Source organism: Phocoena sinus, chromosome 8, assembly GCF_008692025.1.
Source record: "Phocoena sinus isolate mPhoSin1 chromosome 8, mPhoSin1.pri, whole genome shotgun sequence".
NCBI classification, from domain to species: domain Eukaryota; kingdom Metazoa; phylum Chordata; class Mammalia; order Artiodactyla; family Phocoenidae; genus Phocoena; species Phocoena sinus.
The window spans coordinates 79810412-79954590 of NC_045770.1; the positions used below are offsets into that span (position 1 = coordinate 79810412).

Here is a 144179-nt window from a genome sequence, read left to right on the forward strand (position 1 = left end):
TATCATAAGTAAAAAGGGTTGTTGAATTCAGTTGAACAGAGAATGGTAATATACCATTTTAATTTGCGTAGTTTCAAATAGTTTTAGCAAATTTATTCATGTGTCACAGGTAAGGTGGATGGAATGGCACAAAAAAATCATGAATTTTGGTAGATATGGTATTTGGAAGAAATAAGAGAAAATAGATTCGAGACATATGCCCCCTTTAGTCAGGAATTAGCAATAGCGTCTTCAAATATCAAGGAAAACACATCACAGGTCATAATGACCCCTCTTCTCTGCATTCAGGAGGTATTTCAACTAACCGTTTAAAATACAAATGCAATACACCAGGACATTAAAAGCATTTATCTCTAGACAGCAGGATGATGAGTATCTTTGTAGTTTTCTGCATTTTCCATATTTTCTACAATAAACATGCATGACTTTTTAAATGAGAACAAAAATCATTCACAAAGAAATTAACATTTCAGTTATATTTTATTCTGGCGTCTACCCTAGAATATGTCAACAGATTAATAGAACTAACAAAGGAGCCAAATTCTGCAGTGTTTTTTCTAGATCCTTTTTTATTTATGAATATCTCAGAATAAATGTGAATTCCTAAACTGTCCTTCGTGAAATCTATTCAGAGTTTCGATGAACTCCAGCTAACAAGAGCAGAGCACGTTACCGTGTCAGGCAAGAACAGAAAATAGCCTGGTAAATTCTCTATGTCCCCCTACTGATGTCAGCCCTGCCAACGTTCCTTACTGACGTCCTCAAAACTGACATTACCCTTTCATTGATGTCACTGAATCAGGAAGCTGAAAAGCTGTTGCAAAGTGACTGTTTCTATTGCAAAGGTTTAAAACTTCAGAGATTGAAAGGTTAAAGTTAAAAATATGTATTTTAATTTGAACAACAGATGGCCTTGGAGTGACTACAAGGCTGAATTAACTCTCGAGGTTCTATGGCTGTTTGTGAAAGGAAAAAAAAAAAAAAAAAAGACAACCAAAACCCTTAAAAAGCCCACACTAGAACACACAGCTCAAGCACTGGTGACATCAGCAGAATCTCTCTGTTGAATTAGAGTCCCGAATTTGGCTGCAGAGCCATCTGTTAGCCTCCAGAGAGAATAATCTTCTATGAAATTATACTGCATCATTTCACTAATGAACCTTTCCAATTTTAGGGCCTCGCCTCACAGCTATCTCACCTCCTGCCATGGCTCCCTGAGCCCTAAGATACACAGAGGGATCCTCCCTGCTAAAGTCTACCATGGAGCTGTCCTTTAGAAAGATGTCTCCAGTCCTAGATCGAGTTCTATGGAAACAGGATGAGATGGGAAGTTGCATGGAGAAGGTTTATTAGGACATGCTCTTGTAAGGAAATGAGGAGGGTAGGATGGGGCAGAGGGGAAAGCTGATCTACAAGGTGGTTCCAACGCAAGCCTCAGTCATCCTATGGGGAGCTCTGCTGCCAGGAAGGCCCCTCAGATTATCCCAAATGGAATCAAGGAAGCCAGTCATTGTATCCTCACGTCAGCTGCCATTGGACACAGGCTGCTCCCTACGAGAGAGCATCACCTTGGCTGATAAAGTACCCTGTGGCTGAGACAGTTTCCAGTCAGAGACTCAGCCAGTATTCCCAGTAGCTGGAGGATGAGCACCTTGCCCCTGATAGGGGGTCTGAATAAAGCACTCCAGTCTTTATTCCACCCCCATTCACCCAGACCCTTCCGTGACAGTGGCACCCATATCCTTGAAAGTCCTCAACTCCTGTCTTCCCTCTCAGCCTCGACCAAACTTATTTCCAGCATCATAGTATCCTAAAGACAAACCTCAGTTACCCAGAATATTAAGGTATTGATTCAATCGTTTATTCTTTGAACACTACCAGTCGTATGCTGAGGAGGAGTCCCCTCTTTCAGGGAATTGCGGGGAGTAAGAAGTGTTAGAGGAAAAAGGAACAGCATGTGTGGGGGCCTGTAGGCAAGAGGGAGCATTGAGGAGTTCAGAGAACTGAAAATGGATCAGAACCCAAGAAGGAATATGGTGGGAGCAGCGCAGAAGGAGATTGTGAAGGGCATCGTCTCCCACATGACCGAGCTTGGGATTTGTCTTGACGTCATTCCATCGTCCTTCCATTGCTTTGGCAAAACACTTAGGTGTCATTCTTGACTCATCTCTTGCACTCAGACCACACATTTAATCTGTCGTCAAAACCTATGAGTTCCAAAAAAAGGACAACAATATTTATTTATTTGCTTACTTACTTACTTACTTGAGTATTTTTCCAAGCCCTTCTCACCACTCCCATTACCCCCACTCTGGTCCAAGCCTCATCATTTCTTGCCTGGATTATTGAAATAGCTTTCTCATTGGTCTCTTTGCCCTTGCCCTTGCCCCTTGGTAGTCTATTCTCAAGAAGCAGCCAGACAGATCTTGCAAATATATCAATTCAGATTTTCTAATGCAGAGTAAAAGCTGAAGTTCTTAGTATGACCTACAAGGCCCGACCTACCCAATCTCCCCTGCCCCATTACGACTCTAATGTATTCCCCTCTCTCGCTCTGCTCCTGGGCTTGCTGGAGTTCAACAAGCCAGACATGCTCCCACCTTGAGACATTCCTTTTTCCTTCTTCCTTGGATGATGCTACCCAAACATGGAAAGAACTAGCTCCCTCACATCTCCATGTCTTCACTTAAATTCACTCTCCTAGTAAATCTTTCCCCGGCACCCTATCTACAGTTTTAATCTTCGACCTCAGTACTTCATAGCGTCTTTTCTTATTTTATTTTTGTAATCAGGCAGTCTCTATTCATTGCCCTCTTTCCCCTCCACCCCCCCCCAACAAGACTGTGAGCTTCCTAAAAGCCGGACTTTTTGTGTAATTTGTTTCACTATCACATTCCTAGCACCAACATCAGTCTCTGGCAGATGGTAGGTGCCTCAATAATCATTGGATAAATGGATAGGGAGGCTTTGAAGATTTTCTGGATGGTTGAGTAGCCAGATAGCAGGTGTAGGTTATGAGGCAGTAAATCCTTTTATTTTAAAATTTGAACATGTTTAGTGGATAGCTTTCTAAAACATATTACACGATTATCTGCATTTTTGAATAAACATAATTAGTTTCTGTGTGCTCAGTGGGGATGCTTTCAGAAGCTCTTGAGGTATTTGCCCCAGTGCTAAATGGCCTCTGCTTATTGCGTCTTATGCCTGTGTTTATACAATAGTTCTCCTCCTGCTTCTTCACTTAAGAGTAGGCTTCAGCTGTCAATGTGCCTGAGACTTCTCCAACATACCAAACTAGACAAGAGCCAAAGACATTAGCCCAGCCTTACTAACAATAACCAGAGAGTCGAAAGGTTTCCCCAGTCAAGAAGAAAGCATAGAGGACTGGGAGACGGAAGATCTATATAGATTCTAGCACAGTTACTAATAAGCTAAGTGATATGGGGAAGGGAGAGAGCGGATCATTATGGAACTGTCATTTTATTTGATTCACACAATAACTGGATGATGGTTGTATCATTACCAGCTTACCGACAAAAACAAAAACAAAAAAAAACCCCACAAAAATCCAGACTATGGGAAATTAATCTGTTCAAGATTAGATGGCTTGCCAGTAATAGACGCAGGAATGATTCAGGTCCCCCGATTCCAATACTGTGCTCTCTTTACCATACTGAGGTAGATCACTACTTATTTCTTCATAAGAGATGGCCTAAATCACAGCGATAGCAATCAAAAAGCATCTCATACACCACGGGTTGATTGCCTACAAGAATACTGGTTAAGAGAAGGGGTTAGTGTCAAGCAGACTCAGATTAATTTCTTGTTCCAACAAGCCATTTAAACGTTCTGAGCCTCAGTTTCCTTATTTGTAAAATGAGGATAATAATACTAATAGTAATAATAATAATACCCACAGCAAAGGGCTGTTGTGATCTCTTCTAGATAATGCATGTAAGGCAATTTTCCTTAGTACTTGGCTATAATAAGCACTCAGTAAATGATTGCTTTATTATTATTATTGCCAAAGTAAATCCTTCCCCTTGACACCAGGTATAATCCAGCGAGCTTTTGGACCATTTGTACAGGTGATTTCAAAGGCTTAAGGGTAGAGAGTGAAACGTAAGTCAGCTGTGCGACACTAGAGTTAACAGAAAGGTGATGTCATCCTGGCATGACTATAAACATGTACAGAGTATCAAAATGTGGGAAGAAGCGAGCCATCTTACTCAGGAGGGATGAAGCCCTAGAGTCCACTGACCTGGGCATCTTGCTTTCACCGGAAAGCTTCCAGCCTGGGCTTCCATCAGGGTGGGTCGGAGCTCTTTTTCAGGCAGGACATTATGTGGATTGTATTACATGGCTGTAAACTGATCAGTGCCTATTCCTATGCCATCAAGCATCTGAGTTCAAACAATTGGACTATTTTAATAAGATTAGCAGCTTGTCCCCCTCTTACATTTTTCTCTCTGCAGGATACCTCTCAGTGTCCTTCAGAGAAATCCTTAGGAAAGTAGTAGGATTTCAGGATGCTTCACATCTTCCATCCTGAGGCAGACGCAGCTAAAAAAAACCCTCCACGTCTGCTGCCCAGAACCACCTATGCCCTCAAAAGATATGCCAGAGAAAGCCCAAGTTGAGGGAGTGGTAATGCGGACAAGAGGCTCACTAGAAGGAGTCTGTATTCTTGAATAGTAAACCTCACAACAGGTGTGCATGCAACTCACCCATGGACTGAGAGACAAGCTCTGCCTCCAAAGGCGAGAGTGTAACAGATGGCCACATGCCCAGTTACGTGAGGCAGAGTTTCATGCTTATGTAAGTGTTAAGGGGTTGCTATGAGGGTTGTGGAATCACACAGACCTGCCTCTCAAATCTCAATTCCCTTACTAGACTAATTCTGAGAACTTGATGAAGTGACGTTAACATCTCAAATCTTATTAGTTTCCTCCTCTTTAAAATGGGATACTGATACCTACCTGTGGCAAAATGGAACTAAGCCTACTTGCTTACTCACAAATATTGGATCCTCCAAGGATTTATTATTATTATAGGTTCTTTCTGGTAGAGAGTAGGAGCCTGTAATAGTCACAGGTAGATGAGGGCTGTGGGTTTCCTCCTCCAAAAATCTCTCTAACAGGGGCTACTTTGCAATGAAAGCAAATCTCAGGCCGAATTCTGCCACAGATTAAGTAGGCATGAAACAGTCATAGAACCCCATTCTGTAAGGTGTTACAAAGTTTCAGCTGTCTGTGATGTTCTTTAGGTGACTCTGACACTATTTAGAGGTAGAATTCTGCTTAAAATTTCTAGTAGGAGCCATGTAACATTATCTTCAGAATCCTAAACCCAGGGTTCCTTTTTGAAGCCCTTGGGCTACTGGGTGACTAAATTTTTATATTCTATTTTAGTAATGGAGAGTGTCTGTATCATACTTTTAGCCAGTGCAGCCCCTGCAACAACTCCTCGTTCACCTATTTCAATGAAAAATGATTTCTAACATCTGTTATGCTAATTAATAAACTTTTGGTGTTGACTACAGATCATGATAGTTAAAGGACTAAAGTAGTTTAGTAGTAACTGCCTCTGGAATGTGGGGTTCTAACAGGGTCTTTCAAAGGCTAACAAGCCATTCTTGAAGTGTGTTTTCCTGATTAGAGACCTTCGAATATTAATCACCCTAAAGTGGTTTTTTATTAGGGTAATTAATTAGGATAATTAGCTACCCTAAGGTATAGACTGGAAATTAATTACCCCCCGCCACACACACACACAACACACACACACACCACACACGCACACACACACTACTATCTACACTGATACATTTCAAAGTTAAAGACTACATAGACTATCTTATAGAATTAAACAATGTACGTTAGGGACTTAGTGCCCACCACGTACTAAATGATAGCTATTAACGTTATATTAATTTATATTTCTAATAATAACATTACCAGAACCTGGACCAATTAAGGCCTTCCAACTTGGTGGTTGACTTAGTTGTAGAGGCAAAGGCCAGTGGTGAGTGACTCTGAATTATGGAATGAATTATACCCTCTTGGTAGTCGCCAGAAATGCATTGATGGTGGGGGGAAGAGAGAGTTTTACAAGGGATTGAAATTCTTGGGTGAGTGAGAGTGGGTATAGAGAACTTTAGATATTAATGTTTCATGTGATATAGTAGAGTATCACTAGGCACTAAACTCCATAAGGACAGGAAATTTCTTCCGTTCCCTGCCCCGTCCCGTCCCCCCTCCCCCCGCTATATCTCAGTGCTTAGAACAGTGCCTGGTATATTGTAGTTGCTCAAGAGATAGGTGTTGAATGAAATGAATACATTAATTTTTAAAATCCAGTCTGGTTCTCTTGAGAATGTTCAGGGCTTTAGTGCTGTGCTAGGTATAAAGTAGATGCTTAACAGACGTTTACTAATTAAATGAATGACAACAATGAATGAATGAGCAGTCGAGTGAACAAATGGAAGAACTCCCTAAAGGATGCTGGCAAAGAAGATCAGAACAATGTTTCATGGAAATCCAGATATTCTGTATTTATAGCAACTTAAATGACCATGTTTTAGATAAGATGGTGTGAGTATAGTGGTATTATAACCAAATGAATGCCCCTACTTGAAAAGCACAGGTGAACAGATCCATATCAACCTGAAGAAAGAGCTCTGGTGTAGTCGATGGAAGGTCCCCTTCCAAGCTCATCATCATTTTTGTTTAGGGATTGTCATATTTTTTCTTTCTTTATGGTATTTTCTGATGAACAGAAGTTCTTTTTTTTTTTTTTTTTTTTTTTTTTTTTTTGGTACGCGGGCCTCTCACTGTTGCGGCCTCTCCCGTTGCGGAGCACAGGCTCCGGACGCGCAGGCTCAGCGGCCATGGCGCAACGGGCCCAGCCGCTCCGCGGCATGTGGGATCTTCCCTGACTGGGGCACGAACCCGTGTCCCCTGCATCGCCAGGCGGACTCTCAACCACTGCGCCACCAGGGAAGCCCCTGAACAGAAGTTCTTAATTTTAATGATCAAATTTATCAATCCCTTTTTGGTTTGCACATTTTGTATCTTGTTTAAGAAGTCCTTCCCTACTTCAAGTTTAAAAAATACGTTCTTGGGCTTCCCTGGTGGCGCAGTGGTTGAGAGTCCGCCTGCCGATGCAGGGGACATGGGTTCGTGCCCCGGTCTGGGAAGATCCCACATGCCGCAGAGCGGCTTGGGCCCGTGAGCCATGGCCGCTGAGTCTGTGCTCCGCAATGGGAGAGGGCCCGCGTACCGCAAAAAAAAAAAAAAAAAAAAAAAAAAAAATACGTTCTTTTTATATTGTTTACTAAACGTTTTAAAAATTTTGCTTTTCTCATGTTACCAACCCATCAGGAGGACATTTTGTGTATAGTGTATAATTTTATTTTCCTCTTATACCATCATTATTCTCTCGCTCATTATCTAGACACAACTTTACGAAGTAGTCCAATAACTGCATTTTATTATTTTGAGCTAAATTTTCAACTAGAGTTTTTTTTTGGGGGGGATTGCATAAGAACATTACAGGCATACTTTGCTTTATTGTGCTTTACTTCATTACATGCGCTTGGCAGATACTGCATGTTTTACAAAGTGAAGGTGTGTGGAAACTCTGTCGAGCAAGTCTATCGGCGCCATTTTTCCAACAGCATTTGCTCACTTTGTGTCTGTGTCAGATTTCTGTAATCCTTGCAACAACTCAAATGTTTTCATTATTATTATAAGTGTTTGGTGATCGGTGATCCGTGATCTTTGATGTTACTATTGCAAAAAGATTATGACTCGTTGAAGGCTCAGATGATAGCATTTTTAGCAATAAAGTATTTTTAAATTAAGGTACAGTAGGTACATTTTTAGACATAATGCTATTGCACATTTAACAGACTACTGTATAACGTAAACGTAACTTTTATATGCACTAGGAAACTAAAAAATTCGTGTGACTCTCTTTATTGTAATATTTGCTTTACTGTGGTGGTCTGGAACTGAACCCACAATATCTCCAAGGTATGTCTGTAATTTCATCCCCAAACTAATGTAAGTGGGAGCCTGTGGTTAGGATTTGGGGTGAAGTGTCCCTCCCCTCCCCCAGCTCCATTTAGAGTCAAGTCTGAGACAGGCCAACAGTTTCTTCTTGTTTCAAGTTTAACTTATTATCTAATGAGGATGTCAACCTTTGGGGTATAGGGTTGCCTTCTTTATTTGAGAATTTCTGCTTTACTTTCTCATTCTGCTTTGTCCCCTTCTAACTTTTCACCTCATATGGGGCCAAATAAAACTAAGGCTTGAGCTACCAGGAATAAGCAGTTCTGTACTAGATCATTTCTTTTTACTGTCAATTCTAGACTCAAGGATTTTGAAAATTCCCTTTAATTTCCTGACAGCTCATCCATGCATTAAAATATATTTTAACAATTTAATTCAAAGTTTTAGGTGTTCTATGCCATGAAAGAGTTTTCCAAGGACCTAGTCTCTCAGGAGTCTCTAATGATTTTTTGTGTTTGAATCTTTGATCCAGGTGGAATTAATTAATTTTTAATATTTAAGAGTGTGGTAGGGATCTGCTTTATTTTTTCTAAAGTCAACCAGTTAACCCAATTATTTATTTAATAATTCACAAGATGGCAGTTTTGGAATGCAAAGAGTCAACATTGCTACAGGAAAGAGCACCAGTACAAACATGAATAAGACATAGCCCTGTCTTGGAAGATCTTACAGCCCAATGAACAAACGACTTCTATTATTACCATTTGCCAATCTGCATTGGATATGATCAGCTTCTTGTATCACCAAGGCAATATGTGCTAGAGATACCTCCATCTCTTTCTAGCTCAAAATATCTACAGACATACATATACTAGCTGAGAGTATAATGGAGGATATATTAACAATGTTTTTCACGTTCATTGTTGTGTTATATACATAGTAGATGAGTTTCTGAAAAGTTGTATTTAAATTCTGTTTTGAATTTCCTTGACAAGTTTTCTATTTAAGGGAATTTTACTTTGAATTATTTTCAAAAAATCATTTTGAAGAGTAAATGACGATTCACTAATTTTTATATGATGCAAATAGAAATTTTCATTTACTAGGTTTCTTAATGCAAGATATACTTGCATAATTCAGGTCTTTTCTAAAAAAGGAAGAAAAATATAGGAGACTAGAATTTTAAAAGCAAATCAATGTGTATTTTAAAAAATGCTGTTGTTGGAATAGATATTTCTTAAGGATCATTTACATGAATTCAATTTGCTTTGCCTCTACACGCAAGGCAAACATTTTGGGTGATTTTTTTTTTTCAAAAGCTAATTTTTAAAGCTTTGTAGGGAGGATGCCAAATGGTATTTTAAAAAACACACATTTAAAAAAAGAAGAACGTGCAGTTTTGCCTGGAGTGCAGATGGAGCCTGTGTCAATTGAAGGCATTCTGCCTAAAGGACACAGAGAAAATCACTTTTTCATAAAGACCATAAGCCCCACTCTTATGTTTCTGTTCATCTTAATTTGTGGAAGGTGGGAAGGAATTAAATAGGGGCCTTAAGGGTTCATCTGTCTTAACAATCTCATTGCTCAAGTTTTATATCAGTTATGCTGTAAAAATTATTTGACCTTCAAATTAGTAATGAAGGAATATGATAATTTGGGGGTATTTCTTTTCACTTCTCTTATTGACTTGTTTCTCTTGTGTACAGATAGGGCCTGATTCAATTTTATATTTATATCTGATGTATATCTTCTATATCGCCTCACCTTGGCCCCTACAGCACACAGTACATTAATAATATTAAAAATGATGATAGTAACTCTCATTGTCAAGTGTTACCTTGTGCCAGGCATCGTACTAAGGAATGCAGAGTCATCATTTCATTTAAACTGCAAAAGAGAAGTGAGGAACCAGGGAGTATTTGCGAGGTAAGGGGCAGAGGCAGGATCTGAGCAGGCGCATTGGCTTTAAATCCTTTCCCTTTACTACTCTGAGGATATTCTTTTTAAAAATGTGTATGTGAAACTGCTAGTGAGAAGGTGAGGTAAATCTTCATTTTATGGACAGAAATATGTCTATTACATATTGTTATGTGCAAAACTCAGGGTATAATACGGTGCATGCATTAGGACCCCAGTTTTATAAAAATAAATTTGTGTATGTGCAAAAATGTCTGGGAAGATAGACCCCTATATGTTAATAACAGTTACCGGTACTTTTGGATATTCTTTACATTTTTGAATTTCATTTTTTAGTCACAGTTCTTTATTGCAAGCAACAAGTCTGGAAAAAATAAGCAGCAGCACAGGGCTGTAAGTGGGATCTTTGGTTTTAATTCCATGTGCTACTGCATCACGACATACAGGTTATAATCCATCCTTTTGATTATAAAGTCAATTCTCCTATTATCATATAGTTGTAAAATTAACTCTCCCTGGTGATAATTTCTCATCAACTTTCTGTTTTTAAAAATGAACTCATTTTTGTCTGCCTTTTGTATCATTTTCTTTACTGTGGTGTTATCAAGCTACAGAAATCTCTGCACAAACAGACCCATTCCAAAAAAAGGGAATTTACTGGCTCACATGCCTGGAGTGTAGATGTTCTCAGTGTCTTCAGGTACTGGACCTGCATCTCTGTGATTCAATGGCCTCTGCTCTCCTCCCAGTGACAGGCCTGTTATTCTCACCCTGGTTCCTCACCCTTGTATAAAAAGCCTGCAGCTATTCCAAGCTTCACATCCTTATCCCACTCTCTTAAGAAGGAAAAAGACCATCACCTGTGATAGCTCCTAAGGAACCAGCTTCTTTCCCAGGGAAGCCCCAGCACACGTTCCCTAACAATTGATAAATCCTCCTAAGTAAAGTTCCCCTTTGAAATCATCAATGGTTCCTGGCTGCATAACAGGTAAGGTTCGTTGACTTCATCCTGTCATTTAAAAATGTCAACAATCTGGCCTCATCAACAATTTAACTTTTTCTTTTGCTCTTCCCCTTAACTATTTCCAGAAAATGATTTCCAGTATTCCTTCTTTCCTCTACACCTTTGAAAACACTGTTGCCTTCCATCTGGAAATCCTTCTTTTCATAGATCTGGGTGATTAAGTAGCGTTCCATTCTATGTACTTCTGCATACTTATGTCTTTTACTGTGTATTATAACTCTTCACTAAAATGCAAACAATAACAATACTTACATAAATGCATATTTAGTTGATTAATCTATTCATTGATCATGGCAATAGAAGGTCTTGCATGAGTAGGTGCCCACCTATTTCTCAGCCTCACATTACCCTCCTATTTCTTGCTTGCTACACCCTGCCGCACAACAAATGCCTAATGCTGTTTCATTTTACAAAGTCTACACACATATCCTCCTCCCCAATATGTTCTTTCCCCACCTCTTGAGCTGGATAAATCCTACTCATCTTTGGCTGTTTCCTTGAATGTCACATCTTTAGGAAATCCTTCTCTGACTCCCCAGAGTAGGTTTGGTCCCCCTGTTACATGGTTTTATAGGACCCCTTACTCTTCTTTAAGATACTTGTTTCAGTTGCAATTATTCATTTGATTATCTCTTTAATGCCTCTTTCTCCTCACATACTCCCAGTGCCTAGGACAGTGACTAATACTTAGTGGATGCTTTATTCTTTGTTGAATAAATAATGGTAGGTACTTTTCCCCCATAGTAGTGCTTTTTTAAAAAAAACTAAACATCACTGGCTAACAGGCACTGCTTAATCTAACATTCATTTTATCTATGGAAAAAACAATGTACCCAAATCATTTCATTAGATTTTAGAAGTCTTCCAGGAAATAGACATAAACTACCAACCATAGAGCCTTGAAAGTAACTTTACTTTCAGCCTCTGGATCCCTTTCTCCTGTCCTTGATAATCTCATTCACCTAACAGGTGAGTAATTCCTTTCATACCACATTTAAGAAGAAACTCTCATTTGCTACTTTGTGTCCTGTTCTGACTTTTTCTCAAGGACACACATAAGATAATAGATTATAAATTTTACATGAGCACATCTTCATCATGGCGATGCTTTTCCAATCAGTAGGATATAGATATAGATAAACTGGGCCATTCTCTTAGCTTCACACGGGATCTAATAAAATGCTATTTTTTAATCAAATATCAAAAATCCAATTAACCACTTAAGTACACTCCAAAACTCTTTCAGTTTAGTCATTCTTTTTGAATATTTCAAACCCTACTTAGTCAAAGTCTTATACTATTTAAACTGAGTCTTCAGAGTTTCAGAATGAATTTTGGAGAAACTAATTTCAGGTATTTTCTTATTGATCCTACAATATCTTTCTATGAAGGCTATAGAGACATTTGCTCCTCTTCTAACTTGAAAAAAATGAGGGGGTGGGAATGATATCAGTGACCCCATTCTTTTCGCAACAATGGAAATATTCTAAACCTTCGCCGTCCAAAATGGTAGCACTAGCCACGTGTGGCTATTGAGTACTCAAAATGTGGCTAGCTCAACTAAGAAACTGAATTTTTAATTAAATTTAAATGTAAATAGTTACATGTGGCTAGTGGCTAGTGTATTTCACAGCAGAGCTTTATTTGCTGTGATGGATGAATGGGATTCTGGATTTGTAAAAGAGGAGTCAAGAAGTGACTGTTGCCCACTCTCACCACTTCTATTCAACACAGTATTGGAAGTCCTAGCCACAGCAATCAGGCAAGAAAAAGAAATAAAATGTAACCAAATTGGAAGGGAAGAGGTAAAATTGTCATTATATGCAGATGACATGATACTATATATAGAAACCCCTAAAGACTTACACAAAAACTACTGGAACTGATAAACGAATTCAGCAAGGTAGCAGGATACAAGACTAACATAGAGCAATCTCTTGCATTTCTTTACACTAACAATGAAATATCAGAAAGGGAAAGTAAAAAAAGATTCCTTTTAAAATCACCTTAAAACAATAAAATACTTAGGAATAAACATGACCAAGGGGGTGAAAGTCTTATATGCTGAGAACTATAAAACATTAATAAAGGAAATTGAAGAGATTCAAAGAAATAGAAAGATATACCATGTTCTTGTGTTGGAAGAATTAAAATAATGTTAAAATGGCTACAGTACCCAAAGCAATCTACAGATTTAATGCAATCCCTATCAAATTACCTATGACACTTTACACAGAACTAGAACAAATAATACTAAAATTTATAGACCCAGAATTGCCAGAGCAATCCTGAGGAAAAAGAACAAAGCTGGAGGTATAACTCTCCTCATACATAAGACAAAAGATTATAAGTTTTACATGAGCACATCTTCATATGTGCTACAGTAATCAAAACAGCACAGTATTGGCACAAAGCTAAAGTAATCAAAACAGCATGGTATTGGCACAGAAACAGACATATGGATCAATGGAACAGAATAAAAAGCTCAGAAATAAACTCACACACCTATGGTCAATTCATTTTTGACAAAAGAGGAAAGAATATACAATAGAGAAAGGATAGTCTCTTCAGCAAGTGGTGTTGGAAAAGTTAGACAGCCTCATATAAATCACTAAAGTTAGAACATACCCTCACACCATACCAAAAAAACTCAAAATGGCTTAAAGACTTAAATATAAGACATGACACCATAAAACTCCTAGAAGAAAACGTAAGCAAAACATTCTCTGCCATAAATTGTACCAATGTTTTCTTAGGTTAGTCTCCCAAAGCAATAGAAATAAAAGCAAAAATAAACAAATGAGACCTCATCAAACTTATAAGCTTTTGCACAGCAAAAGAAACCATAAACAAAACAAAAAGACAACTTATAGACTGGGAGAAAATATTTGCAAATGATGAGACCAGCAAGGGCTTAATTTCCAAGATATACAAACAGCTCACACAACAACCAAAAAACAAACAACCCAGGACTTCCCTGGTGGCACAGTGGTTAAGAATCCACCTGCCAATGCAGGGGACACGGGTTTGAGCCCTGGTCCAGGAAGATCTCACATGCCGCAGAGCAATTAAGCCTGTGCGCTACAAGTACTGAGTCTGCGCTCTAGAGCCCAGGAGCCAAAACAACTGAGCCCATGTGCCACAACTACTGAAGCCCGCATGCCTAGAGCCCATGCTCTGCAACAAGAGAAGCCACCACAATGAGAAGCCTGCACACCGCAACCAAGAGCGGCCCCGCTTGCCACAACTAGAGAAAGCCTGCGTGCAGCAACAAAGACCCAATGCAGCCAAAAATTAAAACAAAACAGAACAAAACAAAAAAACAAACAACCCAATCAAAAAAGGGGCAGAAGACTTAAATAGACATTTCTCCAAAGAAGACATACAGATGGCCAATAAGCACATGGAAAATTGCTCAACAGCTCTAATTATCAGAGAAATGCAAATCAAAACTACAATAAGGTATCACCTCACAGCAGTCAGAATGGCCTTCATTAAACAGTCTACAAATAACAAATGCTGGAGAGGGTGTGGAGAAAAGAGAACCCTCCTACACTGTTGGTGGGAATGTAAGTTGATGCAGCCACTATGGAAACAGTATGGAGGTTCCTCAGAAAACTAAAAATAGAACTACCATATGATCCAGCAATCCTACTCCTGGGCATATATCCAGACAAAACTCTAATTTGAAAAGACACATGCACCCCAACGTTCATAGCAGCACTATTTACAATAGCCAAGACATGGAAGCAACCTAAATGTCTATCAACAGGTGACTGGATAAAGAAGATGTGGTGTATAAACACACACACACACACACACACACACACACACACTAGAATACTACTCAGCCATAAAAAAGAATGAAATTATGCCATTTGCAGCAACACAGATGGACCTAGAGATTATCATACTAAGTGAAGTAAGTCAGAAAGAGAAAGACAAATACCATATGATATCACTTATATGTGGAACCTAAAATATGACACAAATGAACTTATCTATGAAATACAAACAGACTCACAGACTTAGAGAACAGACTTGTGGTTGCCAAGGAGGAGGGGGTTGGAGGAGGGTTGGATTGGGAGTTTGGGATTAGCAGATGCAAACTATTACATAGAGAATGGATAAACAACAAGGTCCTACTGTATAGCACAGGGAACTATATTCAACATCCTGTAATAAACCATAATGGAAAAGAATATGAAAAAGAATGCATATATATGTATAAACTGAATCACTTTGCTGTACCCCAGAAACTAGCACAACATTGTAAATCAACTCTACTTCAATAAAATAAATTTTTAAAAAAAGAAGTGACTGATAATTCTGGTCCTCTTTCCCTTTTATTTCTTATGTAGGTGAAGGAACTATTCTAAAGCAGAGACTTGTTTCTAATAGAATGCCCTGGCTACATGGGACATTCCATGCTGTAAAAATTACACAACACTTCATCTGAAACACTGAAAGACAGGCCTCCACAAAAACAATTCGTTAAGCATGTTTAAACAGATATGTTCAGTTTCTTCTCTCTTGTAAGGCTCAGATGCAGGAATGTTTAAAGGGTTCCGAATCATACCAATAATATGAGCATGTGTTGTGGCTGAGTGTTTGCGGAAATATTGCACATCCACCTAACTCATCACCTGTTAAGTCACATCTTTTTTTAATTTTCAAGAATGAAGTGATTCATAGTCATGTCATTCATGGGAATTGGTGCCAGTTCATTTCTGGGAGTTCAATCACCAGCTTCTGGAATTGAGACACAAGCATCTTATTATAAACATATTATATACAGAGACTACTGTCTTGTTTCCCCCTAGGCAAAGCATCAGTAATATCTAACAAATCAGTTTCATCTAATAAATCAATATCCAGAAGAATATTTGTTGACGTCATTTCTGTTATTCCCTGCAGATTTGATATGGAAAAAGAGTCTGGTCATGTTCAAAGCAGTAGATTAGCGTGGGCAGGGTCTTTCTGTCTGTTGTATCCCCCAATCCTCCACAGCCACGTTTGAGGTGTAGTTTCACCCTAGCATAAGGGAAATGCCCTTGGGAAAGGCAGAGGAAACTGGAAATTGATTCACTTAAATCACTGATTTCATCATGTCCATGTTTAAGTTGTGGCTGCTGTTTGCTATCCTCAAAGACAAGGCTGAAGCCTCAGCCGGCATTCAAAGCTCTCTGTAATCAAGCAGGCCAGACTTACAAGGTAAACCGCACTGTAAAGGCCCATCTCTCTCACATTTAAAAATATTACCTGTATGAATTTTGATCCAAATTAACATCCAGGGCAACCTTGAAGGCAAACAGAGAAAGAGAATATTTCATTAAAAAGCAACAGGCAGCATTCTGAAAGAGAAGAGAGGTTTCCTGTCCTACTGCTGTGATTGTTTGTTAGGAGCACAAAGACTTTTCCATTCACGCTGCAGCTGTTTTCGAGGCTCCAGTTCCAATAACTCATCATGTACTTACTGACCACCTACTCTGGCCACAAAATTGGGCTCAGTGGTATAGGAGGATTCATTTTCAACCTTGTTAATTATTTAAGCTATGCATTTCTAAAAATAAATTTTTATGAGAAAAAGTTTCAAACACACAGAAAAGCTGAGAGACTAATACAATCATCCTCCAAATATCCATCACCCAGAGTCAACAATTAGCAAACATTTGCTATGCTTGCAACATTTACCTTTTCCTGTTATAGCTATTGCTAACTATTTTTAAGCAAACCCCACATTTTATGTCATTTCCTAACTCACTTGTACATATCTTCAAAAAATATTAGCATTTCCTTCCATAATCTCAGTGCCATGATCACAGCCAAGAAAATTAAGAATATTTCCTTTGCATCTTCCAATAACCAGTCCACATTCAGATTTCCTCACTTATTCAAAAAAGTTTTTAAAAAAATTTGTTTGCTCAAATTAGGAAACAAACAACACCCAAACATTAAATTAACTCAATCCAAACCAAGTTCTACTTCCTATCTCGCTACATATCTATTTATTATTATATTATATTATATTTAAAAATATATATTAATGAGATAGTCAAGAAATCAGGTCAGCTGGCCTACAGTCCCTACACTCCCAAATTCTAAATTTCTCTATCTACTTCTTCATGGTATCATTTATTTTGATTCTTTATCCCTCTATTTTCAATAAACCAAAAGGTAGATCTAAAGACCTAACTAGATTTATGTTCAATGTTTTCTGGCAAGCATGCTTCAGAAGTTGTTCCGTGTGCTACACATTCTACCACATCAGGCAGTGCACAAGTGTTGGTTATCCCACTCTCTGAGCATCTTCCCTCTCCCCGCAAAAATTAAGGTGACCTTGGGTAAATCATTTGACCCTGCAGAGCCTCGGTTTTCTCATAGATGATGGAGATAATCGTATTGCATAGCTTTAAAGTTTGTTGTAAGGATTAAATTATGAAATCTGTAAATATCACATGGTGTCTGGTACATGGAAACACTTAGATGTTAACTATTATTGTGAATAAGGCATGTAAAGTGTTTAGTACAGTACCCTGGTCTGCGAGGTACTTGATAACATCAGCTACTATTATTGTCATTATACATTGTTTTGGCTGAACAGATCAGAGAGATTTCCTTCGGTGGACCCTATTTGACGGATGTAATGAAAGGAGCATAGACACTGACACACTGAGGCTCTGAGAAATCTAAGTATCTTTTTAGGACTAGATTAGAAGATTCAAGATGGCAGGAATTTACTAATTCTTATAATCATAGTATGTAGCCCAGTGCATGGCCCTCAATAATGGGTGAGTAAAAGATCCTGCACAAAACTCAACCTCAGACCCTTATTCTGGTCCCTTATTGCACAATCCCCTCCCCATGCCCCGTGTAATACCCATAGTACAACAAAAACTTTCCCCTCATTGCCAGCTGTAGACATTTGCCCCTGCTACCCCCACTGCATAGATACCCTGAGCCCTTTGCTTTTACCACTGTCAAATGGACCAGTTCTTCCATGTCTATTTCACACTTGCCTCCTCTTGGAAGACCTCTCTGAGATGATTTCACCCTATATCATTCTTTTCCTTTTCTCTTCACGCATGTCACTTACTGTTTGCCCACACAACATGCTGCTTATATTTTACAAATATGTAGATTGTCTTGATTCCCTCCACTTCCATCTTATTTTCTGCAATTAAATTCTGAACTCTGATGACCAGCATGATGTTTTCTCGCTTTCCAACTTCTTCTCTTCTCCAACACACATCCCCAACCCAAACACCTGGCCCAGGAATAGAAACATAGTGGAACTTTATATAAATACTCTCTACTAACTATGCACTTCCTCATTATACCTTTCCAATGCACTTAGAAACTCAAAGTCATCAATACACTGCCAGGATGAGGTTGGTTGCGGCTCTGTGCTCAAAAGCGCCCTATGCCTACCTCCCCATCACTTACCATACTGCATGACAGTGGTCTGGTTATACACCTGTGTCCCCATCACACTGACACGGTGACAGAAACAGAGATTATGGAGGCTCATCTCTGTTGCCCCAGGAACAAGTACCGGGCTTGGCACATAGCAGTGTTCAATCAATCAATGATGAATTTAAGAAATAGTGGGTCACCCCATTTGACAAATTCACTTTTGCACAAAAAAGAATTTTAACTGATTTTTGGACTGATTTAGTCAACAAATTAAGATGTTTGAATCAGTTACATATGTAGGCCCAATCCTCATGAAAATATGAAACTTATTCTTAGGAAGCAGATAAAATTAGACCTAAAATTGAATTGGAAAAAAAATTGAAGGAAGGCATTGACTACTAATGGCTTCATTGTTCTACTCGGGAACATTATGGAGCTTTCAAGATTTTAAACCTAAAGAAAAACTCGAGCAGTAGAATTTCAGACAGGGAGAGAGCTATTTTGAACAGTGAGATCTCCTGGTACTGCTTAATTAACACTAAAGAGAAAGTTCTCCCTTCTGGAAGCTCCAGTTATTGCTCTTACCTCCCCACTCCGCAGCCAAAACAAGGCAGCATCAGATCCTAATAAGGTCAGAGGAAGAGACCCCTCTGCTTGTGTGATGGTTTTCTTCCACTATTTGGGATAGAGATCATCATTCAGGCTGAGGCATGTCCAGGCCATGTGTCACACACCTTCCTTTGAATCTGGAGCCCAGGTACATAAATCAGACACCCCCATGTTGGCATTCAAGAGAAGCGTTCAGTGTTTTAAACACTGACATATTCTGAATTAGTGGCCCAGCCAAACGTAAGGTGAAAAGTTTATTATCCAATTATCGTCAACCTCTGAGCCAAAAAAGATGTCCTTTCTTGTGTTTTATTCCACCTGACCATTGTCTGGTTTGACAAAAAACCAAAAAACAGCTCTTCAAGAGCTGGTCAAATTGGCATTGATTAATTTAACCTAATTTAGTTAAAAGTTAATTCTTCCCTGCTGCGAGCCACAGCTGATTTGTTTAGAGAATTATTACCATCCATTGTTCATTGAGTTTTATCTTTCTGAATTTCCATTGATGTGGCGTGATGTGTTACTGAGAGAAATATTATGATTTTAATTGCATTTTGGCATCTTAAAAGAATATTTCATACTGCTGAACATCTGCAGTCAACAGATGTTAAAACACAACTCCCTCGATGACTAAAATTTGGCAAAATGTGTAATAGTTGGAACAGCTTAAAATTCTAAATATACTTCTAGGAACATGATACAGGCAGATGAAGTACTACTGGAATGTGTTTTATATTAAATATTAAAGTATTATATGCTATGTACCGTACCTCTGGGAAATGACAGGTCTTAGGGAAAGAACAAGAAGAGCCAGGAGACATTTCAGTGCTGCCACACCAGAGACATTCTATAATGGGGCTGCATCTCTCCCCAGGGTCAGCTGCAGTGGGGATGGGTTTAAAGTGCTGCTATGAACTGTGGTTTACTCTGGAGGCTAGCAGAAGCAGACAAGTTTGTCCCTTTGCTTTTGGTACCCCTCTTCTCTGATTCAGAGCAGGTCGGGGAGGGAGGATGGCCCAATTAATGTTTGACCTACTACTGCCCAATTCCCCAGCTGGCCCTGTGTGCTCTCCATCACGGCTAGCATGGCTTCAAGAAATCCAGAGATAATCATGAATTTCATTGAAATCACAACTTTCAACAATCTACTCCCATTGACCCCTTATGTCAGTTGCTAACTCAAGGGCTTAGCTGAGACTGCGTCCATTTTTCTTGTTGCAATAAGCTTCAGTGAAAACCCCATTTCCACAGCAAGTATCCAGAAGGCTGTAGCAGAAAGAATAAGAAGCCCACATTTTCTCTCTCTGAATGGTTAAGTTCACAGTCACAGGAAATGTATTTGAGATTCTGGTTACTATATGAGGGCTTTCAAGAGACTCATCTCTGCCTGATTCATAACGTCATTCTGTTCCCTGCCTTCCAATAGCTTAAAGCCCTACTGGAGAGATATGATTCAAACATGGAAAATAATAGAATCGTAGAAGTATCGTAGTGTTAATTTCACGTGTCACCTTGGCTAGGCTATGGTGTCCAGTTGTTTGATCAAACATCAGTCCAGTCTGTATGTTGCTGTAAAGGTAATTTTTTTAGATGTGGATTTTTGACTCAAGACTGAAACTGAAGTTTTATCTGAATTTGCGACCTATCCTACAGATTTTGGACTTGCCAGTCCCCACAATTGTGTGAGCCAACTCCTTATAAGTCGTCTCTCTCACTCTTCCCCCAGAAAAACAGATATAGATTACATTATATGTTATCATATATTATATACATAATATGTTACATAATATTATATATATATATATATTACATACATACAGATACAGACCACAGACCATGTAGTACTGCAATATTTACTACTGAAAAGTATCCACTGTGGACCCATGCAGTTGAAACCTAAGTTGTCCAAAGGTCAAATAGATATAGATATAGATATAGATATATGTCAATAATACACACACGCACACACACACACACATAAAATCTCCTATTGGTTCTGTTTCTCTGGAGACTCCTGACTCATCAAGGTATGTATAGGTAATATCTGTGTTCAGAGAAGTTGACTATAGCCAGGAAGAGGTAGAATAAGCTTCAATGAGAAATAAATTAGATTATAAGTGTGATGGAAATGGTTCATTAAGAAGGGAAATCAGTGGTGGTGCCGTTTGCGGCAACATGGTGGGCCTGGAGATTATCGTGCTGGGTGGGGTAGGTCAGACAGAGAAAAACAAATATCATATGATATCGCTCACATGTGGAATCGAATTTTAAAAAATGATAAAAAGGAACGTATTACAGACTTACAGACATCGAAACTGTACAGATATCGAGACTAACAGACTTACAGATATCGAAAACAACCTTATGGTAACCAAAGGGGAAATGAGGCAGGAGGGAGGGAAAATCAGGAGTTTGGGGTGAACATACATATACACTACTATATATGAGATAGATAACCAACAAGGACCTAGTGTATAGCACAGAGAACACTATTCAATATTCTGTGATAACCTATATGAGAAAAAAATCTAAAAAAGGATGAACATATGTATATGTTTAACTGAATCACTCTGTTGTACACCAGCAACTAATACAACATTGTAAATCAATTATACTCCAATAAAATTTTTAAAAGGGTGTGGGGGGAAACCAGCCTGTCCAAAGACCTAGAGATTGGACCTGTGCCCTTGAGAGGATTAATGGAGAGCTGTAGCCTGATAGCTGAGAGGCTGTGCCCTGGAGAGCAGTGGGTACTAAGACTGGATGGGTTGGTGGGCCCCAAGGGCTGATGTGTGAAAGGTGCCTCTTCCTCTCCTTCCATGCAGGGGCTTAGATGGAATGACTGCATTTTTCAAAATGAGGTGGTCTTTTCTATAGCACCCTGACAGCAGCGTCCACTTCAGACTGTCTACAGCCGATCCCGGCCATCAGCACATCCTCTTTCCTTCCTATCCACCCCGGAGGCATTTTCTCTTCCTAAGTGGAAAGCCCTCTAGAGAAACTGTAAAAGAATCTCATCGAGGAAATCTGGAGAATGAGTGTGAAGGTAAATTCACAACTAGAAGAACACTGAGGGGAATACTTGAGTCAGGAGATGGAGGAAGAGGTGGTAGAGAGAGGGCTCCTTTCTGAGAGAGCAGAGGAATTTAGAGTCCTGGAGAACCAGAAATTCAGGATCCAGGAGAGTGAGCATTCCTGTTGGTGCAAATGCCACAGACCATTTGAGCAAATGGCTCTTTCCAGTGACGTTAAACGAATAAACAGGACCCGTGTCTCAAGGTCAGAAATGAAGCTTATACTATTGACTCTGTTCCCCTGGAGAGGTTGCCACCAGCCTGAGAGGGTGGGATGACTTAATGAACACTAACAATGGGTTTATTAGAAAAATACTGGGCATTGTGGGGAGCAGAAGGGAAAAATCAAAACGATCCATAATCCTATTACTTGGAAATGACATGACGTAAGAAGTGAAGTCCTCTCTGAATCTCCAGCCCCGTTTCTTGTAGTGAACATGAATCTTATTTTACAAACTCAGATGTGCAAGAAAAAGCACTTTATTTCTTTTACATAAATTAAATCCAGTTCTGAGCCTACAGTCACTCTCCGCATCCCATCAGGTTATTAGGAATTTGATGTCAGCCATTACTGTCACCCTCATGGGGTGGGCAAGGGTCCCAGGGTTTTACGTAGCACCAAGTCCTGGGGAAGTCTCTTTAGCCGTTGGATTTTGTCTATGATATTTACAGCCGAGGCATCCATGGTCTCAGACCACAATGATCTCTTCCAGTGCTGGCTCCTCTGCTGCCTCTTTCAAAGCCAGGAAAATCTTTGGTGAGGCTTTAGAATTCCCAGCCCTCTAGGCCAGGCCATCTGAGGTCTTCCTCCTTCAGGGAGTACCTCAGGACTCACAGATTTCCATCCCATTTCCATTTCAAAGGCCTTCCCTTCTTTCTGCCGCTCCTCCAGGATGCCAAAGGTAATGTCCTCAATGGGTTTATATTTTATAAAATTCCAGACCAAGATCAGAAGTGTCTTGCAGACAATTTTGTCTTCTGGCCCTGGGACAAAAATCTCCCTCGTGGCAAGAGGCCACAGAAAGGCCTGACCATCTGCTTACAGTGAAGGAAAGGAAGAAACACAGGGTGGGACAAACACAAGTGAATATTCCAAAAACTAAACCACCACACACTGTTGACAGTTTGGTATCTTTCCAGAATTTTCTTGTGCTTATGAAGCAAAATATCTATCTACACATAAGGTTTTTTTTTTTTTTTTTAAACAAAAAGGGGATCAGACTATACATAGGCAGCCACAACTTCCTTTTTTCATTTAGTATAGCATGGATATCTTCAATGACACTGGGTATTGCTCCACTGATGGATATTCAGGTTGCTTCTATTATTTCGTTCTTATAAATAATGCTGTATTATGCACATATATGCACGTCTTTGTTTTATTATTTTTCTGCCATTGCTTCCTAGGAATGAACAGACTGGACTGACCAAATGGTCAATCTATGGTCAAACTATGGGCTCTAGTTTGCTCTGGTGAGTTATTGGCCACAAGCTGGTTTTAGAGAAGGAGCCCCAGAAATGAATTTCTCAAGTTCCTAATTTTTTTAAGTTTGATAAAGGTGGTGCAGTTGGTGCAAAAATTATTCCAAATAGCTCCTTAGTTTGCCTCCGTGACTAGGATCTCAACATTTGTGTTTGGGCGACAAGAACCTGGGCTTTACCACAAATCTGCTAAGTGACACAGGCAAGTCACTTCCCACTCTAGGTCTTAGGTCTATTGTTTGCAAAATGGGAATGAGACAAACAGATGATCTCGTAGGGACTTCCTGCAGTGATATCATATGTATCTTATGTTCTCTGAGTCTATAAACACACGGTCCTAGGGCAGTAACGGACCATCTGTGGGTATACGGCTGTATGGACCCGACTATGCCTCTTTAGTCTCTTACTTGATATTTTAGCAATATTAAATTTATATTAGCTTATGTTTCCCCAGAAGTAGACCCTGGCACAAGGATTCAAGTTTAAGGAGTTTATACTTGGGAAGTTCAGGAAATACCTCTAAAGGGGTAGGGAAATTATGCAGTGAAGGAAAGTGGCCGATATAGGGTGTACTAACAGACCAGCTGTCACCGTGGGTGTCTGGAGCTTAATCCCGAAAGAAAGTGCTGGGAAATGGTGTCAAACACATGCCTTAGAGTGCTCTTACCTGAAGGGTAAGGGAGCTGGGGTGTTTACACACCGACTCACACCAACACACCCTAACATGCTAATTCATTAGCAGCGCGCCTAGCCCACCATGCACAGCAGCGCTGCCTCCCTTGGGTGAGAGAAAAGCCATCAAGAGTGCAAGAATTCTCTGGAACACTACCTCGGGATATGGCCACAGCACCCACAGTGTCTGCTGCATAACTCTTCTGTGCCTTTGCTCGTGTTCTCCTTTCTTTTTCTGATTAACTTACAACCCTGAGGCTTCCTAGGTTTGCGTCCTGCCTCTGCTACTTACTACCTGTGTGACTTTGGGCAAGTTACTTAAGCTCTCTGTGCTTTACTTTCCTCATTTGTGTGACAGGCAGAGTGATAATCCTTATCTCATAAAACGGTTTTTAGGATTAAATGGTAATGGATGGAAAACACTTAGAGCGGTGCCTACCACGTAATGTGTCTTCAGTAAGTGCCAGTTATCATTTTTATTACCCTTCAAAATCCTCTTCAAGTGAAAGTTCCTTGAAGAAATTAGCTCTGAGACCCCAGACGGGGTTAAGGGCTCAGGCCCCTTCTTAACACATTATGGTGGCATTTTCCATATACGAGTGTGTCTTATCCTATGGACAGAGAGCTCTAGGAGGACACCACGGTAGCTTCCCCAGGCCTGCATCCCCTGCAGCTAGAGCAGGGCTTAGCCTGCCTTTCTGTAAACAGATAATAAACAGAGATTCTGATTTTACTTATTCACAGATAAACTCTTTGCTTTAAGAATCACTCTGGGTAAAATGAAAATTTCACTGAATTGTAGTAGTATGCTTCCTTTATCCTAACACACACCCTCCCACCAGTGCCCCCTTGAAAACACACACACACACACACACACACAAACAGACACTGACATGCAAAACACTTTTTAATGTTTCTGAAATCAGGTTGAGTAAGTCTTAACACTGAAATGTTTTATCACGCCGTCTACCTTTCTTTCAGAAAATCAGCTGTTACTGAATAAATGGTGGGCTCTCCCATTAAAATTGACGATATTTGTTTTAGGCTTCAAAGCGAAAGCTAACTTTGAAACTTCAGTTCTTCTTCCAGAAGAAAGCAGTTTCTGGAGTGCCTCGCCCAGGCTGTGGCTCTCACACCCCCATCCTTCCCCCAGCACAGCCCCAGGAGCTGATCCGCTGAGCTCACTGAGTTTCAGTCTCACCCTGGATGAGGATGGGCAGGGCAGACTGGGAGGGGGAGGTCCTAAGAGTGGAACCAGCCTTGTTGGAGCCATGTCGAACAGCAGGATGAGGGTCAAGATGGAGAAGCCAAATCAGATGTCAGGACGAAGGAGCAAGCAACACGGCAGACGGGGGACAAAGTTCAGGAATGGAGAGTAGTAAGGAAGGGGAGAATAAGAACCCAGTGTCGAGGGGCAGACCCATCCAGGAAGTCATCCTGTGTGAGGTAACAGCTGCATGGTGTCACTTAGCCTGGGATGGACACCCCAGGACCAAGACCCAGGGTACAGGGGGCACTGGCAGTAGAGGGCCTGGCCCCAGGCACCCAGTGGGTGAAACTGTTTGGGGTGGGGGAGAGGAAGGCATCAATGAACCAAGGGCCTTGGGAAGGTTTAGTCAGGCGCTGAATGTTGCCTCATTCCATTTTGGTTGAAGAGAAAAATGGCTAGAATAAATTAGCAAATTGGCTTCTAATATCACCAAACCAGAAAAAGAACTTTGTCGAAAAAAACGTCAAAAGAAAACCCAAGTGGAGTGAGAGATAAATTAGGAATTTGGGATTAACAGATACACACTACCGTATATAAAATAGATAACAAACAAGGTCCTACCGTATAGCACAGGGAACTATGGTCAATATCTTATAATAACCCATAAGGGAAAATAATCTAAAAAAGAATATATATATATATGTATAACTGGATCATTTTAGCTGTATACCTGAAACACCGTAAGTCAACTATACTTCAAAAAAAGTTTAAAAAGCAAACTCAAATTTCAATCCTGGCTAAAAGAATCTGGGCAAGCAATTCGGACAAGTAATTTCTGTGCACTTAAGTTTTCATCTTGAAATGCAAATAATATCCCTGGGCTGTTGTGAGGAATCACTGAAGTAATAAGATAATGATAGGGATGATTTATTGAATTCTTAATACGTACCAGACCCAGTACCAGGGGTTTTCATATACTTTGCCTTATTTCCTATCATAATCCTACAAGATAGATACACTATAATTCTTGTTTTACAGATGCAAATTGAGTCTCAGTATTGCTAAGTAACTTGTGTCATGTCCCATAGCTAGGCATTATATATAACCACCATGCATGGAGCACAGTAGATGTTTAACACATGTGAGTTCTTACCTTTCATTCTGCCTGCAATGCTAGCCATAGATGATTTTAAAATCATCTAATTATTAAAGATAAATTCCTTGGAAGAGTGTTCCCCCTTTGCTGGGCTAGGATTTGTTTAACGATCACCATGTTCTTTGTGAATTTGATAACTTCTTAATCTACAGAGGTCACGACCTTATTGTAATGTGTTGAATTCCTCTGCCACCAGTGTCTCTCAAGGGACCTCCATCTGCATTTGTCTGTGGCTGACTCTCAGTGACATTTCCCCCTCCACCTGATTGCCAAGATGATTTGTTTCTCATCTGAGTTTGAGCAGCCTGAGAGAGAATGTCAAAATCCATCAATCCCCTGACAAGCTTGTACATCCAATCCCTCAGGTTTGTGTAAAGGATAATTTCAACTACCCAATTCTTGTGGGAGTGGGGAGGCCACCCAGAAGAGAGCCTGGAGGTTTGGAACACTTCCTGGAGAGTGCAATCTTGTGCATGGGGGAACATGAGCTCCATGGCATCTGAGTCCTCGTGCTGGAAGATGGGAGCTGAGGAGGTGTCATTCCCCTGGGACTTCTGAAAGCTGCATGTGGGACACAGGAGCCCTTGATCCAATGTGCGTAACCAAGAGCCCCTCTAGGGAGCCCCAGGAACAATCCCTGTGTCAAGTCTTCCTTCCTCCCTCAGTTTGGCCTTCTGTTTGGGGGAAGCCAATGATGCCTGGGGGCTTTGAACTGGTTTCTGAGGTGAGACTCAGTCTGGGATATCAGATTACTTCTCCTCCCAAGACAAGCCAGCAGCCACGGGCTGAGTGCAGCCTGTTATGGATTTGCCTTATAATGTATTTGTTGAAAAAAATTGAATTAGTTGCGACATTTAAAATGAGAGACTGCATATGAAACTCCACATTTCTGGCATATCTTGAAAAATCACATCTGATGATCCCAGGCTGGCATTTCCACAGTGAGAGTAGGCTGGATCTAAGCAAGCCTATTCAGATGGGACAGGCGCTCTCCTACATGCCCTGGTCAGGTCCCCACGTGGCCCTACACACCCTTAGGTTATTTGCCTGGTCCCCTGGGCATTTGGGTTTTGAAAGAGGAAAGGAAAGTAACAATGGGGTCACAAGAGAGTCAGTTTATAACAGGAAAAGTAAAAGGCGCTTTTTAACTATTGCCTTCATACATTGTTATCCCAGTTTTGCAGAAACAGAAACTGGACATCGGAGAAGTTATTTAACATGGTCAACGTTACGTGGCTGGTAAGTGGTAGGACTGTAATTTGAAAGGTTGTGTGACCACAAAATCCCACTCTGTCTTCTACTGCAATGAACTCATTGGAATCTTCTTCCTACTATGAATAAGATACCTGCACATTCCTGAATCCCCAGGGCACCTGTCAGGCTTCTCAGCGTTAACAGTATACCAATGACCATCCTTGATACCAGGAAAATCCAAGTGGAGTCTTGCTTGCCTCCTGACCCGGCTGGCATCCTCTCTGCCCTCTGAATCCCTAATGAGGATGCGTGTAGTGATATTCAAATAGGAGAGGAGAAGCTGCTTTGTAAATCACTGAGGTTACCATGTGCATTAAGGTTAAAAGGTTAAGGTTAAGAAGCTGGATGACTCTCAATCCCACGACTCAGCAGCCATCTGCACTTCACATCACTGGCCTGAATTTTCAGCCTCATTAAATTCTTCCAGGTCATCTGGTCCCAAACTTAGTGGTTGCCTGAGTGCATATTTATGTCCCAGGAGTGACTGTCATTTCAAACCTAGGCTTTACTGAAGCCCACCTCCCTACCAGCCTTAACTGCTCTCGCAGTACTTCTGGTATTATTTTTAAAAGTCTTCCCTCTCTTAATTATTTCCAAGAGCCCACAGGGGCTGCTGTGTGTTTATCAGACATTTGTCCTTTGGGTTTCTACGTGGCATCCGCCTCGTTCTGTCAAAGCTCCTGGGGAGCTACTTTTGCTGGACACCACGGTCTTCCACCTGACACCACGGCCAAGAGGTGTCAAGGTCATATAGGGTTCTGTGCAGTGGTGGTAGAAAAAAATGCCTCTTCTCAAGTTTGGTGTTTTGGTGAGGCTACCAAACTGCCAGTAGCCTCAGTTCTCAAAGAGTCTGAGCTTGGTTGGCTTTTATCACAGCATCCCCCTGTCTCCCTATATACCCTTACATTGTCTATAGGATCCAGAGGAGATACCCTGGGGAACTAGGCTGGGAGGCATGGCACTGAGCTGGGGTCTGCCCCTCTCCTTTGCTGACTAAGACTGTATTGCTGCACCAAGACTGTCTGCCTAATGCTGTCTTCCCTTAGACTGAGGTTTATTTTCTTATGCAAACCCTTACTATTATCTTGCCCACACTAGGCATGCCTGGATGTCAGTGATGAATGTGGCTCAGAGTTCAGTTGGAACCCCTGAAATCTTAGGTGGCAGTATTTTATATTATCTCATGTCCTTAGAGCCCAAATCATCTGAAATAGGCTTATCACACAGCCTCAATCCAGACAGAGGTTGGCTTAAGTGTTCCTCTGGGTGCTTGGGTATGCAGTTTCGCTGTCCTCTTTCCTAAAGAAGAAATCCTCATGACTCAAAGGAGATTTGGGGTTTGGACTCCCGCACCGTGTGAGCTGAGTAACAGGGCTACAGGGCTCCTGTTGCTGCTGTAGTAGGTGGAACTCCTTGATCGAGCTGAGGTGACACAGAGGACGTGGACATGGAACCCAAGGACAGGGTCAGAGCTGGGCCTTAGGAGGGGACTGGGGCAGGAGACCCTCTCACTACTGCCTTCCTCTGCAGACTGGTTTCACCCTCTCTCTATCCACAGACAGCCATCATCCTCAGCTCACAGGAAGGCGTACGGCCATCCCAGAGCTCTCCCGTTTACATGTAATAGCTCTAGAAACAAGCAAAACTTGTCATGTCTTTCCCAATCCCACTTTCAAATTTCCAGAGAGGAGAAGCTGACTCTTTCCACTTAGATCCGTGTTCACCTCTGATCTAGCCAGCTCTGTCCAATCCACGTGTTTGTGTCTATGTGTCAAAGGCAGTCCACCGAGAAGGTCAGTGTGAGCTGGACAGCTATAAACACGTCCATTCTACTTGATCATATTTTTTCCATCTCTTACATTCACTTGTATCTTCCTGGAATGGCATGATGGAGGGGAGGGATGGCACTTAAGAGAAGCAGTGAGGTCTAGCAAATAATCTTGGTAGCTAGTAGTTACAGAACATTTCCTATACACCAGATACCATATTGAGTGTGTCAATTATCTCACCTAATACATAAAACAAGATCTTATTGGTAGTTACTATCAGCCTCATTGTGTAATGAAGATACCAGGCTTAGGGAGTGAGCTGGACCAAGATCTCTGCGGAGAGCTGGGCTCATACCAAAACTTATGCTTCTAGTCATTTTATTTACTGCCAGGCACACCTGGGTTCAAATCTTGATGTTGCCACTAGCTATGTGATTTTGGACTAATTTCTCTGAGTCTTAGTTTCCTCATCTGTAAATGGACATAAAAATACCTTTCCAATTTAAAATATTTAAGCAACTAAAGACCGTCATTCTTTTCCTCCATGTACCTGGGCTTCCCTGCCTCATCCAAGCACACCTGTTCTCTCTTATTCAACCTGATGGTAACCAAAATCTCCAGAGCTTTCCAGCCACCTCCCCGTTCTCCAGGAAACCTCAGATAAAAAACAGTGACAAGACTATTTACTGGGGGGACCTTGAAGATGGCGGAAGAGTAAGACGCGGAGATCGCCTTCCTCCCCACGGATACACCAGAAATACATCCACACGTGGAACAACTCCTACAGAACTCCTACTGAAGGCTGGCAGAAGACCTCAGACCTCCCAAAAGGCAAGAAACTCCCCACGTAACTGGGTAGGGCAAAAGAAAAACAGAGACAAAAGAATAAGGACGGCACCTGCACCAGTGGGAGGGAGCTGTGAAGGAGGAAAAGTTTCCACACACTAGGAAGCCCCTCCGCGGGCGGAGACTGCGGGAGGCAGAGGGGGGAGTATCGGGACCGCGGAGTAGTGCACAGCGACGGGTGCGGAGGGCAAAGCGGGGAGATTCCTGCACAGACGATCGGTGCTGACCGGCACTCACCAGCCCGAGTGGCTTGTCTGCTCACCCGCCGGGGCGGGCGGGGCTGCGAGCTGAGGCTCGGGTTTTGGTTTTGGACGGAGCTCAGGGAGAGGACTGGGGTTGGCGGCTTGAACATAGCCTGAAGGGGTTAGTGCACCACGACTAGCCGGGAGGGAGTTCGGGGAAAAGCCTGCACCGGCCGAAGAGGCAAGAGACTTTTTCTTCCCTCTTTGTTTCCTGGTGCGCGAGGAGAGGGGTTTAAGAGCGCTGCTTAAAGGAACTCCAGAGACGGGCGCGAGCCGCGGCTAAAGCGCGAACCCCAGAGACGGGCGCGAGCCGCGGCTGAGGGCGCGAGCCCCCGAGACGGGCGCGAGCCGCGGCTGAAAGCGCAAACCCCAGAGACGGGCGCGAGCCGCGGCTAAAACCGCGGACGCCAGAGACGGGCGGGAGACGCTAAGGCTGCTGCTGCCGCCACCAAGGGGCCTGTGTGCGAGCACAGGTCACTCTCCACACCCCTCTTCCGCGGAGCCTGTGCAGCCCGCCACTGCCAGGTTCCCGGGATCCAGGGACAACTTCCCCGGGAGTACGCACGGCGGGTCTCAGGCTGGTGCAACATCACGCCGGCCTCTGCCGCAACGTCACGCTGCCTCTGCAGCCGCAGGCCCGCCCCGCACGTAGTGCCCCTCCTACCCCCATCCCCCAACCCCCGGCCTGAGTGAGCCGGAGGCCCCGAATCAGCGGCTCCTTAACCCCGTCCTGTCTGAGCGAAAAAACAGACGCCCTCCAGCGACCTACACGCAGAGGCAGGGCCAAATCCAAAGCTGAGCTCCTGTGAGCTGTGAGAACAAAGAAGAGAAAGGGAAATCTCTCCCAGCAGCCACAGAAGCAGCGGATTAAAGCTCCACAATCAACTTGATATACCCTGCATCTGTGGAATACCTGAATAGACAAGGAATGATCCCAAATTGAAGAGGTGGAATTTAGGAGCGAGATCTATGATTTTTTTCCCTTTTCCTCTTTTTGTGAATGTGTACGTGTATGCTTCTGTGTGAGATTCTGTCTGTATACTCTTGCTTCCACCATTTGTCCTAGGGCTCTATCCGTCCATGACTTTTTTTTAAAAATTCTTTTCTTAATAATTAAGTTTAATTGTAATAACTTTATTATACTTTACCTTCGTTCTTTCTTCCTTCCTTCCTTCCCTCCTTTAGACAACGAATCACCCCAAATTGAGGAGGTGGTCTCAGGGAGCAGGATTTATGATTTTTCCCCCTTTACCTCTTTTTGTGAAGGTGTATGTGTATGCTTCTGTGTAAGATTTTTTCTGTATAGCTTTGCTTCCAACATTTGTCCTAAGGTTCTATCCGTCCCTTTTTTTTTTTTTTTCTAAATATTTTTTAATTCAATAACTATATTATACTTTATTTTATTTTTACTGTATCATCTTTCTTTCTGTCTTTTTTCCTTCTTTCCCTCCTTCCTTCCTTCCTCCCTCCCTCCCTCCCTCCCTCCCTCCTTTCTTTCCTTCTTTGCTTCTTTCTTCCTTCCTTCCTTTCCTCCTTTTCTTCTTTCTTTACTCATACTTCTACTAATTCTCCCTACTTTTTCTCCCTTTTATTCTGAGCTGTGTGGATGAAAGGCTCTTGGTGCTCCAGCCAGGAGTCAGGGCTCTGCCTCTGAGGTAGGAGAGCCAACTTCAGGACACTGGTCAACAAGAGACCTCCCAGCTCCACATAATATTAAACGGTGGAAATATCCCAGAGACCTCCATCTTAACACCAGCACCCAGCTTCACTCAACGACCAGCAAGCCACAGTGCTGGACAACCTATGCCAAACAACTAGCAAAACAGGAACACAACCCCACCCATTAGCAGAGAGGCTGCCTAAAATCATAATAAGGCCACAGACACCCCAAAACACACCACCAGACGTGAACCTGCCCACTAGAGAGACAAGATCCAGCCTCATCCAGCACAACACAGGCACTAGTCCCCTCCACCAGGAAGCCTACACAACCCACTGAAACAACCTTAGCCACTGGAGACAGACATCAAAAACAACGGGAACTACGAAAGTGCAGCCTGCAAAAAGGAGACCCCAAACACAGTAAGATAAGCAAAATGAGAAGACAGAAAAACACACAGCAGATGAAGGAGCAAGATAAAAACCCACCAGACCTAACAAATGAAGAGGAAATAGGCAATCTACCTGAAAAAGAATTCAGAATAATGATAGTAAGGATGATCCGAAATCTTGGAAGTAGAATGGACAAAATGCAAGAAACAGTTAACAAGGACCTACAAGAACTAAAGATGAAACAAGCAACGATGAACAATGCAATAAATGAAATTAAAATCACTCTAGATAGGATCAATAGCAGAATAACTGAGGCAGAAGAACGGATAAGTGACCTGGAAGATAAAGTAGTGGAAATAACTACTGCAGAGCAGAATAAAGAAAAAAGAATGAAAAGAACTGAGGACAGTCTCAGAGACCTCTGGGACAACATGAAACGCACCAACATTCGAATTATAGGGGTTCCAGACGAAGAAGAAAGAAAGAAAGGGACTGAGAAAATATTTGAAGAGATTATAGTTGAAAACTTCCCTAATATGGGAAAGGAAATAGTTAATCAAGTCCAGGAAGCACAGAGGGTCCCATACAGGATAAATACAAGGAGAAACACGCCAAGACACATATTAATCAAACTGTCAAAAATTAAATACAAAGAAAGCATATTAAAAGCAGCAAGGGAAAAACAACAAATAACACACAAGGGAATCCCCATAAGGTTAACAGCTGATCTCTCAGCAGAAACCCTACAAGCCAGAAGGGAGTGGCAGGACATACTGAAAGTGATGAAGGAGAATAGCCTGCAACCAAGACTACTCTACCCAGCAAGGATCTCATTCACATTTGATGGAGAAATTAAAACCTTTACAGACAAGCAAAAGCTGAGAGAGTTCAGCACCACCAAACCAGCTTTACAACAAATGCTAAAGGAACTTCTCTAGACACGAAACACAAGAGAAGGAAATGACCTATAGTAGCGAACCCAAAACAATATATAAAATGGAAATATGAACATACATATCGATAATTACCTTAAATGTAAATGGACTAAATGCTCCCACCAAAAGACACAGATTGGCTGAATGGATACAAAAACAAGACCCTTATATATGCTGTCTACAAGAGACCCACTTCAGAACTAGAGACACATACAGACTGAAAGTAAGGGGATGGAAAAAGATATTCCATGCAAATGGAAACCAAAAGAAAGCTGGAGTAGCAATTCTCATATCAGACAAAATAGACTTTAAAATAAGGACTATTAAAAGGGACAAAGAAGGACACTACATAATGATCAAGGGATCGATCCAAGAAGAAGATATAACAATTGTAAATATTTATGCACCCAACATAGGAGCACCTCAATACATAAGGCAAATACTAACAACCATAAAAGGGGAGATCAACAGTAACACATTCATAGTAGGGGACTTTAACACCCCACTTTCACCCATGGACAGATCATCCAAAATGAAAATAAATAAGGAAACACAAGCTTTAAATGATACATTAAACAAGATGGACTTAATTGATATTTATAGGACACTCCATCCAAAAACAACAGAATACACATTTTTCTCAAGTGCTCATGGAACATTCTCCAGGATAGATCATATCTTGGGTCACAAATCAAGCCTTGGTAAATTTAAGAAAACTGAAATTGTATCAAATATCTTTTCCGACCACAACGCCATGAGACTAGATATCAATTACAGGAAAAGATCTTTAAAAAATACAAACACATGGAGGCTAAACAATACACTACTTAATAATGAAGTGATCACTGAAGAAATCAAAGGGGAAATAAAAGAATACCTAGAAACAAATGACAATGGAGACACAACGACCCAAAACCTATGGGATGCAGCAAAAGCAGTTCTAAGGGGGAAGTTTATAGCAATACAAGCCCACCTTAAGAAGCAGGAAACATCTCGAATAAACAACCTAACCTTGCACCTCAAGCAATTAGAGAAAGAAGAACAAAAAAACCCCAAAGCTAGCAGAAGGAAAGAAATCATAAAAATCAGATCAGAAATAAATGAAAAAGAAATGAAGGAAACAATAGCAAAGATCAATAAAACTAAAAGCTGGTTCTTTGAGAAGATAAACAAAATAGATAAACCACTAGCCAGACTCATCAAGAAAAAAAGGGAGAAGACTCAAATCAATAGAATTAGAAATGAAAAAGGAGAAGTAACAACTGACACTGCAGAAATAAAAAAAATCATGAGAGATTACTACAAGCAACTCTATGCCAATAAAATGGACAATCTGGAAGAAATGGACAAATTCTTAGAAATGCACAACCTGCCAAGACTGAATCAGGAAGAAATAGAAAATATGAACAGACCAATCACAAGCACTGAAATTGAAACTGTGATTAAAAACCTTCCAACAAACAAAAGCCCAGGACCAGATGGCTTCACAGGTGAATTCTATCAAACGTTTAGAGAAGAGCTAACACCTATCCTTCTCAAACTCTTCCAAAATATAGCAGAGGGAGGAACACTCCCAAATTCCTTCTACGAAGCCACCATCACCTTGATACCAAAACCAGACAAGGATGTCACAAAGAAAGAAAACTACAGGCCAATATCACTGATGAACATAGATGCAAAAATCCTCAACAAAATACTAGCAAACAGAATCCAACAGCACATTAAACGGATCATACACCATGATCAAGTGGGGTTTATTCCAGGAATGCAAGGATTCTTCAATATACGCAAATCTATCAATGTGATAAACCATATTAACAAATTGAAGGAGAAAAACCATATGATCATCTCAATAGATGCAGAGAAAGCTTTCGACAAAATTCAACACCCATTTATGATAAAAACCCTCCAGAAAGTAGGCATAGAGGGAACTTTCCTAAACATAATAAAGGCCATATATGACAAGCCCACAGCAAACATCATCCTCAATGGTGAAAAACTGAAAGCATTTCCACTAAGATCAGGAACAAGACAAGGTTGCCCACTCTCACCACTCTTATTCAACATAGTTTTGGAAGTTTTAGCCACAGCAATCAGAGAAGAAAAGGAAATAAAAGGAATCCAAATCGGAAAAGAAGAAGTAAAGCTGTCACTGTTTGCAGATGACATGATACTATACATAGAGAATCCTAAAGATGCTACCAGAAAACTACTAGAGCTAATCAATGAATTTGGTAAAGTAGCAGGATACAAAATTAATGCACAGAAATCTCTGGCATTCCTATATACTAATGATGAAAAATCTGAAAGTGAAATCAAGAAAACACTCCCATTTACCATTGCAACAAAAAGAATAAAATATCTAGGAATAAACCTACCTAAGGATACGAAAGACCTGTATGCAGAAAATTATAAGACACTGATGAAAGAAATTAAAGATGATACAAATAGATGGAGAGATATACCATGTTCTTGGATGGGAAGAATCAACATTGTGAAAATGACTCTACTACCCAAAGCAATCTACAGATTCAATGCAATCCCTATCAAACTACCACTGGCATTTTTCACAGAACTAGAACAAAAAATTTCGCAATTTGTATGGAAACACAAAAGACCCCGAATAGCCAAAGCAATCTTGAGAACGAAAAAAGGAGCTGGAGGAATAAGGCTCCCTGACTTCAGACTATATTACAAAGCAACAGTAATCAAGACAGTATGGTACTGGCACAAAAACAGAAAGATAGATCAGTGGAACAGGATAGAAAGCCCAGAGATAAACCCACGCACATATGGACACCTTATCTTTGATAAAGGAGACAGGAATGTACAGTGGAGAAAGGACAGCCTCTTCAATAAATGGTGCTGGGAAAACTGGACAGGTACATGTAAAAGTATGAGATTAGATCACTCCCTAACACCATACACAAAAATAAGCTCAAAATGGATTAAAGACCTAAATGTAAGGCCAGAAACTATCAAACTCTTAGAAGAAAACATAGGAAGAACACTCTATGACATAAATCACAGCAAGATCCTTTCTGACCCACCTCCTAGAGTAATGGAAATAAAAACAAAAATAAACAAATGGGACCTAATGAAACTTCAAAGCTTTTGCACAGCAAAGGAAACCATAACCAAGACCAAAAGACAACCCTCAGAATGGGAGAAAACATTTGCAAATGAAGCAACTGACAAAGGATTAATCTCCAAAATTTACAAGCAGCTCATGCAGCTCAATAACAAAAAAACAAACAACCCCATCCAAAAATGGGCAGAAGACCTAAATAGACATTTCTCCAAAGAAGATATACAGAATGCCAACAAACACATGAAAGAATGCTCAACATCATTAATCATTAGAGAAACGCAAATCAAAACTACAATGAGATATCATCTCACGCCAGTCAGAATGGCCATCATCAAAAAATCTAGAAACAATAAATGCTGGAGAGGGTGTGGAGAAAAGGGGACACTCTTGCACTGCTGGTGGGAATGTGAATTGGTTCAGCCACTGTGGAGAACAGTATGGAGGTTCCTTAAAAAACTACAAATAGAATTACCATATGACCCAGCAATCCCACTACTTGGCATATACCCTGAGAAAACCAAAATTCAAAAAGAGTCATGTACCAAAATGTTCATTGCAGCTCTATTTACAATAGCCAGGACATGGAAACAACCTAAGCGCCCATCATCGGATGAATGGATAAAGAAGATGTGGCACATATACACAATGGAATATTACTCAGCCTTAAAAAGAAATGAAATTGAGCTATTTGTAATGAGATGGATAGACCTAGAGTCTGTCATACAGAGTGAAGTAAGTCAGAAAGAAAAAGACAAATACCGTATGCTAACACATATATATGGAATTTAAGGGAAAAAAATGTCATGAAGAACCTAGGGGTAAGATAGGAATAAAGACGCAGACCTACTGGAGAACGGACTTGAGGGTATGGGGAGGGGGAGGGGTGAGTTTTGACAGGGCGAGAGAGAGTCATGGACATATACACACTAACAAACGTAGTAAGGTAGATAGCTGGGGGGAAGCAGCCGCAAGGCACAGGGATATTAGCTCGGTGCTTTGTGACAGCCTGGAAGGGTGGGATGGGGAGAGTGGGAGGGAGGGAGACGCAGGAGGGAAGACATATGGGAACATGTGTGTATGTATAGCTGATTCACTTTGTTATAAAGCAGAAACTAACACACCATTGTAAAGCAATTATACCCCAATAAAGATGTTTAAAAAAAAAAAAAGAAAAAAAAAGACTATTTACTATAGCCAAGACATGGAAACAATGTAAATGTCCATTGACAGATGAATGGATAAAGAAGATGTGGTATATATACATATATTATATATATATATGTATATATATATATAATATATGTATATATATACAATGGAATATTACTCAGCCATCAAAAAGAATGAGATAATGTCATTTTCAAGCAACATGAATGGATCTAGAGATTATCATACTAAGCGAAGTAAGTCAGAAAGAGAAAGACAAATACCATATGATATCACTTATATGTGGAATCCAAAATATGACACAAATCAACATATCTACAAAACAAAAACAGACTCACAGATATAGGGAACAGACTTGTGGTTGCCAAGGAGGAGGGGAGGTAGGGGAGGTAAGGACTGCGAGTATGGGATTAGCAGAGGCAAACTATTATACATAGGATGGACAAACAATAAAGTCCTACTGTATAGCACAGGGAACTATATTCAATATCCTGTGACAAGCCATAATGGAAAAAAATATGAAAAAAATATACATATATATATATATATATATATATATATAAAACTGAGTCACTTTGCTGTACAGAAGAAATTAACACAACACTGTAAATCAACAATACTTCAATAAAAGTAAAAAAAGAAAGTGACAAGAAAGCAGTATTTGGAGTCAGAAGGTATGGATTTGAATCTTGTGTCAGCATTATACTAATTTCTTGACTTAAGGCAGGTCTTTCTACAGTGTTGAATCACAGTTTCCCCGTCTGTTAAACTAGGAGAATAGAATTCTACACAGATATGGAAGTGGTGGTAGTGATGGTGTGTGTGTCTGTTCTAAGAATTAAATGAAGAAATGCATGTGAAATGTTCTGGAAACTCTAAGCACCACACGCTTGGAAGAGATGATTATTAAGGCAGAAAAATCCTAGAATGACCTTTTGGCCTGTTGCCTGGTTGCTGGGATGTTTTAGGTAGGCCATTGTTTGCCCAATACTTTCATGCTCTTAATTTGTAGCTGGATGTGTTTGCACGTCTTACCTCTTAGGTAGCACAAGGCTTGAGTTTAGGGTGTGTCTTTCAAGTTTCTTTACAGAACTTAGAAATGATGGATGCCTAATAAGTGCTAGCTATACAGACAGAATTCAGGCTTTCTATGCTTCTGTCTTTCATGTTTTTGTTGCAGTGTTTTTCAATAGTCTGGAGACTTAACAATGAGGCTGAAAGCCTTTGAAAAATCTCAGAAAGCCCTGTTCAAACGCAAAGGTATTAAATTTGCAGGAGGTGCTATTATTACTAATACCATGCAAATTTATGGATAGTAATGGAGATAATAATTCTACAAGCAAAAAATGCTTTTATTTCTGTTTTGTTCTTTGCATTTGGCAAAAGCATCCTATATAGGTCAAATTTATACCTTTCTATATCCCCTTAAAGCACATATTGAGATATCAAAAGAAGACAGAAATGTATAACAACACAGAATAGAGCTTAAAATCATTATGTTCAGCCCCAACAATTTACAGATGAGAAGACTACATCTAAGAGACATGAAATGACTTACCTAAGGTCACACAGTGAAAGGTAACCTTGGTATGTCATTATTCTTCCTTGGATGTCCTTGGAAGACATCCTTTGGATGTCTTCAGTATATCGACATTTCCTTGGAAAGAAAACAATTTTTAAAGTGAAATCTTTTCTTCCAAGGGCCAATGCCATGTATCTTAGATTCACCAGTGGAGATGGTAGAAATGAGGCAGTGGAGGGAACCTAGAAAAGCCTGTAGGCTCACCACTTGTTTCTCTGTTCACCACAAATACACCATTCAAATAGCCAATCACATTCTAGCCAACAGGCATCTAACCAGGTAACTTTCTTCAAATTAAATATTGAGTCACTTCATTCAAATAATGATTTCTTGAGTATCTACTTCATGCCAACAGTGTGCTAGGCTCTTTAAGGAAATAAATTTTACTCACAGACAAAAATTGGGAACATTTCTAGAACAGAGGCAATACAGCACAGTGGCTGAGAGCATGGGCCATGGAGCTGAATGAGCTACTTACTAGCTATGTGTCCTGGAGCAGGATCCTTAAGCTCTTTGTGTCTCAGGTTCCTCACGTGTAAAGTGGGGCTTAGCTGCTATGAGGTTCCTGAGTTTAATACATAGTAAGTGCTTACAGTGCCTGACATACAGTTAGTGCTATATTAAGTGTTATTTCACATATACTATCTCATTGAGTCTCCTGGCAATCCTATGAAGTAGGTACCATCCACCTTTTACAGAGTAGTAAACTGAAGCTTAGAGGTCAAGTAACCCTCCAAGGTCAAGTAACCCAGAAACTGGGGGTAAAGCCAGGATTCAAACCCAAGTCTGTCTAACAGCTGGGCCTAATCTCATACCCACTGTGCTGTGTGCTGCCCTGAGAAGCAAAACTTGCTCTCAAGAAAGCTGTGTTCAGCTCATACAACTCAACAACAACAAAAAAACAAACAACCCAATTGAAAAATGGGCAAAAAAAAAAAAAAAAAAGAAAGAAAAATGGGCAGAGGGTCTAAATAGATATTTCTCCAAAAAAGACATACAGATGGTCAACAGGCACATGAGAAGATGTTCAACATTGCTAATTATTAGAGAAATGCAAATCAAAACTACAATGAGGTACTACCATCATCAAAAAGTCTACAAATAACAGATGCTGAAGAGGGTGTGGAGAAAAGGGAACCCTCCTACACTGTTGGTGGAAATGTAAATTGGTGCAGCCACTATGGAAAACAGTATGGAGGTTCCTCAGAAAACTAAAAATAGAGTTGCCATATGATCCAGCAATCCCTCTCCTGGGCATATATCCAGACAAAACTCTAATTCAAAAAGATACATGCACCCCTATGTTCATAGCAGCACCATTTGCAATAGCCAAGACGTGGAAGCAACCTAAATGTTCATCAACAGATGAATGGATAAAGAAGATGGGGTACATATATATATTATATATATATATATGGAATATTACTCAGCCATAAAAGAGGATGAAATAATGCCGTTTGTAGCAACATGGATGCAACTGGAGATTATCATACTAAGTGAAGTAAGTCAGACAGATAAAGACAAATACCATATGATATCACTTATATGTGGAATTTAAAATATGACACAAATGAACTTATCTACAAAACAGAAACAGACTCACAATCATAGTGAACAGACCTGTGGTTTCCAAGGGGGAGGAGAGGTAGGGATGGGATGGAGTGGGAGTTTGGGATTAGCAGATGCAAACTATTATATATAGAATGGATAAACAACAAGGTCTTACGGTATAGCCCAGGGAACTTTATTCAATATCCTGTAATAAACCATAATGGAAAAGAATATGGAAAAGGATGTATATATGTGTATGACTGTATCACTTTGCTGTACAGTAGGAATTAACATAACATTATAAGTCAATTATATTTCAATAAAATAAATTTTTTAAAGACGAAAGAAAGCTGTGTTCTAGGAGTATAATGGCATGACTGAAAACGCTAAGGGTCCATTGAGGGCTAGAATTAAAGTGGGATGGAGATTTCAGGACAGGGCCTATGGGAGATGGTTTCTAGCTTGGGAAATCAGGAGCAGCATCAAGGAGGACGTGGCACTGGAGTTGAGTCTTGAAGGATTTATTTATCCAGAGACAGGAGTGAGAAAGGACAAGCAAAGGGCCAGGGGTGGGAAGGGCAATGTAATGATGGGAACCAGGCAGCAGGTGTTTCAGGAAAAGTGGATCCTGGGGGCTGTGCAGGAGAGCAGGGAGGCATGGGACCTGAAACCCCAGGTGAGGCCAGATCACCAGGGGCCTCAAGTGTGAAGCTAAAAAGTGTGCTTCTAAAATTGGAGGTCCCTAAAATGGCTCTTGAAAGGACCAAATGAAAAAAAGAACAAAAACAAAAAAATAAGACTCAAGACTTTGAGACACAGTTATTATTTATCAGTAAGAATTGGCAAAATATGGGCTTATTTATCTAGTTAGCTCTCTTCTGAAAAAATCACATCAGTTTACAGAAAAAAAAAAGCTTCTTTTAACCACAAAGGGAGCTGATTTTGCAAACAAATACTTGTTCACGTGAAGAGCTTCTTGTCTGAAACGTGGTGCAATTTCCATATTTAAATGAAGATGCTATCGCGGGTATTTTCCCTTGACTGGATAAAATATACCTAGAACTTAAATTTTATTTGTGAATTCTTTCCCTTCCTCCTTTCCTCCTTTTCTCCCTCCCTTCCTTCTGCTTGCACTGGAGCTTGGCTCACTCCTTTGTCCTGGACAACTGGTATCTTCTCCATCTTTAATTTTGATCTCTCCTTCATGTTTTGAATGTTGTCTTATGTTTAAATTTCACATTCTTTGTGACATGAACTCTCAGCCACTAGCACACCCAACATCCCTGGCATGACCAAGCTGAAAGGGACAGTCAAGAGGATGTAGTCTAACATCAGATTACAGCTGAGAAGACTAAGGCCCAGAGACAGAGCATGTCTTTCTCAAGAACATGGTGCCAGTTCAAGGCAGAGCTGGGCCCTGAGCTTGTCCGCCATTTCCCGTCCAGCGCTCATTTCAGTGCATCATGTGAGCACATGTGTAAGCAGGGCTCAGGGGGAGAATTTAGTTTCCTAGAAGTGGTTATTTCAGAGTTTCAACAGACTTCTCATGTACCTTTTCAAGACTTAGAAGCCATGGAGTATTTAGAGCTGGAGGGAACTTTAAGATCATCAAATCCAGCATCCTCCTTTTGCAGAGGAGATGACCAAGGCTGAGAGAAGTGAAGGGGGGACTTGCCCAGACCAGGCAGCTGGAGAGGGGGCAGAGCAAGGTCAGGGATTCCAATCTGCTGACTCTCAGGCCCATGTTTTCTCTCTGTACATTCTCATCCTTAGTTTTCAGAGTCTCCACTTCAAGAACCCATCTCTTGACACTCACATACGCTGGAAGGAATTCTGCGGCACAGGCCTGGAAGAGCTTCAAGTGGAATGTATCCAAACCAGGAGGAAGTCGTTCCTTTGGTTTTCCTCTGATGGTCAGTTCAGGCTGGTGTGTGGTGGGGATGGAGGTGTGGAAAGCTGGCCAGTTCTGCTTTAGCAAGTTCTTCATCCTTTCCTACCTGAAAATGTATCACAGTTATGGACGTCTTTGTGAAACCAGAACCCAAACAAGAGAAAGTGGAATTGGGAACTGGTGAATTAATGCCCAGCCCAGTCAAAGCCAAGATTTCATATTTGCATAGCACATCTGCAGCCACCTGGTCCTCACACTCAGGAAGGGAACACGCGGCGAAGGCTCAACGGCTAGACTGAGTTGTGGGTATGTTATGCGCATATGTGTCCACACGTGTGTGAAAGCACTGTGTAAACTATAAAACATTGTATGAAAAAATGAAAAGAAATCCATAACTCTCCCTCATACCCCATTCTTGCTCCTTTGTTATGGATTAGACCCAAAGAAGAATGTCAGTCCAAATCTCTAGCAACCACCCATCGTTTTCAACCTTGCCTGCCCAGTAAAAATCACCTGGGAGCTTTGAAAACAATATAGATGCCTGAGCTCCACCCCCAAAGATTCTGATTCACTTGATCTGGGATGGTGTCTAGACTTCACGAGGTTTTTTTTAAAAGATGTTGGGGGTAGGAGTTTATTAATTAATTTATTTATTTTTGCTGTGTTGGGTCTTCATTTTTGTGCGAGGGCTTTCTCTAGTTGTGGCAAGCGGGGGCCACTCTTCATCGCCGTGTGCGGGCCTCTCACTATCGCAGCCTCTCTTGTTGTGGAGCACAGGCTCCAGACGCGCAGGCTCAGTAGTTGTGGCTCACGGGCCTAGTTGCTCCGCAGCATGTGGGATCTTCCCAGACCAGGGCTCGAACCCGTGTCCCCTGCATTAGCAGGCAGATTCTCAACCACTGCGCCACCAGGGAAGCCCAAGACATCATGGTTTTTTACAAAACTCCCCAGATGTCTAACCTGCAACTAGGATGGAGAATCACTCAGTTGAACTATCCAATAGCTTTCCCTGACTGCTGGGACCCACTCCTTTTTTTGCTGCTAATCTTTTTGTAGTCACTTGGGGCTAAATGCACTTAAAATGTGGTGTTATACTGTGTCATTCAATTTCATAGACACTTGTTGAGTGCTTGATGGCTATATGGACTGCAGTGGGTGCATAGATGAATGAAAATGCCCATGGCCCTAGAAAAGCATAGGGTAAAACAAGGGGCTCAGTCACCTAGACACATAACTACTGCCTGGGGAGGTAGCAATTACTTTTTTCTGGGAAAATCCTGAAGGCCTCATAAAATTGAACCTTGAAGATTCTATAACATGTGGGAACAACTTTTATTTTCTTAGTAGATGATTCCTTTGTAGGAAGAGGCCTGATTAATGGAAAGGTTGCTTTGATAAGTCCACCATCATGTTCAAAAGTGCCTTGGGCCAGTGCCTGGGTTTGGAAGATGGAAGCTTCCCTGTGTAACAGAGAGTGGGAGCTGGGGAGCAGGGCTGAATGCCGTGTAGGGAAGAGGTCAAAGGAACACTTGGCAACTTTTTCACCAAAAACGGAGGCTCAGGGGGCCAATTTTAATAAGATTCTTTTAAGATGAAATGATAGGTATTATTGTGGAACGTAAACCCCACCTTTCATATTTACTAAGAAACATTCAGTAAAATACACATTGTTCACCAATGATTTGGTAAGAATGAATTCTGTATGGAAAACACAAAGAAGTGCTGAATCCGACTTTGAGATGGGCTGAGTAAAATCAGAGGATGCATATGGGTAGAGCAACATCTTATGGGTAGGGCTGCTGGATTTAGCAAACGAAATTCCAAGACACATCGAGTTCAATTAGAATTTAAATAAACACAAATAATATTTTAAGTGTGTCCCATGCAGTATTTCTACATACTTATATTAAACATTATTCATTGTTTATTTGAAATTCAAATTTAACTGGGAATCCTGTATTTTATCTGGCAGTGGGTTATGCTTGGGTGGGGTTTTTACAATCAGGGAATCAGGAAGTGAACAAAGGAATGGTGGAGAGAGAGTGCAAAGTGTACTTGGAGAATAGGGAGGGGTAGGTTGGGAGTGGTCTGAGAAATACAGTAGGACAATAATCTCCAACCACATCCTAGAAGGCTATGAATGCCAGTCTGATTGATTTATGTTCTGTCAACAATGGAAATCCCTTCAATATGTCAGAGGAAGGAAAATCATATTGTCTGTTCATCCATCCATCCATCCATCATTCTACATCAATGTATCTGTATTAATAGCACGTTGGAAAGCACATGTCCTCTGAATTTATATAAGGTTCTGCTATGTGCTCACTGAGAGATGTTTGGCAAATCACCCAGCGTCTCTCAGCCTCCGTTCCTTGAGAAATGGGCATAATTAGGTCTTTATCCTGTACTTCTCATTAGGATTCTCACACTGTCATACAATTGCTGAGCAGACAAGGCCATCTTGAATGACTTCTTGAGAACTTTTTTAAAGGTTCCAATACTGTGTGTACCAACTGATACCCTTGTTACCCTAAAACATTCCACTCAGTTGTCTGTTTCATCCTTTTGCAAAAGCACTGGACTTTATCCCTGTGTCCTTACCAGTGAGTAAGGACAGCATCCCTGCCTCCTGCCAAGTCAGTTGATGGGCGTTGCCATTTGTATACTGTGTTACAAAGCATTTTCACGTGATTTCCATCGAATCCTCAGGGAGATCCTTCTGCTATCACGAGAAGATAGATTGTGGTGGGGGTAACAGATTGGAGGTAGAGAACCCACCAGAAGACTATCATGAGAGGCCAGGCAAGAAGTAACGAAGACCTGAACTAGAGTAGTGGAAAGGGTGAGGTGAAAATGGAAGGAACGGATGAGAAAAAAGGGCACACAAGTAAAAACAAAGGGATGTTCCGACACAGGTATTTGGTCTCTCTAACATTGCTTCCATTTCCTCTAGGGACATGTCCCGGATAAGGGTGAAATCGGATATTCTTTGGCAGTTTCAGATGACACCACCCCTAACTTTCCACTGGATGAGAGAAGGCTCAAAATAGCTTCTGGTCCCACAGGCTAGTGATTCCAGGGACTCAGATTCCTGTTCTGAAAAACACGGGGAAGAAGCCAGGCGCTTGCCCACTTTTACCCTCTCACCAGCTGACCCTGCGCCTGCTGACACAGAGCATTCGCCGGTTCCAATGAGCCCTGTGGCCTGGCTAAGCTGGGCATCTCCTGCACTGCTGCTCAAAGAAGCCCTCCAGGAAGGGGCCAAGAGACATAGAGATGTTTTCTCCTACTAAGTGTCAATCAAACTGACTGCTTGGCAGTTTGAGGTAGGGGTGGGGGGAGACAGAAAATTTAGAAGGGGCAAAAGACAAAGCCAAATGCTAACCTAATGGTCACTCTGAAAACAGAGAAGACATTCCAAACAATCAAATCTTCTTTTTGCTTGAACTTTATAAATTCCTTTGGAGTCCAGCAGAATAAGACAAGCTTTAGTGAAATGACGTGTGCAGGTTGGTCTCTGGCTCAGAGCAGCCTGCTCAGAGGTGGGACAGGTGATGACCTGCCCGCCTTCTGGCGAGTGGAGCTTTTTTCTCTGCACTGCTGCCACTTGACCCTCACCTGTAGGCTCAGCCCTCCTGTAGAGTTTGTGCCTCTCCTGTTCTTGATCACAGTGAATCTGAAGGAGTTTGAGGACCCTAGTTCGGGATTCAGTGTTTAACTGAGCTATCTGGTCATCCCATCCTGACTCTGAATGTTGATTTTCATATCTAGAATTGTTCTTTGTTCCATGGTAAGTCTTCTACTCTATTTGATTTCCCCTAGGTCTAGGGTCTAGTTGGTTAATCCCCAGACATTAAACTACAATGCCCAAGTCCTAGCCACTGGGTTAGGACCAGAATTCTCTGATATTTCTGACTCATGCTTACCCAGAGGAAGAGGAGTCTAGGGCAGTGGTTCTACCCTGGCTGGTCAACAGAACCACTGGGGAATTTTAATACAGATGCTTGGGTCCCGCTCCCAGAGATTCTGATTTAACTCATCTGGGGTGGGGCCTGGGCATATGTATTTTTAAAACATTCCCTAAGTGATTCAGATGTATAGATCATGATCAAGAGCCACTGGTCTGGTGATTAAGATTGGGGGCCTTGGCATTTGCAACAATGTGGATGGACCATGTGGGTATTATGCTAAGTGAAATAAGTCAGACAGAGAAAGACAAATACTGTATGATCTCATTTATATGTAGAATCTAAAAAAGCTGAACCTTAAGTCATACCAATGTTTTCTTATGTCAGTCTCCCAAGGTAATAGAAACAAAACCAAAAATAAACACATGGGACCTAATCAAACTTACAAGCTTTGGCACAGCAAAAGGAACCATAAACAAAACAAAAAGACAACCTATAGAATGGGAGAAAATATTTGCAAATGATGCAACCAACAAGGGCTTAATTACCAAAATATACAAACAGCTCGTACAACTCAACAACAAAAAAACAAACAACCCAACTGAAAAATGGGCAGAAGACCTAAAGAGACATTTCTCCAAAGAAGTCATACAGATGGCCAATAAGCACATGGAAAATTGCTCAACAGCTCTAATTATCAGAGAAATGCAAATCAAAACTGCAATGAGGTACCACCTCACACCAGTCATTAAACAGCCTACAAATAACAAATGCTGGAGAGGGTGAGGAGAAAAGAGAACCCTCCTATGCTGTTGGTGGGAATGTAAGTTGATGCAGCCACTATGGAAACAGTATGGAGGTTCCTCAGAAAACTAAAAATAGAACTACCATATGATCCAGCAATCCCACTCCTGGGCATACATCCAGACAAAATTATAATTCAAAAAGATACATGTACCCCTATGTTCACAGCAGCACCATTTACAATAGCCAAGACATGGAAGCAACCTAAATGTCCATTGACAGATGACTGGATAAAGAAGGTGTGGTACATATATACAATGGAATATTACTTAGCCATAAAAAAGAATGAAATAATGCCATTTGCAGCAACATGCATGCAAGTAGAGATTATCACACTAAGTGATGTAAGTCAGAAAGAGAAAGACAAATACCATATGATATCTCTTATATGTGGAATCCAAAATATGACACAAATGAACCTATCTAGGAAACAGAAACAGACTCTGTTTCGGACATAGAGAACAGACTTGTGGTTGCCAAGGGGGAGGGGCTTGGGGGAGGGATGGAGTGGGAGGTTGGGATTAGCAGATGTAAGCCTTTATATATAGAATGGATAAACAACAAGGTCCTACTGTATAGCACAGGGAACTATATTCAATATCCTATGATAAACCATAATAGAAAAGAATATTAAAAAGTATATATATATCTATATATATCTCTTTCTATATATATAACTGAATCACTTTGCTGTACAGCAGAAATTAGCACAACATTTTAAATCAACTATACTTCAATAAAACAATAAAAATTTTAAAAGTGAACTTATAGAAATAGAGACTAGAATGATGGCTATCAGGGGCTGGAGGTGGGGCAAATGGGGAGATTTTGGTCAAAGGATACAAACTTCAGCTATAAGACGAATACGTTCTGGGGACTCTAACGTACAGCATGGTGCTTATAGTTAACAATACTGTATTGTACACTTGAAAGTTACTAATAGATCTTTAATGGTCTCACCACAAAAAAGAACAGTAATTATGTGATGTGATGCAGGTGTTAGTTAACATTATGGTGGTAATCATTTTGCAATATATAAGTGTATCAAAGCAACACATTGTACTTAAACTTACACAACGTTATATGTCAATTATATCTTAATAAAGCTGCGGTGGGGGGGAGAAAAATGCCAGGGTTATAGTGAGCATGCCAAGAGATTATTAACAGAGGCAAAGCAAACTTATGAAGAATTGTAGGTAACATACGAACGATGAAAGGAAATGAAACAATGCTGATTTGAAAACAATTGGGGGTCTTGAGATTCTATAGATGTGGCTTCAAATCTGACTTTATCATTTATTAACTGTGTGACCTTGGGGCAAGTTATTTAGGCTGTCTGTTGTCAGTTTCCTTGTCTCTAAAGTTATATGTATCACAGAGTTGACGTGTATTTTAAATAGCACGCAAAGGATCTAGCACGGCATCTGGCACATGGCATCTGGTACAAAATAGGTACAATAGCATGGCATCTGGTACTAATATTATTGCCTATGTCAAACTCTTCCCCATGTTCAGTCAGTTCCTAGGGTAATCATTCCTTACGGGGCTTCTCACAGTGGATCATCTGTCTGAAGCCATGGAATTCACTCTCACGTTCACATGTCTGTAGAACACGCTTTGCCCTTTCACACCCAAATTCTGCTCCAACCTGATGGGCATATCCAGTCCTCAGCACCTTGACTTTGCTGCCAGATCGATCCCATCACCTATAGGATCTGATCTTGAGAAACTGGGGGAATCAGGACAGCAAACTGTGTTCATCTCCTGGGTCAGAGCACAGCCTTAAAGATGGTTCTGAGACTGCAGCTAAGTTCAGCTAGGACTTGTTAGCAATGTATGCCCTACATGGAAGAGTAGGGGAGAGATGGCTCATGTGCTGCTCTGCTCCTGATGCCAACCCAGCAGGGCCAGGATCACTGCACTTTCTCTCCTCCACCAAGCCCAAACACAAAACAACTTTGTACGTTTTTGACCTAGGGAGGATTGGGCATTCCTGAGTTTAGCAAGTGGTTCCAGAACACTCTGCCTGTCTACCCAATCCTGGCTGCTCACAGGAAGCCCTTCCGAGCTGCTATGAGGTGGACTGGGTGACAGCTGCCTCATTTCCAGGTATTGGAGACAGCTGACACAAAGCCCTAGAAACCCTGCCCTCAGATTGCCCAGCACAGAGTTGCGTCCACTTTTGGAAGGGCTCGCACACAATTTGACCCCCTTGGCACGTTAACCCTTAAAAGAGCAAGCCAGTGTTCTCTGGAAAGCTAAAAACTATAAGCACCATTAGTGCTCCACCTGCTTGATGGAGGTCCAACTCTTCTTAGATACGTAGCTCCCTCCATTTTTTTTGTTTCTGTATTTTCCCAATGCTCTTACACTGTTTCTATTTTGCAGGGGTTAACAGAGTGGCCCCAGATCCAGGTTGCCTGGACTCCAGGTCCTGCTCTGCTACTCACCAGTGATCTTTGGCAACTTAATTGAACTCTCTGTGTCCTAGTGTCCTCATCTCTAAAATGGGAGTCCTAATCCTACCACCTAGTCTATGGACTCTTGTGAGAATTAAGTGAGCACGTCTGCACGAGGTGCCTCGGACACTGCCTGCTCACAGTGAGCACTGGTCATTCTTAGTGTGTGAAGGGCTGGATGGCTCAGCGGTGAGGTGGGATCTTCCTGATGGGCCACAGCTATTTTTAGAAGTACGGCTGTGGCGCCTTGTTTTTCTTTCTGACTCTGTGAGTTCATCCATTTCACCCTGGCTTCAGTCTTTTCCATTCAGCTGGGATGGACACTTAAAGGATAATGGGCTTCATTTGGATTGTACAATCCAGAAAGATGCCTTTGATTGTAGTGTATCTCCTTCTCCATTTGCCTAAGTGTGTGTATTGTCCACAGTTTAACTGCCAAGGAGTATATTGCTATGGGATACACAAGAGTTGACTCCCTGAGTCTTCCAGAGAAGACAAGTGGCCTTGGATGCTTAATGAAACACATGAAATAGGATCCTCTCTAGGAGTCAGAGAATATTAGAAAACAGTCTCTGATATCTGCTCTAGGTGAGCCCAGCTCATCCGCAGTCAACAGAGTAAGAGTTTGACACTTCCATGGGACCATCCTTTTTCTAAGTGCTTTCACAAAATCCTATGAGGTAAGTGGTAGTATTTTTACCTGTCCTTTACAAGTGAGGAAATTGGAGCACAGAGAAGTTAAGTAACTTGCCCACAGACACACAGCTCTAGTGTCAGAGCTGAAATTCAGACCCCCAACCCTCAGGCTCCAAAATCTATGGCCCTGTACTCTGAGGAGTGAGAAGTTGGATCCCAGAATAAATAGAGTCCTGAGGTTGCCAGGAAGGGAAGATCAGCATGAACGAGGAGCAGACATAGATGGCACTAGAAAGAAAATATAGGTTTTCAGAGATTCAGGCCCAAAGGATTCTGGCCCAGGAATAAGCCAAAGTTGGGTAGCTGGAACGAGGAATTCCAGACTCTGCCTAACCAGCGAGGCTTGTCTCCTAAGCTAGCCAAAGTTCTACTCAGAATGACCTTCCCTGAAGGTTTGCTGTGAAGAAGTCTATTGGGTGTGGTGTTGCCATGATTCATCATGTGACACCATCGTCTTCAAGGCCATTGTCTCCAGAAAGAGGCTATACCTAGAGTGCCGGGGGTAGCAGAGGAGCAGGTTGAGAGCTGCATGACCCTGGTGAAGCTATAAACCCAAAGGAACTGAGAGGCAAGTCCCTTCTGCTTTGGAGGGTTCTATAAACGGTGACTTTACAGGATGCAAATCCTGCAGTTTGATCCAGGGTTTCCTGATCTCACCTCAGCAAAACATACCAGATCACTGTTTGTCGGGCACCATTTCTGTCATGGAGTGACATAAAACACAGGCAAATATTGTCTGGCTTTGAAAGCAAGTATAGAGCCAGGCAGAAAATGTTTGCATCTTGTAGAATATTTGGGCTCCTCTTCCAAGGCATTTTCTGCCTGATTGTCAAACAGTTGGTAACATTTTCATTTTATATATGAAGTGAAAAGCTTCCTTGGGGCATTTCCCCCCTTCCTCAACTCCCATTTTGACACAAGTACCTCCTGATTTCAATCTTGTGATAAGTGCCAAGCAGTGAGCGTGGGGGGATCCAGGGGATGGGCCGTGAACTTTCATAATGTTCCCCAACCTTTAAGAGCTTCAGAAACCTCTTTTAACCCCTTTTACCACAAATGATGAAGCAGGAAGAATGGAATGATAGACTCTTAGGGCTGAAATTTACCTCCAAGACCATCCAGTTCAGTCTTTTCCTACAATAGATGAGGGCTTGGAGGTCCAGAGACCAGAAATGGCTTTGGCCATCCTAGTTAAAGACTGAACCACCAGGACTCCTGGTTCCTAAGGTAGGCTTGTCAGAATTCAGGTTTCCATGTTGTCCACTAGATGGGTAACGTATTTGGACACCCTCCACCCCAGCTCCTAAACAGAGAATCTTCAAATGCAGTTTGCAGTGTCTATCATGTGCAGGAATACGCACACACAGATACACACACACTCACACAGATGGGGTGGAGGTGCAAAAAGATTATTCTCCCGTCCTACTTTCCAGAAATAGTTCCTACGATCAGGAAAAGGTTTGCCACCAAGGCTGGAGAAGCCCTCTGCATTTGCAATCTGGTCTTTCTGGAGGGGTGAACCTAGGACTCCTCAGCTGGACGTTAATAGCTGATTAATTCAGGAAGCTTATTTAATGTGTGACTAATAGAGCTCTGTTTCACGAAGAGGGGGCCATGTTGGCAGATGCAGAGACCAGCTCCCCAGATGGAATCATCTTTTTCTTATTAATTTGCTGCATGTTGCTTCTCATTTCTTGCGGTCATTCCAAATGCGTTACAAACAACTACATGCTCTGCGTCCTGGATCCACTACTGCTATAGCTTTGAAAAAAAAAAAGAAAAAAAAATATTGACTATCAACTGCAGTGAGCTTTCCCGGCACACATCTTCATGCTTGCTTTTTAAATCATTGCAGTCTCCCATCACTGAGCATTGCTCCACCTGGGAGCACCCATTGCTCTTGTGTTTTTTAGGAAATGAAAATCTGGATGGTTTGAATGATGTTTTCAGGGTCCTGGAAAGAGGTGGTGGCATGGCTGGGATTGGAACTCACGGATCCAATTTCTTGGGCTGTGCTGTCTTCCTACTGTCTAGAAGAATATGCGGCAGACTGTCTACTCCCCCTAGTCCAGGGATTCATGAGTATCACCCGGAGGGCTTGTTAAAAACACTGATTGCGGGCCCCTCCCCCAGAGCATCTGATTCAGTAGGTCTAGGGTGCGGCCTGAGAATGTACATTTCCAACAAGTTCCTGGAGATGTTGTTGCTGCTGACTGGAGAGCACCCCTTGAGGACCACTGCTTAGTCCAATCAGATGCATGGGCAGGTAGTACAATCTCCAAGTAAACGCTATTGGTACCTTTTGGAGAAGGTCTCTGATGTTTGGAGCGTTTCTATTTTGTTCTGTGTCTTTTTCCTCTTCCCCCCCCTTGATATGCACCAAATTCGAGTTTGGAAAGCATTATGATTATTTTTTCATGTTGAGGCTCAATGGAGAATGTAGACTAAATTAATTTGAATGTGTACCTCAGTACTTGATATGGATTTTTCCAAAATGTGAGCACTTAAGCTAGACGAAAATATTTCCCCTGGGTTCAGCCATTCTACACAGAGCAGCTCCTGGTTTCTAAGGAACCATTTGAACAGCATACAGTACCAAAGTGCAGTGCTGCAGAAGCATCCTTGTGACGACTTCTAAATGCAGAACCTACACCCCAAGCTCAGTCTTTCAATCAACACTTTTTCTTGTCACTTACAGGCTTATGATTATTAATACCGTCATTAATTACAGTGTTCTGTGTGGGGTATTTTAGGGCAGAAGGGCTTATTTTTACAAAGGAAAAGTACTTTTGTTTTGCCACATATAAAAAATTAGCAGCTCGCACTTAAATATACAATGAATGCACAGGTCCTATTTGTTTATTTTGCATGTGTGTTGGGGGTGGGATAAGATTTAATGAATTGGAAGACTAGCTTTTAAGAGTCCATGCTACTGACATCACCAAGCATACAGGGTTGTTGCTTTTCAGAAAAGCAAATGTCAGGTCGGGGAGCTCCTGATCTAGTATTTTGTGCCTAGCAACTAATTCAAGGGATTGAGGTAAAGGCCTATGGAAATCCTGTAGAGAGTGTGACATAAATGGCTCTTTTTCTTAATGAGGAATATCATGGGTAAGGCCACAATATTTTTCTACTATTTAAATATATTCTTCAGGCAATTTACTGCTTCTACTCACACATCAAAACGCAAGGAGGTTGCCTTTTTTTTTCCCTACAAAGAATTAAAGGGTGGCTAGAATTAAAGGAATAGGGGATAGAGTTGTGGGCCGGGTATTTATTAGCTGGAATGTACATAAAGCCTGGCTGGTTTGGGGTGGCTGCACCTACTCTAGCCACTGAATTTGGCTCTTAGGTGGGGAGTTCACGGCACCAACCACCAGTTAGCTTATTGTAACCAACAACAGTCAGATTCCCAATTAATTTCTCCCCCCAAACCAACCATCCAACCTTTTTTTTTTTTTTTTTGCGGTATGCGGGCCTCTCACTCTTGTGGCCTTTCCCGTTGCGGAGCACAGGCTCCGGACGCACAGGCTCAGCGGCCATGGCTCACGGGCCCAGTCGCTCCGTGGCATGTGGATCTTCCCATACCGGGCACGAACCCACGTCCCCTGCATCGGCAGGCGGACCCTCAACCACTGCGCCACCAGGGAAGCCCCCACCCAACCTTTAAAACAAGTTAAAACAACCCGCAGCTAAAAAAAGAATAAAAAATGAAGCTCAGATTCCATCACTAATTTTGCTGTTCAACATTTTAAGGTTGGATCAAATCTGTGGGTCATTCTTTCCAAGCTAAATAATTTATCTACCTACATTATGTAGATAAATTGTTTCTTATCCCAATTGTCAACATCCTTTACTTAACAATGGCTTACCATTGTAATGGCTTACCAATGGCCACTTCAACTGTCTTATAGAACAGGCTTAATGTGAGAACATGGAGGAGACATGTATGTTTTAATTAGGCCTAAGCCCTAACGCTGCTAGGGTGCTGGCTGAGCTGGGGCCAGGCATGAAGGCTTCCGTTGCAGTTCATAAGGTGTCTGACATTTTATCCAGAGTCTAGTAACCTCTTAAATGAATCAGGGAAGATTTAACACTGATCCATTCTACGAATTAGTTCAGATTCTCACTCAGAACTGTGACAGTATTCACAGAATCAGTATAGCTAATAAAAAGACTTCATAGCCACTGCTAATTACCACAGAGGCTTATGAATAAGGTGAAAAACAATAGCAATGATCTGGCTTATTTCCAGGCATCTTCATAATGAAAGAGGTTTAACCGCTTACCCAATGACTAGAGTACAAATTGACTAGTCCTGTTAAGTTCAAGCTGGTTAATTTAGGAGATGTCTCCATCTTTTGTTTGCTTGTTTCTCTGACCTCATCTTCTGATGAAAACTTCCTGTCATGTTTACCAAACTCCTTTAACTTTAAGGAGTTTGAATGTCACATTGAATTCTCACTTCTTCTTACTCAAGATTCAAAAACCTTTTAGTCTTCCTTGACTGTGAAAATTGGTTAAGCCTGAAGTTTCCTAAAGTTCTAATTCATTGCTGGGCTCACTGGCAGCCCATTGCTGTCTTCACTGACCGTCGGGACTTCTCCTAGGATTTAGAGTACTTTGCAAACTCACTGGACAGATTAGGATGGAGGAATTCCTCTCATTCGATCTGCCCTTCCTTCCATACCCACAAATCTATGTTTGTTATGACTTTCTTGATCCTTATTTATAAGACAATACAAGAGGAAACCATGTGTGTGTATGTTTGAAATAGAAATGATACATTGCACAGATATAGTTCACCACGTTCTGGGATGGGTTGTCAGTGTTCAAATGGGGAGTCTGAAGAGTAGGAACAGATGCTTTTTTTCCTTAATGGCCCTTTCTCTCATTTAAAATCCTTCCATTTATTTCCCTAAGATTTAGCGATAACTTCAAACACTTTAACTAAATTACCCAGCAGCTTGGCAGCCATGAAAGAGGCAAATCTTTTTAGAAATCCTAGCAATCTGTTAGCTCGTGGGTACTGTGATATAAAATCTGCGTGTTCCACGTACAAAAATTAAATCAGTGCAACGGATACGAGCACATAATGCAAATGGCACCATTTCCAAACGGAGGGTACATGACCTGCCTCTAAATATTGAATTTCTATGTTTTTTTCAGTCATTGACTTTCTAAATTTGGGCCAATTTATCCTCATTATCCCTAAGTAAACCTACTTTGATTTTTTTTTTAACAGTTATTTTATAATCAAATAGAGCCAGCCAGCCCTAATTCACGGATCCTGATGTTGCTAGGATACATGGCTTGGTATTTGATGAAAGTATATCACTTCAAAGGGGAAAACTTTCAAGTGTCCTAGAAAACGACACTCCCGTTTTCCACTGTGGAAGACAGGCCCAATCCTAGAGCTTCTTGAAAGCTCACAGACTGCAGGATTGGTCTCCCATGCTCTGAAATAAGCATCCTCTCTGGAGGGCTGTGCAATTGCTAAAACCAGTCAGGTTGGTCTTAAAGCAAGGAACACACGTATTTATAACAAAACACGTTGTCATGTTTGTTTTACAGTGAAGAGAATAAAACCCAGAACCCCCAGATTTTATGTACTTTGAAAATATATTTAAAAACATTAAAAATTCTATATTTAAAACATATATTATATGTTAATTAGTACACTTAAATAGAACTTGTATTTACAATAGGCTTCTGATGCGATTAAGTTTTAATGCCAATTTTTTCAAGAACATAATTATATAAATATACTAAAATACAATAAATATTTTTTGTTTGTTTTACATGGTGAATAATATCTTTACCATAGAGAGAACAAGGCCACAGACATTTACATTGTCAATGGGAATCACCATAAAAAAGCAACAGACCTGCTGCCATGCATGAAACACTTCTGCCACAAAGAGACCACAGCAAGACTTTAAAAAAACAAAACCAAACAAAATGGAACAAAAACGAACAGCAACAGAGAAAGATTTTAACAAAATCAACCTTAAGTCAACGTAAACCACCAAGCATGTGACTGCGATGTAGCTTATTGAATAAGAGACGGCCACCAACCGCGTGACTGCTGAATGCCTCCTACTCGGCCACTTAAGAGATCCGGCCTTCACAGTACACTTTGAGACTGTGATGGGGACTTTTTCGTGTTGTTTTAGAATTTTGTCCCTTGAAAGGAGGCTGTGAAAATTGATCAGACAGCAGATATTCCGAGTATTCATTACATGTTAAAGGTAATTACAAAGATAGTAGTTTCAAACAGCACAAAACCAACCTATACTACGTAAGTTATTCCTTCTTTTAAAGACGGGTATTCAGGATGGTACCGTAAAAGATAGCCTCGTTCTAAATGAAAGACTGAACAAGTAGACATTATTTGCTGATGGTATCTTCATTCCCTGGGTCATGATGGACAGCCTCTTTTGCTTATCCCTCACCCTACTAAGATGCGGCAAATTTCTTGAGGCTTTCTGATACTCAAGGACCCGGTCCCAGGACATTTTCAGGTTTACACGATGGCTAAATGGGCACTAATTTCCACTGGAATCCATTTTACCTAGGACCACTATTTCAGGCTCCCAACTCGACTTCTCCTAACCCAAGATTGCAGAGGTAAGGCAGGGACCCTCTCCATGAACAGACAGGATGGTCAGGAGGTGGCTGCAGCCTTTACCGGGGAACAAAACTTTGTCAGCTCTGTCCTGGCCTCTTCCGCCGAGCATAGCGCCTTCAAGCCTTTAGCGTCCTGGATGGTCAGACACCCCCCCAAAGTCTTGTCTCTGGACAAGATTTTCTCTTGGTAGCCATGGTCATCAAACCTGAGTTTTGGGGCCTTTTCTTGTTCCCTTCCCCTTTACCAAAAGTTCTCAAAAGACAAAACCCTGGTTTCCTCAAGTCTAATTTCAAAGCAGTAAGTGCTCACGTAACAAACATCTCCCATCTCACCGAATCCATTCCATGATCACAATGCCATCGTGTAGTTCCAAAAATGTTCCAGGCTCATCCAGCTTTATGCAAAATTACTCAGAGGTGGAGGGTGTAAATCGGCTTGAGCGCGGTCCTCCAGCGAGAACCTCTTAGCACGGTTAGATAATGTAGGCACTTAAAGCGCGAGGTCCAAGCAACTTGACGCATGTCATTCCAGAGCCACCCCTGAAGGGTCCTTCAGAGGCCTCCCTTCTGGAATGTCTCAAGTACCCTTCTCCACCCCACCTAGACCTCAGCATGGCCACTCAGAAATTCCTTCTGCACCACCTGGAAATGATAGGTCAGCTCCACACAGCCTCCAGAAGGCTGTTCAGTCTCATTTCACTGGCAGTGTGGACTCCTGCTCTGATCTAGGTGTTTCTGGGTCTGTACAGAACTCTACCTTTTGCTTGCAAGACAGTTATATGCCTTTCCATGATTTTTTTTTAAGCCTTACAATGATTGACCCAAATGTTTACCCCTCATCTAAAAGAATTTTTATTTTTGAATTATTTTTTGTTTTTCTCTCATCTAAAAAAAGAAAGAAAGAAAGAAAGAAATCACTGTTCTCCATGCTTATGAGTGCCACGATGTGACAAAACATGTCTACTCATTTGCAGCAGTTGTAAAATATTTCAGAGCGCGCAACTGATTTTTCTCCCTTCGAGAAAACAAAACAAGGAGGGGACCAGAGGGGGTGGGGGGGAAAGAATGTGCTCAGAGTAAATGGAGATCTTTCCAACCAAAGAATCTTCCCCCGACCAAGGCCCAGAGGGTGAGCAGGCGCCTAAGAGGTGCGTCACGGGAAGTGGAGTGAGCATGTCATTCGTTTGCCTTAATTTTTATTCACTTTCCAGTCATCTGATTGATACTGCCGACACCTCTGCAACATACAAATGAATCTTTTATCAACCAGACTCTAGATGGAAGGAATTCTTTCCCCATTCCTACACCCTGTGGGAACTAAAAAAACAAAACAAAACAAAAAAACAAAAAAAAAAACACAAAACAAACAAAAATATACCCCTCCCATCCCCCATCCCCTAAGCCAGTAAAGCGATGACAACAGCACCTTGACATTGTTTTAATTCCAACGCTATCAGAAGTTAAAAGCAGTAAAACAGATAGAGTACTAACAAGAACGAAGATACTTACTGTCTAAAATGTAAACGGAATGTTTTGGTTCAAATTTTTGTTAGGCTTTTTTTTTTTTCTTTCTTTCTTTTTTTGTTTGTTTTCTGAAAGAGGACAGTTTGTTATCAATTCACAATTAAAGCAGCATGCAATTTTATTAGTAGTATTTTTTAAACTTTTTTTTTTTAACGTTTTTCAATTCTTGGCAACGGCAACAAACCACAACATTATCGAGGAATGTAATGCAGACTTTTTTAAAGTTGTGCGCAAAAAATGACTGTTTCCCTTCTGGTCATGGAAATGTCCAATAAATAGATCATAGAACCACTGTACTGTATAAACTTCATTTATACATGCAGTTCATAAAATTATTTTTTTCTTAACTGAATAATTTACCCTGTTATGTATATATACAAATAGATCATTTTTGTCTCAATATAATCTATACAACATAAAGCCACTATCTTCCCCTCTTAATGGTCAATGTACATACACAGGAAGTGTCTATCCGTATGAACCGCCAGCCAATGCGCTTTTTGCTATCCATGGTGAGGGCCCGAACGTACGACTGGGTAGTTCGGCACTGGGAGTTCCAGTGCCTCTTGTCTATGCCCCTGCAGCCCTCCTTTGTGTAACCCATGGGATTGCACTTGGTCTCGTAGAAGTACTGCTTCAGTTGGCCTTTCGAGACGGGGACTTTTTCGAGGACCGTGACTGTCCCGCCTGACATGTCCACTGCAGTCTTTTTATCCGCCGCCGTCACCCACTCGCTGATGCTGTCGCACACGCTGAGCTCCCCGCGGCGGGCAGGGTCCGAGTGGCGCCGGACCCTCATGGACATGTTCGCAGCATCCAGGTAATTTTTGTATTCCTCGAGCAGGAAGAGGAGAGGAGGCTCCAAAGGCACTTGACTGCTGAGCATCACCCGGGACGTGTACATGTCCGCGTCCTTATTGTTTTCCTCACTGGGCCGAACTTTCTGGTCCTCGTCCAAGAGCTCTTCGATCACGTGTTCAACGGTGTCAGCCAACGACGACGTCAGGCCTCTTGAACCCGCCTTGGGCCCATTCACGCTCTCCAGAGTCCCATGGGTCCGCATACCTGGGTAGGCCAAGCTGCCTTGTCCTCGGACGTTGGCTTCTTTCATGGGGGCAGCCTTCATGCAACTGAAGTATGAAATAACCATAGTAAGGAAAAGGATGGTCATCACTCTTCTCACCTGGTGGAACTGTAGGGAGAAAGCAGAAACAGGACACAAGACTGTTTAGGGCTTTCTTTTGCAGGGATACAAAGCAGCCATCTGATTGTAATTCCAGGCCATTCTGCAGGGTCAAGGTTTCTGCTGTATTGGTGATAAACTCCAGCTGCACCAGACACAGGTTAATGTCAGTAGTGTGCTCGATGGGCCTTAATATAAACCAGAGCTGTGCAGCCTCGGCCCCAAGGTTTAGCATGTAAACCCGAGATTAGGTGGCTCCTGAGCAAGTGAAAAGAAACGGTGGCTTCGAGTTTGCCTCTTTCCTCCCACTTGAGCAGCTTTGTAAGTTTAATTTTTAAAGATCTCTGCTCGGGCTGTCACAGGAAACACAACCGCAGAAATGTTACCAAGCAACAACGGCGAGGGTAATAGTAATCTTTTTTTTTCCCTCGAGCCAGCAACGTGGCCCTATGGCAGGAACGTGTGACAGGACCAGCAGTGGCTTCTGGGGTCTGAGGGGGCCTTTCTAGCTAGGGGCTATCCAGGCATGAACAACAAAACAAGTCAGGGAGCTACAAGGAGGCTCCCCGTTGACTCTTTCCTCCCATGGAGATAATCCATTAGAAGAAAGGAGGGAGTTCCTTGGTGGTCTAGCGGTTAGGATTCAGCACTTTCACCGCTCTGGCCCGGGTGTGATCCCTGGTCAGGGAACTGAGATCCGGCAAGCCGTGCGGTGCGGCCAAAAACCAACCAACAAACAAAGAAAAACAAAGGAGAAAGATCATTTCGTCAGATCATCCAGTTCTACCGATAAGGAAACCAAAGGCCGTGGAGGACTTGCCTCCCGTCACGAAGAAAGTTTCTATTAGAACTCGGGGCTCCCAAGTCCAGCTTCAGTGTTTTTCTACTACACCTTGGGTGGTCGTAACGAAAATAAGCTTTGCTCGTTCCCAAACAGAAATCATTTTCTACACGTTGATTTTAATCACGCGTCTCTGCCTGGGGCTGATATCATGAAAGCAACGTGTCTGCTTAAGAGAGAACTGGGGCTTCCCTGGTGGCGCGGTGGTTGAGAGTCCGCCTGCCGATGCAGGGGACACGGCTTCGTGCCCCGGTCCGGGAAGATCCCACGTGCCGCGGAGCGGCTGGGCCCGTGGGCCATGGCCGCTAAGCCCGCGCGTCCGGAGCCTGTGCTCCGCAACGGGAGAGGCCACAACAGTGAGAGGCCCGCGTACCGGAAAAAAGAGAGAACTGAAGAAGGTGGCATCAAAAAGCTCGAAGGCAATTGCAAGCGCCTGCCACATGCGCATCGACGTGTATCTCCACTAACTCCCTCAGCCCCTCAGCCCTCGGCTTTTCTGGCTCTTGTGCAGACTCATATAAGAGAGTTCAGCCTCTCTTTTTATTGGAATGTGACCTGTGTGCACGTGTGTGTGCGAGCTCTGAGTCGAGCGTACCTTTAAAAAGCCGGGTGGCATTGTGCACATTTTGGTACAGGCAGCTGAGCTGGCGCTTCTTTCTGGGCTTTTGAAGGTTTCTGGGAAGTCCCTTAACAGCACACTACAAAATTAATCTTTTCCTGTTTGCCAGAGAGTAGCTATACTCTAAATTTGGCTCTCCATCTACAAGCATGCTCTGGGAAGCCAATTAGAATGAGTGAAGAGCGAGGTGAAAACATACCTACAGATACAAGGTTCCCGTCGGATGGTGAAGGACCTGAGGATCACTTACCTGAGGCATCGCGTCCCTGAGTAGCAATGAGAAGCATTCCCCCGCCTGAGCCCAACACTCTAACTTTATTCCTACTTCTGAGTTCTGGAGCAAGGGCTTACAAAAAGACACGCACGTGCCACAGCTGTTACGCTGTGCCAGTCGGTAGGAAAGGGGACTGCTTTTCTGCCCATGAGGTGTCACTTGCCAGGAAGGTAACCTACCTCCTCCAGTCAGTAGGTCATACTGCAGAGAGAGCTGAAACTCTGGGAGCGAGAACCCAATGTTTCCATCCTCCACTTTTATCAGAGATCACATTTTCTACTACTACAAGACTTCATTACCGTCCCCAAACACCAACCAACTTCCTTGCAGATTCACTCTTGCTTCTGCATGAGTAGCAAGCATGCTCAGAACTGCTTGGAGTACACAGTCTCAGATTAGGAGGACACACTGGTTTGAATAAAACACAGATATCCAGTCTGCTAATACCTGAACTTTTGTGAAGGTTCTGGATTCCACAGCGTCAAAGAAATGGATCCTCCAAGGAGATTTCTATTCCTGGCAGCTGTATTTACACCACTGAGTGAAAATTCTTTCTCCTAGTGTTTCCAGTCCAAATTAAAACCACCCAAGGGGCACCTCAAATGCAGGCCAATGAAAAAAGGCAAATTTAGAATATTTTACTCCTCCCCTCTATCACACTGGTAGACATTTGCTGTGATTAGCTATCTTTTAATGCCATACTTCGTGAAATCTAAGATACTATCCTTCTAAAGTACATCATTTTAGGTACCACTAGGATATAAAAAACGCAGCCAGTTAAACTATTGCTTTCTTTATCACTTAGAATGGAAGAGAGTTCTTTTAGACTTATTTAGACATATTTTATCATAGATAACTTCTGTGCCTATGTAAAAAAGAAAGCAAAAGAAAGCAAAATAAGCAAGATAAATTGGTTAAGGCAATGGTAACTATGTTGCAACTGCTACAGAGCCAACGACGATAAAATGACATCGACTGTAAGACACAACCCAATTTCAGAGATGTTAAAAAAATGAATAAGAAAATGTGCATCTCAGGATTAATGAAAAAGTTTAGTATTTACTAAGTGCCCACACTCACTGCTTAAAATGGCCCAAGGTACTGAGGCATCTTAAACTACAGAGTTGGAAAATTATTTTATCATCATTATCGTAGTAATGAGCCTTTTAATGATCCTTTTTTCTATACTTGGACTTAAAGAAGTTGACCCTGTAAAGTTACTGCTTTTCACTTGTCGCATTTATCTTTCTATTAATAACTTTTCGGTTATAAAAGTAGTTAGCACTTTAAGCATCATTTTCTCATCAGTTCCACAAGCAAATTTTTCAAAGGAACAAATGGCATCTGAGTAAATATTACTTGGCTTTCATCCTGAAGCCCAAACATGTGCAACCCTCAAAGCAGAACATCTGCAGACATTCAGTAATTAAACTACCTGGTGATAAAGTCCAACCCCAAGCCACGGCCCCACCCAACTGAGTGACTTTCTTCAGTGCTAACTGCCTACTGGCTTATAAGGCCAATACTTTTTGTTGGAACAATGTCACTTCCTAACTTTTCTGTTTCTGACAATGGTTTCTTTTTTTTTTTTTACATCTTTATTGGAGTATAATTGCTTTACAATGGTGTGTTAGTTTCTGCTTTATAACAAAGTGCATCAGTTATACATATACATATGTTCCCATATCTCTTCCCTCTTGCGTCTCCCTCCCTCCCACCCTCCCTATTACACCCCTCCAGGCAGTCACAAAGCACCGAACTGATCTCCCTGTGCTATGCGGCTGCTTCCCACTAGCTATCTACCTTACGTTTGGTAGTGTATATGTGTCCATGCCTCTCTCTCGCTTTGTCACAGCTTACCCTTGACAATGGTTTCTTGATACTTTGGACCACCCAGGCTGCAGGATAGAAATCTTGGAATCAATTCTGCCAATGTATTTCTTGTAGAGCTTTTAAATCCAGTCAGTGAAGAAGTCCTGCTCATTTTTCCTTTAAAATACTTCTCCTGTCCATCCTGTTTCTCCATTCCACTGCCGCTGTCTCGGCTCAGCCCTTGCCATCTCATTTTGACTATAATGCCCCCAGCGCTGCCCACCTCCCCCCGCCCCCCCGCCCAATGTACATGACATCCTTTCTGCTCCATTTAACTCTGATGACCTGACTAACCTCTCATCCTATGCTCCTGTACAAAGACTTGCGATGACTTTTTTATTCCACCAGATCAAATCTAACCTCTTTTACCCGGTATTCAACACCCTCCAAAATCTGGCGTCACCTTACTTAGCTAACTTTCTCATGTCAACTCAGTGCTTCATCACCTCTCCTCTGAGCAGGCCAGAGTCCTTGGAGCCCCAAATATATCAGTGCCTGTAAATGACTTGTTCCTTTCCTCTGGAAAATTCTCTTTTCTCTATCTGACTAAATCTTGCTTATCCTTCATGACCCAGTTCAACCATCAAATCACACATGCCACCTTGTTTACTCCAGCACACACTGCCCTCCTTCGCCTCTAAAATTCCACATAACATCTCATTTAGTACTTCATTCCCTACTCACTGGTTAATTGGTAACAGTGCTTGCTAATTATGGTCAGTCTTCAATTGGACGATAAGCTCTCTGGACCATGGGTGATTCCCCCATAATGCTTAACACAGAATAATGTAGTAGTAGACTCAGTCAAAACTTACTGATGGGTTTATTAAACCATGAGAAAACAGTGCTGATACCATTTTCACAAGAAGCCTTTCCATATGGCAAGCACCAGTGAACTCACTGAAATTATTAGGTCAAGTACAGGCTGTACTAAACCCAAATTACAAGCTCTAAAGTATTTGATAGATGGTAATTATCAGCCATGAGGAATCTCTTGAGTTTCTCTAATAGGGTATAACTTACCTTGAGTAATAATTTTTTAAAAGCAAATAACACTACAACACACTAACTGCCCCTACGACTTCCTTTGTTGCTCTGTTTCTAATAGAAGACTTGGAAAGGGGGCAGTAATAATAATTATAGCAAAATTTGGAACTTTCAGTCCTTTAATGTTCTTTGTCCTATTTACCTCTTCAATGAGTAATTTTACACACTGTATTAGGAAATCATGAAAGGTTAAGAACCTCCATGACAATTTTCTTATATGACAGTTTCTTCAGGTGAGTGTTACACAAGAGATAAAGAGGCTATGCGAGATCGCTAAGTAGCTTGTTAGTCTATGTATCTATTTATACATTACAAAATTCACTGCTGTTAATTCTGTTCCAAGCCTTACAACAATCAACTCAACCACATGTATAAAACGCTAGGAAGGTTGTTTTTAGCCCCATTCTCAAAAAATTAAATATAGTGCACAGAGCTAAAAAGAAAATCAACGAAATAGAAATAAGGTTTACTTTTAAGCATGACTCACAAGTCTTAAACATTCAACCAAATGAATATCCATGACAGCAGGCTGTAGTAATAACTTATATTTGTCTAAAAGACTGCAGAACATTCACAAGCATCATCTAATTTGATTGCCACAAGGAGAGAGGACAGGTATTATTATCCACATGATACAGATGAGACAATTACTGTTCAGATATCATAAAGCTAAAAGGTTCCCTGTCTCACTGTCCACATTTTTACCATCAGGCCATGTCCTAAATATATATTTTTTTAATTTAAAATACTTAACCACAGGGAGGAGAGAAGTGATGCTATGAACGGTGGTCAGAGAAGAAGCTTATAAAGTATGGACACAGTTTTCTGCAGTTGTGTGTATCTTAGAGCCCAGGTTTCTAAAGGCAGCACCATTAAGATGATATTCTGACCTTCAAGACCCTTCAACTTTATGGCTTGATTGCTTCAGCAGATGGAATTTCAGACAATTCAGTCCTCCTCTAAAAGAAAGCTTTGCAAAACTTTAGGTATGTTAGAGCCAAGTTTCCATGGCCAGAGCTAAGAAGGGGAACCAAACAATAATATGGATAATTTGGGCATACAGGCGGAAAAATACAAGGCTTTGTTTTTTCCCAGTCCCTTTGGGTTTTGTCTATGAGCATGTAGTCAAAGGAAACACAGTTTAAAGATGTAGTTGCTCATGTTAGACAGTCCTATAAGCAACAGGGATAATGCAAAATTATCAATTAATATTTAATTCCTAACATACCTGATGCAAAAATCTATTAAGAGCCCAATTTAATGAAATCTTGCAAGTCTAGGCTTATTTTTGGTGGTTCATTCATCAGACATGGATCTGTTTTCAAGCCTTCCAGTCTAGGAGGGAGGTAGGACATATATGTAAAGTAACTAAAATATAAAGGTAGAAATGACCCAGAAAAGTATAGGTAAAATTCTATAAAGAGAAAGAGGCTACTTCCACTTAGAGAAAGAAGAATGCTTTGTGAAGACCATAGCAAAGGATAGAAAGGATTTTAACGTATCCAGAAAAGACCGCAGTGGATGGACGGCAGCTGGGTTAAAGGCACGGAGTACATTTCTGGACAGAAGAGTTCTAGAGTAGTGAGGAATAAGAGTGAATGATTGTTAAGTTTTGAAAGGCTCTGAGGGTGATGCCGAAGAGTCTGGACCCTGCTGTACAGGCACGGAAGAATCAACGAGAGTTTCTGAGTGGGAGGAATGCTTCAAGAAGCCCAGTTTATCACAATGTGTAGCAGAACCTGAAAGAATGATACATTGGAAGAGACAAGTCAATTAATTGATTTTATTCTTAGCGGCTGTTGAGATTTGAAAGTAAATACTAAGGGGTTACGTAAGTGTGGAGTTGGGGTTAAGGGGCCTGGACATAATTTTTAACTTATTCTATGTATGTATGTATGTATGTATTTTTAGGCTTAATTAAGTTGCCGAAAGCAAAGGGTTTAGAGAGAAGTGTGCAGAGCTGGGTGGTAACCATGAGCCATGTCTGTCTGGGCCAAAGGAACAGAACGGAGGGAGGCGGAGGGGAGGCGGAGGGAAGGCGGGCATATAAACTCTCATTCCAATTATGATGACACTGAACTTGGATTCTACTGCTCAGTACTTTTAATTCAAAGATCTCCAAATGCTTTGCAAATATTAAGTAATTAAGACTCATAGGACCCTAGAGGTGCAGGTAACTATAATTATCCCCATGTCATACAGGAGGAAAGAGGACCAAAGTTTTTAATCAACTCATCCACTTCCCCTGGTTCCCCTGAAAGAACAAGGTCAGAACCTCGGATTCCAAAGGAAAACTAGGCCTTCACCTACAGGGACTAGTTTCTTCCATCCCTCTGCATTATTTCTGTATTGTTTTCCCATTAGGTATATATTGTTTAGCCAAGAAGACTTAAAAGAGAAACACCTCACATCCCTCAAAGAAAATAATGGGTAGTTGGAATCCACAAATACAACGGAGGGAAAAAAAGCTCACAATCATTACAGATGCTCACCTACTCACCTGAAAGACCAATCAACTGAAACTAATAAATAGTTTAGTAAATGATATCTGATAATGCATATGTTCCAGAGCTTTGAAGGAAGTTCCTTTAAAAATGCAGTTTTCAACCATAACATAGTTTATGTCCAAGAGTATCTGATTACACTTCTTATAAAACACAGTCCTTCATACTACTCTCTGATCCCTGAGTACGCTCATGGTGTTGGGTGACACTTGGAGACATTACTTAGCCTAAGAACGCCAGAGAAATTGCTGGTTCTTAGTTCAAACCTGGAGTGACACATACATGCAAGTACCATGAAAAAAAGGTGTATTTCCCTGAATCATAAATTTGATAGACAAAATTACATACATCTTTGATAGAAAGCCCTAGAGCTCTGGCCCTCTATTCACTCCTTCTATTCCCCCCCACATATCTGAAAAAGGATTTTTTCTATTGGTTGGAGACTTACCTTATCCAGGAGTAAAACCAGACCGTAATCTCCATTAGGAGAGGGATTGGGCATTCTCTGAATTACCACAATTCGTACAGTACCTGGCACAAACTAGGTTCCCACACACATTAAATGACTCAGTTCCCCTCTGTACTGGTAATATTTGCCTAGTATTTAGGGAGGTGCAATGAAAGTAAGAGCAGTAAGTCTTAAAGTGAGCTATAATGATGGAATGAATTTTGGAATAAGAGATAGGAAATGCCTGGCACAAGGACCAGGCCTGGGCAAAGAACACACTCCACCTGGCATTCCAACCCCAGGCACAGCTGCCACCATGCAAAGGTCTACGAGTGCTTCCATCATTACTGCTCTGGGAAACCTGCTGTTCTACGGGAACCAAGGCAGCGTCCCAGAAAGCCAGAGGCACCCAGAGCTGGCAGTCTTATCCATTTATCCATGCTCTGCCTCCTTCCTCCACCTCCTCTACACAGAGAAATACTGCCCCAACAGTGTACATCTCTAGTCCCTCCTAACGAGGTCTCAAGCATACACAGGTCACTTGCCCATCAAATAAGGAGACTGTCTAGAAATGCTTTTTAAAGTATTGTTTTAAACTGCCAGTTGTTAGATTACAAGAACGAAATGGCAGTTAACATTCAATTAAAAAACCTAACCTCTTTAATTAGGATTCTGTTTTGTTTAGAATTTCAGGTGGAATTTGTCAAAATGAACTAAAGTTCATATTTAACAATGTTCTGACTATTAAATTGCCAAAAAGCAAGGTATTATTTATTAAATTTCCACACAGGGTAGACAGTAACATTAATTAAGAAGACACTGTCTACCTGGTTCTGTGAAGTTTCAGTGACCCACTGCGTAAGGAAGGGCCTGAAAAAATTATCAAGTATCCATCACATTTAATGCTAGGTGTTGATCTCTACAAGTCCTGTGAAATCATGGGGAAAAATTTCCCGTAAAGGGAAAATGACTCTGGAAATAATAAATAAGGAGATATAAACATCATTGTAACACAGGCATTTAAGTTACATTTAAACATATGGACTTTGAATTTATAGAAAAAAATTAAGTACAAAATTCATTTCATGCAACCTAAATCTCCAACTTCAGATAATTTTTTGGGTGTTACATCTATAAATTAAGTGTATTAATGCAATTCCAATTTGTTACTAAGAATACTACAACAGAAGGAGAAACTTGTGGAGCCTGAAACAAGTTTTAGGAAATGTAGGTATGTGATAAATGTCCATGGATGGAAATTAAATGAAGCCTTGCTTCTCAAAGTGGGATCCATGGGCCAGTAGCATTAGCAAAACCTGGGAGCTAATAAGAAAAGCAGAATCTCAGCTTCCCCTCCTCCAAACCATCACAGCATCCACTCAATCAGAATCTGCATTTCAACAAGACTCATAAACTTCAAGGTGATTCATACACTTATTAAAGTTCAGAAGCACCGGACTAAGTGATAAAACCAAATGGCGGTTAGCATTCAATTAAAAAGCGGTGTCTACTTAAGACACGGAAACGGCAGGGTTAACATCAACTTAAGTAACCTCCTTGGTTCAACTTGTTTTATTGGGACATTTATTATGTGGCAAAATAGTTCTGCTTTTGAAATGTTAAGTAAAATCTGGGTTCCCTTTATGTCAACTGGCTTTTCCACTGTTGTGTTCATACCATAAAGTGCAGGATACCTATAAATGTGACAGGCTGAATGAGAATTTATAGAGTACTACTGATCTAAATCTGGACTTCCACTCAATCACTAAATTTTATCTCAATGCTACAAGGCAAGTACAAGCATAACTGGCCTCCCTGATCATTAGAACCCTAACATCACTCACTTGACCAGAACGATACTGGAAATGACGTGATCAGTTAGAGCAGCTGGTAGATTTCCAGGCACATTAATAGTACTTTCAGCCGGATGTCTCTGATCCTCCCGAGTTCTTTCTGTTGTGAAAGGGTGAAACAGAGGCAGAAAGAACTGACTCACCCACTTAATGGAGATTTCTTATTTCTACGCTTGTTCTAAAACTAACAGATCGAGCTACCTCCTACCAAGTACTATGAAATTAAAACAGAAAACAAAAAACTCACAAAATAAAACAGCAATGGGGAAATTCCCTGGTGGTCCAGCGGTTAGGACTCCACGCTTTCACTGCTGAGGACCGGATTCGATCCCTGGTCTCGGGGAACTAAGATCCTGCAAGCCCCCCCCGGCACGGCCAAAAGAAACAAAAACAAAAACAAAACAAAACAAACAAAAAACAACAACAGAAGCAAACAACCAAACCCTAAAGTATATTAGGGTACGTACCAAGCATCAAAATCCCCTCTCTAACCCAAATCTGTCTCTATTTCAATAAGGTACCCAGCAGCAACTCGATTTCTCAGTTGAATTCTAACATCTGGGATCATTTGCTTCAAGACTGAAGCACCCAAAATGGTTTTAAAAAATTGTTAGATTTCCAAAGAAAAGTAAAAACTTTGAGTTGAACAACATTATCAGGGAGTCGATGGGGTAGGGTAATTTCATAAACAGAACTGCTAGAGACTGGTCCACTCTTTAGGCTTTTTACAAAGGACTAAAAAAGATGGCTAGTTTCCAAACCCCAAGAAGTCACCAAGTTCACCAGTACAAATGCAAGTGACTCACACTGGGAACCCTGATATCGCGGCTGTTACATCGTTGGCAAATGGGTGGGAGAGATGAGGCTGAGATGCCACAAAACCCTATTTTCCCAGGCAGTATCCACCTTGAGCCCCACCCAGTACAGATGTCAACAAAGCTAAGGGACTGCCTCTCCAGATCACAAACAAGGTGCACCTACTGACCGGGGCTGTTGTGAAAGCACAGTAGAACATGGTCTTCCAAGTTCCTGGATCCAGGAAGGAGCATGTTCTGTCTAAAAAAAGATGCAAGGGTGACACAACTGCATTCTTTGTCCCTAAGGGGAGAACATGCACTAATTCCAACCAGAGGATAAAGAAAATCCACCTTTAAGAAGTCGGCCACAATGTGGAGACTGGGAATATGCCAGAACAATTACAATCGGAAAAAAAAAAAAAAGGCAAAGGAAGAAAGTTAAGACCCGTCTGTCCTATTTCAGTCTCCTTTTTCAGAACCAGCAATGTCAGATCGACAGGTTGCTTTCAGAGTGCTGCTGGACACTCTTGAGTTCCTGCCAGGAGGTGCCGTGGGGATTCTGACAGCTGTGAGCCAACACCCACCAGACCCCCTCCCCATACAAACACACTCTTAATGGACCCCAAAGCTGTGGTAGAGGTATACCTTTCTCAGTGTTTCCACAGATGGTGCTCCTGAAAATTTCCATAGCCAACGTATGCCTGTGGTTAGTTAGTTATCTGAGCAATTTCCATAAAGAAAGAATATCTGTACATAATTAGACCCATCTTAGGTCCAAACTGGAAGACTTCAATGTCACTAAGTCAGAAGGAGTACACAGAGAATGGGATGGGTAATTCTCACCTGATGAAGAGACCTCTCTCTAGATTAGACCCTATCCTCAGAAGTAAACACACAACTTTAATTTATAAAAAAGCAACAGAGGTGAAAACAGGTGGGGGAAGAACCTGAACGGAGGATAAGTTGCCTCTAGAATCAAAAGAATAACATTCCTTTAAAAGCTACTACCGAGAAATACTAGGGGAAAGATAAAATTAGCAAGAGAAGGCTAGCAGCTCTGTTGCTCACCTTTATGAGACCATTTTCAGGAATCGGTTTGTTAAATTCCACTGAAGCACAAAGGCACACACCACAGCCCTTCTTCTGGGATGCACCGTCATACTATACAGAAGCGTGTGGGTAGAGGCCAAACATGTGTGGACACGCAACCCTTTCTGTAGCAACGCAGTGTTCTGCGCGTTCTCTAGGATTAACCTTCTCCACACGTGGAGAAAACTGGTGGTTCCACACATCGAGCTGTCCTTCAGGTTATTTTTGCATCCAACTCTATAATTTCTTTTAATTGCTTATTGTAAAACACAGGAAAGTGCTCATTATTTGTAACTTAATGCGGGAGCAAAACTAATTGCGTTCCCCCGCCCACTGCCCTACCCCAGCCCTCAACTCTTCTGTGTGTCACCGTTCATCTGAACAGCACAAGGAAGCCGGTTTCTGGGCCCTGTACATAATGAGCCAGGTGGACCCTATTCCAGAAACTGGCTGTGCTCCAGAGCTACTATAAAATACAAGGAAAATATTAACATCTCAGATGACAAAAGATCCATATGGCTGGTCAGAAAATATCTACATCATAGAACGTACCTATATGGAAACATTCAATTCTGTGGTTTCGTGAGTATCAGGACTGTGAGAATGTTTGTTTGGCTCCAACCCTTTTCGCTCAACATTGATTCCTACAGAAGTCATGCAAACTCTAACATCAAAACATTTAATCTAAACAAGGGGATGAGGGCTGTGTTTCTACATAGTACCATAAATAAATACAGTATTGGTAGTGGTGTATATGGGGGGGTGAGTTTTGGAAGATGCTCTAGGGAGCTGGTTAAATAAGTAATATCAAACTTCTCTTCATATTAAAAAGTGATTTAAAATAACAGCTAACATTTACTAGCTATGAGGTAAATAATCTAATTATTGACAGTTTACAGCTGAGAAAACTGAGGCTCAGAGAGATTTTGTAAATTGCCTAAGACCATATGCCTGGCATGTGGTGGAAATGGAAATTTGAACCTGGGCTAGCTTGCATGCTTCTTTCCATATGGGGTCAGATGTGAATGTGGTGTCATATTTTGAGGGAGGTCTATTCCACCAACTTATTTATTTAAGCAAAGCCGCATGTGATCATTCCTGATAAGTAGTTTGTTTACACGCTAATTCCACAGAGGTTGAACATAATCTTAATGTTTCTTCTTCACTACCCTCTTCCCAATATTGAATTATTCCCTCAAGGTACCAACCATACATGCGTACTTAATAGGGCACAGTGTCAAAACTCTGCAGGAAGGTAATTTGTTTGAAATGGCAGGACATTTTCCCCTGAGAAGATTTCTTCGGGCACTGGAACAAAACCACATGCTTTCCAGACCAGGAACTATAACTGCCAAATATATGTGTCAACTCCACTTGAGTAAGAATGCAGTAAGTCCCCTACATATGAACCTTCAAGTTGCGAACTTTCAAAGATGCAAACGTGCATTCACACGTCCAATCACATAAGTTAGTTGATGTGTCTGGCGTACATTGTCACGTGCGTGCACCCCCTACAAGTGGTTGTGCTTTTGTGTACTTTACAGGACTGTTGCTGTGCAACACGAGGCACTTACTAATGAAGACCTGATGGAACAGGAGGCCCAGAGGAAGGACGAAGAGAGACAAGAAGAAGAAGAAGTAACTGAAGAACCAAAGAGATTCATGCCTCAGGAAATGGCAAGGGGATTTTCTTTATCTGAGGAGGCACTGTTAGCTTTTGAGGCACAGGACCCGAACGTAGCAGCAGCCCGTTCAGAATGCAATCCGGTGCTACCGTGTCATCTATCATAAGAAAAAAAGACCTACTACCCAGACATCACTGGATCGTTTTTTCAAGAGGGTAGATAGAATTGAATCCAGCGAGGAACCAGAACCTGTGCCATCAACGTCAGGCGTGAGTGAAATTGCAGCTTGCCCTCCGTCTCCTATTGCTGAGGATCCCTCAGCTCTACCATCTCCCACCTCTTCTCCCTCCTCCAGTCAGTAACTCTCTTCTTGCCTCTTCACTCGATGCCAGCCCCTGGATGCCGGCTGTTGTACTGGACTACTGTACTTTTCAAGGTACTGTGCTGTAAGATTAAAAATGTTTTATTTTTTGTGTTTGTTTTCTATGTATTATTTGTGTAAAAAGTATTAAAACCTACTACAGTAGAGTACTAGATAGCCGGTGGTGTTAGTTGGGTACCTAGGTTAACTTTGTTAGACTTACGAACAAATTGGACTTATGAACGCGCTCTCAGAACGGAACTCATTCGTTTATAGGGGACTTACTGTAATTTCAATCAAGACCCAAGTGCCCATGTGTCTTAAAAAAAAAAACAACCCCAAAAACACTTCTGACATAAAAACCTTTCTTTTCAGTATCTCAACCTAATCCCCTCCAAGTCTGGAGCCTGGTAGCCTAGGTTACCCCACTTCTGACCCATGAGGTTTGTCCTGTTACTCAAGAAAAAGAGCTGAGGGGCTGAGATGGGAGTGAAAAGTATGGCAAGACAGTGTCAAATATATTCCTGGGGAGCAGTTCAGACACCTAGTTAGGACCACAAAGACAGGAGAACAGGTGGCCCAGCATGGACAGAGCAGCGGACTGTGCAAATAGAAGCCATTGAGTCAAAAAAGCCAAAGGAACAAGGGTGATGGAGCTCAGATCTCACGCACGTTCTCTGCCACCAAACTGATACCCAGAGGCCCTCCGTGTGAACGACTAAGGCAAAATGGACCCCACAGCTACACTGAGCTGATGCAGAACATATCCCTGGGATGACATCCTGAATGTGTGTGGTGGGTTAGATGATAGCATAAAAGAACACCACGCTTCTGGCCTCAGTCAGCCCTCGGCAGAGAGCAGCCTTCAAGAAGCAGCTGCGAGGAGCCTGACAACAGAACTGGAAATGCCTGTTGTGAAGCCTTGACAGGTATTAACAAAAGAAAATGTGTACCTGCATTTGTCAGTGGTGTGTCAGCTAGCTTCTGGCAGTCCACCCTTATGCCCAGGAATTATTTTGTGTTTCTTGTGTAGGGCAGATACAGTCATCAATTAAATCCCCAAGTGCAACTAGTCCATATAGGAGAGAGGAGTAGCTTCCCCCCACCCTTTTTTTTTTTTTTTTTTGCAGTACGCGGGCCTCTCACTGTTGTGGCCTCTCCTGTTGCGGAGCACAGGCTCCGGACGCACAGGCTCAGCGGCCATGGCTCACGGGCCTAACCGCTCTGCGGCATGTGGGATCTTCCCGGACCGGGGCACTAACCCGTGTCCCCTGCATCGGCCGGCGGACTCTCAACCACTGCGCCACCAGGGAAGCCCTGGCTTTCCTCTTTTAAGTGGCCCCTTCAAAAATTCTATGAAAGAGAAGAATGTTCGTTTGGATGGAATGACCATTCGGCCAGGCTCATTTAGCACACTTCTCTGTGCAGTGGAATTAAAGTGAGTTTTTTCTGAACGGAGCACACTGTCCTCAGAGAAGAATAAGACGGAGAATCAATCTCACCAGTGGGAATGGCAGAGTCGTGCGAGGATGATGTGTAATATATGGTCTTCAACATGTGGAGATGTTATCTAGGCTATAAATCTTATGTTCTCACAGGATGCCCTATTTGTAACATGCAAGAAACTACCCAACAACTTTAATGGGGAAGTCTAGCAATATTGCAACATTGTATCCCATAGTTTTACTTTACCTTATAAAGCACTAATTATTTAATTACAAACCTTATAAAGCACTAATTATTTAATTACAAATCTTGGGGTAAAGCACTAATTATTTAATTACAAAATTATCTCTCAAAAGAGCACCCCCTTGGGTATGAAAGCTCCAAATGTACCAAGACTTCCTCTGTGGTTTGGGATCTCTCTCTTGAACTCAGTCCCTAGAAATAAGGTTAGCAGCTGGGAAACAAGCATTGAAAGCCTGGTACGCAGGGCGCTGCAGTGGGACAATTTCCTTTTCTATTCCAGTAAACACTGTTGTGCTCTTTAGACCCAGTATTGCTCGCTGGGTGAATAATGAATGCATGCTCAACTTTCCACTGCAGGAAATTCTGCAAGTGGCAATGTGGGTCCATTCCATGTGTGTCACTAGAGCTGGTGTAAGCCCACGCCATGGTGAGGCATTATTTCCATTGGAACTGATGCCTGCACCAGCTCTCGGAACTGGGCAGTATTCCCACTGCAAACCAGGGGACACGGAAGAGACTGAGACCTCACTTAGAAGGTCGCCTCCCGTTTCTCATCTTTCAGACTGACATGCACTCTGTTGGTGAGGCTGTAGTGAAACAGGCATTCTCATTTACTGATGCTGGGTGTACAAACAGTTCAAGACCTTTTTGCAGGACAATAAGGCAATACCTATCAAAATTTTAAATGAATTTTCCTGCTAATCCAGCAATTCCACTTCTGAGAATAAATGTACAGCAATAGGTAGGTGCATACGTACAAAATGATGCATACACAAGGTTATTAATTGCAACAAGGCATAGAATAGCAAAAATACTAGAAGGAGTCCCATTTCTAGCTAAAGGAAAGTATATAAACTATAGTGCATGCTTACAATGAATTTGTGCAACTGTAAACAAGTTAGCTCCCATACACTGAAATGGAAAGCTCTCTGAAATATATTGGTAAGTGATAAAAGCAAGATACAAATCAGCAGATGTATACATATACATACTATCTTTTAAAACTGGGGGAATATAATAATATTCATATTTACTGTATTTTCATAAAACACACTGCATTCACATGAGACGAATACAAACGACCACCCACAGATGGTATGTGTCGGGTGGGGATACAGGTGGGCATGGCACAGGTGGGGCAGGAATTCTCAATGTAGCCTCTTTTTTTTAATATATATCTTTGTCGGAGTATAATTGCTTCACAATGGTGTGTTAGTTTCTGCTGTACAACAAAGTGAATCAGCTCTATGTATACATGTATCCCCATATCTCCTCCCTCTTAAGCCTCCCTCCCACCCTCCCTATCCCACCCCTCTAGGTGGTCACAAAGCATAAAGCTGATCTCCCTGTGCTATGCCACTGCTTCCCACTAGCTATCTATTTTACATCTGCTAGTGTATATATGTCAATGCTACTCTCTCACTTCGTCCCAGCTTTCCCTCCCCCCTCTGTGTCCTCAAGTCTGTTCTCTATGTCTGCATCTTTATTCCTGCCCTGTCACTAGGTTCATCAGTACCGTTTTTTTTTAGATTCCATATATGTGCATTAGCATATGGTATTAGTTTTTCTTTCTGACTTAACTTCACTCTGTATGACACACCCTAGGTCTATCCACCTCATTACAAATAACTCAATTTTGTTCCTTTTTATGGCTGAGTCATATTCCATTTTATATATGTACCACATCTTCTTTATCCATTCATCTGTCGATGGACACTTAGGTTGCTTCCATGTCCTGGTTACTGTAAATAGTGCTACAATGAACACTGTGGTACATGACTCTTTTTGAATTATGGTTTTCTCAGGGTATATGCCCTGTAGTGGGATTTCTGGGTCATATAGCAGTTCTATTTTTAGTTTTTTAAGGAACCTCCATACCGTTCTCCATAGTGCCTGTATCAATTTACATTCCCACCAACAGTGCAGGAGGGTCCCCATTTCTCCACACCCTCTCCAGCGTTTACTGTTTGTAGATTGTTTGACCATGGCCATTCTGACTGGTGTGAGGTGATACCTCATTGTGGTTTTGATCTGCATTTCTCTAATGATTAGTGGTGTTGAGCTCAACGTAGACTTTCTAATACTATTTTGATTTTTGAATCATGTAAATAAATTATCAAAAACTTAAATAAAAAATAACCAATTAAAAAAATGTTTAACCTAGTGGCTTTGCTTTTGGCACCAAAGAATCTCCCACACTGCTCTGATGCAACAGACACTCAAGAGATTTAACCAGTTCTAGGTCCTGGTGGTGACTAAAACCAAAAGTCTTTGGGGGAACCATCTCAATTTCTGGGACGTTTCTCTGGAAACCAATCTAATGTGGGACACTTGGATATAAAGGACTGTCTCTGGGGCTGGGGACTGAAGACCTGAGTTCTGGTCCGCCTTTCCCACCTGCTATTAAGTTGACCCTATAAAATGGCTGAGAACTGGCCATTTTTTACCAACAAATTGGGCAAATTCATGGGTGAACCTTCATGGGTGAGCCAATTCAAGGACTCCGCTGCCTCAGCTCTGTGACAGAAGGAGGATTAGAGTTCTCACCCTGCCTGTCACAGCATCATGCCAAGGGTCATCAACACGGAGAAAAGGGCTCTATAAACTCTAAAGGGCAACCCTATAAACAACCTTTGTAAAGCACAACACCAAGCCTGAGGGGTGACCATGGCCAAACACAGAAGGAGAACGAGACCCATCCCCAAAAGTCTCTGAGACACTTAGATGGTGGGGAGGAAAGAAAACTCCCAAAAGATGGAATCTAAATGTAAACAGAACACAAGAGCAGGCTGACAAAGAAAGACTTTGAAGATTAAGACATGTGGTTAAATGACTCCATATGTGGTCATCTGCAATTGAATATACTGCAAATTCTAGAAGCCTTAACAGGGAAATTAGGGAAACATATATGGAGCAAACTTAAAGGGTACAGACCTGAATACAGATGCGAGATCAATGTCAAATGAATGATCCAAAAGGATGGCCCTTATCCTTGCGAGCAGTGTAGTTGTTGGAGCCATGTGCCTGCCATACATAGGCAGGCCTCCAACCTTCCTCCAAAATAAAATGCAAACTTCAAACACTTTTGGAAATGCTCCCTAGGAGACCACCTTTTACCCCAAATTTAGAGATGGTAAGAAAAACACTCTCTAACAAGGCAAAAAAGAAAAAAAACCTTCTCAAAAAACAAACAAGCAAACAAAAAAAGAAAGAAAAACACCTCTTCTCCATATTTATGGTCATCTGGAAAGCAGATCTCCCTTTAAACGGATGGTCAAAGCTGGACCACAATGTTAAACTCATCATGAAAACCCAAAGGTTGCTTCTCTCACCTTCTTGAAGTGAAACATTCCATTCCAAGAGGTAGGAAATAACCACAGGAGGAAGTTCACTTGGTGCCCTAACTTGGTACTGCTATCTAGACACCTGGTCTGGAAGCCAGAAGTCTCTTTGGAACTCAGAAGAAAGCGAAGAACTCCTTTCTTTTTTTTCTTTTTCTTTTTTTTTTTGTGGTACGCGGGCCTCTCACCGTCGTGGCTTCTCCCGTTGCGGAGCACAGGCTCCGGACGCGCAGGCCCAGCGGCCATGGCCCACGGGCCCAGCCGCTCCGCGGCACGTGGTATCTTCCCGGACCGGGGCACGAACCCATGTCCCCTGCATCGGCAGGCGGACTCTCAACCACTGTGCCACCAGGGAAGCCCAAGAACTCCTTTCTACTTTGGTTAAGGAAGGTCCTTGGGCAAGGTGCCTGGTTCCAATTAGGTCTAAGTGGTCTAAACTGTACAATGCATTGAGACCACCACTTAATGACTTTGATGGACGTTGCTAAGAATTTCCCAGGCCACTTTGGGTCAAATGCAATGTCCTCTCACTTTCAGCTTCATGTTTCAGTTGACCATGCTTCCTTATAGAAATTTCCCTAGGAGGCTTACTATCCTATATTATTTCCAGTCAGAGTCTCCTTTTGCACAAGGGGCTTAAACGAACTCCGATTAAGAATCAGAATATGCTCTGTTTTAGTTAAGGATTCATTTATACATTCAGCACAGGTTATTAAGAACTTACCAAGTTTAGATGCGCTTTGCTTTAAGAAAATCATTTTCAAGGAAGCTTCATGTAAAGCAGGAATAATTAACCTGGTAACTCTTAATGGATTCTTCAAGTGGCTGAATCCTGAGTTTAAATCCTCACTGATTTTCAAATACAACAAGAAAATCAATTATGGAGGTGGGCACGCTCCCAGCTAACTGTCAATAGCTTTCAAGGGAGGTGTTTCAATGTCGCTCCAATGGTCAATATCACATGGTTAATCATGTAGTTAGAGATTCACAAGATCAAAAACAATTCTTAAAAAAATGTTTACGGGCACACAGGGACAAGGAGTTAACGCCTCCAAGGTGTATGTCGGTGTCAACGATACAAGCTCATGTTTCGTAAGCAGAGCTCTGGTCACTTGATTGAAGTTGAAGGTCATAACCGGCTGTGTTTCTGTCATTTCCTCATGTGAAGAAAAGTAAGTTGTAGCCCATGTTTATTCCACGAGGAAAAAAAAAAACCCACAAATGTTTTTAAAGCTACATTTTGGCCTCTTCTCCCACCAGAGCTACAAAGGTTGCCCATCTTTCCATGGCTGGGTTATGTGTGAAGGCCTTGTTTGGATATCAACTTGTCAAACTTACTGCTTAGAATGACTATGACTCAGTGTTCTCTTAAAATTGACTTTTTAACTTTTTGTTCACTTAATAGACATACTCTGAGCACAGGTACTGGGGACACCAAAATGAATGAGAGAATCCCTGCCTTTGGAACTTCACTGTTAAAGGGGGCAGGGGATGCAGAACAGTTTAGACACGTGAGCCAACAATTACAGCTCAATGTAGAACACGCTGTGAGCACCCTAAGCAGGATACTCTAGAATGTTTTTCTCGACTAAGACATCACATCCACAGCTCCTAGCAGAGAACCTGATACAGAGAAGACACCCAATCATGTTTTAATAGTTGTGCAATTATTGCTTATATGATTAACTATTGAATTGTAAGATAGAGACCATGGATGACCCAGGAATCCAGATAGAACAGGTTTCTCTTGGGCAGAAGTCTTTCTCGAGGAAGTCAAATTCGAGCTGGGTCTTAAAGAATGAGTAGGACTCAGATGGATGAAAGGAAGAGCAAGTCAATGAGTAAACAAATCAGCCTCCAAAGATTACAACAAGAGTTCTGGTCTTGTCACCGTTGGTACCAAGTGAAGCAGATTTAGGCATGGAGCATGCCGATACAGTTTTTAATTGTCTTGACAATAAGTCATAAACGGTACTCTTTTAGGGCTGGGAAGTGCCAGTAATAACAACAGTGGCTGAAATTCATTAAGCATTTACTATGCCAAGCGCTGTCCTGAGGACTTTACATGTATTAACACACTTGATCCCTACCATGACCCTGTTAGGAGGTTGAGGCACAGAGATCGGAAGTAGTTTGTACAAGGGCCTAGACCTCGTAAGTAAGTGGTGGCCTTGGAATCCAATTCGACGCTTGGGCCCAGGAATGTTGTCCCAGGCCTTCTGCTCTCACATGGAAGTCTACAGTTACGCACTACCTTTCAAGTCAGAAGAGTATCTTCAACAGGCCTCCGACCTCAAAGCTTCTGAATTTCTGATTATTTACAAGACTGCAAACCCCTTCTAACCATGCTCAAATCCAAGTATTTGGACGATGAAGTAAATGATGTCTTTTTAAATTTATTTGGTTTCTTAAACCTCCTGCACATCTGAACCAGCTGTGGAAGTTTCTAAACATAACATATGGCCAGGCTCTGGCCCAAACCCACGAATCTCAGGGATTAGGACCTGATAGCTGTATTTTTTTTTTAAGTTTCAAAGGTAATTCTGATGATTACCGTCTTTAAGAACCACTGCTCCGTGGTATGCTTTCCAACAGTTCACTTACAGGACCCTCAGCTTTAAGCAAAATTATAACTAAGAAGCTCAAGGAACAAGACATATCCTTTTTCTCTTTTTTCAAGAGTTTTTTGTTTTTTTTTAAAAAAAGGAAACTAAATTTAAAAACTCCTTAGGGAAAACATTTCTTATCTTCCCATCATCATCTTCTTCCTTGGCACACAGAAGGTTGCCAATCTCTTCTCTAGAGAGTGGACACTAGGCCAGGGTGACAACACTGGTCTCCATCTGTGCTGGGCACCCACATTAAAGCATCAAGGGTGAAATTCGGTTTCTAACCTGAATTCTGCAGTTCACGGTTGTAGACAACCAGCATGATGGTCAGAGGGCTGGATTAGGAGGAGTCACGGAGCTGTAATCCTTGCTCTGGTTCTATAGCTGTACATCTTGGATCAAGTTATTTAACTACTCTGAGCTTCAGTTTCCTCAACTGTTATATAGGAATTATGTCTGCCCAATGTTTTTCAAAGGGTTATTTATAGGATCAAGTGGAATGAGACATGTGGATGCATTTTCTTAATGTATGGAGCACTACAACTTTGGACAAGGTTATTACCGAGGTGTGCAATCTTACCTACATATGACAATAAAATCATGCAGGAACGTTAGTGATGACAAACCAACTGATTTTTGGTCCCAGTACCAATGTCTACTGGGGCACTGCACTAGGGCAAGTCGTCAAAACCTCTGATACTGGGGCTTCCCTGGTGGCACAGTGGTTAAGAATACACCTGCCAATGCAGGGGACATGGGTTCAAGCCCTGGCCCGGGAAGATCCCACATGCCGCGGAGCAACTAAGCCTGTGCGCCACAACTACTGAGCCTGCACTCAAGAGCCCGCGAGCCACAACTACTGAAGCCTGCGTGCCTAGAGCCCGTGCTCCGCAACAAGAGAAGCCACCGCAATGAGAAGCCCACGCACCGCAATGAAGGGTAGCTCCCGATCACTGTAGCTAGAGAAAGCCCGTGCACAGCAATGACAACCCAACACAGCCAAAAATAAAAACAAACAAATAAATAAATTTATATATATATATATATAAAAAAAAATCTCCGATACTGCATGGAACAGTGATGGCGAGGGTTCCCCTAAATTCTTAGATGAGACTAACTCTGAAGAACAATCAGATGCTCTGGAATAATAGACACTTCAAAGTTTTAAGAAAATCATTGCCAGGGATGTGAAAACCAGAAAAATATACTGGTATTTTGGGAAGAACATTTTAAAATAAATTTTATTAATGGTGATAAATTTCAATGATTAATAAAATCTTTAAGGTAAGGTCACCTTACCGTTTTTTCTCAGCCGTTACACGTCCATGATTATTTCTAAAAATTATGCAGTGGGGAAAATGTCACATACCCGTATCTATGTTACCAAGTTACCATCCATGAATAATTTAAACAAGCGTATGAACACAATTCTCGATGCGAGAGAATGGCCACAGGAATGGGCAGGGGGACAGTGATTTTCTTGAAGAAGGAAGGAAGATTTAAGACTTTGGGATTTCCACTTATTGATTTTTCTCTAGAACAACAGTTTTCCAACTGGGTTTTGCAGACAAGAGTGTCGAGAGGCTTCTTGCAAGGGGCTAAATCGAGGTCAAGGAGACAGGACACTGATGTTCCCACCTGCAGTTCAACTAACTCAGCCCTGCTTATTTTTGTTTTACACATTGGGATTTTAAGTTAAGACTGTATTACAGGAAAAAAAAAAAAAAAGTCCTACAATGTACTTATTTACATTCATACCACTAATTTGGAGGTTAGAGGACCTGTGTCTAACCCTCTGATTTTGTCTCAAAGAACAAACAATGAATGGAATAGTCCTGGCACTATTTATTTATGGCTTATTCTTTCTTTATTTATGGATTTATGGTTTATTCTGATTGCTCTGCTCAGGAGTGAAGGAGAAGGTTAGAAACGTGGCTATAGGTTTGGTATTAGAAGGAAAATGGGATGTATTACCACTTCCTGATCCTGTGATTTTTTTTTTTTTTGAGATTCACAAGAGAATATGAAAATTTGCTTCCTTGTTCAGTATAGCAAGAAGCTAAACATTTCTTGAGTTGATGGTACCAAACTGTGCTCTAGTTCCATTGACATATTTACATGATCCACAAACACTACATACGGATTCTTATTTATTCCATGTATTTGAGCAAAAACACCTCCTGACTTCACAGTGAAAGGAGACCAACCCAATGGATTGAAAAGTGGTTTTAGGAAACTCTTAAAAAAATTACCATTTAAGCATGTTGTTGACTAACGTTTAAAGGCAATATAGTATTTACTACACTGATTTTTCCTTCTTTTTCTTACTCAGCATAATCATGAAACCAGCTTCTAGTAAATGGAAGCATTTTCACATTTTTAGTTTCTTTAGGGAGGAAACACACAGGGTTTATAAACACTGCAAAATAAAAGACACATTCCTGAATACTAAAAGGCCCAAACATGTCCTTGTAAGTACAGAAAAAATCCATCATAACATCAGTGGAAATGAACAGCATCTTTAGTCCAGAAGTTCTCCTTCTACTGTGGCTTCTACCAGCATCATTACAAGAGTTCCCCTTGAGGGCTTCCCTGGTGGCGCAGTGGTTAAGAATCCACCTGCCAATGCAGGGAACATGGGTTCAAGCCCTGGTCCGGGAAGATCCCACATGACGCGGAGCAACTAAGCCGGTGCGCCACAACTACTGAGCCTGCACTCTAGAGCCTGCAAGCCACAACTACTGAAGCCCGCACACCTAGAGCCCATGCTCTGCAACAAGAGAAGCCACCGCAACGAGAAGCCCACGCACCGCAGCAAAGAGTAGGCCCCACTCGCCACAACTAGAGAAAGCCCACGTGCAGCAACGAAAACACAACACAGCCCCAAAATAAATAAATAAATAAAAGAGTTCCTCTTGAAATATCCTCAAATAATAGCAAAATGTTTAAGACACTAACAAGCATTTTTGTTGCCTTAATTTGAACATGAAATGATACCCGATTGTTATATATACGAAAAAAGATTAATCTCTTAAAAGTGACAAAAATTCTTCCAAAATATTATAATCCATAACTGAAAATACAGGGTGGGCAGGAAGTTCTGAAATGACTCAGAGAATTTGTTCAATAGATTTTTAAAATACTCTTTTGAAGTGAGTATATGAAGAGGTAATGGAAGACTTACCTGGCAGAATCAATGGAGTTCCTTATCAAGGGGCACCTGAAGATGGATGGATCCATCTAGCCCAGTGCCTGGCACCCACTGGGCACTCAATTAACACTTGATGAATTAATAAATAAAAGAATCATTCCCTGCGTGTAATGCTTTTACTTTTTTTTAAAGAAAAGTTTTGAAACAGGAGAAAACATACATGTAGCAACATGAACTATATATAAAATATGTGATGCTCTAAGGGGGACGTAAACAGTAAACTGCTTGCTTTGATGACTGACAATATGAATATTTGAAAGCAGTATTAGAGACCAGGAAGAAGAAATATTCATGAGTACTAGGAATGGGCCATGCAACCTAGGGTCTAAACTTGCATTTTAATGACATCTCCATGTTGGTTAATCTCCAACGGATCTACAGAAGAGCAAAATAAGTTACAAAAAAAAAAGTTAACTCCATCCACGTTGGAGCCTGAAGGGGTTGGGGGAGGGGTCCACTGCTTTGACAGTTTACATTTAAAAAAAAGAAACTCTTTGGAAAGCTGAGGATTCTGCAGTTCCCAGAAGGGGAAGGTGAATGTTGAGGGTTTTTTTCAGTTCAGTTGTTGAACTCTCTAAAAAATCTAATGTCAAAAGCTAATTTCTTAAGCAATTTGGGCATCTGAATCTGATCAGGACTCTTTTTTTAAACATTCCATTCTGTCTGATCCAAAGGAAAAATAATTACTTTCGTAAGCATGAAAAAAGTAAAAGCCCAGCACTTTGCAAAGAAATGGGAAGGATTTCTGACGCTCAATTCATGATACGGCCCCTGTCTCAGGTAGAGGATCCAAAGACAGAAATATATGATCGCCATTAGGATTATATATGAACTCAAAATAAGGACCACACTTATGATATGATCAATACATTTGAAAAACTTAGGAGTACAAAGGTACTTCGGAATGTACCTAACTCTGACCTCCCATGTTAATAGCTGTCCTTTCTGAATGGGTTTCAGCCTCTGCTTAAACATCTATAACAGGAAACTGATCATATTCCAAAGCAGCTTCTTTTCTTCTTTGTTAGATCATAATTCCCTCAACACAGCGCTTTGTATGCAGTGAGCCTGCAATATCTGCTCAATTAAATGGAACTGAAAGTTCTTCTAGATACTACGTACAGTGCCTAGATTACATCACTGGTCCTAGACCTGCTGTCTGGGGCAACAGAAAAAAAAACCCTCTCCCTCCTCCACGTGCCAGTTCTTTACACTCGCGAAGACTGTCCTCTAAATTAGGATGTCAAAAACATGTCACACATGCTGCTACTCTATCCCCCAGTCGTGGCAGGCAGAAACAGAACATTCTCATTGAGCCTGGACAGCTCCAGAATTCTTCTTAACCCGGCCTTCCAGGTACCTACCATCATGTGATTTAGACTACCTAAGGGAGAAAGAGTACATTCACCACTGCAGCCTAAGTTTCCTTGTCCCCAAGCCACCCATTCCAAGTTCCCTCAGCCATTCCTCACTTGCCAATGGTTTCTAACTTCCTATGTATCATGATCATAATGATCTCAATATACACCAATTTGTCAGTGCTGTACCTAAAGCAACCTATTTCAGTTCCTCAAACTGAAGATATTCCATACATAGTCTACTTTAGAAATGGGGGGGAATTATTAGTTTCTCCATTTGCGTGTTAGGCTTCTACTAGCACAGACCAAAACCGCAATAGCTTCATCCAAAGCCCCCCACCGCACACCAACACACACACACACACACCACTGGCTCCCACTGAACCTGCAGTTATTTAAAACGTCTGAGTTTCCTTTGTACAGTCTAAGTCAGCGCCCAACACCTCGTCTCAACTCCATATTCTCTCTATTTATACAGTTGACTTTTAACCTAACCACAGTATTTTACATTTAAGTAAATGTAAATGATCCGGGTTCTATCATCCAACAGAATGCCTGCTGGCTTCATGTTTCAGAATGATAAGCCCATCATCTGTGACTTCAGATACATTATCAGACAGTGTGTGAATGCTGGATGTGCTTTCCCCATGTTGTGTAAGAGACAACACCTTCACCAGTCTGGTCTAGGAATGTGGCCTGGGACTCCACCAAGCATCTCTGCCCACAGCATGAAGCAAATTTCTCGGCCTTCAGGTTCTGCACGATGTAAAAGAAATTTATCTGTGTTTAAAAACACTCCCCATGATTCAAGAAACAGATGAACATGTGAAAAGATGGAAAAACTTGTTTCAATCTGAGCACAGGTTCCGTTTTCAAAAGCAGAAAGCAAGTACCAGAAAAGGGAGCAAATGCTGATGGTAACAGCTCCAAACCAAGGGCGATTAGACTAAATCCCATGTGGCAAAAATGTTAGTCAAGGAGTTTCCTTCTATCTCTCTCTCTCTCCCTCTCCCACCGCACCCCAATCTCTCTATATATACGCATAAGCTATAGATATATAGCTTTTTTTTTTTAGTAATTTTTTTCCTGAAAAGTAAAGTTTTCTGCACCTGATTGCTTCTATGCATGACACAGATAATATAATGACTTTCTTTGGTTAACTGCTTACCAGAAATTGGAACAAACTTAACATATACCATTTTCCATGCCCTGAAGCACAAGGACTGGCATCGCCCACCAGTACCCCAAAACTGAAAACATTTAAACGAAAATCCACCAGTAGCTTTTTTTTCTTTTTTTTTTTTTTTTTTGCGGTACGCGGGCCTCTCACTGTTATGGCCTCTCCCGTTGCGGAGCACAGGCTCCGGACGCGCAGGCTCAGCGGCCATGGCTCACGGGCCCAGCCGCTCCGTGGCATATGGGGTCTTCGCGGACCGGGGCACGAACCCGCGTCCCCTGCATCGGCAGGCAGACTCTCAACCACTGCGCCACCAGGGAAGCCCCCACCAGTAGCTTTATAGTTGCTACTGTCTAAATCAGCTTTAACATTTCATATGTTCCAAACATGACAACTTTATGAGTGAGCCAAATTGTACATAAGAAATTTTAGAAATTAAGCCAACTAAAGGACAGTTATAATAGATACTAGAAAAACAAAACTATTATTACATTTATTTCTTCCAATTTCTGCCTCTCTGCCAGCAAAACAAATACACATTTTTTTATAATTATAGAGTTTCTTCATTGCCCACATTGCTAGTCAGAATCTGAGGCAACTATTAGTCAATCTATTTGTTCGTTCAACAATATTTGCCTAAGTGCCTCTTCTGCTACCAGAATCATTTTGGATACTATTGTGGAAGCATGCAAAAATGAATCAAATGCAGATTTTGTCATCAAAGAATTTTAAGCTAATTTGTAATTATTGGCTCCTGGCTCCATTACCAGTTTTGGTGCTGGCTCAGATGTACATCTTTATTTATTCTAAGGTTGAGGCAACTCTTAAAATTGCCTTCTCCTTTGTCCTTTCCCCGCCCCTTACTTTTTTGGTGTTTAAAGTCTTGCCACATACATGACCCTTTATTTTACTCTTAATTCTTCTCAAATCATTAAAGTTAAAATGAGATCACAGATCAAAGACATTCTTAAGGTCTCTCTACTCTATTTATTTGGTGTTATTATATCTCAGAAAGGGCAATGAATCGCCTGTAGCAAGTAAATAAAATCAGAACCTTTGTACTCAATGCTTCAGCATATATCCTTGAAAATAATAAATGTTAAAAAGGAGGCCAGCCCTTATTCCCGGCAGGTTATTCTACATTTGGCTAATATTAAAATGTTAAAGGGACTTAGCGTAGGTATTGAGGTATGGGTATGGATCTGCCTGTTTTAAAATCTCATCTACAATCCGAAGTGCATCCTAAGCCATCCCCTCCCTGCCCCCCCACCACCACCCCCGCCCCGCACATACACTCACCAAATCCGAATAGGGTGGCAAGGCAATCCTAGTAACTGTAGTCTTAGAAAATGGCTCATATGGCAAATGAGCTGTTTGGCTGGTAAAGCTGGTGATTTTGTTCTCTAGGTGGCGCTATTACTTCAACTTTTGATGAGTTGCTTAAATTCCTTGAAACTGTCCGTTTATCTTCTTTCCATTTCCATCACATAAATCTTAATTGTATACATACTAGTTGTAATTAAAGGAAAGATTGCCTTCTAGTTTGATTTTAATAAGCCACTTGAAGTTAAGTGATTTTTCTACCATATGATTTTACAGATTTCCTAGTTATGCTGTCTTAGATTTAAAGAAGCCTTCCTTTGCCTGCCTCATCCCTTTAAAATGCAGGGGCATGTCAAAAACACAGAGGGTCGTCTTAAAGCTTCAGTCAGACCAAAGGAACCAAGATGAAAGCACATTTAAGAGCTACTAGGTTCTGTGAGGTTTCAAAATCAAGACATTACTACCGTGACAACCAATGAAAAGTTCTTTCAAGTGAACTTCTGGGGAAAAACTGCATAACATTCATTATTCTCTGGGCTCTTTGGAAATAAACTTTTATTTTATTATGGCTGTCACTGAAGCTTGTGAATTGACTTTGCTTCCCCCCAGTCACTCTCCTGTTCTACACCCAGTCCCCAATTCATCTAATGGAACCATGCTCAAACTTTAGGCAACGTATAGATGAGGTATCAAGGCAATGAGTCACTTCTTAGCATCCAGTATTATTGGGTCAGATTTATTTCACCAAGAGTATAAGTGTCCCAGAGTTTGTACTTGAATTTGAGTACTTTCATTTAAATACTCCATATATTAGTGAGCTCCATTGTTTCGTGTCTATCATCAATAATGATTCCATATATTTAATAAATGGGTCCATTACTTTTCTAAGCCTTTAGTATAAGTATTCTGGAAAGTCAGAGATGCATTTAAAGTATAAAATGATTTAGGATTAAGTAATTCTATGCCTTAAATGGAAGTTTAAGGAGACTTTGAGGACGCTTGTCTAAGCTTAAAAATACCAATGCCTTCCTCTGTCTCCTAGGGTTAAACCCCACATACAAATGACATACGGATTTCATGTGCCAACATCAATTATTGTTTGACATTACTCCATCCTAAACAGAGTAAATGGATGCAGAGTGTAACCAAGAAGTTCACTCATTCACTTTCTAAATGCTGATCTGGGCATGTTATTCATCCTAACAAAGAAAATTTATCACAATGTAACTTAACCGTTCAAATGACTTCTTCCTCCATTGAACAACAGCCAGCTGTTTTAAACCTAGAATTCCCCGGAATTCTCTCCTCCTTTCCTCTATTAAAATGCAATTCACAGCCTGAGATTACAGAGCCTGCCAGTGGCTGAAAGGCTGCACTAGATGGTTGAGAGTCCTTCAATTAAGCAGCAATTTTGCAATTAGTGGAAACTGCCGAGCTCCATAACAATTGTTTGACAACAAGTTGAGACAAGCTAGCAATTACCCTATTATTGAAGGGAGATATTCACATGCTTTGGGCTAGGCTAGGCTAGCCCCCTCACACAAACAAATCTTCTACACAGGGAGATGAAAGTTGAAAATCATGTTTCAACCATTAAAATAAATTCAGCATTATGGACATCTGAAATAGCAGTGCTTCTCATTTTAAAAGGTATTCAGAGTTGAGCTTTCATATATTCAATACTTCTCCATGCTGTTTTCATTCAAGCAGTCTAAAATCGTTCTTCTGTCTACTCTGGGACTAACCTCCAAAACCTAAAATGTTAATCAACTACTAGTATATGACCTTTCCATTGTGTACATCTTCAATATTCTTGAAGCTCAGTAGAAGATGAAGTCTATGGTTGAGACCCAAAGCTGCTGGCTGCTACATTCCACAAATTCACTACCTGCATGTAGGGGCTGTGGATGGATGTGTGTGACCCAAGTTGGGTGGTGGCGGAGGTGTTGGATACTTACGGAAGATTCTGAAGACAAATGTACAAAAACATAAACAAGCTCTTTGCTGTACTATCAGGTGGGTGTGCTCAGCTTGCTGTGTGTGTTTAAGTTACAAACCAGAGCTATTTATGTTGCAAAGAAATGAGATTATCAATCATATGCCTTTTGACTATTGAAAAGCTGGGACTCTTAACCATTCCAGGAAGAAGAGAATAACTTACATTCTAATGGTGCCCCCTATTAAACAGGAAACTCAAGGACTTTGAGCCGGGATTTTAGAAATTTGCATTATTTACAGGACTTCCCTCTCTCCTGGTGAATCAAAATGAACCAGCAATATTCCAGCACCTTCCCACCCCTCTGTGGCCATTTTGAGATTTAGGCAATTAACTCACATAGTATAAATGAATCACTCGAGGAGATCATTGCATTTTAGGCAAATGATCACTTTCTTAGTTCCTTCTGTTTGCAAGTTACACTTATTGAAAAGACATCCTAAAACAGAGTTCCTAAATGCTTTATTTTCTGGATATTCAAATGTTGACCTGCTATAAATCTCAAAAGACCTTAAATATCATCTTAAAATAAACAAGATTTCCAGTTACTAATTCAGCTCTGAATAGGCAATGAAAGGCTCCAAAGGTATGTGAAAAATTACTGTTATTTTCCTTAAAAAAAAATGTGATGTCTAAGTGTGTCTGCAATGTTCTAATGCTTCAAAACATGTACGTAAGTCTTGTTTATCTGGAAATCATTTCTTTCTGCTTATATCATTCACAAATAGAAAACGTTCTGTAATGACTTAAAATAGCTCTACATACACAGTGCTTCTCCTGTCATAATACTTAGTACCGGTCTATATTTACCAACATTTATCACATTTTGCAAAATAAAGTGGAAGAAAAAAAAAAAAGACAATGACTTTATGGCCCTGGAATTCCAGTAAGGGTAACCAATGTGTTTTAAATTCCAGTAAAGGTATGGTTACATTTCAACAAGTGTCTCTTTCCTTTCTCTTACCTCTGCTGCAAGTCCAGCAGTAAACTTACAAAAGAAGAATCTTAAGCAAGGTATTTGCAAAATCAAGGAACAGGAGTTAGAGGCTGTTTTAAAGGGGTGTGGTTCCCAGGGTCAAAACTTTGTGATCTATTACTTATAATAATAATAATTTGAAGTGCTACATGCCATAATCTCAGAAACCTTCAACCTAAAAAATAATGTAAACATCGAGGGGTCCCATGTTTAGATGAATTAAATCTGTAACTATACCTAAATAAATTAAAATGCAAAAATATAAGTATATACAAATATACTTTTAAATATACTTTTAAGCCTCTGACTTTATAACGAACATATAAAAAGTAGATTTTGGGGTGATAAAATTAAAGGAGAAGGGGTATTTTCCCAAAAGTCAAGCCAATTTGAAGGTCTCATTTAACAACATTATATCCTATTAGAAATCAATATGCAGTCTTATATGCAGTGAAAAATCAACGTTCCCAATTACATATGGCTTTGCTTTAAAAGATAACTGTACTAGAATTAATAAACACTCAGAAATATGCTTTTCTTTGCTTCTGGCCAAGAACATTCCTGCATTCTTGTCAGAAAACGTTCGCTGTTTACTGCTGACGTAGAGAAGTAAGCGTTAAGATCCCTGAAGGACACTAAAATGAGATCCAGGAATCCCTAACACACCACTAACCGTAGCCTGTCAAAGCTCCCCCAGCTCAAGGAAAACTTTTTGCATTGGAGCCAAAGAGGCGCAACGAGTCGAAATTCATCCGAGTCGGGAGTCAGAAGCGTCATTCAACAAGTCCCTCCTACCAGCTACTGAAGGGATTCCGCAAAGCCGTCTCTTACCACTTCCCCACCCCCAGCAGCTGCTCGGGGCATCTTGGCCGGCAGAGGGCACCCTCTACCTTCCCTAGAGCCTTTCTCCCCACCCCACCCCCCACCTCCTTCGGGCCCCTCCAACCGAGTCCCTCCACCCCGCTCCACCCGCTCCACACAAACACAGCATCCTCAAACAGTGACTCTAGCTCACCTCAGCAGCCCCAAGGCTCTCCTTTCCTAGGGGTGCCACCGGTCTGCAATTACCCTTCTCTGCCCGTCGAGCAAAAAGCCTCCAACCCTCAGCTATTTCTTTCCAGGCACGGCTCACTCACCCATTTCCTCTTCCCGGCTCTGCATCCCCAGAGACCTACCCGAGTCACAACCTGTCCGCCCCCCCCCATACACACACACATCCTTCCCAGCCCCCGAAAGTCAAAACTTTTTACTTTCCTGTAAGGTGCCTCAAGGGAGGGGCACGGGATGGAGAGAGGTGTGGGCAGAACTAGCCCCGGAGTCCCGCAGCCCCTTTCACGTCCGAGCTGCAGCAGTGTCTCAGGTTTCCCGAGATAAACTGGTACTGGACCTGGATAAGTCCGCTTTGATCTCAACTCTTGGGGAGCAGGTGACAGTGTGCAGCCCGGCTGGAGCCCCGGACGGGGATGCGGGCTGAGGGAGCAAGGGGCCCCCCGAAATCTGCGCGGGGATCTCCCAGCCCATGGGAAAGATTCCCATCTCAGCCCCAAGCCCGTCACCTCAGTCGGGGCCCCCGACAGCTGGCGCCCTAAATCGCTCTCACGGCCTCTCCTCTGCTGGGGAAGGGTTTCGGGGGACACCGGGGCGCCGTCTTCTCCCATCGCGCAGCTCTGCTTCTCCTCTTGGCTTTCTCTCCCCCACTTCGGGGCTTCCTGGCGTCCCTCTCCCTCGGGGGTCCTGGCTGCCCCTCTGGATCGTGGGGTGGGAGGAGAAAGCTCCGAAGGAGCAACTCAAAGTCCCCCCTTCTCGGGACTCGTGCAAGGGAGTTAAGAAGGAGTTCTGGCCTCTTCCCATAACTTCAGGACCCCCCGCCCCCAGCCAACTTTCGCCGGAGGACCGGCGGCTCCCGCGCCAAGACCCACGCCCGATGCTCGCCTACCTCGGGGTTCACACAAAGCTCACGGGTCCCCAGCGGCGGAGTCACATCGTTGGCCCGCTCCTGGCCCCTGTGCCCAGCCCCGGTCCCCGTCGCGGAGCCGCTCGCCGCCGGCCCCACAGCAGCGGGTGGCAGCTGCAGTTCAAGCGTCTCATCAAAGCTTCTCAAGGAGGAGGTGGGGGGCGCGCCGGGCCGGTTCCTCGGCCCCGCCCCGGAGCCCGCGGCGCGACGGGGTGCGCGGGACGGTGAGCTGGCGGGTGCGCCCCGGCGCGGCGGTGACGGGGACCCAGAGCTCCAGCCTGCGCTTCGAGCTCGGGTCAGACATTATTTAGCTCTTCGGTTGAGCTTCGATTGGTCAAACGGCGCCGCCCCCCGCCCCCCACCCCCGAGCTCGCCCGCGCCACCGAGACCTGTGCGGGGCGGCCGCTTAAAGGGGACGCCGCGCCTTTCCCTTGCCCCCGCTCGGCCTCCGGGACTCCCCGGGCTTCCGGAGCTCCCCGGGCCCGCGCGCCCCGTTCCGCCAGTCGCTGGGGGCCCGCGACGTGGCCCGCAAGCCCTGCGCCCGTCCCTGGGGCGACCCAACTGGACCCGCGCGCCACGCCCGTGGCTCTGAGAGGCGACCTAGCCCCCGCCCCGGGGAACCCCGCGTCCCGCGCCCTCCGCGTAAACCCAGGCTGTGCGCGCCGGGGCGGGAGCTAGCGAGCGCGAATCCAGAGCCCCCAGGGTCTTGCTCCCCTCCTCGGCAACTCCCTCCGCCCCATCCCGGCACCCAAGTTCTGAGGTAGAGGGCGTACGTTTCCCGGGCCATGGACACACCTTCCCGCACCTTCCCGCACGACGGAGCTTGAAAACGCTAGCACACAATGAAATCGCATGGAGCATGGGGACTACTGGTTTACTCCGCTACCTTAAACACGCCGCGGCTTAAACAGAGTTCGTGCACTGACCTCTCCGGAGTTTGCCTAATAGGAATTCAATCAAGATAATAACGGCATATTTTATTAATGAACGCCCCCAGATAACGTTACACCAAGTTACTTGCTCCAGCCAGGAAGCCGAGGCAATGACAGACCTCACTCAAGCCATTACGCTTTCTAGCCGACCAGAGAAAAACGGCAAGAGAAAGAAAGAAAAGAAACCCACCTTATTAGTCACTACTTGTCAAAGTAAACATCAAGGCAGCTGCTCTGGGGAAGACTTCGGCACCGAAACTCCCAGACTCTTTTTTTCACGTTCCCTTTGGTTAAAAAGAAGTGGTAGGGGGGAGTCTTTGGTGCCCGGTATGTACTCCTTCTGTTCTGCACCAAAGAAGTTAAATTATTGATAGTGGAAATTGCATGGCGGAGGTAATACTCGCACCCCCTGAGCGAAGAGCTCCATTTGATCTCGGCAGCAGGGAGATTTCATGCTAGCTCGCCTGGGGGAGCGGCTGCGCGAGCAGCACTCTCCGGGTGAATGGGAAAGTGGGTGGGAGTCCACGAGAGGGCTCCACGGTGCCTTGACGTGCGCTGTCATATGATACCTCCGCTGCCTCGAAATAGACACTCTAGTGCACGAATTACCAGAATCAAAATTCAGCGCATTTAAAATGATACATCTTTTATTAGAAGAGTTCCGTTAAAGGGCATTGCATGGTTCTGCAGATGTTTTCAGTTCCCTCCCTAGCAAACTTACACACATAAAACAACCCTTTTAATAAAGAACCTGGGCAGCAAAGATAAATAAAAAGCCTCTGTTTTAACGTGTGTGTGTGTGTGTGTGTGTGTGTGTGTGTGTAGGAGGTGGGCAGTTGGCTCAATTAATCCTCACCTCGCGCCCCTCCCCCCGCAGCAGAAGAGCAGTCTTTCGGATTCTTGGTTGCAGGTAGCCGAGACCCTTGGAGAGAATTTAAGTGGCTAGGGTCCAGAGGACCATTTTCATTTTGCCATTGGACGAACGTTTTCAAACGTCTACCTAGGTTCCTGCTTTAAAGCTGAATTTTCTTCCCATTAGTTCGACCGATTCGTAAGCACTAGGACAGAACTTAAAATTTAGAATAAGGAACGGAACAAGACCCCAGCATTTAACTTGGAGTCCTTAGACCTCCTCCGAGCATAAAAAACCACTTGGGTTGCCTATTAAAATGCAGATTTCTCCTCCTGAAATTGTGATTTAATAAGGGTGGGGCAGCGTCCAGAAATTAGCATTTTAACAAGCACCTCTAGCAAATGGGAAGCAGAAAATCTGAGGTTACACTTTGAGAAACACTCTTTCTTAAGAGATGCATAAATGAGTGTCATAGCAATCTCCCATTCCCCCCAAATTTGGTAGGCAGTTTTATGTGTATGTGCATTTTTTTCTGTAATCTCAAAGGGGTTTGACCTAATAATTGTTAAGACTCACTGCTTTAAAAATTTGTCTAAACAGTCCAACATTAATTTGGGGAAAGGGAAAGATTTATAAACAGCTTCCTTTCCTGGACCCTCCTGTGGTTATCAAGAGTGTGCTGTTGAACTGAGTATATAATATCATTATATACTCAGTTCAGTTTACCTAAGGGTTTACAGTTTAAAAAATGAGTGCACTTATATTAGCTGTTTTAGAGCTCCTAAAGACCAGTCACAGAAATTATTATTCCTATTTTATAAATGAAAACCTGAGGCTCAGTGCCACAAAATAATTTGCCCAAGTTCACACAGCTAAATGCCAGAGATAAGACTTTAATAAATCAGGAACTCTAGATAGAAATATCCCTGTCTCTCTCCACCCCCAATAAAGGGAAGCTGTCTGTTTCTTGGAAGTGTTATCAGGATGTGTGATCTTACAGAGCCTCTTTGCAAACTGTTGGACTGAATAGTCAAATTATTCAAATACATGCATATTCTTAGAGTGTCACACATTTAGCTTTGCACCTCTATCAACTTGAGGGTACACATGACCAATACAAACTACCATACAGCACAGATGGTGAAGTATATTGTGGAATATTTAATGTAAGTGAAATAGACTGGCTAGTTGGAAGCAATGAAGGACAGAGGCCAAGAAGCCCAGACTGGCCACCTCAAAGAACCTCTGAATTGATTCCCAGGGGTGTAGGCTGAACGCAGACACAGTTTCTTTTAATATGGCAAAACAATTTGAGAGGCTAGATTATAAATTGAAAAAAACAAAACATGTACTGATTTATAAAGTAATGGAGGATCCCTACCCTAAGATTTTTTTTTTAATAATTTTATGCTAACTTCAAACCAATGCTTACTTTCCAACTTTAAATTTGCTTGAAAATGAATTACTTCCCCAGGTTTTTAAGCTCATTTGTAATTTAGTTCCTTCCTGAACTAAATTACATGCCAGTGCATATCAAGAATCTTAGCATTCTCAGTGCTGTTGAGTGAGAAGTTATGGCAAATCTATATGCTAAATTCATGTCGCCACGTCAGCATTTCTTCTGAAGGAAGGAGTGTCCTTATTTCTGAGACTCTGATTGTATTTATGGCCAGTCTTCTTACTCCTACTCTCCCTTGATGTTATACAGATGCATATATCTTTACTTTCCAGTGTGTGGTGCAGTTTTACTGAGGAAAAGACAGATGAATAGAAATGTCAGGAATATTTAGAAATAAAAGAAGATCAAATGCCAATTCAGATAAACCCTCTAATGAATCAGACCTCTGGACACTTCTGAGCATTTCCAAACTTTCTGATTTGTGATTATGGTGTTACCAAAACAATAAAAGCCCATACTTAAACACTTGCCTATTTGCCTTAAAAATACATCTTACAGGGCTTGCCTGGTGGCGCAGTGGTTGAGAGTCCGCCTGCCAGTGCAGGGGACACGGCTTCGTGCCCCGGTCCGGGAAGATCCCGCATGTCGCGGAGCGGCTAGGACCATGAGCCATGGCCGCTGAGCCTGCGCATCCGGAGCCTGTGCTCCGCAACAGGAGAGGCCACAACAGTGAGAGGTCCGCGTACCGCAAAAAAAAAAAAAAAAAAAAATACATCTTACATTTAAAAACGACACCAAGGTAAATTAAAGTTGTACCAGTGTCTTGAATGGAATTCTGAATAATTTTTTTAATTTGTTTAATTCAGGTAGCATATAGAGATAGTGTTAGATGTCTGATCTAAGATCAAACTTTTTACAAAATCATTTTCCTATTGTGATCATGGGTGATGCTGAAAATATAGAGCACGTATTTCTGACTCTTCTTAAAGATTGGTCTCTGACATGATTGCTGTGTTAGGAGCAAAGATTCCAAGTTTGTGATCTGAATATTTCCTCAATCACAAAAAGGAGGAAAAACTTCACTGCTTGAAAAGAAAATGCTCCCTATTTCACTTACAAAATTAATTTTGAATTAGTCAAAATCCCTATTTTTGGTTTTGGTCTAATACTATCCTAACACAATGTTCAAGAAGGACAAAGGTCAGGGAGAAATTCCCATCTATTCTTGTCAGGAAATGTGAACTAATCCTCATTACCCAAGTGGGAACAGAGGCAGTAAGCTCAGATTTGACATTGACATATTTCTTCTATTAATAATTTTAATTGGCTGAGGTCAATTCTACTATCACCATAAGCATTTTATGTTTAATTATGTTTACTTAAGTTTCCTAGTTACTCCTGCCTTCAGTCTTCCTTGCAAAAAAAAAAAAAAAAGGCGTTCAGAATCAAATGAATTGACCTCAAAAACTGCTGAAAATTAGAGTAATTAGCATAGGGAAAATAATAAGTAAACAGAAAACTCTCCCGCTGAGCAGAGTGGCAAAGATGTCAAATTCATGATTTCAAAGCCCCAATCTAATGCCAAACTGTCACTCACAATCCTCCAAATTATTGAGTAAGGCCTGTCCTGAGAAAAATCTTAAGGGAGGAATAATATCCCTATTCATTAGATGGTACCTTAATATGAGGTGTACTTCTTGTCTGTAAGCTTCTCATAAACCATAAGAATAGCTGTGTGCCATATTCAGATGTGTCCAAATTGGTTAACACCTGTTACAGGAATTATGTAACCAGGCATGGACATTAGTGGCAAACAAAAGAAAGGAACCATAGTAAGAAAATATTAGAAGGGCCAAGATTAGGGGAGTAGCACAAGAAGGTCAAAAACTGATCCCATCTGGGAATAATATTTAATTGGATCAGAAAAAAAAAAAGCATAAAAACCATTATGAAACAACTAACTCCCAGACATATAAGAGTCTTCAACTTGTAGCCCTCCGAGTTACCAGATTTTCCCGAGAACATTTAAAAAATAATAGTGAGGAATAAATTGGTTTACTTGTTATAATGTTTCTGTAAGCATAGTCAGAAGGGATGTGATTGAGGGCTTAGGACAAAAGTTAGAACTGACAATGGTAGCTGACTCTTTGCTAGTTTTGCTGGGAGAAGAGCCAGGAGATTTAGCAAGTTTAAACCGAAGGGTTTCAGGACATTGAATCAGATTGTAAGGAGTGGATTATATTTTTGAGACCCAACTATTTAGGCTGTGTGATGATTGGGGTGAGAGATTCCCTACTGCTAAATTTTATATTCTTCATGGAGAAAGTTAGCAACATATGCAAAAATATAATTTAGAAAAAAATAATCACTGAACTTCCTAAAGTCATGTTTTAATAATCACACTAAGAATTTGGCCTACTTTTCCATGATTCTGAATCTACACAGTGCCTATGGTGAATTTTTTTTGGAGGAAGGACCCAAGCAGCTTGTGATGTCTTGTCCAAGTCCTCTGGATAGCCCAGGCCTGGTGGGAATAAAGTCCTCAATGGCACACATGTGACAGCAAGGATTAGGCTTTAGATTTGTCTCACATGTGGAATCATTTGGAAACCTCTAACACTCTTGACCTTTCTCAACTTCAGTTAACTACCTTCACTTCTTAGTTCCATTCATTCAATTGATAAAAACTTGCTGAGCACCTACTGCCAGCCAATGCTCTATGGACTAGAATCCAGGCAGATGAGTAGAACACATTTCAGCCCTTTAGCTGCTCAAATTCTAGACACAATGTTTGTCTTTTAATCCATTGGGCCACTTGTGAGTTAGTTAGAAGTAGGAAATTATGCTTTGTTTGGTTTTGTTTTCCCTGGTCATGGGTTTAGTTTATAGAAGAATGACCATCAGCATGACCCTAGTGGCCAAGGGGTAGCAGTGATGGACAAGAAACTTGTTCCCAAAGCTGGAGGGACAGGGACTTCCCTGGTGGTCCAGTGGTAAAGAATCTGCCTTCCAATGCAGGGGACATGGGTTCGATCCCTGGTCAGGGAACTAAGATCCCACATGCTGTGAGGCAACTAAGCCCCCGTGCCACAACTACTGAGCTCACACACCTCAGCTAGAGAGCCCATGTGCCGCAAACTACAGAGACCATGAGCTCTGGAACCCACACGTCACAACTACAGAGCCCATGCACCCTGAAGCTCGCATGTCACAACTAGAGAGAGAAAACCTGCAAGAGAAGCCAGCACGCCACAATGAAAGATCCTGCGTGCCTCAATTAAGACCCAACGCAGCCAAAAATAAAATAAATAATTAACTAAAAAAAAAAAAGCTGGAGGGGCAGCTAGCAGCTGGGGAGCCCCCCCCCCCATGGTTGATCAGTGCCCTAGCCATTTTTGGTTAGCATTGTTTTACAGAAGGCGGACAAAGGATAAGGGATCGGGGTGGAGGTAGTGGTAGGGAGAAAATGAGACATAGTTCAGGAAAATAATTTTTCTAAATATGATTAGGTAGACTTATAGAAAGATAGATCCAGAAGGGATCTTATGAGATTATCTCATCTTCCTCACTACTCATGGGCCTATCACCGCAGACCAGGGAAATAGACTACACATCCTTCTTCTGAGGACCTAAGAATCCAGCCATTCTAATGCTTAGAAGTTCCCACTTGTAACACATTTTTGTTCTTGTTGCAATTTATATTTTATTTCATTTCATCCAACCTTAGTGAAGATGGAGAACAGCTGCTTCCTAACCTTCTTGTGCTATTAAGTCACCCCTCAGCCTTTTCTCGTAGCAAGAAATCAGATCTCACAAACTCTCTTCATAAACTCCAACTTCCAATCCATTAATCATGTCCCTTGGTCTACCCTGGATCTCCTCCAAGATCTCCATATTCTTCTGAAAATATGGAGGCCCGTATTAGACATGTCTGTGAAATTATCCAGGGCTCAGGAAACACTGGAGTCATGAATTATCTAACACAGCTGTTGGGAAAAACTAAAGGGAAGATTCAATCAGAATGACAAATCCATCCCTTGCAACTTGGAGACAGAAGTGATTGTTTCATAAATGATGAGCCCTTATGTCAAAGCTATATATTCTATCCTTAGTTTTCAGATGAAGCCTTTTTCAAAAGAAACAGATCTTTAATAAGACATTTGTTTTTACTTCTCAACAAAATTTTTTAAGAACAATTTTTCTGTTCTCCACTTAATGTCCCAAGTTGTGCACATTTACCTGATAAATTAGGAGAGTGCTTTCATCTTCTCAAGTAATTTCTCTCAGAAGGTAAGGTCTACACAACACTACATGACTTTTGAAGTTTGAACTTTCTCCTAAATTGGACCATTTCTTTTCATTTTGTCTGCATTCAAAACCTAATTAGAATACAGCATAACTAAGTTGAAGTCCATAAAAGAGAATCATGTTAACCTACGTGATTCCTAGAATCAAGTTTAACTGATGATTTCACTTGTCAGGTATATCTCAATTATGATTTCACAATCCAATGTGACCAAATATTTGGAGCCTTCTAATTCTTGATAGCCCGGCTGAAGAGCATGGGATCAGCTGAAACATCATTCCTACTACTCACAGCTGTCTGTTTAGGGCATGTTGAAGGAATTCAATGGTAAGTGCAAAATCAATCCAGCAATCCCAAGAAGAAATTAAGCCAGACATGGAATGAAATCAACACTCTAAAAAGAAACTGAGTAGAAAAAGGGAACATTTACTTCCCCTTCATAATATCATTTTGAGAAACTGTCAAGGGACTCTGTGATCAAAAGATTACTAAGAGTGTTTGCTGTTAAGTAGGAACTTCTGAAACCTTAGTCTACGGAGAAGGGTAACAAGAAGTGCAGAATCTAGTTGAACCTAAGGAAGGGTGATGTTGATACAGATGGATAGGACAAATATAATAGTTCAAAAAACGTGAGGGCAGAGAGATGTGGTAGAATGGGAAATGAATGGGGGAAAGCAGAGCCACACATTTAAATCCCGAGACCCATTAATTAATTAATTATCATTTTAGTTATTGTTACATATGTACTCAGGGAAATTCATTTTTCTCTGCTTGGACAGTAGTCATGACCTGGGAGAGAGGCTGATGTGTGTGAGGTGGGGGAAAATAGGGCTAGATATCCAAATTTGGAAGTCAGATTTTGAGTCCGTAATACAAATTAAATGTATTTCTGGGATGCAAATTCAGCCCACGGTCAGCTTTCCTTAAGGCAGGCTCCATACTAACTTAGAAAAATGAAGACCCAACACTTCCTTTCTTACCTGATTTTATGCTTCTCCCAAATGCAGTAAAATGTTTAGCATTGAGGAGCTTATATTTCATAGACATGTTTTCCAGGAGGCTTTGGGAAGAATGAGCCAATGCTATCATATATTCTGGCCTTTTTAGCAAAAAAAAAAAAAAATTCCCAGGATAAATAACTGAAATTAACTTGCATTGCTCATTGCTTTATGTCTATACTGAATGCCAACTTGAATTACCATTCTCACATAATAAACATATTTTTATGATATTACAACCAGATTGTGGATGTAGATCATCTTAGAACTACTTTGCAAGCCAAATTTCCATTGCCTTCCATTTTATCTGCACACAAAAACTAATTAAAGTGAGTAAAAAATAAGTTGAATTCCATAAAAAAGGATCATGCTAACCTACATGATGCCAATTTATCTCAAAAAAATTTGTCAAAGTTTGACATATTCTTGACTATTTGCTTGACTAATTAACATTTTTTCTAACTTTACTTTTTGTTACTGTGCTTTTAATAAGTCAGATTGTTATTTATTGATATGATTTTGCCCTGCATTCCTAGGAAGAATTTATAAAATTCTAATTTACCCTTCAATGAATTGATAAGAGCACAACTTCAGAATAGTATTTAATAATAGAAATTAATCTCAAAAGCAGAATTATATGTATAGATGTCATATGAAGAACAAAGGAACAGTCTTAAAGAGTATTCCTTTGGAAAATGACATGAGTTAAAAAAATCTAAAGTTTAAATTAGTAAACATTTCCTAACATTTTTAAGACAAGGGATTTTAAGAAAATTTAGAATTTCATCCTTATTTCTTGATTGTTTTAAGAAAAATAAATCAATTTTTTGTTTTCCTAGGTTGAGAGGGGAGGAAGCTATAAGAATAATAAATAAAGCTGTTGTCAAATCTCAGATAAAAATCTAGAACCAACTGAAAACACTGGGAATAATATAGGAATGAGAGGTTTCAATTCATCTTGTCTTAGCGTCTCAATAATCGTAAATTAACTGTGGAGTGTTGAAGAAATTTAAAACACTATAATTAGTTTTGTGCTACCAATTTGAAATTAATAATGTCATATTGGAATGGTATTAACATTTTGTTAAGTATGTTTATATTTAAGCAATTAATCTAAGCTATATACAAAAAAGCTTTACTTTGAAAATCAAGATAATTAAAATCTTGCAAGGCTATTCATTGTTTTCTTTTTTTAAAATTTTTATTTATTATTTTTTTGGCTGTGTTGGGTCTTTGTTGCTGAGAGCGGGCTTTCTTTAGCTGCTGCGAGCGGGGACTACTCTTCCTTGCAGTGCGCGGGCTTCTCATTGTGGTGGCTTCTCTTGTTGCGGTGCATGGGCTCTAGAGTGCACGGGCTTCAGTAGATGCAGCACATGGGCTCAGTATTGTGGCTCCTGGGCTCTAGAGCGCAGGGTCAGTAGTTGTGGCGCACGGGCTTAGTTGCTCCGCGGTATGTGGGATCTTCCTGGACCAGGGCTCGAACCCACGTCCCCTACACTGGCAGGCAGATTCTTAACCACTGCGCCACCAGAGAAGCCCCGTTGTTTTCTTATGTTTTGATTATTGGGAAATAGAAGAAATGTCGTTGTCACATGATGTGATTGTAAGGCCCTCAGTAGTCAAGAGAATTGGGGTTCTAGTTTAAACTATCACTCTGGCTGTGTGACCTGTGCAAATCACTTCACTAGCCCAAGATTGTTCACATCAATACTATCAGTTTCACAGAAATATTTGTTGAATAAGTGGAGCAATCTTAACTACTGCACACCTCAGCCACCTGATCAACGAAACCAGGGCAGTGTGCTATAAGCTGTGGTTGTCAAGCCTGGCAGCTCATTCAGACCTTAGCTCAAAGGAATGAATGATTCAGGTGATTTCAGTGTACTGGGGAAACCTGTGAACTAGATCGTCTTTAAGGCTTTTTTCTATCTAAATCTGGACTGCTTGCAGGAACTGTGTATCATTTGGTAAATTAAACTTGGAACTCATGAAATTATTTCCCCTAAAGTTAACAGCCTTGAGCCAAGGTAAGGAGTCATACTCTTCTATATACTACATAGTTATCTCTGATGAGGTTTCAGGTAGACTTTTTCATACACCAAAATGTCCTTTAAGATCATCCTTTCCCCCTGGGCTGGTTTCTGAGCTCTGGGACATATCAAACGCATGATGAGTTCAGGTCGTCCTTCCTTGCATAGATCAGAATGGCGGCAGGATGAATTCTTCCCATTGACCTCCACATCCTTGATTCCTTATATGACTTCAGCAGCTCCGCAGAGACCACTGACTTGTACTGTCTTGGACTACCAGTATGCAGCCAATCTCTCATTTAAAACCACATCTTTCTAAGAGTTGTTTTCCAGGAGGAAGACGGAAGAAATTTATTAGGAAGATGCGCAAGTAGATGTATAACTCCCTTACCCAGACCATCCCCCGCCTGAGTTTCTAGAGCTGCTATTCTGAGTTCTGAGTTGGTGCAAAGACGCAAAGGACCCAGACACAAATACTTGGCATCCTCTCAAACGAGATGCTATTTCCAGAGAAGTTCCAAGTTTGGAGTAGGGCTTTGGGAGGAAGAACATTAAATTGCACGAGGAAAGCCAATAAACATTTTAGTCCCCAGCAGGGACTGTAAGCCTTGTAATTATGTTTAGGATTATGCTTGTCCATCCTCTTCTTTTCCATCTCTGTAAACAACATGTTAGCTCTGGAGGTTTGTCATCCACTGTGTTTTTGGAGAGGGAGTTCCTCATCACAGCATCTGCAGTGCTATAGCCAGTAACAGTTTGAAAATGCAAATTTATGAAAAGGCTTCTAAACACACTAACTTCTAATCTAAACAATTTATAACGTTTCTTACTCAATAACTCTCAGAAGTCAACTAACTTGGAACTGCCCTAAACAAGTTAAGAAAGGAGTCAGACATCATCCATGGGGTTAATAAACTAAAGTAAGTGGAAGGAAGAACGCGCAGGTGAAGAGTTCCAGATAGTAATCTTGCTCTTCAGTGACTATGTACTTATTTCTGGACAATTTTCTCTCTTGTTAGTGTTTTAAACATGACAACAATTATCATAAGAGCAGCTAAGATTGCATAGGGACTTACAGATTAGTTTACTGATTAAAAGAAAGGGCTTGGACCTGGGTTTAGTCCAGCTTTGCCACTTATTGGCTCTGCTAATTTAGGTTAGTTGATTAATTAACTGATGTCTCAGTTTCCTTATCTTTAAAATGGGAATACTAATAATCTCTGCCCAGAAAGATCGTTGTGGGGATTCAATTAACTATGGAAATATAGAATGCTCACCACAGTGAATGCAGTAAAGTTTGATTTGATTATTAATGTATCTGATCCTCCCCAAACACTTTAAGTAACATCACTCTCTCCATATTATGATTGTGAAAATGGCGCTTCAAAATTGATAGGTGACAATTAGTGGTTTGAAAGTTTTTCATTAGTTAGAAAAGATTCAATATAATTCTAACTCAGCATTTGTGGCCGCTGATTTTGAAATTCTCAGCCATCTCAAAGGGTTGTGTTGAAGATCTCTTAACCAAATGTTGGGCAAACCTGATAATGGGGAGCCCAAATCAAATCTGGGTAGTAGCTATTAGATAGGGAAGTGTGGTTTTATAATGGACTTTGGAACCGGAGAAAATTAGGTTTGAATTTTAGCTTTTCCATTTAAGATTCGCTGTATAATTTGGGGTAAATAAACTCTCTGAGCTCCAGTTTCCTTATTTATACAATTAGAATATAATCTAACTCAGAGAATTGCTTTGAGGGTGAAATAATAAATGTCAAATGCAAAGCAAACAACTTAGCCCTGGATAAATGCAAAATGAATGTTATCCCATCCCATCATAATTTGCATATACTTTCCCATAGTATAGTAATGACAGAAATGAAGTCTTTATAACTTGTTGAGGTTAGTGAAGTCACACCAGGAATCTGAGGCCATGCTCACTGAGTTAATGAACAGAGTCTGGACTTCTTCTCTTTTTCAAGGGAGCAATGGATTCTAGGGTAGTAGGGTAGCCCGTGTGGTACTGAGGATAAACTTCGGAGTAACGCAAGCTCGGCCAATAGAAACATGTCTACTACACCTTAGCCATCTCATCAGTTGGTTCTTTATCCACTTGGCAACTTGTCAAATGGCAAAAGTGAATTTTAAAATTTTCTCCAAATGTCAGGATGGAAAACTCAGTGGCTCACACTGAAAGGCAGAGAGAGACTAAACTAACGTTTCTGAATCTATGCCATGTTAATCAGTGCCCCCTTCTCCAAGCGTTCTATGGTCAAATATGTTTGGGAAATGCTACACAGTAGTATTTGCAGACTTTGTCACTGATAGAAATCACAGTCACCTTCATATCACATGTCAGTTGTTACAGATATCTTGAAATACATTGATGCTTATCACTACTGCAAAATTATAGTATTCACCTTGCTGCTAGATCTTACTTAGTGCCTTAAGAAAGCACATATATTACTATATCACACAATCTACTTTTTAAATATTTTTAAAACTATATTTCAAGGTAATTGGCTTCCTTTGTAATCATATGCTTTTAAGACTTATTCATTTAGAAACATTATTCTGAGAAGGGTTTATAGGCTTGACCAGACTGCCAAAAGAGTGGAGTCCACAGCACAGAAGTGGTTACCAAGCCCATGTTAATCCAACATATGCCAAGGAGAGGCAATAACAAGGCCATTCTTAAACATTGGTTGTGGAAGTTGCTGGGGGAGACAGAAGCCCTTACTGGAGGAGGAAGGTAAAAGCAGAAGAAATCATTGTTTCCTACCAACCTAACCAGAACAATAATGAGCATGGATGGTAGAGATCAGGCTCAGTAGACAAATGGCCTTGAAGAATACTCTCGGAGTGGACACGTCTATTCAAGAGCCCCCATATGATACTAACCCTATTTTGGTTTCCCTTTTCATTTCTCTGCTCCATTTTTTTCACTTTCCCTCTCTTTTTTCTATTCACTTGCCCTGTAATGTCCGATCCCAAAGGCTTTAGATATCTATGGAGCCTTTTTACAATCACCCAACTTAGCTATTTTTTCCCCACAGTCACCTTATTACCTAGGGATAGTAGGTCGTTGCTATTTTCCTTGAAGATGGAGGTAGGACAAATCAGTTCCAACTCCTTCTGGTGCTGACGGGTATGGGATTTAGCATATTCTGAAGGAATCCTGGATTCCATTACATCATAGCATGCACTCTGGGCACAAAGATCTCAGAGCATTTTCTTCTGCTGTTTCGGGCAATTGATTGGGTTTCCCTTTCCCAGTGTGAGAAGGTTTTTGAGTGCATTTAACGTTCACTCAGAGGTTGAAAACATTGGCAAAGTACTTTCTACCTCCTGGGGTGATCCAGAAAATGTTCATAAATGGTCAAAATGCCTCACACAGGCCAGAGGTTTCTCTTAGCTTCAGACTGAACTGTTAAATTTGGAGGTCACACACTGCTAAAATGCTGATTTTTAGAAACTCGACTTCAAAGTTTTTTATTTTTAAATTAATACTTTGAAATATATTTTGCCATTTGTCGAAAATAGAATTCAAGAATGATGTATGTCATCCCGAGTGCATCCGAAGTTATTTTAAATATGGCATCTTTATAAAAGTCAATAGCTGACTCCTCAAAGGGCAATCATGTCCAGTGTGGGCAGCTGTGCCAATTGTTTTTGAACTACTGCAGCAATCTAGCCAATCCCAAGGAGTGTAGCCTTTCTGCACCCACATTTTTCTTAATTATCTCCACTAGGCTGAGATAGCTAAGGACAAATCTATAGCATTTCCTGGATGTCAAAATGCCCACACACCTTCTGCAATCCTTGGGCTACCAGCTCCCTTTCATGTTTCTCCTGGTTGGTCCATCTAATTATCTATTATCATGTGTGTATCATGCATTATTCATGAGGCCCAGACAATTTCAGGGTGTAATATCTTTGATTTTAAAAAGAAATGACCTGAAAAATGAGAACTTCTGCTTGTACAAAGAAAATAAGCATTTAATTTGATAATGAGTCTCTCATCATCCCACCCCTTTAAAAAGTAATCTGTAGAAGTTTGAGGTCATTGTTCAAATTAAAACTTTCCAAGTCATCTTTTCTCAGAAAATGATTGGTTCAATATCTGGATCCTTTCTGTGCTGGGTTCAAATAAGTTTCTTTGATTTTTCATAATGTACTTCTTAACAAACAAGTTAAAAATTGGTGGCACCCCAAATTGTAAATCACCAAAGGTTAGGGTGACTTAAGCCCAAGAAATAAGTTATCTATCATATCACTCAAACTTGGAGCTAAAATGGAATTTAGAGTTGATCCTAAGGCTATCCTCCTTGTTTTATGTGGGAGGAAATATGGATCAAAGGGGACTAATTGATTTTTCCAGCTACTGACAATGAGTTGGCAGCAAAGCTTGAACTCAGACATTTAATGTGTTTCACTGAGTTCTCTTGAAAAAGGTAAGAATCCAGAAGTCTGTCTTCTTCTAGGGAACAGCGCAAATTCAAGGACAAGTCAGGTCTCTAAGCTGTAAGTTCCACCAAGATAAGTACCTTCTAGTCTTACACGTTGCCGAATCTCCAGACTTCAGCACAGTTCCCGGCACATAGTAGATTGTCAATTAATGCTTACAGAATAAAATTATGAATATTAGAGTCTCTATAGAAAGTATACCTCTTGGGCAAATGGAAAATGGCCTGTCAAGCTCATGATCCCCAAAAGTATCAGAATATCTACCGAGATAACATGATCCCAGGCATGTAAGACTGGGGTGAATATAGCTGATTCACTTTGTTGTACAGCAGAGACTAACACCGCAGTGTAAAGCAATTACACTCCAATAAAGATATTGGGGGGAAAAAAAAAAGACTGGGATGAAATTCCAGAGGGTTAGAAGAAAACAGACCAACATGAATTCATGTATCAGATAGGGGCTGGGCTAAGTGACCCCTGAGAAATTTCCCAGGCCCCAGATTCTACAGCTCGCAAGTAAAAGTTCTTCTTGACTTCGGCTCTTCCTATCCTGTGTTGTTTTTTGGGGGGAATTAGTGACTATCCCTTAGACGGTATGTCAGCCCTAGGAAGATCCCTGCCTTCTTTGAGCCTCCGATTATGGGAGAGTGAAAGAATGGCTTAGGAGGAGAAGGTCATATACTGGTAAAAACTTTTCATTAGGACTACAGACTTGTGAGAACCATTTTTTTTCTTTTAATTTAAAGAAATCAAAATAGGAGGAAATAATGCCTACAGCCCCCTCAGATGCCTGAGTAGGGTTTGAGGCAGCATGATCTGGAGAGCTGAAAATATTGTCCTTGAAATTTGAAGAAAGATTCTGAGTCAGTCTTCACCTCTTACTGGCAATGTGGTCTTGGGAAACTCTGAACCTGAGTTTCCTCATCTGAAAGGTGATTGATAATTCCTACCCTACCCTCCTGGCTGAGGAGATCAGATAAGGAAATCTGTGAAGAACTTTCAAAGCACTATGTGTATATAAAGTATTATTACTAGGAAATACAAATAAAGTCTGCATTATACAGAATTCTTCATAGGACTCCTTTAGAATGTTAGGTAAAAGGGGGAAAGCCCATCTGAACTTTAAAAAAACTCAGAACGAATGCTCCAAAGATTGCCAAATGACAATGGAGGCGGGGATAAAAATTTGACATTTTGATCTTTGCACCCTGGTGTTTCGGCGTATTAGTCTTTAGGGACCATATGTATCTTTCTCAAGACACACTGGTTAAAGCAGTAGCTTTAACTTCCAAAGTAAAAGATTTTAGTATTTTTGAAATTATGGTCACTCATTGGCCAAAGAGGAGAGAAATTTTTCGTTTTATTGTTTAAGAATTTAATCTTTCTCCCCTTAAAGGCAACACCCTCCCTCCCCATTTCCATAGGATTCAATAATGGTAAGCTCTCACTAAATGTTAATGTTTATTTTATTTATTAAATGCCACACACTGTTCTTTACATGGATTATGGCATGTAAATTAGAGACTCACCGCTTGTTAAATGCACTAGAAACACACAGAGACAAACATGCCTACACACACACACACACACACACACACACACACACACACACACACACAGCAGGAGCAGATCAGCAGAGAAAGACACCAGCCAAAGAAAGATAATTTGAGATACTTCTGAGCTAGCAGTTGTAAAATTAAAATAGGCAACTCATTAAATTATCCATAGAGTGAAAAGAAAGCTACAAAAATAGATATTTTTCTGGCAAGTCAGTGCTTTTCAGAACAAATTTAGTTTTAAGCAGAATCTTAAAATCAGATTCTATCAGTTCATATTCACTAGAGTCATTTAAATGGTTAGATTAGTTTTTCTTAATTAAAGGCAAGGATTAGCTTTACCAGCCTTTGATAGGAGTATATGTATGTTCAGTTAGACATCATTTTAACTGACATTTTGTAAGCAGTTTGATCAAATGAATGTTATTTGAGCAATTGGAGCCTCATCCCCAAATCACAGAATTAGAAATAAAATCCTTTGTAAATCATGCCTCAACGCTGATTTTGTTTTCCCCCTCATTTCTCTTTGTTGGTTTTTGTGGCTGGTTATCTATTTTGTGGTCATCCAGGCCTTGCCTCTCACATTGCCTGATAATGGAATGTTGTTTCTTACTAAGCTTCCCCTAGAGGACAGGCCAGGAAAAGGAAAGAAACTAAAATCACTAGCTTCTCCTCTTATTAAGAATATAGATTACAGATTCGATAGGGAAAGAGTCTGGTAAGTGAACGAAGAATCACATGTATTTTGATTTTAGATATTTTAAAGGTATTCTTTCCAATTTACATTGATTGGCAATTTTACAAATAATATTTTGTGAACCAACAAGAAGCTTGCTTTTAAAATCCCATTTACTGCCTTACCGTATAAAGTAGACGATATTTAAAAATAACTAGCATTCTGGTTCAATCAAATGAAAATGCTGTATGCAGAGAATGACATAGTGATACCTCCCTCTTACGGAGTGTCTTCTTCCCAGTTTGCAAGGCTCTTTCAAACATTCTCTTCTATCCTCCAAAAATTGCTGTGTTGTAGGTCTTACTATCAGTGACACTGAAAAAGCTATTGGCAAAATGAATATAATTTCATCTGAATCAGTACTGATATAGTCCATTGGGGGAGCTAGACCAAGCTAAAATCTCACACACAGAAATATTAATATACAAGACCAGGGGGTACAAAAGTAGGCTAGGTTACTGTTCATTTTTTTAAGGTTAAAAATATCCCCCTCCTCTTTCTTCCCTTCTCCTCTTTAACACCTTCTAATCTTCTGTCAGGTTTCAAACAGGACAGTTGAAATTTCTCGCCTTCACGCTGAAGGGCTCTATGTAAATACACATAAACAGTGAATATCAGGTGCACTATTCTTAAAGTGATACGCATTCTCACGACACTTCAGGCGAAACCATTTCATCTACAAGTCAAGGATGTTTATAGGTGCGCGTGTGACAGAGGATGACGTGACACTTTTGAGGTTTGTTAAAGATCTCGAGGTTACAAGAATTAGTTAAGCATTTTCCCTCCTTGTCTCCCGAAGCCTCGAAATCTACAATTTTCTCCATTCGACTGTCAAGATAAATTGGCATGTCGACTAAAAGCGTAATATTCCCTTAACGGTGCATTCATTTAAAGCCCTAGGAGCTGTATTAGGTAGCAGCGGGTATTCGCTAGCAAGGCATCTCGAGGAGAGAGGGAACTCTGCGGTTTAGAGTGACAGATGATTTTTTTCTCATCCATCAAACCGCCTCAAAATGTCACAATATTTACACCTCTTCCTTGGTGAATCCAGAGACAGGCAGACAGGGAAAAAAAAAAAAAAAAAAAAAAAAGCCGACCGGCTGCCGCTTGATTTGGGCAAAAGGAGGCGTTGCACCTTTAAATTCTGCCCCTCCATTCCCCTTACCCCCCGCCCCCTTCTCGGGATTTTGCAATAAATCTCCCAGTTCTGCTTTCAGCCCTGCAGATCCGTATTTAAAACAGCACCATCTGGGAAGGGTGGGTGGCGATGGTGATGCGGACTCCTTGGAGTTCCTTTGCAGCACGCTTGGAATTGCATCAGACTGATCAGAAATCCCCCCGCCCCCAAGCCCAGCCCCTCCCGCCTCGCTTCCCTCCCAGGCCCTCCCCTCCCTGTGCGTAGATCTGACTGAGAAAATGACTGGATCTCTGAACAATCTGTGCCCCATTCGCTGCAGCCTTGCTCCGTAAACCCTGCCCAACGCTCCCTTTGTGTGCCGAGCAGCCTATCACGGTCATCTGATCCTAGTGCCTGGTTTTTATTTTTTTCCTTCTAAATCTCCACAATATCCTCGCATTGCCTATGAATCCATCCTTTTCACCTGAGCAGAGTTGGAATTCTTTCTTTTTTCGTTCGCTAGAACAGTCAAGTGAGTTTCGGAAATAGGTTTTCCCCCGTTCCCTCCCCCGTACCCCCATCCAAGTCTTGCCTCTTAATTAAGAAGGGCTGATCCAGGAAGGAGGAGTCCAGAACGCTCAAGCCCTGGGGCGAAGTCTAACACGGGGCTTGGCCGGGAGGCCGGAACAAAGGGCCCGGGAAGGGGGTGGGTTGAGGGTTGTAGGAGCGTGGAGTGGACGGTGGCCCCCGCGCAGGGGTGCGCAAGTCCCTGGACTCCCAGTGGAGAGGCAGGACAACGCTGCCGCGCGCTCGCTGTCCCCCCGGGGCGGAGGCGGGGAGGTGGAACGGAAGGCTGGGAGGCTCTGAGCAGCCTCGATCACCCCCGCCCCCCGGCCCACCCGGCCGGCTGCGGCGGCGGCCCGGCGGGGAGCCGGCCGCCCTCCACACGCGCCTCCGGGTGCAACCTCGCGGTGGCTGGGCGGTCTGTGCGCCCAGCTGATTGGCGGCTCGGTCCAGCCGCCGCGCGGAGCTACGAGTGTTCTCCTCCACCTCCTCGAGCCTCCCAGGCCCCCTCCCCCGGCCCGCTCCCTGGCTCTTCGGCCCGTAAAGGACCTTCTCCTCCCAAGTAGAGGCCCCCTTTTCCTTAGTTACCCCGACTGACTCGGACCTGGGCTCAGAGAGGCATCCAGCCTGGCGGGGGAGCGGAGCTCGGTCTCGGCGGCTCCCCTTCCCCTGAGAAAGCGGGAGCCCTTTAAGCCAGCACCCGAAACTCGTAGGGAGGGAGGAAAGAAGGGGAGAGGAAAAAAAAAAAAGAAAGAAAGAAAACAACCAGAAAGAAACATTCAGCCAGGCGCGAGGGCGACGGAGGAGAAGAGAGAATAAGGAAGGGACGGAGGCAGGAGGAGGGGGCGGGGTGGAAGGAGGTGGGGGCGGGAAGGAGGGAGGGGGAGAGAGAGGGAGGGAGGGATACAGAGAGAATGAATCCTTTGCCTAGAAGAGCTGAAATTACCTTGATTCATTTTGTGTTGGAGATTTGGCGTTACCTCCTACCCTCTCCCCAACCTCCACCTCCTCTTTCCTCACCGCACACCACATCCACCGCCTAATTCTAAATGGTACAAAGTCAAAATTTAGGAAATCGAATGCTGTGTAAAAGCTTCATAATTAATGAACCTACTGTACACACACACACACACACACACACACACACACACACACACACACCTTGGCAAAGAAAACGGAAAAGAAGCAGATGAAGGGGAGAAAAAGAGAGAGAAATCTTACATTTGAATCAGACATTTGCAGGTCCAAGTTAACTAAACTCAATATATCCGCAGAAAAACTGAGCTTCCCCACCCCCCTTCTCGCTTTACCCCAAGGCTCTCACCTAGGGCAATTCAAACTGAGCAAATACCAGGAAACAACCCCCCTCTCACACTCTCCTTCTACTTCCTCCCCTCCACCGCGCGTCCTCTCGGGAAGATCGAGTATCAAAATAGCTCAAAATTTGGGGTTGCAGGGGGTCCCCGCCCCGGTGCTTACCTTCTTTGCGGCTTACACCACCCCGGTGGCTAGATCCTGGAGATAAACACTTGCATTTCCCAAAGTTAACCCAGTATACCAACCCGGAGCTTGCCAAGAGTCTATTCCAGCCTACACCGCTAGGAAGCCAACTTCAGCGAGCTCAACGAGGGGACCAAACTGGGGCTCGCTTTCCAAACGCTCCGCTCCAAAATCTGACTCTCTCTCCAGCCCCGATCTCAGTGTGAGCCGAACCTCCGAAAAGACGCTTCTTAAGGGCGACACAGGGCCGGCTTTCTGCGGGGCCGAGACGGCTACCTGGGGTACCACCACCTAGGACAAATCCGTTGGCTCTGTCCAAGGTGCTGAATGGGCTCGTATTTCCCGGATTACACACCCGGCGCAGCGGGAGGAAAAGGATAAAAAAAATCTCTAATTAAGTGATATTTGATATTGCTCTAGACGGTTTCTTGCACTTCCTTACGTTTTGTCACGTGCAGATGGCTTTGCCAAAGCCATCCTGTTAATAGTTGATCACATGTTGATGAGACCCCTTTCTTCTATGAGAGGCTTACCCATTTCATTACCGGTGATATGCCCTTCTGACTTATTTCTCTCCCACCAACCCCACCCCCATCTGCACCCAAACTCCCAGTCTCTACCCATCCTTACCCCTACTCCACCCCCTAACCCCAATCTCTAATAGCATGATTGTTTTTAGATGGAAGTTAACCTCCTTGCGAATGTCAATTACATGCCCACATATAAATCATAGAATATGCTCATACACCACACACATAGAGGCAGAGAATGGAATGCAAGAAGGCTGGGAGAGAAGCATCAGCCTTGAACAGCCAATATAACACACACACACACACACACACACACACACACACACCCAACTCCAAGTTTGTTCCACGCAGTTCCACATTGCTGTGTTAAATCTCAGATGATTCCAATTAAAGTTGCACTGTGTAAAAACCCGATTCTCCTGGCCTGAGTAGCTGCTGTTCTTTGGCGTGTGAAGTGCTAGGAAGAGCTGTGATATGCCCGTTGTTAAGCAACATGTCAAGATTTTTCAATTATAATGCAGGGTTTATTGCTACTCACCATCGTGCCTTTGCTGTCCTGGAGACTCAAGTGTCTTAAAATCCCGTCTCCCCAACAGATGCTGGAAGGTAATGTGTCTTGTTTGAAGTCATCATGTGAGAAGTTCGGCTTTGCTCAGTGGATCGCCCACCACTTGGTGTGACTTATGAATCTAATAACCCTTTGCAATATCCGCAAGCTTAAACTGTCAACCACCTTGGCGACTACAGAAGACAAAGCAACTGTCATCGATGTTGTAAAACCTATAGATTTACGCAAACGCCCTCACTCCCAGAGACACGTTTCCTTTTGAGTTCTTACGTGATTCTAATGAATGAGCGAGGTTTCCAATGACTGCCCAAGTGCCCTGCTATATAGCGGTGGTTCCTGGGGCTGCCTCCCAACCGCCGGTCACTGGGTCCTGGCACAGAAAGTTCCCGGGGAGTTTCAGGGTACCCTCATAAAAATAACCCAGCCTGCACTCTTGCCCACTGTTCAGGTCACACCTGGGGCTCTGGCAAAGCTGAGCTCGACTCGGGAGATTTCCCTGTCGCCAGGTAAGAAAAACCTTCGCCTAGTCAGGCTAGGGCGGGAAGACCGCTGGGGAACTTGTTGCTTATCAGAGCCAGCAGGCTACCGCTTTAATAATAATACTAGAAAAGCGCAGGGGGAGGGTGTGGGGGGGGGCGGCAACGACGACGACTATCCGTGCTGTTTACGTGACCAACTCATTGTGACTCCTTTGGTAAAAAGGAAACTTCTTAGAAAAGTTCGTGCCCCTCCCCCTTCCCCCATGACTAAGGGTCTCCAGCTGATGAGGTCTTGAGTGATGATCAAATGTGTGTGGGGGGCGATGGGGGGATAGACGGGGAGGGGGTGTGGGTGAGTGACTTGTCCTTGGGAACAACTACTTGCGTCGAAGCGCGCATCAGCCCGGCAACTTTCCCTTTCCCTCTTAGGGACTGATGACTAGGCGAGAGGCACTCGGGCGAGCCACTAGTTGCCCACAGGAACCTATGTAAACCGAGCTCTCGGGCGGCCGAGTTGAATGAAGTTATGACTGCGTTTGCTCTAATGGCTTATGGCTTCTCAAATGTGAGTTAACAGCCCCGGTGCGCAGCTAGGTCGGCATGGCGCGCCGCGGAGTGTGGAGCCGCGGGCAAAGGCAGGGAGGGGTGCCTCTGCAGCGGCTCGGCGCTCCGCGTCCGCTCCTTGCTTCTTCCCCTGAGTCGCTTCCGCATCATCCGGGGGCTCCCGGGCCACCAGGGCGCCCGGGTGAGCGCGATGGGAAGCAGAGCCGCGCGCCGGAGGAGCGGGGGCTGGGGTGGAGAGCCGCGGGAGGGGGCTCTCCCAGGAAGCCCCGCGCTGAGCACCCGCGCTTCCCCACCAGTGGCGGCGCAGGCTGGGAGGTGGAGAGGTCACGTGTCGGCGGAAAGTAACTTAGAAGGCATAGAATGAACTTCAAGGAGAAGAAAAAAGCACAAGACAACAAACCAGCTCCCCACCCCTCACCCGCACCTCCCTCGTCACCCGTGTGTAAAATAAAGGTAAAGGAGGGAGAGGTGGGAGAGGGGCGCCGCTCCCTGCTGGAGACCTGGGGAGAGCTCGAGAAATCGCAGGCAACGAGCTGTATAACCCGGTCGTTGGCAACGTCCCCCCAGCCTAGGGAGGCGCTAACCCAAGGTAGCTTTCCACTGAAGCCGCCCTTTGCCTCCCCCCAGCCGGCGCCTCCACAGCGGAGCAGAGGAACGGAAGACGAATGTAAACCAGTTGTTATGGAGATGCCGGTCGCTCACAGGAGCGCAAGTGCCCTGGAAAGTCCCCAGACGCATTTCAGGTTTCGTCGTTTTGGCACCAACACCAAGATTTTACTCTCCACCCAGAGTTCCCACGAAGGGGAGCCCACCAACGGCGTCACAGGCCTTGGCCGCGGCGCCATTGACTGCGGGGATGAGACAGAGAGATGCTGCAGAAGATGGTGGACAGCTCTTAAGTTTCAGACCATCCAGCCCTTTCCGATTTCCAGTTTCTTTATGCCGATCAAAAGTGCTGTATCTGAATGACAATCGTGCTTCCTGAGGTGTATAAACCTCAGTTACACGATAGGATGATTAGAAGCAAGAGAACATTGGCATTTAGTGGCTGCTTCAAGGTCCTGCTCCCCTCCCCCTCCTATTCCAGAAATGCCTTACTTATGGAAAACAGGCTTCACTTCCTAATTCTGTATATGGACTTCTGTTCATTGGAATCTCCATTGGTACCGGGTTATCATTACTGTAAGTCCAGTGTTGAGTTGACATCGCTCTAGAGATGCTTCCAGAGCCAACCTAGCTTATCCTAGGCTCCAGCCAAGATACATATATTCAAATGCTTATCAGACCTCATTAGGGACAGTTCTAGACTTGCCAGGCTCCTAGAGACCTGAGATAGGTCATCATAAAAGGATGCCAGACACCTCCACAGTCACCAACACAACAGTTCCCTCCAACTAAAAGGACTGCTCAGATTGCCCACAAGTTGCCACTTTTTGTCGATCCATGAATTAACCAGCAGATGCTGCCCTAAGACTGGAACAGCTGGCACATACCATCCTCAGAGATCTTGGGGTACAGGTTTTGTGGACAAAACTGGTTTCCTGAGAAAGCAATTCATAATGCTGTAATTAAGTATTCAGTGTCTCTAGTACAGATCTGAAATCTTGAAATAACACAGGGAGATGATTACTCTGTGGACATAATTACCCCCCACCGTCATCTAGGTGATATATTTATATGACTTTTCCCTCAGTAGTTGTGGTCTGTATAGAGACTATTAGTTACTTCTCTGGTGGATCCTTATTCTGAAAATTAATGTCATATTTTATAGTGGGATACCCTAAATTGTTAGCTTGGGTGCCTGGGGATTCAAAACATGAACAATTGATTAGTTTGAAATGATTTAGACAATACATGATTGTGCTGAAAGTATTTCCCAAGGAATATTTTTGACCACTGTTCTTCTTCCTTGGAATCATTACTAAAACCTACAACTCACAGACCAAGATGAGGGGCAAGAGTTGTCATATAACGAGAGTTGCTCTAGAGAGTTAGGGAGAGAAGAGATGGTGTCTGACATACATATATTTTCCTCTCTTGATTTCTCAGTGATCTGAAGAAGAATTCTCTTCTCTTGGTTTGTTATCAGCTTTCCACCTTTTAATCTCCATCCACTCACTTACATATTTTCTTTTTTTTCCACCTGCAGAAATCCAGTTTCAAATATAAGCAAAGGTTGCAGTCATTTAATTTGTTAAGAGAGATGCCAAGTACTGGACCTGCCACAGTTTTAATCTCAAGAGCACTTATTCTGGAGGCCATCTCATTTTCTCCACAAGAACCTAGTCAGCTATGATATGAATATCACACCTGTCTGGGTTCATCTGATCCCATTCATTTTTAGCAATGGTAAGAACATTTCAAACTGAACAGTAAACAAAGCTTGTTCCTTAAAGCTTGTTACATTACCATGTAACAATGTAGCCAAATTTAAAGCAAAGTGTATTAATACGACCTAGAAGGAAGGATTTTTGCTTTCAAACCACCAGTACTGTTCTTTATTGGTGAATTATTTGATGTTCACATGCAGTTTTCTACCAAAGCCATAGTCATAAAGTTTATCCTCTGCCTGTACCTTTATGAACAAGGGTACAAAAATTAATAAGAAGGGGCTTATCAAGACTAGGAGGCACAAAGATACCATTAAGTAGATGTGTCAAGAGTCTCAGAATTAATGGGAGAGAGGGAACAAACCAGGAGTCTACAAAATCGGAAATGAAAAAGACTCCTTTTGTTTAGGGAACTAACAGATGCTTGGAATATCTCTTGAGACAGTCTCTCTCTCTTAATTTCTAAAAGGAAATTCAGCAAGTCACATTGAAAAGAATGGTTTGGGTACTCCCTCCCCCATATCAAGGCAGAAGTAATGAGATACTACTCCATTCTTTCCTCCCAACTTTTTTCCCCAAATCTATTTGTTTGTACTTAACTGCCAAGCTCTCCATCTCACCTTGTGTTGGATAGATTACTTCCGTCCTTCCCCCTTCTATTTCCTCTCCTTCCCCTTCAGTACTTGCTCTGTGCCAGACACTTTGATAGAGGCCGATGATCCATATATTAAGAATTCCCTACCCTAAAGAATCTCAGAGTCTAATAGACCCAAGATCTAATCTATGAAGGGTCATTGAGTCAGGTGAAGATGATACAGTTGAAGAGCACATGCTTAATTATTGCCAAGAGGTCAACAGTTACCTTCTCCGAACTAAGGATCAGTTGTTATCATCAATGACGGAAAGTGTTCACAGAAAGGCTTCAGAGGGTGACAAAATTGCTGTCTTGGAGGCTTAGAAAAAAAAAAAAAAAACAAGTAGCAAAAGAGTAATGCTTATGATATAAGAAATGATTCTGACCAGGTAGGAAGAAAGATTGGCTCTCTTAGTCACTTCCTGATCTATAATGGTTCTCCACAGGCAATAGAAGGAGAAGCAAAGAATCACGATGCACAAATTGGAAAGCTTTCTGAAAACAAGAGTAGGAAACAATTGCCAAGAACCTGGTGTTGAGCTCATATCTAAAAAGAACTCAAGGAATCTTCCATCTACAAACCTAGTTTAGTTAGAAAGGAAACAATCAGAGCATCAAAAAGAAGCAAGCAAGAGAAAGGCTTCGAAAAGTTATGATTTAGTTGCAATAACCTCTGTGCATTCCTGAGTCTGACAAGTAGCATGAGGCAGAAGATCTGGATGTGACTTAACTCAATTTCAGGACAACCAGACAACCCTATAATGAGGCTGAAGCAAGACCACGTGGAATATTGAGGAAGAACTGAATGACGCTGTCTAAACCACCTTACAGACGAGAAATGAATAAAAGGAAGTCTGGGTGGCAAGTAGAGAAGTGATGTTGTTAATACGAAAAGTTGATAGGGGATGAAGACAGGTCAACATGTCAGGTCAGGGCTCGTGAGCAGATATACTGAGCTAAATGTAAGATCATATTAGAAAGTGAATAAAAAGAGAAAGCAAATCCCCAGGGTGTCACATAACTTAGGATCACGTTAAGGCACGTGAAAACTAGTAAAAGTGTCTATGTTGTGATAGGGCCTAACAAGGTATGTTTCAGATCAAATCTGCCTAGAACATCTAGAGGGAAACATTCACAGGTGCAAAACCATGCTTCTCATAATTAACGTGCACGTGAATCTCCTGGGCAGTTTGTTAAAAGTGGATTCTGAGTCTAGGGTGGGGACCAAGATTTGGCATTTTTAACAAATTCCCAGGTTGGACTGTTCTTCACGAATGCTGCTTCAGCCTATGGTATTGTCTGCATTATGGTTTCACTGAAAACTAGCTAATCTCTTTATTAACTGAAGTGAATGCCAAATAACAAAAAATAATTCAAGGAAGAGACCTGTTCCTTTCACCCTAATGTTACACGAATCACAAACTCTAGCTTACTTTTCAACCCATTAATTCCAGAAAGTTCCTGAATACAATGGGCATCAACCTCTCAAGAGTAACACTGCCATAGTTTGAATGTTTGTCATTTCATATGTATTGGAAGAAAAGAAAAGAGAATGAGCTTGGAATATATTGGGCACATTGAAAAACTGAAAAGGAATCAGAGAAAATTATTCTAGTCATGTAAAGAGGATTGGTTAGGTCATATTATGAGTCCTGAGCTCATTCTGGGTTTCTTTCTATAAATAGGATATTTTGGAACTAGAGAAGGCATAGCAGAAGGCAACCAGAATGACAGAGGGATTTGGGGAATTTGCTTCTGCTGAAAGGTTAAAGAAACTAGGTCTGTTTTCTTTTGTAAGGAGAGGAACGTTGGTACCTCACTGAGGTGATATCATTCTGAAACTAGTGGAAGTAATAGGATGCGACAAGAGTACCTTATGGAAACAAAAGTAGAAGGATTCTGGCAAGGAATGAAGGCCAGAAGAATGGCTCTAGCTTTTCTAAAGGCCTTCAGTTAGCAGTGTTCCTATTGGCAAAATTCCACTAGTCACAAAAGGAGTGGTAAACACTGGATTTAGATCAGGAAATAAGTGAGAGATACAGAATTAGGCAGCAAGGAGGCATCTTATCTCTTTCTTCATTGAGAACATTTTCAAACGGGCATTTATTAATCCTATAGAAGCCCTGCACTCATAGCACATGATGAACTTCATTAACACTCCCCAGGCTCAAGGACTTTGCTTCTGTAACATATTTCTGCTTCCTCTTCATCCCCAAATGGTTCCATAAGTTCAGCAAAAAATGTAAATAATCAATTACAACATGCAGGGCTCTTCCTCTAAGTTACTTTTTTTTTTTGCCTCAATCCTGGAAAACATTCTCTTTTTCAGTTGATAGAAAAGCATTGTCCAGGACTTTGCATATGAGATCCTAACATCTTCATCTGATCCCTGAAGTTCAGAGATGGAAGTACTTGCAAGCTACTCTGGTCACTCCCACCATTTCAATTAATTAATCTATTTATTTTTGGCTTGTTGGGGCTTCGTTGCTGCACACGGGCTTTCTCTAGTTGCGGGGTAAGTGGGGGCTACTCTTCGTTGCGGAGCGCGGGCTTCTCATTGCGGTGGCTTCTCTTGTTGCAGAGCAGGACTCTAGGCGTGTGGGCTTCAGTAGTTGTGGCACGCGGGCTCAGTAGTTGTGGCTCGGGGGCTCTAGAGCGCAGGCTCAGTAGTTTTGGCGCATGGGCTTAGTTGCTCCACGGCATATGGGACCCTCCCAGACCAGGGCTCAAACCCGTGTCCCCTGCATTGACAGGCAGATTCTCAACCACTGCAACACCAGGGAAGTCCCCCCATCATTTTGTAGCAGGGGAATATAGAACTCATTGAGTTGTTAATCATGCAGTTTTGTCTATTTGGTACTGGAATATATACACTTAACAGAAACTTTGAAAATTCCCCAATGAACTATTTGGAAAATATTAGTCATACAATGAGTTAACTCAGAACTCTAGTCTTCTGTCTTTTCAATAAGACAACCCACGTAGGGGGAATTGATCTAGGTCCACTGCTTTAAGTGAGCTCAAGCCTCTGTGAATGGTCAGTAGTTCAGGAAATCAGGTGGGAGAAGGAGGCAGTTCTCTCTAGCTTCTCCATTCTTCTGGCCTTCATTCCTTGCCAGAAATATATGATGCTATTATCTCTCTCTCTCTCTCTCTTTTTTTTAACATCGTTATTGGAGTATAATTGCTTTACAATGGTGTGCTAGTTTCTGCTTTATAACAAAATGAATCAGCTATATATATATATATATATGTCCCCATATCTCCCCCCTCTTGCATCTCCCTACCACCCTCTCTATCCCACCCCTCTAGGTGGTCACTCTCTCTTTTTTAAAAATAAATAAATTTATTTATTTATTTTTGGCTGCGTTGGGTCTTTGTTGCTGCACGCGGGCTTTCTCTGGTTGCAGCAAGCAGGGGCTACCCTTCGTTGCCGTGCTCAGACTTCTCATTCTCATTGTGGCTCTAGGTGCTATAGTTGTGGCATGAGGGCTCAGTAGTTGTGGCTCGTGGGCTCTAGAGCACAAGCTCAGTAGTTGTAGCTCACAAGCTTAGTTGCTGGGCAGCATGTTGGATCTTTCCAGACCAGGGCTTGAACCTGTGTGCTCTGCATTGGCAGGCGGATTCTTAACCACTGTGCCACCAGGGAAGTCCGTAATTATTGTTTTTAATTGTAGCTTACTTTCTGCTAGAATATTGTGACAAGCCAGTCTCAATTAACTATACTGTCTCCTCCCTCCCCTGCCCCCCCAACACACGGTGGCTGGTATATAATTGAAGCTTAATATAATTTTGTTACATGAATTGAAATTAAACTGATCCTTTTACCTCTGGGAAGACTAGTTTTCTAACCTCATATAATATAGAAACCTAGATTGGAATGCAAAGTGAGACCGGGAGGAGAACATGGAATACCAATTGTCCTACCTTCCGGGAAGGCTTAAACCACATCTGGAGTCTCCCCTTCCCCCATCTCCATCCTAGAAGGTAGCAGATGCATCCTAGAAGAAGCCTCGACAGAACATAGGCCAACTCCTTTCTACAATGGAGGTTATTCTTGAAACCCAAGAACTACAAATCAAAGATGGGGTATACACTGCAAATTAGGGGGGACTAATGAGATGACTCAGAGTCCCAGAATGGGTCTGAGTTTGCAAATCACTGAGGAGATGTTCCCAAAGTCTTGACAGATCTATGTTAAGGCAGAAACAAGGACATCTTATTCTCCAATATTACTGTGATTCAGAATCTAAATAGTGACCTGAACGCCAGAAATGTCAGCCAAGAAATAGAAAAAAGAATGAGCAGGCCTGAGATCTGCGTCTGAATAAAATAATTGTGAAAAGCCTGGAATTTCAAGAGAAAAAGAGGAATCTCTGGCCCCCACACTGGGCCCTTCTTGGTTCCTCTGCCTCTGTTTCCTGCCCCCTGTAAGGCAGGACACAAGTCTTGGAAAAGGGCTGCACTGGAAAGAACTCTCATTCCTACTCTATTACTCACTGTATTGTCTGACTTTGGCAAATCATTTTCTCTCTCTGGGCCTCAGTTTTTCTACTTATATAATGGCATTAGATTTGACATTTGTTATGTCAAACTGAATTCCATTTGAGCTGAACTACATCTCTCCAAATTCATCTTCTGAAGTCCTGATCCTTAGTACCTCAGATGTAACCATATTTGGAGATCGTTGGGTCTTTAAAGTGGTGATTAAAGTAAATGAGGATGTTAGGGTGGAGCTCTAATCCAATACGACTGATGTTTTTATAAGGAGAAAGAGACAACAGGAATGCATGTGTACCGAGGAAAGACCATGTAAGGACAAAGCAAGAGGGTGGCCATGTGCACTCCAAGGAGAGAGACCTCAGAGGAAACCAACCCTGCCGGCACCTTGGTTTTGGCCTTCCAGCTTCCAGAACTGTGACAAAATAAATTTCTGTTGTTAATGCCACCCAGTTTGTGCTATTTTGTTATGGCAGCCCTAGAAAATGAATACATATTTCAAACTGCCAAATTATCTGCCTTCCTAGTTCTGTGAAAGTTCCTTCAACAGGTTTAATACTGGGATCGATTGAAGATGACTGCACATGCTTTGACCATTCTGCCATCAAGAGGTGGGGTCTATGTGCTCCTCCCCCAAATCCTGGTAGGCTCTGTGACTGCCTTGACTAATAGAATATAGCAAAATCCCATACATGTGGCCCCATTCTCAGCATCACCTCAGGGTATAATTTGGACGCTTCTTCTCCACCACCAGGAAAAAGGGAATGGTTGGAGAACGGAATATGCCATCTCTATGAGGAGATTTCCCAGAAGTTGGACACACTGCTTTTGCTTATGCTTCGTTGGCTAAACTTTCACCATGTGGCCAAATCTATCTGATACATAGGTTGGGAAATGAAGACTTGATTCAGGATATCTAGGTGCCTGTTTAAAATTTAGGAATTCTATTACCTAGGAAGAATAGAGGATTACTGAGGAAAAGAAGTAGTCTTTGTGATGGTTACCACTTATCGAGCATTTATTGTTTTAAGTAAGGGATGATGCTAGGCAATTAGATTAGTTACCAGCCTCACGTGATTAAGATTCTTATTCCCGTTTACTAGAGGGGAAAGGGGAAACCTAGAAGTGACTTGCATGAAGGCATGCAGCTAGTTAGTGCCTGAGGCAAGGTTGAAAGCAGGTCTGTGTGACTTCAAGGTCTGTGCTCTGTTTCACTCAAGTAACCTGGTTCTAGTCCTGGATTGACCAGTTACTCACTGTGTGACCTCGAGCCAGTCATCTCTCCAAGCAAAGGCAGATTTATTGTGAAGCTAGTGGACCCTTGGAGAGAGATAGGGGTTTCTTGGAGCTGTGTGTGCTGGAGGTGGCATGGTAGGGGGGGTAGGAAGTAGCTCTATGTAAGCATTTCCGGCAAATTGACAATAAGACCCAAGAAAAAAGGGATTCCACTCCTAAGCCTTCAACAGTTTGTTGTGATCTCTTTTCTTATTCAAATATATTCGCCCTTGGGCATAATGTTGTATTTGTAACATTGCATTCTTTCTTAAAGAGAGCCCCCAAATTGTATATCCTTTAGGTCTCACCAAACATGGATCCAACCCTGTCCCCAGGTCAAATTCCAAGAAAGCCCAAGAGAATGAATTCCAGAGAAGTTTTGAATGAAAGCTTGGGTCTGAGAAATGGCAGAGCAGAGACTGATCAGGAGGGCAAACCCACTGGGAAGTTAGGTGGGGTTTTGGAAGTACAGCAAAGCAGGCCTTTCCCAGGAACTTCTCCCACATTCCTCCAGAGAAGGAACTCTTTCCCACTGGCATATTCCCATGGTCCTATCTGTCCTTTAGCCCATAGCACACTCTGCCTTCTGAGAGAATTACTTGTGTCCATGTCTGTCCCTCCACCCAGAGCAGCAGCTTTCAGAAAGCAGAAACCAGGTTTCCTTTACCCCTATAAATTCCTAGGACCCCAGCAAGAGATCTGGCACAGAGGAGGAGTTAATAAATAGTTGTTGAATTAAATTGAATTGAGGAAACTGCGGACTCAGGGACACAAAAGGGAACACCATAAAAGCAAAGTTACTCGTTGCTTTATTGTGTGATGTTCACCTGGCCTCAGTTTCCTTCTGTGAAATGACGGCCTTAGACCTATTGATCCCCAGGAGGGCAATTCTGAACCTGACAGCAGTGAACTAATTAACATCTCTGCACTCTCTATTCTCAGAGTACAGGCTTTATACCTTGAATTGAGGTGAAATCCAATCTGGAGGGCTCATGTTCATTAAAAAGGTCTACGGCATTGCTTGGAAGTGTCAGGTGCTGGCCTGCCCAAATTCCAGCAGGAATAATTGCATTCTGACAACTTCAAGTTCCCCTGCACTGTTCAGTTGGATAAGGTAGGCTTTGCTTCCCATCTCAAATTATTTTGCACTGCTGTCCTTGGCTATTAAACAGAGATGTCACCTCATTTGTAAGCCATTTTGCTCTTTCTTTTGAAGGACTATGTAGTTTTGCTGAGGTTTAACAATAATTTTGACCCGTTAAGACGTTGTATGACTTCAGGTAATTACCATGGATGAAAGGTGTGCCTACATACTCTATTAGGGCTGTTTTACAACCTTATTATTTGTCCTCCAGTGCTAAAGAACGACACTGAGAAAGGAAAATTCCTTCACCGTGACTGATCCATGTGTTTATGGGAGGAGAATGAAATGCTAAGAGAATCTGAACTTCCCTTCTGACAGAGGCATGGACTTGCCTCTAAAAATTGCCAGTGGTCACGTGTGTTACCTCGTTAATGAAACAACTGTAGATTCCAGTGCGTTACACATTTGTGTCTTAAACACCCTGAACATAACCTGCATACCTTCTAATCTAATAAAGGAATGAGAACGTGTGAAAGGTATTGGAAATTGCAGTGGCTCCATAAATATTGCTATGATCATGATTACATTTATTGGTTTATTTTCTGGCTTCATCTTGGAATGCAGAAACAGGGGAAGTAATGTGCCATGGCTTGCCCTCATATTCAGTTCCATCAAGATACATCTGTAAAATCCTTTGTTTAATATTAAGGAGGTAATCTGACCCATCTTATGAAGCTTTATTTTATTAACAGCTGCTGTAATAGCTTTGCATCTGATCATCTTTCTTTGGTTATAATAATAACATCCTTATCCTCCTAATGATGAAATTTTCTCTACCTCTTTGATGTCTGTGCTAATTGCTATCTATTGTAATATTTAAATTCAGGGTTAGAATGAGTTTCTTTCTTCATCTGTAGCTCTTAAAAAAGTCAAGTTGTGAACACAGTGACACCAAATCAAACCCTAACTCGAGGCCTATAATAATCTTACTTAACAGCTCAATGACTCCACTGTTATAAATAGATGGTTCATCCCTTCCATCACCAAGTGTTTACTGAGCACTTCCTTTGGCTAAGTATGGGTAATGAAAAGATCACTGTACAGATATGACCCCGTTATCTGTCTCCTCCTTGACATGGATAGTATACATCTTGGAAAAACTAACAATTTCAAAAAATGTATCTGGAGTTCAGATGAATGAAGATGGGGCATGGAAAGAGGAAAGGGGTGCTGATCATGAATTACAAAGTAAAGTCCCTGTAGAAGGTCTTCTTAAGTCTGTTTGGACTTTTTCTGGAATCTCTTCTTAGAAAAATGCACCCATTTTCTGAGTTTTGCTTGGGATTTTAGAGTATTTACAGACCCACAGAAGTTTCTCCTTGTGACCCAGGTCCATAATAGTATATTTGGGTGAGACTGAGAAAACATTTAAGTTGCTACCCAAAGCATGCCACGTGTTGCCTGAAAGATTTCCCACATGATTATTGACCTTGCCTTGGAGTTTCTTGCATTGCTCAGCATGTCACCCAAGATGGGAAGCTTCCTGCTAAAAGGCCAGATTGCCTTTATGACCTTAAATTTATCATCATTATTATAATCAGTCAAAATTCTCCTAATTTTGTGACCATTTTATTGATGGTTAGAAAATCTTTGGATTATATATACTTTTTTAGTGGTTATGATCTGGTTTAGTTAAAGGACTATCAATATTACCCTTTAGTTTAGGAGACTGCAGTCAAAAGTGTGACATGGTATTAATATTTATACAACTTCTAGGCCAGACCTGTTCACTTGCGTTTTATTTTCCTACTGTCATGACTTTAGCAAAAAGAAGCAGGCAAAAATGCTCATGGATGATCATGAACTTGGGGTTAGTAACTGTAGAAGGGTTCTGGGGCACCTGTGTCCTACAACCAAGGCAAACCAAGGCCAAATCAAAATCTCTCTTATCATGGGTTTATGATTGAGGTGTGTGTGCCTGTGTGTGTGTGTGTGTGTGTGTGTGTGTGTGAGTGAGTGAATGAACACTCTGATCTCTTCAAGGAGGGAGAGAGGGAATTTGACTGTCTATAGAGGGACTTCTTCCAACTGGTAAATGCTCAATAAATGTGTTCGTTGGGTGACAAAAGTACCAGGTATGTATAAGGAAGACACTTGGTTTATTGCAAATAGTCTTGAAAGTCACTAATCTTCCATTTAATTTAATTAATGAATAGACACTGTCTACACAGGCCATAAATTGTGCTATGCTCTCTGAGTGATTCAAAGATGCATGATATCTTTCTCTGAAGATATTTACTGCTAGTGAAGGTTGGGAAGCACATGGACGGCCACTATACCTTCTTGCTCCCACATCAGACATTTCTAATCGATCATGGTGCTCTTTCTGTCTGAATCTGGATTTGATCTCAAAATCCTTTTATTTTTCTTTCTTTCTTTCTTTCTTTATTTATTTGCCAAGCCACATGGCATGTGGGATGCGGGATCTTAGTTCCCCGACCAGAGATCTAACCCACGCTCCCCGCAGTGGAAGCACGGAGTCTTAACCACTGGACCACCAGGGAAGTCCCTCAAAATCTTCTTAAATTCAAAGCTCTAGGCAGCTCTTTCCAATCGATCTGAGTTGGAACAAGCAATAAAATCCATTTGCCATCCTGACTCTAGGGGAGGGACAGATATATACACAGATGCCTATGTTATCGGGTAGATCACATCAGTGATAAAAATAGATATTCCTTAAGTATTTACTATATGCTGGATCAAATTCTCAACAATAGATTGTAGTAGTAATGTCCTGAAGATGAAAACTACTTAAGGAAATCCTACTGGGACCTTCTTTTGAAAAGCAAAAAAAAAATCACTTTGAAAGAAAATCATCATCCTCTGATTGATTTGTCTGACGAGATCAACTGTGTATAGAATATTTTGTGTGTACCGCACGCATAGGAAGGGAAATAGGAGTTCAATTTCAATTGAACTCCTTCACTGGAGTATGAGATGAAGCAGAACAAGTAGGGAGGAGTGGTTTTTCAAGGAAAAACAGTTCAGAGTAGGAAAACAAAATTAAAACACTCAGTGAGAGTGAATGGAAAGAATATGGAAACTAAAATTACAATATGAATCTCTTCTCCCCTCCATTTGACATAGAAAAAAATATTCATTTTTCTTTCCTTTCCTGATGGAAAAAAAAAAAAAAACCAAAACCTGATTCCTGTTAGATTAACTTTTGTAGGAAAGTCTACTCAATATGTTAACAAAGCATAGACTATTTTTTAAAATAAGACACTCAATTTAACAAGGTGCTATAGACTGAATGCTCGTGTCTTCCCAAAATTTATATGTTGGAACCTAATCCACAGTGTGAAATTTGGAGGTGAGGCCTTTGGGATGTGATTAAGTCATGAAGGTGGAGTCCTCATGAATGGGACTAGTGCCCTTCTAACAGAGGCTCCAGAGGGCTCCCTCAACCCTTTCCTCCATCTGAGGATACAGTGAGAAGAAGGCTGTCCGTGATAGGAAGTGGGTTCTCACAACTCACCAAATATGCTACAGCCTTGATCTTGGACTTCCCAGCCTCCATAACGGTAGTAAATTTCTGTGTTTATAAGCCGCCCAATCTATGCTGTGCTGTTCCAACAGCTGGAACAAACTAAGACGTGAGGACTTTCCTGAGTATCCATAAGAGATTTCTAAAAGATGAGGGCATGCACACAGTACAAAGAGAAATATTACATTAGCAAAAGAGTCCTGGGTATGTTAAAATTTTGTTAAAAAATAAAATAGACATGCACATAACTAAGCAGAAAATTTTGGACCCCATGGGGCTGTCCTACAATAACTTTATTTTCTAGTGCATTCTTTCTTTGGAGGGAATTCTTGGCTTAAAACAAAGTTGGATCAGTCACTGATCACCTATCATGGGCCACATAATAACAGTTACTTGAGTGCTTCCTGAATGCCAGGGACTGTTCGGAGAGTTTATATGTCTTAACACTTAATCTTTAACAGTCCTGTGAGATAGACACTGTTATTGTCCTCATTGTACAGGTGATGAAACTGAGGCAGCGAAAGGCTAAGTAATTTGGTCAAAGTCATGCAATTAGTGAGTAATAGAGCTGGAATGAGAGCCCTCATAGCCCGGTCCCTGTTGCCTGCATGCCTACTGGAATGCTTTACAGCCTCAGATGGGAAATTGAGGCCACAAACTGGTGCTCTGTGTTTCCTGGGATCGTTTCACTTTGAAACATTACTATTAGGACAATTTGCCTTCATAATTACATTTATCCTTTTAAGACTATATGTAAGTCGAAATGCAAGGATGACCAAGACGGCATTTGCTCCCAAATCCATGATCTCATTCACTCATTCATTTTCAATAGAAATTAATTTTGGAGTTCTCTCTCTTGGTTTTCTTATTTCAGTGGCTACTCCTTGGTCTCAGTTTGCTGAATTTTTTTCTCCACCCCTAGACTCCTAAATTATGGGGTTCAGTTCCTGGTTTTAGCTTTTGGTGTTTTTCTCTATTTACAATCAGTTTTCAGTTGACTAAGTCTCATGACTTTAAATACCTTTTATATAATTTGACTCTAAAGTGTAGACTTCCATCTCAGACCCCTCCATTTAATGCTAGCCTGATATATCCTACTGCCTACTTGATAGACACTTCGATATCTAATAAGCAGCTCAAATTTAACATGCCCCAACCTGCACTACAGATCCTGCCCTCACCTCCAAAATCTGCTTCTTCCATGAATGGTCTTCCCACATTGTCAATGGCAATTTTATTTTCCTAGCTGCTCAGGGTAAGAATCTCTCTTCCTCTCACATCCCATTTCCAATCCATCAGCAAATCCTTTCAGCTCTTCATCACTGAAATATAACCAGAATCTGACAAATTCCTGCCACTCTCCCATATTCCCTTTGTTCATGCCATCATTACCTCTCGCCTGGGTTTTTTCATCGGCTTCTTTATTCGTCTACCTGCTCCCACCCTGGCCCATTTCAGTGGTGCGTCTCTTGTATCCCTCAGCATAGCACTCAGAGAGATGACTGTAGAATCAAAGTCAGGTCATGTTGCCCTTCTGATCAAAACTCTCCAGGGGCTTCCAACTTCATCCGGCACAAAACCCGATATTCTTACAGACTTATTATGACTCGGTCCTTAAAGAACTTGTAAGGCCCTACATTTTCTTCTTCCTCCTCAAGGCTCCCACTGCTTCTCTGACTATATCTCCTTCCACTCTCCCCCTCATTCATTTTGTTCCAACTACGCTGGTTTCCTTACAGTTCTTTAAACACAGCAAACACAGTCCCTCTCCGGTACCTTTGGACTTGCTGTTCCTTTGCCTGGATGCTCTTGTTTTAGACAACCACATGGCTCACTCTGTCAGAGAGGTTTTTGACCACCTCTCTGTCAAAAGAGAGGTTTCTGACCACCTCAAGCAATATGTACCATATCCTCACTGCCTGTACTTCCCTGACATTTCCTGTCACATTATTCTGTTTCATTTATTTCGTTCTTCTAGAGCATTTATCAGTGATTGGCACTTTGTATCTTTATTTGTTTATTGTTTGAATTGCTCCATCAGAAAGCAAGCTCGATGAGAGCAGAGACTTCCTCCGTTTTGCTTCCTGTTATATTTCAAGCTCTTGGAACAGTATCTTGCACATAGGTGGTGCTCGACAAACACTTGTGGAATGACTGACTGACTGAATAAATGAATGAATAAGAATCTACTGCGGGCTTCCCTGGTGGCGCAGTGGTTGAGAGTCCACCTGCCAATGCAGGGGACGTGGGTTCGTGCCCCGGTCCGGGAAGATCCCACGTGCCGTGGAGTGGCTGGGCCCATAAGCCATGGCCGCTGGGCCCGCGCGTCCAACGGGAGAGGCCACAACAGTGAGAGGCCCGCGTGCTGCAAAAAAAAAAAAGAATCTACTGCGAACCAGACACTGGGCTCAGCACCATGGGTCTAGCAGTGAGCGAGACAGACATGGTTCCTGCCCTCATGACTCATGCTCTATATTACTTATCAGCATCCTTATTTTCCCTAGAAAGTAGCCCAAATCTCTTTTACAGTTGGTCGAAAACGGAGAATGAAGAAAAGTGGAGAAAAATTCAGTGGTAGGGTCAGATGATGGCTAAGGAAAGGGAAAGGGAAAGATTTTAACGCACCATGTGTTACAAGGGGGTTAATATTCCTTGTACTCTATTGCTGTAATCAGTACTGGAGTTTGGTGAGGAAGGCTTCAGATACAGCCTTTTTTGAAATTTGCCCTGCGGACGCTTCTTACGATGCTCTGTCAAGGAAAGGAAGAAAGAAGTCAAGCCAGACTGCCATGACAGTTGCTTATCACATAGGTATTACTCACAAATGCTTTCTTTACCCCATATCATTCTTAGGGTACATTCTGCATGGAAAATTCACACCTTGCTCTTTGCTTTGTTTCACTGAATATCTACCTGCTCTTTCTGGTTTGTTCACGTTTCCAGTGTTTCACGTATAGCAAACCCCAGGGGCAACACATGCTGCCTGAATTCTCAGGAATAAGTTGGAAATTTGGAAAATTATCCTCCATGTCTCCATAGAAAATTCTTGGGCCCTCCCCTGCCCCTTTCCTGTCTGACTTTTTTAAAAGCTGATTTATTTAGGGACAGTGGCTTTTCCTTAGTTCTCCAGTCACTTCAAGGTGTGAAGAGGCCATTGTAGGAGCCTTGCCCAGCAGAGGAGCAGAAGTAAACCTCAGAATTCTTTAAGACTCATTGACCTTTCAGGCATGGCTTAGAACAGTAATTGGTTACTTTGCTGCTGTGGAAATGGGCCTTTTTGCATTCAGCTGTGTGGTTCAAGGGGTCAGAAGACAGAAGAACCACAATTTTTTTAGCTAGTGGGAGTTCCCTGCAATTACAAAATACTGAAGTTAATTTTGCTTCTGGAGATTAAATGAGGCATGGAGGACAGTCATAATTTGTCTGAGGATTTATGGGTACAGATCAAAATAACAATAGATATTGTAACATGGGAAATGTTCTGGCTCAGTGGGAGATTTTTCAGCTGCTTTCTATCAAGTAACATCTTTGCTAGCTATGGAAGACTTTTCTTTTTTGAAACACCATCGCCCTTTTAAGTTGCCTGGGCTAATGAGTGTTTTGGTCACTGAAGGAGAGTCACAAAGTGGGTTGGCTAGGAACGAACAAAGTCTTAGGGAACAAATGTGGATCACTTTTGGACCACCGCTGGGTGATCACTGGGCACACGCAGGCTCTCGGTGGGTGATCCCCAGCAGCTGATGATAAGAAAACGAATACAGGTGCTCAGGTTAGCTGGTGCCCATGGACCACAGGAATGGAGAGTGAACCACCTGAGGGCACCGACCCAGTTCTCTTTGGGCTGATGGCACTTTGGTCAAGTTCAGCCATCTCTCCTTATTCTGTTCTAACCCAGTCTGTATCAACCATCATCTCTCTTCTCAGTCCTAGAATCTTTACTTGGTCTGGAGAGTAAAGACCAAGACAGATCATTTATACTTCCAGATCTTTGTCTGACTTACACTTGTTTCACAGTTCTGGAAACTCAGGAGCCAAACACTTTTCTACTTTTCTCCCCTGGTTGCATGCTGACACCCTTCTCTTAGAAAAGGGTTAACTCCTGCGCCAGTGCTGAAGGGTCACAGAGTACATGTGAAGGAATGAAATGAGGGATGAAGGTGAAAGTGGAGAGGGAAGATAGTGGACAACAGTTCAAAAGGTTCTCTTGCCCTAGTACCACTGAATTTGCTGGTAAGACTCTCTCTGCCAAACACTGGGCCAAACCTTTTATCAGGCATCTTATTTAACTTTCATAACCACCTATGGAGAAGGTATTATTTTCTAATTTAATAGATGAGACAAAGGAAGCCCAGAGAGGTTAAGTAACATATCCAAGATCACGTAACAAATAGCTGGGAAAACTGGCTACAAAGTCAGGGCTTTCTAATTCCCAAACCCATTTGCTTAACCACTCATCCACCGCCTCTACCACCAGCCTGGAGAGATGCAATGTGAGCGAACAATGCTGCGCCTTCTCCTTCCTCTCATTTCTCTATTTCTAATACCAGGGGGTAAACTGAGGGTTTATCTACATTGGTGCTGCAGGGCGAACATTCCTTTTGGCTCAGGCCTGGACTGTGTGGTAAAGGGTACACAGGTAGCTGGAATGTTAAGAGGCTCAGCTTCTTATTGCTCCCTGAGCCCATGCAGAGGTGTCAGCTTTTCCTTTATCTACTGGGGGCGTCTCCTACAGAATCCCCAGGGACCCTGAGGCACCCACCCAGCCTAAGGGCTGTCCTTCCTTAGGAGGCCGTGGAAAACAGCGAGCAATTGTTTTTTTCCCTTTCACTCACAACTCGCTCTCTTTTCACCTGGGCCTCCTTCTACTAAACTCTATTCTTCCATTTTCCTCTGGATGGCTACTCTGGCCCCATGCCATCTCCACAGGAAAACAAGGAGCCCTCCTCTCTGGGATAAGTGATGTCTCAGTCCCCACTGGAGCTCCCTCAGTAGATAAGGATTTTTGGCACGTTTTCAAGGATGTTGCAGCTGAGTTATCCACCTCTGTGCTTTCTTGCATTTGCTTTCAAGACATTTCTTCCATTCTCCATTGTTCCTTGTAACTTTTGTTGATGACAAAAGATACCCTCCATTTACATTTAAAAAGGGTAGTGGCTCCGTTGTAAAGCCGGAACAATACCTACTGAAGCTCAGCTTCAGTCCCACTTGCTCAATTGAAGAGTCGTTTAATATTTTAATAAAATAAAGACCTCTTTTAGTACCTGCTGCTGGGTCTGTGAAATTTATGATGCGTCTTTTATATTCATTTCCACGTTTAAGTTCTAATATTTTCCCTCTCTCCCCTGAGCAGCTCAACACACTGCAGGGAACACTTTCCCTTGATCATGAAAACAATATTTTTAAAGGTAAGTGGGGCTTTTAGTTTAAGTATAACCAAGGGACTCATTAAGGAATGTGTTCAATGTCCCAGTACCTGGATTCTTGCTTCTAAACTACTACTATATATACTTGAGTTTAAAATATTGTTAACCAGTCATTTCTGGGGGGTGAGTGGAGGGATAAACCATTTGTGTTAAGGTTAATGAAAAGTCAGTAATACCTTCAAGCTGATCCCTGCAAAGGTTCAAATGACGATATTATCTTGGCGAAGAAGTTAGAGGGTCTTCAAGGCTTACAGCTTCTGAAACCATTACCCAGAGAGAAGTATTATTCTCTCAGAGGCAGTTTCATATTCATTAGGTATCTTAAGTTTGCTGTATAAATTGCCATTGTCAGTTTATCAGTTCACGAGAGGAAATGTAATAAACCTTTCAACTGGAACACTTACACGGCAAGAGTCAGCACATTCTTTCTCTGTACAAAGACCTACCTATGAAACCAAATTATAACCAGATAATTGTATGGGAGCACAGAATCAGAATAAAGGAGATTAAATTGATTCCAGTGTCAGGCTAAGATTGCCTGACACAATGGTGGTTCTCCACGCAGGCTATATCTCTGAGACCAGTGGAGTTTATGAAATTTTCAACATCTCAGACCTAAGATTAGGGTCAGGCATTTGTATTTTTTTCTTAAAAACTCTACATGTGATTTTCTTGGTCCATCAGGGTTGAGACCATCAATTTGGTACACAGTTGTCTCCACAATGGGAATGATTTGGTAATGGTGTCATATTGTCCAAAGTCCACTGGGCAAGACTCTGTCTCTCCTGGATGGCGGTTAGAATCAGAACACCAAGATTTGCCTTGGTTATTTCCCTTTGCCTGGTGTTACCAGGATGAACAATTTTCTCTTCTTAGATACGTTTCTGCATTTAGTCAAACGTTTGCTCTGACCAGAGTCCTTTCGATTTTAGATAGCTTTGCCCAGCTCTGCTCTGATCCAGGGCGCCCTGATCATACAATTAAATCTTCTGTGCACACGCAATCGTTTCCTCCCCTGGAAGTTTTGAGGGCCCCATGTTATTTTAATCCCAGGTTCCACTTTTTCAACCAAGAAAAGCAAATTAGCAGAGAAAGGAAGATTTTTTTCCCCAGTTATGTAAGTTTATGCAGAGATAAGCTATCCCATGGAAATATGTATTTGCAGCCATAAGGACCGCAACCAGAGGCTATCATCCCTTTCCCCAGATTGTAGCCAGAATGACCTTCCTTAAACACGCATTTGATCATGGCGAACCCCTTCAGTGAATGTCCTAGGCTTTCACGCTTAAATCTGAACTCTGAAATCAGCTTCCAAAGCCTTCCATGGTCTACACACTTCTTGTTTCTTTAGCCACATCACTCTCCCACACTCCACAATCACGCTCCAGCCGTTTCTGGATTTTGTTCGATTCCTCAAATGTGCTGACCTCTTACATTTTCTCTGCCTAGGACACGTCATCCTCTTCTTCCCAGTTAGCTCTTCCTCTTCTTTGGTTCTCAACCTCAATGTCACTTCCTCTGCGAGACCTACCCTGATTTCCTCATCCAGTTTAGAAATCTTAGCTATGAACTCTCATGGCACCCCGGATTTCCATGACTATAACTCATATCATGTTTTTAAAAATAGCTCAATGATTTGCCATGGCTTTTAGGATGAAGTGCAAATTTGGGTTAATCCTTAACCAACCAGCCAGGCTTCCACTTGGGATCTTATTCCTTTACCCTGTGGCCCACTCTTTCTCAAAGATCTTTTATTTCAGCCACCTTGGTCACTTCTTAGCCACTTATAACTGCCTTCACCACCAGTCAACCTACTATAAAATATCTTGGCCTTTTATATTGGATTCATATTATAATCACAACAAAATACATATTCTTTGCAAGTCACCATAGACAAAGTAGAGAGGTGGATATTTCCAAGGTGGATTTAGTTCAAAAATTTTACGACATTCCCTTTCTTTTCTCCTCCTGAGTTTAATTTCTAGAGACAGCCACTCTCATTGTTGATCAAAAATTGCTACTACCCCTGACTCTGTCTTTCCTGAATTAAAGAAGGGAGAGAGAACTCTTTTGTAAGCATGAGGCCCCAGTCAAGCACATTTCCTAGCCTTAATTGGGAGGACGCTAACATATCGATGTGTCTGCTTTAGACATAGCCCAGATTTTCCAGTACTGTTAGGATTTCACATAATTTAATATTTTTCAATATCGGCATTTGTGTTATATGTTTTCTTAAATGGGAATTCATTTTTAACACTTTTAAAAATGTTAATAAAACACAAAACATTTCCAAAAAACTCCCCTGTCAAGCTATATAACTGTGTATAACTGGGTTTCCCTGGTTTGGTAAATACTGTTGCCATATATTTAGAAGCTTCATTTTTCGCTAGCAGCTGTGTAAAAGGAACAACGTCCCTCCAGCCTCCCTCCAATCCTGGGTGTCCATTCTCTCTTCCTATACACCCCACTTTTTAGAAAGACCTGGATTCAATCATCGTTCACTCCCTTACTTGCTGTGCTATTTGGATTCTCAGTTTCCTCTCTAAGGGCTAATACAATGCATTGCGGGGAAACTAACTGAGATGATGCATGTAAAACGTTCGGCATGGTTCCGGCATAGATCAGATGAAAAAGATGAGAGTCGTGTTGATTTCCCTTCACACCGAATGCTTCATTTTGAACACATCTTCAAGCCTCCATGCTATTGCGTATACTGTCCCTTCCACCAGGAAGCCTTTCCAAACCCTGTCAGGGTTAGTCCCTCCTTTCTCTGAGTATATCCACAGCCCCTGCGTTCATATCACTCTCATAAAGCTTCTCCCTCTGGGTTGGAAATCATTTACTTGCCCCCAAAGCTGTGAGCCCCTCTAGGGGACGGGCACTGCTGTCTCATTTTTGTGTCCCTAGGGATAAAAGTTGTACCTACCTCAGAGGTTGTTGTGGATATGAACACTTTTTTTCTCATTATGGTAGCTGAGCATCTTAGAAACAAAGAGTGCCGTTGACCTCTGTTATTTTGGCCTGCCCAGCATTCATCTCCTTTTTATGGTAACAGCAACTCTGTTTGCTTTTGAGGAGCCATCCTTGTATTAAATCACCCCTCCAGCTCCAGACTGAGTCAGCAATCCAGATCTCATCATTCAGCGTACTCTGTTCCCAGTTCGCTGTGACACTGTTCTTGGAGTATTGGTACACTACCCAACTTTGTCCAGTGAGAGTCAGAAGTAGGACTTCTGTTAGCTCTATGGGAAAAGAAGTGGTATTTGCCCTGGGGTTGCTAATTCACTCAGATATAAGCCTGGCGCTGCTGGCGGCCATCTTTACTGCTGGTGGGAGAGAATCAGCCCCACTCAGGGAGGGGGTGGGCCTTCAGCCTGGCTGTCCTTGAGGAGGTGACATGTCACATGTCACACAGAGCAAAGCAGAACCAAAAGACAGAGACAGATTCTCAGTGATATCTCCTGAGCACTTGGATCCAGCCAAGCCTGAATCCAGATCTATCCCTGAACCTTTTACATCAGTGTGTAACTTAGTTATGTGCTGATGTAAAAGGTTCAGGGGTAGAGCTGGGGGATCCCCAAGACTCTTTCAGGTGTCTGCAAATTTAAAACTACTTTCATAATAGTAAGATGTTATTTGTCTTTTTCACTCTCATTCCCTCAGGAGTGTGCAGTGGAGTTTCAGGGGCTACGTTATATGTGATAGTGCAGTGGATTGAATGTAGAAGCAGATACAAGAATGTAGCTGTCTTCCATTAAGTCAGGCATTGAAGAGACTTATAGAAATATGAAATGATATGACTCTTTTCTATTTGGGGGGAATATAGGTATTTTTCAATATAAATATGCTATTTTGTAAACGTATAATGGGTTTATAATTATTTAAAAAGTGAATACATTAATACATATTTAAAAATCGTTCTCAGTATTAATTTCTAATGTGGTAAATATTGATCGATATAACCCATATAAACAAAAACTCTTGGGGAATCATCAATAATTAAGTGTAAGAGGATTCTGGAACCAAAATATTTGGGAACCACTGAGTTACACAAACCAGGAAGCTCCAGTTTTTTGCTAAGGACATTTTTAGTTGGGTCTCTGTCACTTTCAAATGAAAGAGTCTTGATATTGTGTATAATTTCATAGGAAAATCACATTGCCCTGAGAAGTTGGGGGATACTCTATTGGCTAATAGTTTTAAGCTTTTTGTTTTATGGACAGAAAAAATCTCTTCTCTTTCCATAATTCAAAAATGAGGAGAAGATTTGCAATAAATGAAAGAAGACAGAGAACGTTAGAGTGTGTTGTAACGTAAACTGCATACACGAAAGAAGCCCTTCTGTCTCCTATAGCACACAGATCTGTGAAATCTGTCCTTCCTGGAGCACTGGGGCCTGTTCCAGACTACTGGGGTTATTGGCTATGATTTCAGGTCAGCAGGACAAATCAATTGTAGGTTAAAGGGCAAAGAGTTCTTTTTTCTTTCTAATCCATCAAGACAAGTTTTTTTTTTTTTCCGGTACGCGGGCCTCTCACTGCTGTGGCCTCTCCCGTTGCGGAGCACAGGCTCTGGACGCGCAGGCTCAGCGGCCATGGCTCACGGGACCAGCTGCTCCGCAGCATGTGGGATCCTCCCGGACCAGGGCACGAACCCGCGTCCCCTGCAGGCGGACCCTCAACCACTGCGCCACCAGGGAAGCCCCAGGACAAGTTTTTAAAGCCTGCACTCTCACAATCACCTTCTTCTAATAGGGTTTGTTACTTGGTTTTTGGTTTGTGTCAATATTACGCTCAGTTTAAAACTTCTTATGTCAAGAAGCTGCTTTGAAAGTATCTGAAGGTTCAGCTGAATGCTGATTTGGGGCAGGACTGATCACCCTGCAGACAAGCCAGCTGTGGAAAAGGCCGATAACAAACATTACGTTTTTTTCTCTTGAAATGCAAACGTTCAAGGACACATGGCAAAGATGCACAGATTTAGTTATTCAAGAAACACTTAAGCAGAATGTCATAATGAGAGGAACTATGGGGGCAAGGAAGGCCTCTGAGGAGGTGACGTTTGTACTGATCTTTGCTGTAGGAGGATGAGGTAAAAGAAAGTTACTGGTGGAACACAGAGTAAATACAGAAGTCTCTGAAGTGCAAAAGAACTGATCCATTTGAGGATTAGTAGGCGTTTCCGTAGTGTAGTGGTTAGCACGTTCGCCTCACAGTTGAGGATTAGAAGGGAGGCCAGTGAGGCTGGAGCAGAGTGACTGAGTAAACCCCATAAGAAAGGGAAGCAGGCAGGGGACAGATCATACAAGCCATGGCATTACAGTGGTTCATTGAAGGGTTTCAAACAAAGAAGGGGAGACAAAATGTACAGAAATGTAAAAAGTAAGGCTGTTGTTCTCTCCTTGGCTTTCCACCCCAAGGAAACAAGAGCCTTAGGGGAACCTGTGTGTACTCTGAGCTGCTCTGGCTGCCAGGTCTGTTCATGATGTTCTTTACATCCAGAGGCTCTTCCTCTCCTATGCAACCTTCAGAGAACCCCTCAAATACCACAGCTCCTCAACGAAGCTATGAAGTTGGGCTGTTTGGTGCTGTGGAAAGCACGTGAACACTGGTATCTAGGAAATCTGGTTTTGTGTCCTGGCTCAGTCATTTCTAAAATCACTGTGGGTCTTGCATAAGATTGTTAACCTTTCCGAGACCCTTGTTTCCTTTCAGCCTGAAGAGTTGCTGTGAGGATCCAATGAGATGGCATTTGTAAAGGGCATGTCGCACAATGGGTGCTCTATAAATGCTAGTTTTCTTCTGCCTTGAAGGGCAAGATGGCAGTGGTTAAGAGCATGCGCTGTGAATCTGAAAGGTTTGGGTTTGCATCCCACCCTGCTATAAGCTTCCTGACTGATCCTGGGCGTTATTTCACCTTTTCACAGGTATACTCATTTGTACAGGGGGCTAATAAAATCATAGTACTACAATCATAGGATTGCTGTGAGGATTAAATGAGATAATCTACTGAAAGAATTTGGTTCAGTGCCTGACAAATAAGAGGCACTCAGAAAATACCGGCGGTTATAAACAAGAGCAGTACCCAGGGTGGGCGCTTTGTGAGACACACGTAGAGTGATCTATGAATACTTTCTGAATGAATACATGTTGATGGGTGTTGGTGAATTCTGGTGTGGAGCATGGGCAGCTGGGTAAGTCCAGGGAAGAGAGGAATGGGGAACTGACGTAGACATGCATGGGGATCTGGGCATCCAGGAGTACACGCCAAAAGCAGACACAGGAGGCAAGACAGGCTTCAGAAGCTGAGGGGGAAAAACTTCGCCTTCTTCACAATTTTGGTACAACGAACACAACCTGAATCTCCTAAGCTATAAACAACAAGAATAAACTTCTTAAAAAATACAACTGAATTTTTAAATGTCATGTTTCTTTCTTGATGGTAGTTGGAGAGATCCAGAGTCCAGATGTGATGGCTCCCCCAGAATGCATGCGCTTTGTGTCTGCTGGTGTAGTAAAAAGCTTGCCAGCCCCACTCAGGGAGGGGATGGGCCTCCAGCCTGGCTGTTCTTGAGTAGCTCACATGTCACAAGCACTCGAAGCCACCCCCATAATCAAGGGGTGCAACTGGCCCACAGTCATTGAGCAAGGAATCTTGGGGAAATGCCAAGAAAGGAGGCTCCCACATCAATATTGATCACTGATGATGTGATGACTCTTTTCCTTGCTACAAGCTCATACTCCAAAGGTAAGCCCCTGAGTTCTAGAATATTCCCAAAGGAGTGATACATGCTCAACCCCTGGCACAGTGGCCTTCACACTGGACACCCCACTCAGTTTACTGGAGTTTTATTTGGTTGCAGAAAGGTTGAAAATTCTAAGGAAGAGCGTTGACAAAGAGTCAGAGTCCTGAAAGTCAGAGCTTTCCCAGAGCAACAACTTTACACAACTCCATTCATATCCTAGTCTACATAAGTTGTGCAGTACACAGGCTGCATGGCCGTTTTTGGTAGCATTAGAATTTCCAAACTGAAAATGTCCCAATTCCAAAATACATAGATGAGGGACTTCCGTGGTGGCGCAGTGGTTAAGAATCCGCCTGCCAGTGCAGGGGACACGGGTTCGAGCCTTGGTTCAGGAAGATCCCACATGCTGCAGAGCAACTAAGCCCGTGCGCCACAACTACTGAGCCTGCACTCTAGAGCCCGCGAGCCACAACTACTGTAGCCCATGCCTAGAGCCCGTGCTCTGCAACAAGAGAAGCCACTGCAATGAGAAGCCCGTGCGCTGCAACGAAGAGTAGCCCCCGCTCGCCACAACTAGAGAAAGCCTGCAGGCAGCAACGAAGACCGAACGCAGCGACTCCCAACCCCCATCAAAAAATAACAAACATAGATGAGTATCGAGCCCTCATTCTGTGCCAGATACTTTCTCACGGAGGATCTTATTTTATTAAATCCAGTCAAAATTTTCAGAAGCTATTCTTGAGTTCCCTCTTTCCCTCACCTTACCCCCAACTCCACAGCAAGTCCTCAGCTTGACTCACAAAGTATAATGTGCATCTGATCACTGTTCAGTTCTTCCTCTGCTACCACCTGAGGCCAAGCCCCCCTCGTCCCTCACCTGGAGGGTCTCAGCAGCCCGTAACTTCCTCTCCTGTCCTGCCCAGCAGCCACGGTGCTCTTTGGGAATATTCTAGACTCAGGCGCTAACCTTCATGCTACTCACCTACTGAAAACACTGCACGTGCTGCCCATCACTCTTCAGACAAGAGGCAAGCTGCCTACAGTGACCTACAGGCTCTGTGTGATGTGGCCTCGCTGCCTATTTCTCTGTCTCCACTTCCTCGTTCTCCCTTGACTCACACTCTGCTCGGGCCACGCTGGTCATTTCTGTCCCTGAAAGTCTTCAAATCTATTTCTTCCTCGGGATCTCTGCACTTGTTGTTCTCTCTTATGGGAGTGCTCTTCTAGATCAAATGCTTTCTTCCCTTCCCTTTTTCTTTTAATTTCTTGGCCTCACCCCGTGGCATGCAGGATCTTAATTCCCTGACCCCGGATCGAACCGCGCCCCCTTCAGTGGAAGCACGGAGTCTTAACTACTGGACCGCCAGGGAAGTCCCTCTTATCATTTTTTAACCGAATATCACCTCCTCAGAGATGCCTTCCCTGACTGCTGTACTTGAAATACCTTTCCCTGTGAAACCCAGTCACTCACTACCACTTTAACTTGCTTTCCTTTTCTTCAAAGTACTGAATGTTTGCGTTCCTCTGTAGCTTTACTTGTGTCTATCTCCCCTGACAGAATGTAAACTTCATGAGGACAGGGACTTTGTCTTGTTCACAGCTTCTCCTTCTATACCTAGAACAGTCCCTAGCTCGCAGTAGGTACTCAGTAAATGTTTGTTGAATAAATGCTCGATGAATTTAATTCTTAGAGCAGGGCTTCTCAAAGTGTGGCCCATTAGCGTCAGCATCTACTAGGAAATTATTAGAGTTGCAAATTCTCAGTTTCTAACCTGGACCTACTAAGCCAAAACACTGGCAGTGGGGCCCAGCAAGCAATGCTTTAAGAAGCTCAGTAGGGAATTCTTAAGCATACTCAAGTTTGAGAACCACTGCCTTAAGACAAATGTGTGAAATACTATTAAGCCTGCTGTACAGATTTTAAAAAATGTAAATTTTAGGGAGGTAACATAGTTAGACGACTTAAGGAAGAATTAACATTTATTACCAAATGTCACATTGTAAGCACTTAATAAATAGTATTAATGATAGTATTTACAATAGTATTGTTACCTACTATGTAATAGGTGCTATATTTAATCTTCACGGTTGTTCTATTCAGTGGGTGTTAATGCTTCCATTGTTAAGCTTGTTAAAGCTCAGACAGTTAAGTAATTCACCCAAGAGCACCCAATAAGAAAGAGGCAGAAAGATCTGCTTGCTTGCTTCTTTCCTTTTTTCCAGAGAGATCTAGCTAAGGACAGATCACTGATGTGGCAGCAGATATGCAAGGAAAACACATTAGGCATTTTCTGAAATAAATGCCAAGTTTCCACTATTGGAAATGATGAATGGTGGGTCTTGACATCAAGGGAATCCTCAGAGAGGGAAGTAGATGCCCTTTCAGCCTACTGGCTTCAACTCAGAGACACTGGCCCAAGCTGACCTTGATGAACCCCATTTTCTACCTCAGAAACAGGGGCTGTGGGGTGCTTTGGATGTGGGCTGGCAAAAGCCTGGCTTGGGCACCAGGAAGCATGAATAATTGTGGGCTCAGCAAATCACATGGGCCCCACTGCCTTCATGGAAGAGAGCTGACATTTGATGGTGATGGAGAAGATGAGGATGAAAATATATAAATATATATACTTCTGAAGTCGAGTCACAGTTGTTCTTGGAACTGCATGGCCCGAACACATACAGACAAAACCCCAAACAGCAAACTTCTAAAATTATGTTACAGCAATCTGGTTAACTTAACCGGGAATATTGATGGGGAGATTACGTCAGCTGACCTTTCCACTTCCTCCTTACTCCTTTCTCTGTTTCGGGTTTTCATAGCAACATCAATCCATTCTCCGATTTTCAGTTCTTTTCTAATACGGAGGCAAGCATCAATGGGATGGATATTCTTTTAAGTCTCTGATGGAGGCAAGACCAGTG

At 42.0% G+C, this 144179-nt stretch overlaps 1 protein-coding gene across 6 annotated transcripts; it reads right to left on the reverse strand.

Moving 5' to 3' along the window:
* Positions 1 to 1960: 1960 nt before the first annotated feature.
* On the reverse strand, positions 1961 to 94559 carry BDNF (brain derived neurotrophic factor). 6 transcript variants are annotated; one of them, XM_032641483.1, is made up of 3 exons: positions 93106 to 93224; positions 59434 to 60168; positions 1961 to 2207 (listed from the first exon to the last, which is right to left on the reverse strand). In XM_032641483.1, exons 2-3 carry the CDS (start codon positions 60145 to 60147, stop codon positions 2190 to 2192), a joined length of 732 nt encoding a protein of 243 aa, XP_032497374.1. In that variant the 5' UTR covers positions 60148 to 60168; positions 93106 to 93224; the 3' UTR covers positions 1961 to 2189. The 6 variants fall into 6 exon arrangements, with proteins under 6 accessions (XP_032497374.1, XP_032497373.1, XP_032497372.1 ...); XM_032641482.1 differs by lacking the exons at positions 1961 to 2207; positions 93106 to 93224 and adding exons at positions 42929 to 43061; positions 92420 to 92464; XM_032641481.1 differs by lacking the exons at positions 1961 to 2207; positions 93106 to 93224 and adding exons at positions 42929 to 43061; positions 92185 to 92296.
* Between the last annotated feature and the right edge of the window lie 49620 nt (positions 94560 to 144179).

Excerpts from the sequence above, each read along its gene's own strand:
- BDNF (XM_032641482.1), bottom strand. The coding sequence starts at position 60,147 with ATGACCATCCTTTTCCTTACTATGGTTATTTCATACTTCAGTTGCATG. Across the intron at positions 43,062-59,433 it reads TACGGATAGACACTTCCTGT|GTAGGAAAGGATGAAGAACT; the intron begins GTATGTACATTG and ends ATACATTTTCAG.